The sequence below is a fragment of the Mesoplodon mirus genome, assembly GCF_964341445.2.
Source record: "Mesoplodon mirus genome assembly, chromosome: 11".
Lineage (NCBI taxonomy): Eukaryota > Metazoa > Chordata > Mammalia > Artiodactyla > Ziphiidae > Mesoplodon > Mesoplodon mirus.
The window spans coordinates 71,816,847-71,938,742 of NC_138987.1; the positions used below are offsets into that span (position 1 = coordinate 71,816,847).

General features: G+C 39.8%; 1 protein-coding gene across 4 annotated transcripts; it reads left to right on the forward strand.

The window, feature by feature from the left end:
* Positions 1-67,369: 67,369 nt before the first annotated feature.
* On the forward strand, positions 67,370-101,411 carry CPSF6 (cleavage and polyadenylation specific factor 6). Of its 4 annotated transcripts, none has more exons than XM_082635805.1 (11): positions 67,370-67,527; positions 75,349-75,558; positions 77,223-77,326; positions 81,871-82,016; positions 82,901-83,074; positions 83,204-83,314; positions 83,780-84,284; positions 86,366-86,481; positions 86,977-87,130; positions 89,634-89,826; positions 96,463-101,411. In XM_082635805.1, exons 1-10 carry the CDS (start codon positions 67,468-67,470, stop codon positions 89,821-89,823), a joined length of 1,770 nt encoding a protein of 589 aa, XP_082491931.1. In that variant the 5' UTR covers positions 67,370-67,467; the 3' UTR covers positions 89,824-89,826; positions 96,463-101,411. The 4 variants fall into 4 exon arrangements, with proteins under 4 accessions (XP_082491931.1, XP_082491932.1, XP_082491933.1 ...); XM_082635806.1 differs by having other exon boundaries at positions 67,372-67,527; positions 89,637-89,826; XM_082635807.1 differs by lacking the exon at positions 83,204-83,314 and having other exon boundaries at positions 67,376-67,527.
* Positions 101,412-121,896: the final 20,485 nt, after the last annotated feature.

Sequence of the window (121,896 nt, forward strand, 5' to 3'; positions counted from 1 at the left end):
TTCTTTTTTAATATCCCTTTTGATCCACTTTGTTAAATCATACACTCAGATACTTCATTCTAGTGAAGTCTTTACTTGCATAATTTTAGAAGATTGCTCCAGGATTAGCTAAAGCACCCTGTGGTGTAACTGAGTCATCCTCTGTGTGTGTGGAATAAGGGACCCTTCCATGAAATCCGACCTTAATGATAACAGAGGATGTGAGGTAACGCCATGGAGCCCAGGCTCCCGGTCCTGCAGCAGGAGGCCCTGCTCTTCACCGCTGCCCACCACCCCACCAGGCCCCTGTTGTTCACCTGATTCGGGACCCTCCCTGCAAGGTGAGGTCTCCACCTTTTCACCTGGTCCTACCTGTGGATGGGGCTGACAGGGAAACAGAGCATTCTGCAGGGAGGATGTGAGGGCTGCTACCAAAGAATGTTTCTTGTGATTCTGCAACCTGCCCAAGGACCTGTGCTCGCTCCCAATGACACTTGGGATCGGGCACTCTCAGGGCACATGGTGTCACACACAGGCTTAGCCACCATAGATAAATGGCTCCATGAAGATTCATAATTACCCCAAAGGTGAACGAGAAAGAGAGGGCCTCACACTATTTTTATAAATAATACTAAGAGCAAAAAGTCAAGGGAGCTCATGAGGTGACCAGAATGTAATAACCACTTTACATCTATAAACTCACATGTATATCAATTCAATCCTCACAACAAGCCTACGAGGAAAGTGCTATTATCCTTACTTATAGGCGAGGAAAACTGATAAAAAGACAGTAATGACTTTGTATCAAAGAAAGTAATGTGAATGAGTCATTCAAGCAGGGAATTTAAAGAGCTATGTTCAGCTGTGCACATAATGTCTGATTGATAAAGGTCAAGGTTCCCTCTTGGCCAGTTTCCTTGAGTTAGTTAATCAAATACCAGTCTCTTAAGAAGTTGCACTGCAAAATGCATCAAAATGCACCTCTAAGTCTTGAGATTAAAACTAGTCTTTTATCATCACTGCTGTGGCACTGTTGCTTTGCATATTAAAGAACTCATACAGTTTTGATACTGCAACTTTTTGATAGCAGGTTTTCAGTGTTCTAAATTTGGGTTCATGGTGAAACTAAAGGGGAACTTTTCTATCCAAAGTAATAAAATCTAACGGAAAAAAAAAAAAAAAAAAACGTGTCCAGGGTCACGGAACCAGAGAGCAGCAGCAGCAGGATCTGGACCCAGGCTGCAGGCAGCAGAGTCTCCTTTCTTGACCACAACTCAACTCTGCATTAAAAAATGCACATTGATAATGAAAAATACCTGCCAAATAGCATATTTACAGATTCTCTTGTTAAATCCCCACAAAAACCCTATGAGGTAATCCCAGTCCAACCCTGAAAGAAACCTAGACTGGGGAACATTCTACAGTATACCCTACTCCTCAAGACTGTCAAGGTCATGGAAAATAAGGGAAGATCGAGAAACTGTCACAGACCAGAGGAGACTGGGGGCAAGACAACAAAATGCAACATGGCTTCCTGGATTGGATCCTGGAACATGATGAGGCCATCAATGGAAAAACTGGGCAAATCAAAATAAAGCCTGGAGTTTAATTAATAGTAATTTACCAACATCCATTTGTTAGTTTTGACAGATGTTCCATGGTAATGTAAGAAGTAAAAGACGGAGAAAACTGGGTGAGAAGTCTAAGGGAAAACTCCATACTGTCTTTGCAACTTTTCTGTAAATCTAAAATTCCTCTAAAATAAAAAGTTTATTAAGGAAAAATCCCTATGGGGTAGATTCTATGACTCTATTTTATAGAGAACTTCAACTTAGAGAAGATATCTTGCCCATAGTAACACAGCTGTGGGAGGATTCACATCCCAATAGGCCCCTAGAATGATTTAAACAGGATTCCATGTGATTCACTTAATCTCTTAGAAATTTTTTGTGGTATCCTAGGGGCACCGTAGTCTGATGATCCCTGAGAGGGCCTGGCCTGGCTGCGTCCCTTTTCTCTTCCCCTTAACCCAGTAGTTGTGAAATCGTACATTTATCGAATGCTTACACGCTTTATTTTCTTTAATCCTCAAAACAACCCTATGAAGTATTACTACATTTTATAGACAAGGAAAATAAAGCTTAGGGAGGTTCAGGAACTTGCCCAAGGTTACACAGCAACTAATCAGAACTGCTTGAACCCAAGTCTGTCTAAAACCAAAGGGTTGGCATAATCACTAACTACTCACTCCACCCTGCCTCTCCATGTGGTTTTCTTTTCTTTTTTTTTTTTTTTTGGCCTTAACTAGAGCAATAATTAATATGAAATACAGATAAGAAATGTCTGTTACACTGATAGAAACTTTCTTAAGCCACTTCACATAAGCTATGGCTGTCATCAGGAAACCAGTAACATTATACTCAAAGAAATTGTTCCTAGCATGTCTACAAGTTATATTTGCCACTTTACTAACAGAGCTGAGGTTTTGTTTCATTATCTTACTGTAAGAGTCAATATAGCTCTGGTGCAATGAGCTGGAGGCTCTTCTACCCTGTGCATCATAAACACCAATCGTCAAAGAAATCAAAGAAAATATATTGTTTTCATTTGTTACTGAAAGAAGCAGAAAATATATAACTTTGTTTCCAAGTTCCAGGATGATTTTATAAAATATACAGTTGAAATACAATCTTGTAACTTTATTAGCCCTGTGTTTTGAGAAGGAAAATTCTTCGTTGTTCCACACCACTTTTTAAAGTCATGGTGCTCAGGCCCCATATAAACCTAGGCTTTTTTTCCTTTCCTTAAACACATTTGTGTTCTCTATTAAATTATTTCTAGGCAAAATGAGCCTTCTAGAAAGTAACTTCTTTTGCTTTTCAAATTCTAATTTCTAAGGAAACTACTGAGAGAACTGTGTTTGCTTCCACATAACAGGAAATTGCAAGGTTGCAGCCATGTCATTTCTTTGCCCTTGAAGTGAAGGAAGACCTAGTGTTTCTTTCTCCAGCCACCAGGGGAGACAAACCAGTTATGTTCTTGGTCAAGAAGCAGTAAAGAGAACAAAGCAGTAACCTTCGACCTTCTCTCCCTCAGGTCTGATAGCTTGTCCCAGTACTGGGCCCACAAAGACATCTTCCATTTGGGAGCTCAGCTGGGGCTGAGGATAAGGGAGCTGTTTCACTTGACCACCAGGTGAGCAGCAAAAGGAAAGAGGCAGAAATATGCCCTGAGTTCACTGTCAAACACCAGGCCGTATACCAAAATATTTCAAGTTCTCCTTTCTTTGCAAGAAAGGTTATTTTTCAGTTGTTCTTACTGATAATAATACTAGAAGTTGCTAACAGGTATAAAATTCCCACAAATGTGCCAGACGTTGCACTACATGGTTTTTCTCAGGTGACCTAATTTAATCCCGAGTCAAGTACTACTATCTTCATTTTACAGGTGAAGAAATATAAGGCAATGATTTTGAAACTATGTCCCTTAAAGCTCCCTCAGGGGAGGAGGCAGGAACTGGGAAGGGATAGGAGCCTGATGAGTGAGGCCAGCCTCCAGATTCCCATTCCTAATTGAACCAAGCAGTTCTGCTTTATCTATTTTGCCTATTAGGCATAAATGGAAACTCTCCTTTAAAGAGTTTCAAGGTATGACAGTTTTTTTTTTGTTTGTTTGTTTGCAGCCTCTCACTGTTGTGACCTCTCCCGTTGCAGAGCACAGGCTCCGGACGCACAGGCTCAGCGGCCATGGCTCACGGGCCCAGCTGCTCCGTGGCATGTGGGATCTTCCCGGACCGGGGCACGAACCCATGTCCCCTGCTTCAGCAGGTGGACTCTCAACCATTGTGCCACCAGGGAAGCCCAAGGTATGTCAGTTTTATGGGCCAACTTGGCTAGGCTGTAGTTAATCAAATACTAATCTAGGTGTGGCTGTGAAGGTATTTTGTAGATGTGATTAACATCTATAATTGGGTGGCCTTAAGTGGATTACCTTCAGTAATGGGGGTGGGCCTCATGCAACCAGCTGAAAGGCCTTAAGAGCAAAAACTGAGATTTCCTGGAGAAGAAATTCTTCCTCAAGGCTGCAGCATTAATTCCTGACTGAGTTCCCAGCCTGTCTGTCCTACAGACTTTGCGGTTGCCGGCCCCCGCAATCGCATGGGCCAATTCCTTAAAATAAATATCACTCTCTCAATACACGTGTATACAAGCACACCTCAGGGGTACCGTGGTTTCCGTTCCAGACCGCTGCAGTCAAGTGAATAACACCAGAAAGCAAGTCACGCAATTTTTTTGGTTTCCCAGTGCGTATAAAAGTTATGTTTACATTATACTGTAGTCTACTATGTGCAATAGCATTATGTCTAAGAATATGTACATACCTAATCTAAAAATACTTTATTGCTGAAAAATGCTAACCATCATTTGAGCCTTCAATGAGTTTTAATCCTTTTGCAGGTGGAGAGCTTAAAATATTGTGAGAAATACCAGAATGCAACAGAGACAGGAAGTGAGCAAATTCTGTAGGAAAAATGGTGCCAACAGACTTGCTCAACGCAGGGGTGCCACAAACCTTCAATTTGTAAAAAAGGCAGCATCTGTGAAGCGCAATAAAACAAACTGTAATAAAACAAGGTATGACTGGATATGTGTGTATATCTCAGTCTTGTTGGTTCTGAAACCGAGTAAGGCCCTGTGGGGCTGCCGGGCACAGAGGCCCTTCTGTCATCGTTCCCCCGGCCCCGGTTCTTGTAAGGCAAGACTCCAGCCTCCATGACCTTCCCTGAGTTCCAAAGGGCAGATTAGAACAGTTGCTAAACAAGGGAGGAGCGGTCAAGAAACCACTTGAGGCAAGATTAAAGGGACCAGAGAAACTCATCAAGATTAGGAGACCGACCACCTGAGATGTGATTAAGGTAGTGCGAGCCCTGCTCACAAGGCCCTAAACTCGTCAGAGACCTCACTTTGAACCATTGTTATAAAAACCCTCATCAGATCCTCCCGGGTTGGGACACATAGTTTTTTGGAGGCAGGAGCCTGCCGTGTCCCCCTTTGCCTGGCAAAGTAATAAAGCTCTCCTTTTCTACTTCACTCAAAACTCCGTCTCCGAGATTTGATTCGGCACCAGTGTACGGAGAGGCCAAGCTTTCAGCACCAGTTCTGTCTGGAAAACCCTGACACACATGGCTTAAACAGAAGTTCTCTAGCCTTGCTACTCACAGGGTGGTCCGCAGGCCCCAGCATCAACCTCAGCTGGGAGCTTGTTAGAAATACACACTCTCAGGCCACACACCAGATCTACTCAGTCAGAAACTGCATTTTAGTAACATCCCCAGATGATCCCTAAGCACCTTAAAACCGGAGGGTTTAGTAGAATGCAAAGATAGTGAACCACAGTGCACTTTACCTGAATAAAATTCTCCAACATTTCAGCCTTGAGGGAGATCCACTCTGGAACTTCTGAAAAAGAATAAAAACATCAGCTTGCCTCCTTTGAACCAGATGCCCACTTGCTGCCTTGTGTCAATGTCATCAACCCAATGAACCTGCCTTTAAGCCTCCAGGCCATCAAAGTGGTCATAAGCCCAGAAGTAGGCCCATTTATTTCTATCAGATACCTTCTCAGCTCTTACTGCATTTACACCCCATTTCTCAACCTTCTTCAGGAAAAATCAAGCATTTCTTTATTTTTAACCAGTGGGAAAATAAATCCAAGGCTGAGAAAAATGTTAATTGATATTCAATTTCTTCTAAAAGAAGCTGCAAAATAACCATCTAAAAGACAAAGATCTCTTGCAGGCTCAACTTCAAAGGAAATGCATAAGATTCAATAAGATTTGGAGATTTCTTTTCTTTGACTAAATTTCTGCCTGCCTCTTATCAAGCTTTGCACTCATTTACCATGTGCTGCTGAAGAGAGAGAAGACTGTGATTTCGTTAACTGTTCTTACCTAGCCTATTTGTCAACCCAGGGATCCAACACACCCGACAACCACTTTGTCATTCTGTGCAGCTGTGTTTTACATTATCTGCAGGCAAACAAATCACTGCCTGCCCTGGATAGTATAACTCAGAATTATTTAAATCATCCCCCACTTCTGCTAGAACCATTTTCATACTTCGTTTAGTATTCTAAACAGACTTACGGGATGCCATGTCACATCCCAAGAGTCAAAATGAATGACAATCTGTCAGGAGACGGTGAACACCTTCATCTTCAGGCATCACAGCAATTCTTCGTAGAAATTAGCACACCCACGATATTCCCTCTGGTGGGCAAAGGCCATCCTGCCTTGTCTTTTGTGTCCTCCCACTTGCGGTTCTGTGGGTTCCAGGAGAATAGGAGAAAAACCAAACCTAACAAGTTGAATGCTGAGTTCCCGTGGTTGGACCATCTTCCCTCAGTATCCTAGTGGCCAGATAGCAGCCCTATAACTCCATTTTAGGGTGCCCTAAACATTAATGGTGCTGAACTGCAGAGAGAGTATACAGCAACATTGCACCAGACGCTTTTTTTTTTTTTTTTTTGCGGTACGCGGGCCTCTCACTGTTGTGGCCTCTCCCGCTGCGGAGCACAGGTTCCGGATGCACAGGCTCAGCAGCCACGGCTCGCAGGCCCAGCCGCTCCGCAGCATGTGGGATCTTCCTGGACCGGGGCACGAACCCGTGTCCCCTGCATCGGCAGGCGGACTCTCAACCACTGCGCCACCAGGGAAGCCCCCAGATGCTTTTTGAAATTGCAGCCACACCTGGAGATTTTGGTTCAGTTGACCTGGGCTGAGCACAGAAATGGTGGGAAACTCTCCACAGGTGGTTCTGATAAAGCCCTCACCTTGGCTGGGTCCCCAACTTTATATAAAGGTGCTGTCTTGACTACTAAAGTTTCCACACCTAATGCCCATGGAGGGGGCAGGAAGACTCCTCACGCAATGAGTAATTCTTCAATGCCAGTTGGGGGTGTCCTACAATTCAACTCAATTCTGACACTATCTACCTGGAAAGAGCGTCAGGTCCCACAGGGTAAGGGCTCCGCCCTACAAGACTGCACTCCACTCCCAAGGCCAGATGCCAGTCAAAAGTCCTGATTGTTACCTGCATTACTGACTCACTGGCTATAAATTACAGTCCTACAACCCCCTTCCCATGTTCAGTTAATTTGCTAGAGCAGCTCACAGAACTCAGAGAAACGTTTTACTTACCGTGTTACTAGTTTATTATAAAAGAATATAACTCAGGAACAGCCAGATGGAAGAGAAGCACAGGGCAAAGTATGTGGGAAGGGGCTCAAAGCTCACACTCCAAGCAATGCCACTCTCCCCACATCTCCACACATTCACCAACCCAGCAGCTCTCCAAACTTTCTCTTTTTGGGTTTTCATGGAGGCTTCATTACATAGGCATAATTGATGAAATCTTTGACCGCTGGAGATTGATTCAACCTCCAGCGCCTCTCCCCTTCCTTTGGAAGTCAGGGAGGTCAGAGGAGGGACTGAAATTTCCAACCCTCTAATCAAATGGTTGGTTCTCCTGGCAAAGAGCCCCCATCCTCAGATGGGTTCCAAAAGTCACCACATTAACATAAGCCCAATTGTGGTGGAAAGGGGCTTGTGACAAATAACACCCAAGCCACCTTTATGGCTCTGAAGCAATTTCAGGAACTGAGGCCAGGAGGCCAAATAGTAAAACAAAAGATGCTCCCATTGCTCAGGAAATTCTAGGAGTTTTGGGAGCTGTGAGCCAGGAACCATGGACAAGGACCAAATATATATTTCTTATAAATCACAGTATTGCAGCTACACATTAGAATCATTTGAGGTGGAGGTAAGGGGATGTTAAAAAATATTAATGTCTGTAGAAAACAAACTTATGGTAACCAAAGGGGAAAGGGGGTGGGGGAGGGATAAATTAGGAGTTTGGGATTAGCAGAGACAAACTACCATATATAAAATAGATAAACAACAAGGTCCTACTGTATAGCACAGAGAACTGTATTCAACACCCTGTGATAAACCATAATGCAAAAGAATATAAAAAAGAATACATTTATAACTGAATCACTTTGTAGTACACCAGAAACTAACACAACATTGTAAATCAAGTATACTTCAATAAAATATTAATGTCTGGATTGTGCGTCAGATCAACTAAATTGATGCTCTGGGAGTGAGCCCTGGCAGACATATTTTTTAAAGCTTCCAAGTGATTCCAATGTGCAACCACAGTTGAAAACCATCAAGTCAGGAATTCTTTATATCAGGACTTCTCAAATGTTAACATGTGAACACTTCACCTGGAGATCTTGATACTAGGCAGACTGACTCAGCAGGTCTGCAGGTAGAACCTGAGATTCTGCACTTCTAGTAAACTTCCAGGTAATGGTAATGGTTTATGGGTCACACTTTGAGTAGAAAGGCATTTCTCATAGTGTGTTCCACAGCCCCAGTGTTAATAAATTTTAGTTAACTAAGGCTGCGAGATAAAATACAGGATGCCCAGTTTATTTTAATTTCAGATAAGCAACAAATAACTTTAGCATTAGGATGTCCCAGATACTGCATCCTTATACTAAAAAACTGTCCACTGTTGATCTGAAATTACTAAAATTTAACTGGACATCCTATTTGCTTTGTTTTTGCTAAATATGGCAACAGATTTCTTGCTCTTTCTGCTTTGTTTTGATGGCAAAGTGTGGCTTAGGCAAAAGTGATGGATGTTGAGAAGCTGATTTTACTTTATGTCTGTGGTCCTTTATCTTTTCAGGATGTGGATGCCGAGAATATAATGAGTATGGACCCTCTCTCCAGGAAGAAAGTACAAATATGTACACATACTCAATATTGTGCATATAGTTTCCAGGGTTTGTGGCCCCTGCCTGAAGCCCATCCTTGGACCCTCAAGTGATCCATGGACCCTGGGTGAGAAAGCCATGTCTTCCTCTTGCTCAGCAAAAGAAAATCTTTCCCTATCACCTATGTTTCCCAGAAAAATATTCTGTGGGTCACTAGCTTCACAAAATATTTATAGATTTTGCATGAAAAACATGATTTATGGGAAAATATGGAAAAATGCTGGATTAAACAAAGTTAAGCAGGTTTCTCTGTTGCAGGATCTTGCAAGCGTTCAATATACTATATGTTTGGGACTCTCCCCAAAAGAGATAGTGTCTAGTATTTCCCAAATGTATTTGGTCAGGTACCTTATTTCTTGCAGGATATCTCCTAGGATTAGTATTATCTAAAATAAAATACTCTTGGGACTTCCCTCATGGCACAGTGGTTAAGAATTCGCCTGCCAATGAGGGGACACGGGTTCAAGCCCTGGTCCAGGAAGATCCCACATGCCGCGGAGCAACTAAGCCTGTGTGCCACAACTACTGAGCCAATGCTCTAGAGCCCACAAGCCACAACTACAGAGCCCACATGCCGCAACTACTAAAGCCAGCACACCACAACTACTGAGCCTGTGTGCTGCAACTACTGAAGCCTGCGAGCCTAGAGCCCGTGCTCCGCAACGAGAAGCCACTGCAGTGAGAAGCCCCTGCTCACCGCAACTAGAGAAAGCCCGCACACAGCAACGAAGACCCAACGCAGCCAAAAAAAAATTAAATGAAATAAAATACTCTTTGAGTAATGCTGCCTAAATCAATCTGCTTCCTTGTTTTTCTTCTTAGTATGAAAAAAATAAATGCTCATTATGGATAATTTGGTAGGTACAGAAAAATATAATGAGAAAATGTTACAATCTTATGCTCTAGAGATAACCACTGTTAACATTTTAGCCTATTTCCTTCTAAACCATGAAGCTGATGGCTCAAGAAATAAGTTTTCATGAGGAAAATAGGATTTTTGAATGTGAGAAGGAAGTCTTAACGGGCTGGAAGAGAAAGAGTGGAGTAGGAAAAGATTTAACTATTTGAATGGTAATGGAATAAGTAGGAAGGGTCAGGAGATAATTTTCCAATTTAGCTCTCTTACTGTAGCTAAGAGACCTTATAATTAATTTCTAGGTATCTATCCCAGTTGCTCCATTTCTGATAAACACACTGCTGAGATCTGGCCCAGTGAGCACAGCAATGACTCCATAACTTCAGCTTCTACTCTGTCATTATTTCTTGCATTTACCACTTCATTTGCTCTTGAAGGCAAACAGTATTGTTAGTTCTGGCAGTTGAATGTTTCGCTATAACCACTGAAAAAGAATTATATTCTCCACCAGTCACAAAGTCATAATATCACATCTGTGAAAGGATCTCAATCTAAAATGGAACTGGAGGATATGAAATGGAGAATCTCATGCATTCGCCCTCAGAAGAACTGAACTTAAGAATCGAAAGCCTGATCTACAGAAGGCTGAGACTCACCTCCTGACCAATGAATACCTGCCAAGAATCTATCCCCATCCTCAAGCCAGTCAACTTACGGCTGTAGCTGGACCTCCCCTCTTTGTATGCCTTTCCCTTAAGTACAACCCACCCCAAACTCTCAACAGATTCACCTGAGCTTCCTACAACATGCATTTCCCATTGCCATTTTTTCTGCTATTCCCGAATAAACACAATTTCTGGTCATTTGAGCTTGCCTCAGTTTACCTCTTTATTTAGGTTGACACATCCTTTCATCATCAATGTAAAAAAATAGTTACTATCCTTACAACCCTTAATATTTAGCACTAAAACTCAGCCCTTTCACATAGCTTATATCCCTGGAATGTAACAGCCACCCTGGGAAGGGCAAGAATGTTGGTGGGTGTTATTGCCTTTTGAATTTTTGAACAGATATAAAGTGACTTACTCAAGCTAGTGAGTGGCAGAGTTTGAATCAGAACTAACATCTTTGATTTCACCTTCTGTGCTGTTGCATAAAGCAGCCAAGAGGACAAATTATGTGCAATGTTTGATTTTAAAGACTTAATAGCTTTATGTTTTCATGGGAGACAGAAGAAAATATTTTTTGAGGTTAGTAAGTATAGGCATTCTTTAAGCATGGAATTTATTTTTTTTAAATCTCACCTCTCATTCTTCTGCTTCATTCTGGGCCCCACTGCCTGAGTGTTTCAAAATAAATAGTGTGTTCTTAATGCTGTGAGCACAAACTTGAACTAAATCCTGAAACATTCACTCCATAGATCTTTAGTGGGTGCTTTTCCGGCTTCTACAAGAGACAGATCCAGGTATGCTGACTGTTCTGTGCCGTTAACCACTCTGCTATGGAGACTCTCCAGTCATTCTTTTGAGGCAAATCCTGAACAGAGTGAATTTTTTTTCTGACAGTTTTTCCATCTTGAAAAATGGTTTTAATCTCCAATGAGCCATGCAAAATATTCATCCCATTAGTCAATAAATATCTTCTGCTGCCAAGGAGCTGGGGCACAGTGGGAAATAAGACAAAGAGGATGCCCATACTTAAGGACATGCTACAGAAAACAAATAAATAAACAAGATAATTTCAGATGATATGTGCTGTGAAAAAAATTAAACAGGGCAATATGATGAGATAGAGTGACTGAGAACCAGGAGGCTGCTTTATTTCAGGTGATCAGAGAAAGCCCTTGGAGGAGTGGTCTTTGAGCTGAGGATCTTAAACTTCCATAAAGCTCATGGATGCCCCGGCTTGTTTCCAATTAACACTCAATCCAAATGTTTCTACTTCATGCAGTTTCATTGCTTTGGTTGAATATTTCCAAAGATTTGATATTTCCTCCCTTTGGCAAAGTTGCTTTATGAACAGTTCCATACTAATCTGATGCCTGAAAGACAGGTTGCTAAGATTTTGATGTGCATCAACAAGTTGGCCTTAAAAACATGCTTATTCTTAGTGCATGAGACTTTGGGTGTGTATGGTTTTCTTGCCTGGTGAGAAGGAGAGCAGGCATTCAGAGAAGGGCATGTTTTTCTTCCTCTCTCTGCCCCTTTGCAGGCTTGCACAGTGGGAAAAAAAAATCTGTCTTCGGACTTCCCTGGTGGCACAGTGGTTAAGAATCCGCCTGCCAATTCAGGGGACACGGGTTCAAGCCCTGGTCCGGGAAGATCCCACATGCCGCAGAGCAACTAAGCCCGTGCGCCACAACTACTGAGCTTGCACTCTGGAGCCCGCAAGCCACAACTACTGAAGCCCACGCACCTAGAGCCTGTGTTCCACAACAAGAGAAGCCATCATTGCCACAACTAGAGAAAGCCCACACACAGCAACAAAGACCCAACACAGCCAAAAATAAATAAATAAAATAAAATAATCTGTCTCCACTCCAACCCAACTCATTTGTGCTGCCTTGAGTGTCCCCTCCAGCAGCCTAGGAAATACACAGCCCAGAGCCCGCCGTAGGAGGCTGGGAAATGTGCAACATTTTTTTTTTTTTTTTTTTTTTTTTTTTGCGGTACGCGGGCCTCTCAGTGTTGTGGCCTCTCCCGTTGCGGAGCACAGGCTCCGGATGCACATGCTCAGCGGCCATGGCTCACGGGTCCAGTCGCTCCGCGGCGTGTGAGATCTTCCCAGACCGGGACACGAACCCGTGTTCCCCGCATCGGCAGGCGGACTCTCAACCACTGCGCCACCAGGGAAGCCCGGAAATGTGCAACTTTTGAGTGTGTTTTTCTTCCCTCCGGAAGATAGGAAACATGTATATTATAATCATCTGGGAAGCCTTTTCGAACTACATCCCTTCCATCACCACTAGGCGTGTGAACCGGGAGGGAGGAGAACATGGAGAAGACTTCCAGGTGAACCTCATGAATCCCAGACGACTGTGCTCTTCTTAACACAATGCACGAAGAAGGTATGAATCAAGTCTGAAGTGTAACTATGGATGGACGGTGACGAGTTAATTATCTTTTATTCAAAATACAACTATTGAGTCAGAATACTATACTCAGCAGTAGGGAATAGAAAGATAAATAAAATATGGTTTCTACCTACAAGGGGCTTACAATTTAGTAGGCAGGGCAGATTTAAAAACAGAGAAGTTATAATGAAGTAAACTAGGTGATTATATAACGACTTAGGTTCCACTGAGTATCATATTTCCTTAAAATGCAGTAAGATCTAAATGATTATCTAAGGTTATGAGACTATTTAATAAATGTTTTATTTAAAGTTATAATGAATAACTTTAAGGATCCTCCAAAAATGTTTCAAATCCTCAGGAGTTCTCCACAAATGTTTCTTTTAAGGAGCTAGGTATATATTTGTCAAGGCTCAGTTTAGCAAATGTAGAAACATCTTCATTGCTAGACAAGGCGAAATGACGTGGGGAAATCTTCCAAACAGAAATCATCCATTGTAGACACGTTTGCCACCATAACTGAATTTCCATCCTTTACCAAGTTTCATGAATGGCCATTGAAATACGACACATGAACAGGCACAGAAAACCCCAAATGAATTTTATAGGAAAGTCAGCCCTGTAAATTTCAGCATTGACAAGGACCTTAGAAATCATCCTTTGATCAATCCGCTCCTTTTACCGACAACACATCTGAAGCCCAGAGAGTTTAAATGACTTACTCAGGGTCACACAGCTAGTTAGTGGCAGAGGCAGAAAGTCTGCTGTCTCCTGATTTCTCTAGTGCTATTTTGCAGCTGCATCTCTGAAATAGCTGGAGATATTTCTGTAGGAGGAAATAGATATCAAAAAATCCTTCTCAGCCCACCCATAGAATAAGATCTAATCAAGAACAACAGGCTGTTTAAAAAGAGAAAAGTGACAGGTTAAAAGAGATGTAATAGAAGTCTTTGGCACCATGCCCTATTTTCCCTGCATCACCCCTCACCCCGCCAACACACACATTTCATGACCCTTGGCTTCAAGGGTACCCTTACAGGCTGGGTATGCTTCCTCAGGATAGATGTGCTATTAGTGACCCTCTCAGACCAGCCTGGACTGATACTGAGTCCTTATTCATGGTTGCTTTTTCTATGTGGGAAGTTGTAACTTGAACTTGATAGATGTCACTACAAAAAAACCTCCTTCCAACTTGTTTAAGGCTTAACACACCAACACACACACACACACACACACACACTCTCTCTCTCTCTCTCTCTCTCTCTCTCTCTCTCTCTCTCTCTCCTGTGTGGGCCAGTTTCTCATGAATCCCCCTCCCCTAACTGGTATTGGCTCAACAGTCCATGTGGCCAGGTCTTGCTCACAAATGCCAAATTATCCCCGATTGATCCCCCATTCCAAACTAAACATTAAGTATCTCTTTTCCTTCTTCTTCTACTCAGGATAACATAATCATAAACAATTCTCTGTAAAATACCCCACAGGCTGACATCTGCTTTCCTTTCCTCACCTCCCAAAAGGAGGTGATCATAAACAGAGCTTCAAGAAATTTCTTCTACAGCTGTTTCCATTACACCACTACTTCTCCAGTTTCAGTCCTTCAGGTGTTTCCTACCATCTGTTTATATTTGTGTTACCCAAGAAATAAATCCTCTTAATTGAAAAACAAACAATGTGTGATGGCAAAGTCCTAGGCATGACAAAAAATCTCACCAAATTAATCCTGTTCACAAAGATCTTCGAAAAATGGCTTCAACCTCGACCATTCTGCTTATATTATAGAGCCATCTGGAAACAGCCACTAACATTAAAGGATTTGCATTCCCTTTTTTCAAGCGTCCATGTTGAAAACAGAATTCTCTGCATTGGCTCAACAAAAGGGGTCTTTCTAAGGAAAGCTTCTTTAAAAATCCAGACAAAAGAAATCCTTTCTACTCATGAAAGGGATTTGTGATTCTGGAGATGTGCCTGATAGTTCCACAAACCATAGCTCAGTTACTGAGAAAGAAAAAAGAAAGTCAACCTGTCACATGCAACTCAAGCCGCCGGGAAATGCTGACCAATGGGAGCCAATAATGCAAGCTGTTCAGAAAGCAATGCATCAACATCATAACATCATGACTGCATTGTTGCCTATGGGGCAAGCTCATAAACTGGTGAAAACACTGGTTCTGGATTCACACAGATCTGGATCTCAATCTAGGTGCACCAAATATAGTCTTGTGAGCAAGAAAATTTTTTTCTAACGATAAAATAGGGTTAATTATATTTCCTTCTTCATAGGGTCACAGTTAGGATTAACTGAGATGATTCAGGTAAAATGCCTAGCCCTGACCCTGACAAACAGCCGGTGTGCAATAAACATTGGTTAATAAGTAAATGAGTTGACCTGGCAGCAGAAGTAGTGGTGAAGCAGGCCAGTGGGCTACTTTTGGAGATGAATGAAAGTAATCCTTCTGCTAGGGGAACCTAAGCCAGAATTCATGCCCCAGACATGTAAAAAAGCAGGACATGCCTCACTCATCCAATACGGCCAAAAAGGTTCGTGACTAATTTTGAGTTGCTCAATCAATTACAGACTTAAGGGATAGTTGAGCATCCTTCGTTTCTCTTGGCAAAATCATGATTTGCAAAATCCTATTTGGTAAGAGAAATGTTCCAAAACTCTTTATTTTTAAAGAAAATCATTTTAATAGCAAAAAGTGGATTACATGGATAACTTCCAAGGTGTGTTTCAGGTCAAAGCCTTCCATGTCTCTAACAGTCTAGAGTACGTGGTAAAAGGAACATGCTTGGGCTTTGGTGCCACGTAGACCTGAGGGTAAGCCTGGGCTCCACCTCCTACTGTACGTAACCTGGTCAAGATCCATCATCTCTCTTTCATCTGTGCACAGAGGGATAGTGAAACCTACCTTACAGTGTGGTTGTGAGAACTAAATGAGAGTATTATATGTGAAAGTGTTACATGGTAGATAATGAATAAATGGGAGTACCTCTACCGTTCTTTTCCAAATCACCCAGAGAGCGACCTGAGTCTCTCTGAATCCCTCCAGGAGAGCTCTTTCTTACGGAATTGTAGCTGTGGATGAGGTTTTGCCATGTATGTATGTTCTCTATGAGACCTAGTACTTAAACAGCCCCTTGAGAATTTTGTTTTAGGAGGAAGGGGGACGAGAGAAGGAGTCAATGGCAGAAACCTATAGGTTGGAATTTTGGCACTGCTTAACTGGCTGCTCAGAGGACATCATCCTACCCTACATCCATCCAGCCACCTGCTGATTCCACAAATTTACTGAGCACCATTTCTGTGTGAGCCCTGCACTTAGGGTTAGGGAGACAACAGTGAGGAATCAATTACCCCTGTCCTTAAGAGTTCACAGTCCAGGGAATTCCCCAGTGGTCCAGTGGTTAGGACTCCACACTTTCACTCCCCAGGGCTCGGGTTCAATCCCTGGTTGGGGAACCAAGATCCCACAAGACGTGTGCCATGGCCAAAAATAAAACAAACAAGCAAAGAGTTTACAGTCCACTGGGAGAGATAGAGAAAGAGAAGCACACTTCTCAATCAAAACACAGTCTAATGTGATCAGCATCAAGGGGGGGAAGTACAAAATGCCGTGGGCATGGCAACAGCAAGACACATGCTTCCTGGGGAGGCTATTAACTGGAGACTACTTTCAAGTTATTCAGTGAGGAGTAGGGAAAAATGGATTTTAAATCCATTTTTTTTAAAAGAATAATACAGTAAACACTGGTTTGTCCATTACACCACCTAAGAAATAAAACACTACAGAGAAATAGAGAAATGGGTGAAGGTGGTCAAAAGGTACAAACTTCCAGTTACAAGATGAGTAAGTCCTAGGGATGTAATGTACAGCATGGTGACAATAGTTAACAATACTATCTTGAAAATTGCTGAGAGTAGAACTTAAAAGTTCTCTCATTATAAGAAAAGAAAATGTAACTCTGTGAGGTGATAGATGTTAACTAAACTTACTGTGGTGATCATTGCACAATATATACATATAGCAAATCGTTATGCTGTACACCTTAAACTATACAATGTAATGCATCAACCATATCTCAATAAAACTAGGAAAAAACCCACTACAAATACGGTTGAAACCTCCTATGTTTTCCTTCCTCTCCCATACATACCTTTACACTTTTACCACATAGGTGTGTATGTATGTCATGTAATTTATAGAATTTTTTAGAGAAATAAATATTCTACTAAAAAACATTGTTTAAGGACATTTAATTCACTTCTACTAGCTGAACATCAAAGCAAATCAAAGTTCTGAAAATTTTTGCAAAGACTTTAATTTTTCATTTTTTTATAATTATTCCCCAAGTTTGCCTTTGGGTTTCTGAACCCCACACATTCTTGGGAGCAATATTAACATTTTTACAAATTTAGAAAATAGAAAAAAAAAAGTCACCCATTCACTGTAAATATCACTATACTCTAATTATTCAGTTTCAGAATTTCTGCTGCCTTGACAGCACATGCATACCGTAAAAATACTCAACAACGATAGGTCTGCACTAAAGAAGACAGTTACTTAACGTTTTAAAAATGTTCCACTCAAGAGTACTGGTTTCTACAGTAAGCATGGGACCAATCTCCTCAGGTATGTAAGACGTTGGGTTTGCAGTGGCATTTGAGTACACTCAGGGGTGGGCACCCTCGGAAGCTTGACAAGCAGAGCACATAAGGAGGGCACCCTACCTGGACGTAGGTTTAGGGATATTTTCCCATACTGTTGGATAAAAATGTAATGGATTGGTAGAAATTACTCCTCCTCACTTCTGTTGGTCTGGTAAAGACACTGTTTCAGGCATAATGAGAGGAGAATCAGAGTGAAAAAGAACATGGCATATTTGAGACAATAAATGGCATTTACTGTTGTTGGGACATAGAATTTGAGGTGGGAAGTGACAATATATATGCTAGAGAAGCCAAGAAACACAGAAGAACCTCTATCAGAATGTCCTACACTACAGAATGCATTTATGGAAAATAAATTAAATGGAGCATGCAAAAGTGCTCAGTGGATAGAAGTAATAAATTAATGTAGAATTTAAATGTATTAAAACTCTCAGCATAATTTTCCTCTACAATGCCAAAAATGCATCATATTCTTCATTTACCCTGTTCACTTATCTTGTTCATCATTTATTCAGTAATGGAGCAAAATTATTAAACTAAAGAATAAATTGAGTGCATTATATTACATCTAATGACTCATGCAAGAATGGCACTCTCGTGTCCCATTTTATTGTGACAGGAAAATGCATGTGACCTTCTCCGTGACACTGGAGAACCATCCATGCTGTGAGATGAGGCTGCATCTGTACAGGGGTCCTAGGTCAGATTGGCTTAAAGGACAATTTGTTTTTTCTGGGACTGTACAGAGTTTGCCCCAGCAAGCGTTTGGAGTGCTCCACTTGGAATATCAGCCCAATAGCATGTCTGGAGAAATGGGGAAAGGGAATTGGAGAGGAATAAGAAGGGACAGGGCAAGCAGGTCAGAGCCGGGCACTCTTCCCAGGACAGATGATCAAAGGCCAGACAGGGGCCAAGAGGTTCTGTCCAGTTTTCAACCTGCCACCCAAGGTGTGAACAGAAACTGGATCCCCAAGGGCAGGGCATGTGGACATGCAGCAGATAGTTAGGCACCTGTTGAGAAATCATGATGAGGATGAGCCAGGTAATTCAACTATTCCATATGAAGCAAGGAAAACAAGAACTGGAGACATCCTCTAGAGAGAAGCAGGTCTCTGGCAACCCCTGGGGTAGTTGGGTGTGGGGCTGGAAGATGACAGAGCAGAACCACATGGATGATTCAAGAGATTCAGGAAGAAGCAGGCCTGGCATGGTACAGTCTCCAATAGCCTCACAAGAGTGCTGGCCTAGCCCTACTTCCTGGACTCTTGTAACAGCAGGAAGCCACATGGCCTGTACGCAAGAGACATGGTAAATTGTCCCCCGAGCATTTGGGAATAAATGTTCACCTGGAGAGGTAAACACATTACATTAACTGCTCAGAGGTATGCAGTCAGCTCAGAGAGACAAAATGCTTCTGAGGCCAGCAAGACTTGACCCAAGGGAGAACATTAAGAGATCTAAACAACTGTGAACACAATGCAAAAAGTAGAGGCGGTCCTTGACTTTCCTGTGTCTGTTAAACAAACGACACTTTTATATTTCACAAAGACACTCAAGCCACCATTTCACCCACCGCATGTGCCCTTCCCCACCTCTGCTGACCAGTGGACACTTGGAACTGCCACAAGGTGGCACTGCCTGCCAGCCAATAGTTCAGTTCATCAATGTCACCCTTGCTCTACCCATTACAGAAAATCATTTATGTGTTTTATAGCTTTTGTCCTTAATACCTTATAAAATGAGAAAAAGTTGGAAGTCGCCATAAAGGAGAGAATATGCTGACAAGAAGGATCAAGTATCTAGTCCCTCTCACAGTTCCATTTCCTCTGTAAAATAATAGATTGTCATTCTTCTGTATAATTTTCAATCTCTTGCAGAGTTTCAGGAGGATCAGTCAACATCCCTAGCTACAACCAACTGACAAGATCACATGTGGTTGCCTGCAAGGTCAGACTCTGGACCGTGGGAAGCCCATCAGGCAGCTACTAGTTTGTGAGTCTCTTGGCAGATTTCTGGTTTCTCCTATTTGCATGACTCTCATTTTTATTCACTGTATGCTTTTCCATTTGAATTTCTTCCAAAGAATCGAAACCACATGGATGTACAGAGTACAGCATTTTGAGGTCCTTTGTGCCTCACTCACGGGGGATCAAGCAGGAGAGTGGCTGTCAAGTTAGTGAGGACCCCAGGGTTGACTAGGACAGGTGTGGGCAATGAATCCAAGAGAGGGCTGGGCTGTTGGCTAGGAGCCAAAAGTCAGGATCAGAAAGATTCAAAGCAAGCAGCAAGGTCAAGGAACTGGAGGATCTCAAATGAAAGATGAAGGCAAAACTGGGGAGTGGAACAGAGACAAGCATGGAGAGGAAGCAGAGGATAATATTCCACTAATGCAGTGGGATTTTGCACCTTACCTGGGTGAGTTGGCAGGTGTTTGGAGTATGTATCAAGAGGGGTTGAAGCTCTAGGATCAAGACAGACTGTTAAATTCCTGACTCATCAAGTTCTCTTGGTTGATTGGGGAGGGGGGGACATTATGCAAAAGCTGGGAACTAATGTAGAGCCTCTATCATGAGGCTAGGTTGAGGTCAGAAATTGATGGATGTCACTGCTCCTTTATTCTTGCAGGCTTGGAAAGGCCGGCTGACTTTTATTCTCCCCAAGTATATAGCCATGTGCCCTTCTCAGGTTTCCAGCCATGCAAAGGGTACAGCTGCCAGTATCATGGAGGAGGTCAAATTTGAAAGGCTGACTGAGAAACAATGAAAGGAAAACTGTTGTGAGAGTTATTGTTTTAGTTGGAATGATACACTCCCTCCCTCTTCCTGGGATTACAGCACCACCCCCCGTTTCATTGGGGAAATGCTCTTCCCAGACTCTATGGGGTTTTGTGGGGCTGCCAACCCCAGTCCTCTGCGGAACACCCAGCTGCTTACAAGGGTGGGCATGACCAAGAATGCACCTATCATAGTTCTCACCCCCTGGCTAAGTCACTGGCCCAAGGAATGAGCATGTGATTCAAGACAGACCAGAGTCCTTCCCTGGAATTTGTTGGAGTTCAAGGAAGATCTTTCTTTTTCCTTAGATGGAAAATTATAAGAATGTGACCCTAGAATGGCTGGCAGTCACATCCCCTACGGGATGCAGGGCCAAGACTTCAGTCAAGGACTTGGGCCAGCTGCTGGGAGTATTGTTGGCCCACAGCTTTTGGCTGTCAGCCTTCAAGGACTGCCTCAGCTACAGAGAGCTTCCTCACCCAAAGTCACCCCAGCCCTGAGCCACACACATGCAAAGACTGATTGATGCAGCAGCCAGGCCATCTCCATCCAACTTGGGACAACTCTGAAGAGCTATTCTAACTCCACAGTTCCTGATGGGGTCAGCCTAGGCCAGTGTTGGGCCTGCATCACAGCTCAGCTTTTCCCTCTGCCCAGTCCTGCAACCAGCTTTTCCCTTCCACAGGTGTTAATCCACAGGTGTTAATCCTGAGGGGCTTCCCTGGGGGCAGAGTGGTTGAGAATCTGCCTGCTAATGCAGGGGACAGGGGTTTGAGTCCTGGTCTGGGAAGATCCCACACGCCACGGAGCAACTAGGCCCGTGAGCCACAACTACTGAACCTGTGCGTCTAGAGCCTGTGCTCCGCAACAAGAGAGGCCGCGATAGTGAGAGGCCTGCGCACCGCGATGAAGAGTGGTCCCCACTTGCCACAACTAGAGAAAGCCCTCGCACAGAAACGAAGACCCAACACAGGCAAAAATAAATAAATAAATAAATAAATAAATTTAAAAAAAGAATCTGCCTGCCAATGCAGGGGACATGGGTTTGAGCCCCGGTCCGGGAAGATCCCACATGCCACAGAGCAACTAAGCCCACGTGCACCACAACTACTGAGCCTGCACTCTAGAGCCCGCGAGCCACAACTACTGAGCCTCCGTGCCACAACTACTGAAGCCAGCACGCCTAGAGCCCATGCTCCACAACAAGAGAAGCCACCGCAATGAGAAGTCTGTGCACCGCAGCAAAGAGTAGTCCCCGCTCGCCGCAACTAGAGAGAGCCCGTGTGCAGCAATGAAGACCCAACACAGCCAAAAAAAAATTTTTTTAATTAATTAAATAAATAAAAACATCCTGAGCGTTAAATTCTATGTCGGGATCTTCTTTCCAGGCTGCAACACCGACCAAAAAGAGGAACTTGAAAGAATTAAGTCAACACACAAAGAGAATATGAATTAGAGAGGGAGAGACAGAGAACAAGAGAACCGGCTGTGTGCAATCACCCAGGAGCCCGCTCCAATCTTGGCATCCTGTGGTTTGATTGTATGAGCCAATTAATCCACATTTGAGATGTTTTGTTTTAGAGCTGGTTTGAGCTGGCTTTCTGATATTTGTGTCCTAGTGAATACAGAAACCACCTGAACCAACTGCATGGAAAGTTTGTTTTTTTTAATATTTGTTAAACATAGATGATGTGTGGAGGGTACTTGTGTGATATTGTGTCATTTATTAACCTCTCTGTGCCTTGATTTTTTGCATCTGTAAAATGGATACCATGACTTATTTCATTGTACTGTTGTGAGGATTAACTGAATTAATTCAGTTAGAACAGTACTGTACCGGGCATATAACTTATCCTAAGTTGGTGCAAGAGGAGCCATTCTCTTCCTTCATTTAAAAATCAGTGGGGTACTTCCCCAGTGGTCAAGACTCCAGCACTTCCAATGCAGGGGGCCCAGGTTCGAACCCTGGTTGGGGAACTAAGATCCTGCATGCTGCAGCACAGCCAAAAAAAAAAAAAAAATCAATGTTACCAGGCTTGTGCCAATCTTGATCCGTGACTCTTATGTAAATTCCTTTTGTTGCTTTGTATGTTGATGGCACCATGGTATAAGACACTAAAGATTATTTAATCTGGCTTGCAAACTCCAATACATATGGGAGCAAACCAGTAGCCCAAATGAAGGAAGCAGGGAGTGGTGAGGACCGTGGCAAAATGGAAAGCATATACTTTGTCGAAAGTGGGCAGCGGCTCAAGCACAGCTGATGTTTACCATATGCAAATGAAGTCTTGTCACTGCCAAATTTTTAATTTTGGGGGGAAATTTTTTAAAACTGCACTTTTATGTAAGTTCTTATATTTTTGCAATATTGGCCATTTAAACAATACAGTGAAGGCCAAACAAAACGTATCTGTCAGCCACTGGCTTGAGGCTTCCTTTGTATAATATTTATTGAGTGGTACATATGTAGTGGATTTCTTTTCTTTTTAAAAAAATTTTATTATCTTTGGCTGTGTTGGGTCTTCCTTGCTGCGTGCGGGCTTTCTCTAGTTGCAGCGAGCAGGGGCTACTCTTCGTTGCAGTGTGTGCACTTTTCATTGCGGTGGCTTCTCTTGTTGCGGAGCATGGGCTCTAGGCATGTGGGCTTCAGTAATTGTGGCACGTGGGCTCAGTAGTTGTGGCTCACGGGCTCGAGTGCAGGCTCAGTAGTTGTGGTGCACGGGCTTAGTTGCTCCACGGCATGTGGGATCTTCCCACACCAGGGATCAAACCTGTGTCCCCTGCATTGGCAGGCAGATTCTTAACCACTGCGCCACCAGGGAAGTCCCTTAAAATACTTTAATCAAAATAATACCTGAGCATGGGTTTTACAAAATAGTATAGAAGCGCTTAAAATTAAAATCAGCAATCCTCTGCCCCCGTTCTCTCAGGCCCCACTCCAAGAGGAAAGTTATATTTTCCTAAATAATATCACTGCCTCTTGATTTATAATCCCTTTTAGACATTATATTTTTAATTCATATCATGATACATGAAGAATGAACTCATTTACAATTAATTATATTTTTTAGATTCAAACATGGGTATCTTGAGCTTTCCCCTAGTCATGCAATTTCTTTTAACACTATTGAGAGCTGGATCAGTCAGGATTCAGCCAAAAACCATGACAATTATTTGATCAGAAGGAATTCAATATAAAGGATTGTTTATGTATAAAATTAACTGGAAAAGGCAAAAAGAAAACTCTAACAGAGTTTCTGAAGCACGACACCGTTGACATTTTGGACCGAATAAGTTTTTGCAGAGGGAGCTGTCGGTGAATTGCAGGATGTTTAGCAGCATCCCTGGCCTCTCTTCATTAGATGCCAATAGCACCCCCCCGACATACATCCTCTGAACTGTGACAATCAAAAATCTCCCCAGACCTCTGCTGGCGCTGCTCTCTGAGGGAGCACTATGAACCTGGGGCTGCAGGTGCTTGTTAGAAAAACTGCAAACTGGATTCCACTGCTTCCAGAAAAGGACCTGCAGCTGCGGCGGTGAAGCTTTGTGGGAATGAGGTTCTCTGGAACAGGAGGGACCCTGGAAGGAGTGAGTCACTTTTCCTCCTCCAGCCTTTCAGCCTCCCTCTAGTGCCCCCTAAAGGCAGAGCCTAGCAGCGAGCCAGCCGGCAAAGCAGAAATGTGGTTTGTAGAGTCCCAGCCCCAGGGTCACAGAAGGTCTATCACCTTCTGATAGAGAAGGTGGTTTGGAGCTGAAAGAGCTGGCACAAGCGCCAAGCTCTGTACTAAATCTCTCATGTATTATCCTGTGTGATTCTCAAATTTCTTGTGCTTACTAACCACTGGGGATCTGAGATGAAATTGGAAAAGCAAAGAATAAAGAAACGTCATGGTAAGTGGTTTGAATTTATTCCTAAGGAAAATAGAGAGCCATTGAAGGGTTTAAGCAAAGGAGGTACACATTTATAGACAATATATTGGATAATTTTTCCTGATGGCTAATCTTATCCATTATGAATTGATTCTTCCGGTTTTGCTCTCAGTATAACCTGATTTCGAATCCAGAGGACATTTCCCTTAAACCCCCCCAGGACTATCATCCCAGTCGGAGTTAGTGGCTCCCTCCAGTCGGTGCTCAGAGCTTCCTTATGGGCCTTTTTGCCTTTGTCGTTGTTGTTTGAATGTCTGTTTCTCCCACTAGACTGTTAATGCCTCGACAGGAATTGTGTTTTATTGATTTTTGACTGCCCGCAGTCTAATGTAATATGATCCTTAAAGGCTTAATGGAAGGGTAAACGAGCAGGAAGGCAAGAAGAAATCAACATATAAATGTACTTGTTAACCTACACCTCCTAGATGCACAATAATTTCTCAGGTGACAAATATACATAAATGACAAATGTACATAAAAATTATGGGATGTGGCCAATGTTACACTTAATTTAGCTCCTTGAAAGATGTGTCCACCCACTGACACACTCCAGGACCCACACAGAAGTAATTTTGGGTTACAGAGTAAGACTCGGAATTGCTCTACTTGTTCAATTCCTGAACTCATTCCTCCTCTCCTTTATTTCTGACTCTTCCCACCTGCAGAGTCTCAATCTAGGGCTCCCTAGTTGGGCGGAACAGTTGATTTCTCCAGCATCCCACCCTGACTTCCTTTCATTTCTTCCTCACAGCTCAGCAATTTTTAACACCCTCAGGACCTGAACCCTGGCACCTCCCTTTCCCGTTTCCACCAGAAACGGCCAGTAGGTTGAGGTGTCACAGTGAAGAGTGTAGCTCTGAAATTAAACAGACTAGAGTCAATCACACCTTACCCCTGTGACTTTGGATAAGTTATTCAACTTTACTAGTTTTCGGTATCCTCTTCTCTAAAGTGGTTAATAATGTCTACCTTATGGGGTTGTTAAGAAAATTAGATTACGTTACATGTAAACTTCCAAGCATCATGTCTGGTGTCTTAGGTAGGTTCCTAGCAACTGACTCTGAGAGGGAGATTTGCGTGCAGAGGTTTTATTAGGGAATGCCCTTATGGTCAACATCATGGGGAAGGAAGAAATGGGAATGGGCAGAGAGGAAAGGACTGTAAAGCAGTCACAGTAGGACCTAAGGCTAGGAAGGTCCTTCAGACTAGCTCTGCCCTGCCCCCATCCCCCCTGTAAGCCAAGGCATTGAATGCTGACTTTCCCCAGGGAGAGAACCTTCTGTAACCTTGGATGAGCTGAGGATCCTCAACTGAGGGCAATTCCCAGAGAGCAACTCAGCTGAGAGCTGTCAGCTGCCGACACTTCCCAGCAGTTGCGAGGCTCAGATCCGCGGCGGGCGTCTCGGCAGTACATCAGAGACACTGACAAATGGTGTGGTAGGATACAAAAATATATTTCGTTCTTTGTCCCTGGTTTGGGGCACAGAGCTTCTTTAGGAGCTTTTAAGCCTTGGAATTTCCTGAGTGATAGGAGTATCTTTTATTATTCCTAACAAGCCCCTTTGATCACACCTGAGTTTATGCTAATCTGGTGACTAAGGGCGGGGCCCCTAGATGACTTAGATGGAACTGGTTCCAGGAAGACCAAACAGAGCTGGAACTTTGAGCCCCACCCACCAACTCTGGGAAGGAAGAGCAAGGTGAGGGGCTGGGGGAAGGTGAGGGAGATTGAGCTCTGTAAAAACTCTTGCATGAGATTCAGAGAGCTTCTGGGTTTGGAACAACATTGACGTGCCGGGAGGCTGGCGTGCCTGGAGAGGGCATAGAAGCTCTGTGTCCTCACACACACCCCGGCCACCCCCACCCCCATATGCATCTCTTCCACTTGGCTGTTCCTGAGCTGTATCCTTCATAATAAGTGGTAAACGTAAACAAAGCATGTTCCTGAGTTCTGCAAGCCATCCAGAAAATTATGGAATCTAGGAAGAAGGTTCTGAGAACCTCTGATTTATAGCCAGTTGGTCAGATGTACAGGTGGCTCAGGACTTACACCTGGTGTTTGAAGTGGGTGTAGTCTTGTGCGACTGAGCCCTTAACCTGTGGGGTCTGCACTAACTCTGAGTAGCTAGTATCAGTATTGAATTGAATTGTAGGACACCCCATTGGGGTAGGAGAATTCACTGTGTCAAAATCACCCCAGGTGGGTACTTGATATATGTAGTAGTTCTATAAATTGAAAGAAAAATAACAATACTAACACGTAGTGGACATTTGGTAAGTATTTACTGAATGATATAATAAATGCTCACTCTGGGCACAAAAATTTTGACTACACTTGTTAGTTGCCTCTACCCAGTTGGGTTTTTTGTTTTTGTTTTTGTTTTTGCCACACCACGCAGCATGCAGGATCTTAGTTCTGGGACCAGGGACTGAACACCTCACCGCCTGCAGTGGAAGCACAGAGTCTTAACCAGTGGAGTGCCAGGGAAGTCCAATTCTACCCACTTTTGATATACCTTTAACTGTACCTGAGTGGGATTAACTCACGACCTGATGAAAATATCAAAATGATGTGAAAGCCGCTGGGCCTGCGTGTCCGGAGCCTGTGCTCCGTGACGCGAGAGGTCGCGGCAGTGGGAGGCCCGTGTATCGCAGGAAAAAAAAAAAAAATGATGTGAAAGCATTCCAATCTAAAATGGAACCAGAGGCTACAAAATGGAGAATCTCACACACACGCCCTTAGAAGAACCAAACTTAAAGAACTTAGTGACTGATTTCCCCATAAATGCCTGATTCACAGAAGACCAAGACTTACCTCTTGACCAATGAACACCTTCCAAGAGTTTCTCCCCTTCTTCAAGCCAGTCAACTTATTACTTGGACTCTGGCTGGACCTCCACTCTGCAGTCCTTGCCCTTAAATACAGCCCACTCCAAACTATCATCAGACTCACCTGCAGCTTATTACAGTGAGCGTTTCCTGAATTGCAATTCCTCTGCTATTGCAGAATAAATGTAATTTCTGGTAAGTTGAACTTGTCCCTTTATGTAGGTAGACAAGATTAAAGACTGAACCCTCACAATGGAATAAGAGCTATATTCTGGGAGTTTTATAAATATGAGCTAGCTTTAAAATGTTTGTGTGTGTTTTGTTGCAACTGTAAATAACCTGACTCAGGAGGCATTGGGGAGATGGTTCCGTGGGGCTGGGAAGGGAGATAGCAAGCAAACCAAGGAGCATGATTAACTCAGCTCTACACCTGAGGCCTATAAGCAGCAAAAGGAAAATTTCTCAGTCCCTATGTAGTGTGGATCCTCTTCTCTGTTCAGCTCAGCTGGGTGCCATATATTCACGCCCCGGGCCTCACTCTCTCCTTGTTGGCTTCTGGACAGCCATCTCCAGCAACAGGGATTTTATACACACAGAAGGGGATTCTCAGTGTCTGCCTGTGATTTCTCAGAGCTTGCCCCTCAAGGGCATTGTCCCACTATATTTCTAAAGAGATTTGCATTACTCTCCTGGGTCTTCCTGCAAAAGCCAGCTGCTGCTGCTGTTATACAAAAGGCACAACCCCTCTTGCTTGCCTGTGAGCTCTGCCTGTGCTGGGTTGCAGAGATGCTGCAGGGCTTTACATCCATCTGGACCTTTGGCCATCAGGGTAGACCTTACCGGCGGCACATGACCCGCAAATGCTCCTGTTTAACCTAGACTCAGTCAGTGGGATCAATTCAATAGGTAGGGAACAAGAGATACAGGAAATACAGCACAGTGCCAAGGGCCTGGATCGGGCAGGATATTATGGGTGAGTGGCAGATTAGATCTGCATGTTCTTCATGTTTCTCCAGCATCACTGTGGAACCTGAGACTAGGAACAGAGACCAAGAATGTTATGGATGGACTAGTGTTGGTGTGGCTCATTGGGCATGTCAAAAGGGCAAGGGACATTCAGAATTCACATGAGTGAGAAATTCCAAATTGAAAGACTGACCATGTTATCCAACTGAATAAAGACATTAATGTAGCCAGGAAAATGTCAACATCCCAGGTGAAAGATGAAGGTTTGACTAATTGGAGGTCCTAGGGAATAGGGGATATAGTATCTGGAAGATAAATTTCAATATAAAATAATCAAATATAAAATAGTAATAATTTCATATATATATAGCATAAAAACATGCTATTAAATCTCCTCTCTAAAGAAAAACCTTCTCTACCCCATTTTCCCTCTAGCTGACACCCCAAAAGAACAGTCTTCAAAAGATCTGTCTACAGGCTGTCTCCAACTCCTCACCTGATATTTTCTGGCAACCACTCCAATCAGCCTCCACTCTCATCACTCTGATGAGTGTCAAGGGCACCAATGACCTTCACATGGCTTAAATCAATGGCAGTTACCCTATCAGCAGCCTTTAACATCTTTGATCATTCCCTCCTCCTGGAAATGCTTTCCTCATTTGGTTTTGAAGACTCCATACTTACTTGGTTTTGCTTTTATCTCTCTGGCTCCTCCTTAGTCTTTTGCTGGTCCCATTTTTCTTCTCAACATCTTACTATTACAGTGTCCTAGAGCTCAGTCTGGCCTCTTCTCAGTCCCCTGGTTGTCTCACCTATTCTTGTGGCTCTAAATACCATCCATTTGACCCCCGACTTTATACCTCCAGCCTAAACTCCCCGCAAGCTCTGGACTTGTATTTCCAACTGTCTTCTCTTTCCCTATTTATTTCTTTTTTCTTCTTTTTTCTCTTTTTGGCCACACCACACGGTATGCGGGATCTTAGTTCCCCGCCCAGGGATCGAAACCGTGCCCCCTGCAGTGGAAGCTCGGAGTTTTAACCACTGAACCACCAGGGAATTCCCCTATGTATTTCTTCCTTTTTTTTTTCATTAACTAAAAAAGTTTAATTTCAAACATATGCCCTTCTTAAACAATTCATCTTCAAATATTTTACCACATATATATGAAACACACACACATATATTTTTCTTCTACACTGATTTTTTTTAACATCTTTATTGGAGTATAATTGCTTTACAATGTTGTGTTAGTTTCTGCTGTATAACAAAGTGAATCAGCTATGTGTATACCTATATCCCCATATCCCCATATCCCCTCCCTCTTGCATCTCCCTCCCAGCCTCCCTATCTCACCCCTCTAGGTGGTCACAAAGCACGGAGCTATTCTCCCCGTGTGATGCTTTTTTTTTAATTAATGAATTTATTTATTATTTTTGGCTGCGTTGGGTTTTCGTTGCTGCACGCGGGCTTTCTCTAGTTGCAGTGAGCAGTGGCTTTTCTTGTTGCGGAGCATGGAATCTAGGTGCTTGGGCTTCAGTAGTTGTGGCATGAGGGCTCAGTAGTTGTGGCTCGGGGGCTCCAGAGTGCAGGCTCAGTAGTTGTGGCACACGGGCTTAGTTGCTCTGCGGCATGTGGGATCTTCCCAGACCAGGGCTTGAACCCGTGTCCCCTGCATTGGCAGGCGGATTCTTAACCACTGCACCACCAGGGAAGTCCCCCCACCCCACCCCCGTCATGTGTTTCTTATAGATAGCTCAAACTTTATTCTGCTCTCTCATTCCATCCCATCTCCACCACCAAACCCCCTCCATCCAGTTTTCCCCTTCCCAAATGATGGCAATTACATTATTCCAGTTGCTTAGGCTCCAAAACTTGTAGTCATCTTTAACCCCTCTCTTTCTTTCATACCCCATATCCAATCCATCAGGAAATCCCATTGTATCTATGTACTTTCAAAATATATCCAGAATCCGAACACTTCTCCCCACTTCCATTACTAACCCGCAGTGACCATAATTTTCCCCCTTAGTAACAATTAAGGAGGCTATTGCCTCCTAACTGGTCATGTCACCCTTCTGCTCAAAATCTTTTAGTAGCTGCCTATTTCTCCCAGAATAAAGGCCAAAAATACTTTCAGTGACCTACAAAGCCCTATACGGTCCTGCCTTCTGTTTCTACTCTGATCTCTTCTGTTACTATTCTCCCCTTTACTCCAGTTCTCTTGCTGTTCCTTGAACATGACAAGCATGCCTCTACCTCAGGGCCTTTGCACTGGCATTTCCTCTGCCTGGAATGTTCTTCCCCAAATGCCTGCATGGCTCACCCCTCAACTTTTCTGAGTCTGTTCAAATGTCATCTTCTCTATGAGACCTTCTCTGACAACCCAGTTTAAAACTGCCATACCACACTCTCACTGTCCCACACACCCCCAATCCCCCTGCCCTACTTTATTTTGTCTTTATAGTCCTTATCATATTTGAACACATCAGATACCATAAGTTATTTATATTGTTTGTCTACCCTATTTTGTTCACTGAATCCCAGTACCTACAGCAAGGTCTGGCACATACTAGGGTTTAATCAGTATTGTTGAATGAATGAAAACTAATTATACAATTATACTTAACTATTAAATTTTAATGCAATTATTTTTACAGAGCCCATAATTCTAATATGTTTATGACATAGCTTAAAATTAATCATCGTTATTAGCTACAACTAATTATTTCCATTAACTGATCATCACTTCACTGAAGATTATATAATGCTCTTCAGCAGACTCCAAAGTACCTGTCCTTTCTAAACTTGCACAGAGGAAACTCGCTATCTGTACCCAAACATTGCCTGGATTTTATTTTATTTTTATTTATTTATTTTGTTTGTTTGTGGTTTATTTTTTGCGGTACGCGGGCCTCTCACTGCTGCGGCCTCTCCCGTTGCGGAGCACAGGCTCCGGACGCGCAGACTCAGCGGCCATGGCTCACGGACCCAGCCGCTCCGCGGCATGTGGGATCATCCCAGACCGGGGAACGAACCCGCGCCCCCTGCATCGGCAGGCGGACTTTCAACCACTGCGCCACCAGGGAAGCCCCATTGCCTGGATTTTAAATCACAGTAACCAGCCTCTGTGACTCAAACATTGAAACAATATGGTCGCACACAGGGTCCTGTGATCAGGTTGCCATGGTAACCTCTGCTCTCATCTTCTCTGAGTTTACTTGTTCAATTCTAAAATTGCATGCTCTTGAGTTCAGCATGCTTCAACTCTGCCAGGCCTCAGCCAGCAGGAAATTAAGTGACATTGTTATTATTCATCATAATTATTTGCTAATGATAATTTATATTTAGATTTTAAGAGAATATAGAAAAAGTAAGGTATTTAAAAGGGCTTTTCAATCCACCTAATGCTGTTTTAAGTATTGGTACTGGCTTTGCATGTTGTGGGAACACTATCTTTACTTTCTCAGCCCCCCAAATGCACTCTCCTGCCCCACAATATACCTCTACCTTTCAGTCATGTTCGTGTTCCAATGTAAGATAACTGAACTTGCTTCCTTGGTCTCAAGTCCCTCAGGAGATTCAACCAAAGAAAAAATGTGTTGGAGAATATACGATTGATATAGTTTAAGTTGTGGGGAAAAAAGGCCTAGTCATTAAAAAGAAAATGAGCTAACAAAACATTCTCCGATTTCTTGATTATTTGAGAAAAGTAAGATAATCACCACTTAAAAAATAATAAATCTGTAGTAGCTCAGGTAATTAAAATAAATGGTGACTCTCTTTGTATAACCCTTTCTATTTTCAGAAACATAATTACCTTTATAACTAGGTTAATTTTCTTAATAATGGAATAAATTTATCTCATTTTCTGGTTGTATCTGTATTTTTCAGAACAAAGAGGGCTACTGGCTCCACACTTAAGCCTTAACTCTAAGGCTTAACAGATCCTGGAAGCCTGGATCAAGCCAGTGGTAGTGGACATCAGCAGGGAAGAAGTGCAGACTTGAAAGGTATTGATGAGATGGAATCCATTCATGACTGAATACAAGGGTGGAGAGGAAAGAAAAATTAGGTTGATTCTCAGATTTCCGACATGAGTGAGTGGGCAGAGTAGTGGCTTGGAGCGGCCAACCATTGAGTTAGGGATCTAACCCAGGAAGGATGGTGCAAGAAGATGGAGATCTCCCTTGGGGCATGTGGCCAGTTGGGCAGAAGTCAGTATGGTATGAGCAGGTCAGATGAGAGGCTTGAATTGCAACTGGAGATTTGGCAGTGAGCTAGGCCCACCACAGAGGCTGGTCCAGGTTCAAGGATTGGTGAGAATGACGACTGGGGACTCAGCAAAGGCTACTTTTTCTGTTTTACTTCCCAACAAACCCTGCAAAAGATATACACCAACTGAGGTTACCTGGACGTGTGAATGGACATAGGCCCCTAGGTCCAAGTTCTGGTCTCAACAGTCCCTAGATAATAAGGAATCTGTAGATCAGGAGAAGCAGAATAGTGGGGCTCAGTCTGCTGTCTTTTATTCCATTTTAGGCAGGGCTTGGGGTTGGGGATGGTGAAGAGAGGGGAAAACAGGTCAGCATTCAAATGTCCAACTTGTCCCCAGACAAGGAATCTCCCGCTGCACTCTAGCAACAGACTTCTGCATTTTATTTCTTGCCATACCATTGGCCTATTGGAGGTTTCAGTATATCCGACTTCCCCCAGGGAGTTATTAGCATACAGATAGTAATTCAAGCTTTGGGCTTGGATGAAATCCCATAGGAAGAGTAGGTAGAGTGAGCAAAGAAAGGGCCAGAGGTGGAACCCTGGGAAGCCCCACCATCTAAGGCCAGAAAGAGGAAATGCAAAGGGAACTAGGAAGAGTTTTCAGAGAAATAAGAAGAAAACTATGGGGAGGAAATGGTGTTCTAGAAGTCGAGGAACAAAGGTTTCAAGTAGGGAAGAGTGGTCCACTGGGCCAAAAGCTACAGAGAGCAGCTAAATAGGGGCTGAGGAGTCTGGTGAGCCTGGCAGTTAGAAGGTGACCTTGGCCAAGCCAAGTATTATTCCTTTAAGCCGGAGAGCAATGCTTGACTGAGAGGTGAGGATAGGAATCTGTGTTGAGCTGCCTGGGGGTGGATAGGGGATTGCGGGTTGTGGGGCGGTGGTCACAGAATTCAAGAATTTTTCTCAGTTCAAAAATACAATTTAGGAGCTTCCCTGGTGGCACAGTGGTTAAGAATCCGCCTGCCAATGCAGGGGACACAGGTTCGAGCCCTGGTCCGGGAAGATCCCACATCACGCGGAGCAAGTAAGCCCGTGCACCACAACTACTGAGCCTGCATGTGCAGAGCCCGTGCTCTGCAACAAGAGAAGCCACCGCAATGAGAAACCTGCGCACCGCAACAAAGAGTACCCCCCGCTCACTGCAACTAGAGAAAGCCTGCGTGCAGCAATGAAGACCCAACGCAGCCAAATAAACAATTTTTTTTAAAGTAAAAAAAAAAGAACTCACTAAAGAATGCCAAGGACACCTGAATCACATTCCACAGCCTGTAAATTAAGGGACAGTTTGTCTTTATCTTCCTATAGCCACTTACTTTTTTCATTTAAGGCATTTGTCTGAGTTGCATCATTTGGTACTTATAAATTTAAAAAAAATTAGCAAAGACATTTGAAATAAAGCTTTTAGAATTGTTCAAGAAGGGACAAAAGTATAAAAATTCATTTTTTGCATGCACATGTAGACATGAGAATTCTAAAGTACATTTTTTTTTTTTTTTTTTTTTTTGTGGTACGCGGGCCTCTCACCGTTGTGGAGCACAGGCTCCAGACGCGCAGGTTCAGTGGCCATGGCTCACGGGCCCAGCCGCTCCACGGCATGTGGGATTTTCCCGGACCGGGGCACGAACCCGTGTCGCCTGCATTGGCAGGCGGACTCTCAACCACTGCTCCCCCAGGAAGCCCTAAAGTATATTTTTAAAAGGCAAAAAGTATTTTCTGAGACCCTAATTGCATAGAGTGTATTTTTAATGTGGAATTGAAGCAGAAACAGGATTTCATAATTTCTAACTGGCTCAAGAGAAATTACTTCCAAAATGAAAGGTTTTCTCATTAGGTGCAAATTCTGGTTTCTTGACTTAAAATCAAGGATGTGGATCAATGAAGCAAACCAAATAGGATACCGGGGCAATTCCTTTAATCAACAGTACACAATAATAGAACAAAGAGTGGGTAGGCACTAAGTTACCAATTCCTTAAAACACTGTTAGTAGGATACAGTACACACAGGAAAGCGTTCCCCCAATACCACAGATGTCCTCACTCACAAAAAGCTTTCATACTGACTGAAGCAAGTGACAAAATGGAGTGTCTTTCTTCTGCTACAGTCCACAGTCTGGGTGAGAACGTGGCTGATATTTTGCACCTGGCACACGGGATGTCATTTGACCTGTAGTTGAACATCCCGCCACTGGCGCTTCCTTCTGAGCCTGCTTCTTTGCTCTGTCCAAAGCCTTTCCCAAGACAGGAACTTCCAGATTGCTTGTTTGCTGCCTGCTGTGTCTGCCACCAGCCTCTCTGCAATGTGCCTGAGCTCCCGCCTGGCTTCCCGAGCAGCTCCATCAGCATGCTGGCCGCGACAAGAGCCCACAGAGACCGGCAGAAGACAATCACAACAGCAAAGCTTGGAATGCAGATGTTCGGCATGCACCTCTAGGTGACATCCAGCATAATCCAGTCCCCAAGCTGGATACAATTGAAGAATGCATGAGTAACACAAATGCTGCTGTTACTTAGAGTGAGCCAGGCAGAAACAGGACAGGAGAAGTCCCAGGCAAACACCTCAGTAATTATTCATCTGTTACCTGATTGTTCTTACAAAGAAGAAAAGTAGCTCCTTGGTGTGAAAGGGGACACCTGGACATAATGCTAGTTTGAATCTTGGGTCTTCCATTGACCAACTGTGTGATCTTGGACAAGGTATAATTTTTTCATTTGTACCTAATTTCAGGGTTGCTGGGAGAGTTTGATGAGGCCCCTCCAGAGCTGAGACAAGAGGTGCTTACGCCCTCCCAGACCACCTTTCAGGAGCTATGGGTCAAACTGCTCTAATCCCACCCTTGCCCAGTTCTCATAACTGGCCTCTTGACCAGTTTATAAGCCTCAAGTCTCCAATTCTCACAACTGAACCTAGTACCTGGAGTAGTCCTGAGCTAACTCAACACATATTTAGGCTCCTATTATGTTGCAGGCACTGAGCAAAATGGGTACATTTCCTGCATATATAGAATTTACAAGTCAGATTAGAGAAACAAACATTAATCAAATAATGATACTAATGAAGGAATAACAAGATGGGGAAAGTGTTGTGAAAAAGCAGCACAGGATGTTCTCAGAGTCAACATCAGGGAGACCAGGGTTTCAGGGAAGGATTTCCCACGGAAATGACCCATAAGCAGAGAGCTGAAGGATAAGAAGGAATTAGCTGGATGAAGGGTAGGCTGGGGAGGAAGCGGCAAAGAGTGTGGCATGAGGAACTGAAAGAAGCCCAAGTAGCTGGCTTGGCTTGAAGTCCATGTTTGGAAATTGGGCTATTTCCTAAGAACAATGGGAAATGACTGAAGGGCTATAAGCAGGGTGAGATTTGCATTTTAAAAACTCCACTGGATACTATGTGAATAATATATTGGACAGATGAAAGGGTAGAAGTGGGGAGACTAGTCTGGAGGCTCTCGCCATGATCTAGGTAAGAGCTGCTAATGGCCCGGCCTAGAGTGTGACAGTGCACAGCACAGGGCTGAACAAGGCAGGCTGGGCCTCTGCCTTCATGGAGCTTCTGGAGAAGATGTTAAACTAGTGTTCACAGCTGAGCACTGAGTCCTATGAGTGCACGGAGCAGAGGTTCTAGAATACCCTGATGCTACTCTCTCCCTTCCTGAGCCTGGAGCCTGGCCTTGAGACAGTCCTTCCAAGAGTAAGCCCTGCTCCTTGAACCCCAAGTTGATGGCTCATGTATAAGTCAACTAGATGGTGACCTCTTGCCTGGATTTCTAACTCTTTTAAAATTTTATCTATTTGAAAAAGTGGGTACCTGCTAAGCATCAATCAGGTTCCAATCTCTGTATCTTTTTTTTTTTTTTTTTTTTTTTTGTGGTACGCGGGCCTCTCACTGTTGTGGCCTCTCCCATCGTGGAGCACAGGCTCCAGACACTCAGGCTCAGTGGCCATGGCTCACAGGCCCAGCCGCTCCGTGGCATGTGGGATCTTCCTGGACCGGGGCACGAACCCGTGTCCCCTGCATCGGCAGGCGGACTCTCAACCACTGCGCCACCAGGGAAGCCCCAATCTCTGTATCTTAGTTCTCTCTTTTCCAACCCCAAGCCCAGACTAGAGCCCTATGAACACCCAAGCTTGTCAATCAGGACATCAACCATCAGTGAGTTCATCCCCAGCACCTGACCCACCCCAGTGAGGGTTTCTGTGCCAAATGCTAGACTTTCTCCAGGTTAGACCCTTACTGAGTCCCACTGGTTCCCAAGATACAGGAGCAACTCTCCTCTAGCTATTATTGAAGAGACACTTTCATTGAAAGCCCTTAGTTCCAGCACTAGAAACTTCTGGAAAATAGAGGAATTATACATCCTCATCTTGATATATTAATGACCAGTTTTGCTGAATTATTTTTATCATGGTGAAACTGTTATAAGAGCTTTGTTAATGTACATAAAGGCAGAGAAGAGATATTGCTTTTGAAAAGCACTCATGTAAAATATTTGACATTCTTTTTTAAAATAGGTCACTTTCTGAAAAGACAAACCATTGTGGCTTTCATTTTAGGTTTCAGAATGTGAAAAGAGGACTCCCCTGGTGGCACAATGGTTAAGAATCCACCTGCCATAGTAGGGGACACAGGTTTGAACCCTGGCCCAAACGATCCCACATGCCAAGGAACAACTGAGCCCATGCACCACAACTACCGAGCCTGCACTCTAGAGCCCGCAAGCCACAACTACTGAGCCCGAGTGCCAAAACTACTAAAGCCCATGCTCCTAGAGCCCGTGCTCCCCAACAAGAGAAGCTATCACAATGAGAAGCCCACGCACCGCAATGAAGAGTAGCCCCCCCACCTCAACTAGAGAAAGCCCGCATGCCACAAAGACCCAACGCAGCCAAAAATAAATTAATTAATTTAACAAAATAGAAAAAATATTTTTTAAAAAAGAATGTGAAAAGAAAAGGAGATCCTGACAAAAACCCTGAACTCATAAAAATTAACTATCAAGGAATGAAAACAGAATTTTAGAATAAGTGGTTAATTATGACTTTTCCACACATACCATTCCATGCAGTGGAGTGCATAATGAAAACAACTGTGCATGTTTAGTAGTGTATTGCTGAATGATAATTTGCATTGACAGTGTCCTCAAATCAACCAATTCAAGCAAACTTAATAATGAGAAGCTTCAAGAGGAAAATAAGAGTCTGGCTCAGTTAGAATAATGATTAATTCACAACTGCAATACACACCTTGGAAGGTTTCAGTAGAGAAGCTGGCTGGATGTGCAGCATGATGTAATCAGCCTGTTTATGTCTGAGTTGAACTGCATCAGTGATGTGGGGCGTGGGGTACCGCCTCTATTCTTTTTTTTTTTTAACATCTTTATTGGAGTATAATTGCTTTACAATGGTGTGTTAGTTTCTGCTTTATAACAAAGTGAATCAGATATACATATATCCCCATATCTCCTCCCTCTTGTGTCTCCCTCCCACCCTCCCTATCCCACCCCTCTGGGTGGACACAAAGCACCGAGCTGATCTCCCTGTGCTATGCGGCTGCTTCCCACTAGCTATTGGTTGAGTGGCATGGACATATATACAGTACCGCCTCTATTCTTAAAGAAGGAAAAGACTTAGGTCTTCCAGAACTGAGGTTTATAATAATTGGGTTTTATAACAGAATTTAAAAGAAATTCTTTTCCAGAAATAGGATCCCTTCCTCCCCCCTCAGATACACACTTGACCATCCCTCTTTTGATTTCTTTAGGAAACTGACACAAGATACATGGGAATTAAAAACCATAACTTCTGTTGTACTTCTGGCTCTCCTTCTGATCTTTGGTATGATTGCAGAGCAGCTCAACATCTGAATTAAAATTTGGCTTTTATTTGGTGCTCAAAAGCCATGAACGTGCAGATGTTACTGAAATGACTGGTGTGTGACCCACGGTTTTTCCACATTAGGCACGAATACAGGACTGTCCTTTGGTTTGTGATTACAGCAGCTATTCATAGGACTCCCCTGCAGTTTGCCTCTAGGAGTCAATAAGGAGAGCAGCTACCAGTCTGATCGCCTTCTCTGTCCTCAGTCACATTGCCTGCCACACACTGGATTGGAATCTGTCCTCAAGACAGACATCAAAGTGACTGACAGTTACTTAGACATTCACAGCAACTAAATTAAATCACTGCCAGGCAAGGTAATCAACTTCTCAGTAACCAACTGCCGCAGTAGCAAAATCCAGCAAATGATCAGTTTAGGGTTGATTTGGGGGAATGGCATTGGCAGCAGCCTCCTGGTTCTGGGAGGGACACTGTGTGCTGGTGGAATAAAGAGTTACTATGGAATCAGACCAAACTGGGTTGCAATTTTTACTGAGCCTCCTATCAGCTGGATGGTCTTGGACTCTTTCTTAATCTTCTTGAGCTTGAATTTCCTTATCTGCAAAATGGAGAGAGAGTTAAACCTACTTTGTAGATTGTTGCAATAATCTGAGATAATATGTATAAAATCCTATCCTAGAGCCTGGCACTTAGCAGGCACTTGGTAAAAGGTAGCTAGTTTCTGAGACTCCCCCTCCAATCCATCCTCCTGTTGCTGTCAGATGGTTCCTTCTTCAAATACCATTTTTACTTTGTCTTCTTTTGGTAGTCCAAACATATCTGCCTGGTCCAGTCACTGTCATGCAAATGATTCTTGCTTATCCTAGCTTGGGTTTCCTCCCTGGCCTGGAAAGTCCTCCTTTTTTACCTCTGTCCATCCAAATTCTTCCCATGTTTGCATTTGGTTGGTTGGTTTGTTGGTTGGTTGGGTTTTTTAAACCCAGCCCAAGCCCACTTCCTTCTTTAGAGGAAGACTTACTCACTGATCTCCCTCTCTGATTGTAAGGGCACCTACAGGTAGTTGGCACCTCACATGCCATACCAGAATTTCATTTTTTTTTTTTTTTTTTGCGGTATGCAGGCCTCTCACTGTTGTGGCCTCTCCTGTTGCAGAGCACAGGCTCTGGACGCGCAGGCTCAGCGGCCATGGCTCACGGGCCCACCACTCCGCGGCATGTGGGATCTTCCCGGACCGGGGCACGAACCCGTGTCCCCTGCATCGGCAGACGGACTCTCAACCACTGCGCCACCAGGGAAGCCCACAGAATTTCTTATGTGCTAATCTCCTCACCAACAGATGGTAAGTTCCCTGATGCGAGGAGAGTATCACAAACTATATCTGCGTCTACCATGGTTCTCAGTAAAATTTTGACCATGTAATAGACTCTCATATTTCTCTTTATGGACTCACAATTATAGCATTCTTTTTTTTTTAATTTAATTAATTAATTTATTTATTTATTTATTTTTGGCTGCGTTGGGTCTTCATTGCTGTGCGCGGGCTTTCTCTGGTTGTGGAGATCGGGGGCTACTCTTCTTTGCAGTGTGCGGCCTTCCCCTTGTGGTGGCTTCTCTTGTTGCAGAGCACGGGCTCTAGGCACACGGGCTTCAGTAGTTGTGGCATGCAGGCTCAGTAGTTGCGGCGCATGGGCTCAGTTGCTCCACCGCCTGTGGGATCTTCCCGGACCAGGGCTCGAATCTGTGTCCCCTGCATTGTCAGGCGGATCCTTAACCACTGCACCACCAGGGAAGCCCCCTCATATAGCATTCTTATCTTCATGTTGATTTTACTTAATTAGTAAGTACCTGTAATAGTCATGCTTTCGTTGGAGCCAAAATACAGCTTTCAATGAAACAGAAGTAGAGTCACTTTTAAAATCAACTGCAACTGCAGTTTCTATCTGTTCCTGATAAAAATTAGATTTGTGAGGCTAAAAGTATTCCAATAGCTTTTTTGTTCCCTCTTTTTTCCTGCAGCAGAAGCACCATAAAGCCATCCAAGGCCTAAAATAAATGAATGAATGGATGTACGTATGAATGAAAGAAGTGGAGGGAATTCCAAGAAAGAATTCAGAGCTTCTTGCATACAAATGCTTGGGACATTTGCTTAACCGCACACATAAGCTTTTAGAAAGGGCTGGCAGTAAATCTTCTGCTAGGGTTCCCTTACTGTTTTAAAGGGATAAGATATTTCTATAGCAATTATTTTCAATCTAGTTTATGGCATTCTAAAGCATCTCCAAAATCTCCAAAGCAAATTAATTCTCATTTACTTTATGAGAGGGCCCCGAGCAAGAGAGAGCGCCAGACTGAAGTCAGAGTTTTAAGAGGGGTGAGCTAAGAGCTACAACATCTGTGGCTGACCGAAGTAAAGAGTAGGTGAGGGTTCCTCAGTTGTAGAGAAGAGATTTGGCTGGAGAGCACAGTTATCTGCGGTCAATAATTATCAAGTGGAATCCCAGGAATCCAAGAGTGCAAGAAAGAGTGCCATCACTGGAGAAGTGGATGATGGGACTCTGTGGTGAGGGACCTAGAGCAGTGACTCTCAGTTCTGGCTGTACTTCGAACCACGTGGGGAGAGTTGAAAAAAAATCATATCAGGCCATCACCCCCATAGATTCTGATTTAATTGGTCTGCAGTGGAGCCTGAGCACTGTATGCATGTGTGTGTGTGTGTGTGTGTGTGTGTGTGTGTGTGTGTGTTTCGCTCTGTCTTAAAGTTTCTCAGGGGAACAGACTTGAGGACACAGGAGGGGAAGGGTAAGCTGGGACAAAGTGAGAGAGCGGCACTGACATATATACACTACCAAATGTAAAATAGATAGCTAGTGGGAAGCTGCTGCATAGCACAGGGAGATCAGCTCGGTTCTCTGTGACCACCTAGAGGGGTGGGATAGGGAGGGTGGGAGGGAGGCTCAGGAGGGAGGGGCTACGGGGATATATGTATACGTATAGCTGATTCACTTTGTTGTATAGCAGAAACTAACACAACATTGTAAAGCAATTATACTCCAATAAAGATATTAAAAAACAAACAAACATAAAGTTTCTCAGTGGATTTTACTTGGTAACCAGCACTGAGAACCACTGGTCTAGGTTAGTTGCAACGTGCTTAGTTTTCATGGCTAGGCGCATTTAACTGCCATAAGTAGGGTCATCCCTTCTCTGGACCAATCCCATTCCCACAGAGTTACTTTAGCTAAATAAGTTAATATGTAAATGCTGTTGATTCCACTCTGACGTAAGCTAAGTACCACCCGTGGACCTGGGCAAGCAGGGCTCTGAAGCTGGGTCCGACATTTCCTCTTTCTCTGAAGAACCTTCCTCAAAATTTTCTAGTCCCCTCCTGGTGTTTGGGATCCACATCTGGACCAGTACCTGCATGGGTCCTGATCCCCATTTCTCTTCTTTGGGGCACTTTCCAACACTGTAGCCCCCAATACTCCCTACTCAAGTGGAGGGGCCAACCAGATCCCCAAAGACCTCTGGGCTCTTTGCCTTTAGAAGAGTTATCCCAGGAGCCTGTGGATAGCTCCAGTCCCAGGAGGATGGACTGGTGAACAGATTTGCTCCACTGGCCATCAGGCATCTTTCTTCCCTTGCAATCACGTGAAATTGAGCCACTGGATGACACTGGCACACTGATTTGGGGTGACCCAAATTGTTTATATAGACAGGAACCATATACCCAGGGCTAGTCCTGCCCAAAAGAATCTTAACTCATTCCCTTGAAATAAATCCTTGCATCTGCCCAGTTTCCCTATACTTTCTCCTTTCCCCAATTTCCCCCAAACCAAATCTCTTCCAGTACCTCATTCTCCACAGAGTCTGGATTTCTTGCCTCTAAATCCCAGTGTTCTCATGATTGAGGTGCTAATATCAGCTGATGACTCTCTTGAATGCCTCCGATGTATAAAGATCTTCCAGGTACTGGTGATTTAAGTCCCATTGATTACCTGTGTCAAGTCCAGGGTACCCAGGATCCTAGATTCAGTATAAATAATTGTTTAATGGTATCTCCATACTTCTTTCTCCCCTCACTCCTTCCACCTCCATCTCCCATGTAAGCTGATGTCCCAAATTCAGTCTTAAATACATGTTCCCCTGCTGTTGTTCCAATGCTCAGACTTGCAGGCTTAACCGTGAATCTGACATTCCAGTCCCGGGATCTGCTTACATTCTTCAGTCTGCACTGATTGTCCCTATCAAGGACCAGTAATCATGATAGGTGCTGTAAAATTCTTGTTACAGTAGAAACACACATCAGAGTGTAGACTGTCCTAAGTTTGCAGATGTAGATAGTCGAGGAACTAAGGCTGGTTTAAAAATTAAATAACTGATATTTACTGAAGTTATGGCTCAATATAATGACAATTGCAGCTAACATTTATCAGGCATTTACTCAAAAATTATTTTCAGCACTAAAACACATAGTATTTACTGAATGTTTACCATATTCCAAATACAGCAACCTTATGAGTTGAGCATCTTATCATTATCCGTATTTTTCAGATAGGAAACTAAGACACAGAGAGGCTAAGTAACTTGCCCATGGTCACATAACTAGTCAATAGTAGAGCTGACAAAAGAAATCAGGTCTGTCTGAATCAAACCCTGTCTGTTAGCCATCTCACAATACTGCCTCCCAATGAGTTTTATCTAAAAAGGCAACTTTCTTTTCTAACGTTCATGCCAAATAAATTCTGAGTATTTGATGGATGGTGTTATCCTTTTGTATTTAAATTTGCAAACCCATAAGGTCAGCAAGGATTCTCAATCAAAAGTCTAGCAATACATGCAGAAAAAGTGAGAATGAATGGTACATTGAACTAAGAAATTTCTGCTGGACACTATTCCTTTTATTATTACAGAGAGACATTTAAAATATATATTAATCATCTATTATTTATTTTAAATATTAAATTCGTTGCGTGTCAGATGTTTTATTCCTCTAAACTAATACCTTTTCAGAATGAGGCTCCCAGCTTCTATCCAAGCAGGCTTAGTTCTGGTAAAGAAGTTCAAGAATGATGTTCAAGGGCTTCCCTGGTGGCGCAGTGGTTGAGAGTCCGCCTGCCGATGCAGGGGACACGGGTTCGTGCCCCGGTCCGGGAAGATCCCACATGCCGCGGAGTGGCTGGGCCCGTGAGCCATGGCCGCTGAGCCTGCGCGTCTGGAGCCTGTGCTCCGCAACGGGAGAGGCCACAACAATGAGAGGCCCGTGTACCGCAAAAAAAAAAAAAAAAAAAAAAAAAATATGTTCAAGAGGCATATTCCCACCTTCCTGCTCCCCTTACACCCACTCCCCCACATTACCCTCCTGCCTCAACTTGGAATTAATCAAAATGTATCTAAATTCTAAGATCAAGTAGCAGTGGAAAAAGTGACTTACTTTCCACGTCTGAAAGCCTGACATCTACTTTTTAATCCATGTTAGGCCTTGTGGTCTAAGGCTGACTCCCTCCATGATTTATTTATGTAATTTAAGAATTCATGAGAATTCCCATTACTGAGTAGTCAATTAGGAGTTTGTTTGTTTCAATCTAAAAAATTCCATAGTGGAACCCTTAATCAGACCGAAGGAGAAGAATTTCACTAAAGAAGAACACTCTGTGGTAGATGATATCACTTGTTTAGTAACATGAATCAGCACAAGAATTGCTTTGGGCATAATTCAGATAACAAGCAAATGAGCAGTTTTCCTCATATGGGAGCTGAATATCCACAAAACCATAATCTTATGGCTGATACCTGATGGTTAAGCAAAGTGTTTACTATGTAGCTTGATTATTTCTAAATAAGAAATATGCTGGGAGGGTTTTTCAAGTCATTTTTTGATTGATCTATCATTTGAGAAGTACGATTTTATATACTTCTGGGCTTCTGGCCAGCACTTTGATAGGCTGACAATAATTCAAATCTGACTTTGGTATGGTTTCTAAGCAAGACTTTCCGTGCTCTAAAAGCCAATGCACTGTGTATGTTCCTGCCCTCTATTGGCTGGAGCAAGAAGTGCTGGAATTGGGCAGAATTGCTCATGTGCAAGGCACTTCATACAGGTTACCTTCCAGAGCAGTCTAAGATTGGACAATAGGATTAATTGACACCAGCCACACAGTCTGGAGATGTGTGAAGACCCCAAAAATATTTCGAGGAATGAACCCATAGCAAAATACCTGCAGATGCATTTTTTCATCTCACAAAAACCTCCTAACCGTGCAAATAAGTAGTAGAAGCTAAACTCCACAGATCACCACACAGCTTCTCCTTCATATAATTAAAGCAGGTGTGAGGTTTTTCTACCACCATATTATTTCACCTGCCTACTACTCTTCCTCACTTTCCGAGGTTAAAAGAAATGTTTGGTAACGATTCATCTTTCATAGTGGAATGCCACTAAATATTTTTTAATGATGATATAAACAGAAACAGAGGAGATAATATAGAGGTAACAATCAGTAAAATACAGGCAGAAATAGTTTAAAGTGGCTACCCAGTGGGAGTGGGGCTGGAAATGGGGTGAGAAGGGAGACAGGAGACTTTTACTTTGATTTTATTTTTATTTACATTTTTTAGTGATTTAATTTCTTTATTTATTTTTACTTTGATTTTAGACTCTTGTATTGTTTAATTTTTTTTACCTGTGTATGTATTAATTTTATCATTATCTTTCTAAACTTTCAAGTCTTTCATAAATAGTATAGTTCAGAGACATTGGAAGAGTCATTCTGTGCCTAGGGAGTGATAAAATGTCGTGGTGGGTAAATTAGTTAGGGTAGAATACCTGCGATAAAAAATTAATCCCCAAGTGTATAATGACCCAAACACCATAGAAGTTTACTTCTGTCTTTCAGAGCAAGGTAGTTCCACGTAGCTGAGGTGGGGCTGCAGGAATGGGAGGAGGGGGAGGAAGAGAGGCTGGGTTACACGCAGTCATTCGAGGACCCAGGTTGGCAGAGGCTCCCTGTCTTCAGCATGTGGTTTCCAAGGTCACCTGAGAATCAACATGGAGCCAGCAGAAGGGAAAAGGACATGGAGAAGTATGCATGTGAAGATTTTTAGTGGCCATTACTTCTGCTCACATTCCATTGGTTGGAACTCTGTCAGTTGGCCATCCCCAGCTGCAAGGGAGGCTGGGAAATATGGACCAGCAGAATACCCAGGAAGAAGAGGACCACGTGGAGTTCTGGTTAGCTGATAGCAGTCTGTCACAAAGGATTACCATACATACTTCTAGGGTCCCTGTTTTGGGGACTCGTAATCAGGTCTAAGGATACTAGGATAAAACCCAAAGACAGGATGTAGAAGGTGGTTTGTGGCACATCCCCTCAGCCCACCTCTGAATTCAGCTCAAGCTGAATGGTTCCCATGCTCACTACCTACGTCCCACATAGAGTGCCCCTGTAACTCTCAGCTGTTCTGCCTCTGGGGTTTTTCTGAAACCACAAGAGTTCCCTCAGCCTGTGCAGGACAGTCTAAAAGGATAGGGGAATTAATACCCTGGGGACAAACCTTACCAATGGTGGACAGAGCAGGTGGATTCTAAGGCACCTCCTACTCGGGTTTTCATAACATTTCCAGTGGAGCTGAGCCCTAGCCACCTGCAGTGGTAACCAGCCCAATAATGTACCACTTACTGACTTTTTCCTCCTGCCCTGTGTCACCCTCTGCTTGTCCTCTCCTGCTTCCTCAGGTCACCTTCCAAATGAACCACCTGAACTCAAGTCAACTCAGAGTCCCAGGCACTGCTCTGGGGAAGAATGACCCAAATTAAGACAGGAGAGCAGTTAAATGCTTGCCCTCAGCTTCTCAAGAAAGTGACCTGCAGGAATTTAGGAACCCACTCTGAGGAAGGATTTGTTCCCTATTTTGGAATCCTAGGCTAGAATCTGCAGAAGTTATTGCTGGTGCAACTTGGAAGTGTACTAAACAGATACCTGGCTTAACTCCCAAACAGTCGATAACATTCTCTAACAGAGGGGGTTGTACACTTGAAAGAATAGGGCCCCTTGGGGACTACAAGAGCCACATAGTCAAGGTGATTTGTTTGCAAGGAACAGAAAGCCTTTCAGGGTGGCTTAAGGAAAGAGTTTTAGCATGAGAATACAGGGGATTTCCAAGGCACTCAAGTGCAATAAGCATAGTCAGGCCATATGGTAACTGGGAATCATTGGACAGCTATTCTTTGTCTTTCTCTGTCTATCTAGGACAACGTGTTCTCTCAACTCTGCTCTAGGTCCACTTTGGTCTTTGAAGTCTGGCTTCTGGGCAAGGCTCTTTGTTTCTGCTCCTCCTTAGAATTATACTTCATGTGGCTTTCCATCAAAAAATGCACTAACTGTGGCTCATACACTATGTAACCATAATTTAGTGCCTACCTCTTCAACTGGAGCTTAGTGTATGTGGGGTTTGGGAAGATGGAAGACAAACTAGAAAGGGAAGATGGATGTGGCAGGAAAATTGAGGTGGATATTTTTTTGATGTGGACACTTCGGGGTAGAGTGACCTCAGCAGAAGAGATCACTTTAGTTTATTAAAGGACAAAGCAAGTTAGAATGGTAGCTGAAGAAGGCCTAAGTGTCTAAGACTTAAGGATTAAGGCAGAATTAAGGCTGGAGCTGGATGATGAAAGGAACAGAGGTGAGTTATGGCCCATGTGCTAGAGAGCAGTGGTGCCATGCTACAAAATCTATGTATCTGTGGCTACAACTAATAGAAAGCCCAAGTCTGGCTTAAACAATAAGAATATCTAATTACATCACATAAGAAACCTGGAGACAGGCTGTTCCAGAATTGGTTAATAAAAGAGCTCAAAGATGTCAAGACTCTGGGTTGGCTTCTCTGTCATTCTGTGGGTTTTACCCTAAGGGTCATAACATGACTGCTGCAACACCAAATATCACATGCTCCTATATGCAAGGCAGGGAGTTTTTCTTCATAACTGTCCCTTTCATCAAGAATCAACATCTTCCCCAGATGTTCACAGCATACTTCCCTTCAGGTTCCATTGCTCAGAACAGGGTCACATACCTAATCTTTAATCAATTACTTGCAAAGGGAAATTGCACTATAGCAGGCACTTTATCTGTCTTATTCATTGTTGTATTCTCAGAACTGAGAATATGTTTGGCACATAGTAAGCACTTAATAGATATTTGCTGAATGATTGAAAAGGACATAGAATTACCATGATTGGCTTGGATCAATCTGTGACTCATCCCCTGAGGCAGGGGCCAGAGCTCATCTTCCCTAAGCATATTGCTTCCCCATAACCATACCCCATTCAGCATTGACCATGCATACCATGCATGAAAATTATTCCAAGGGGGGTCATCAAACTAAATGAAAAAGGTAAAACAATAAAACTTTTAGAAGAAAACAAGGAAAATATGTTAATGGCTATGATTATGTTTTTTAATTGAGGTATAGTTGATGTACAATATTATATAAGTTTCAGGTGTACAGCATAGTGATTCACAATTTTTAAAGTTTATACTCCATTTACAGTTATTATAAAATATTGACTATGTTCCCTGTGTTATATAATATATCCTTGTAGCTTATTTATTTTATACATAGTAGCTTGTATCTCTCTTTTTTTTTTTTTTTTTTTTTTGGCGGTACGCGGGCCTCTCACTGTTGTGGCTTCTCCCGTTGTGGAGCACAGTCTCCGGACGCATAGGCTCAGCAGCCGTGGCTCACGGGCCCAGCCGCTCCGCGGCATGTGGGATCCTCCCGGACTGGGGCACGAACCCGTGTCCCCTGCATCGGCAGGCAGACTCTCAACTACTGCGCCACCAGGGAAGCCCCAGTAGCTTGTATCTCTTAATCCTCTACCACTATCTTGTCCCTCCCTTCTTTCCTCTGCCCACTGGTATCCACTAGTTTGTTCTCTATGTCCGTGAGTCTGTGTCTTTTTTGCTATATTTACAAGTTTCTTTTATATTTTAGATTACACATATAAGTAATATCATACTGTATTTGTCTTTCTCTGTCTGACTTATTTTGCATAGCATAATACCCTCCAAGTTTATCCATGTTGTTGCAAATGGCAAAATTTCATTCCTTTTTATGGCTGAGTATTATTCCATTGTAAATATATATATACATACCACATCTTCTTTATTCATTCTTCTATTGATGGAAACATGCTTCCATATTTTGGCAGCTGTAAATAGTGCTGCTATGAACATTGGTGTGCATGCATCTTTTTGAATTAGTGTTTTTGTTGTTTTAGGATATAACCCAGGAGAGGAATTGCTAGATCATATGGTAGTTCTATTTTTAGTTTTCTGAGAAATCTCCATGCTGTTTTGCATGTGATGATCTTTTAATGTCTCATCTCGACTAGACTACAGTCCCCAGTCATTCAATCAGATACTAACCTAGGTGTTACAGTAAAGGCATTTTGTAGATGTGATTACAGTTCATAATCAGTTGATTTTAAGTAAGAGAGATGTCCTAGATGATCTGGGTGGACCTGATTCAATCAGTGGAAAGCCTTAAGAGCAGAGCTGAGGCTTCCCAGTTGAAGAAGAAATTCTGCCTGTGGACGTCAGCTCCAGTCCATGCCAGGAGTTCCATCCTATGCTTCCTGATAGCCTGCCCTATGGACTTTGAATTTGCCTAGTAGGCTCCCATTTCACATACGAAAATTTCTTGCAATAAACCTCTTAATATATAAATCTACTGGTTCTACTTCTCTGGTTGAAACTTAACTGATACCATTGCATTGGGGTAAACAAAGATTTTTTAACCAAGACTCAAAAAGCACTACTATAAAAGAAAAAAACTTGATAATTTGGACTTCATTAAAATTCTCTCAGGAATTCCCAAAAAAGGTACCACTAACATAATAAAAAGACAAATCACACTGGGAAAAGATATTTACAATACATATTTCTGTCAAAATATTCATGTTCAGAATATGTAAATAACTCCTACAAATCAATGAGGAAAAAATAAACAACCCAACTAAAAGTGGACATGAGATTTGAACAGGCTTTTGCAAAGTAAGATATCCAAACATCCAATAAGTGTATGAAAAGATGCTCAGCATCATTACTCGTTAGGGAAATGCAATTTAAAACCACAGTGAAATACCACTAGACGCCAACCATAATGGCTAAAATTAAACGGATCAATAGTGCTAAATGACGGCAGGGTTGTGGAAGAACTGGGATTCTTAAACATTGCTGATGTAAAACAGTATAACCACTTTGTAAACCAGAAATCTGGCAGTTTCTGCTAAAACTAAATATATCTAACCACTTGACAGCAATTCCAGCTCTAGGAATTTACTGAAGAGAAGTGAGTATATATATCCACAAAGGACATGCATAAGGAAGTTCATCCCAGCTTTATTCGTATTAGCCAAAGCAGAAACAACTCAATGCCCATCAACAGAAGAATAGGTAAATAAATTGAGGTATATTCATAAAATAGAATATATTTTACTTAGCAATAAAAAGGAACAAACCATTGGTACATGCAAGAACATGATGAGTCGCATAGATACTGAGTGAGAGAAGCCAAGTTTAAAAGGTACATATGAGTCCACTTATACAAAGTTCAAGAATTGGCAAAACTAATCAATGATGATAGAAGTTAGATAGTGACTACCCACACTTCCTCTCCATGGAATTGGGATGCAGACTTGGAAGAAGCAAGAGGGAATCTTTTGAGGTGCTGGAAATTTTCTAGATCTCGATCTGTGTGGTAATGATACAAGTATATACAGATACAACAATTCATTGAGCTATACTCTTAGAATTGGTGCCTTTGGTGTTTAGGTATTATCCCTCTATGAAAGTAAAAAAAAAAAAAAAAAAAAAAAAACACTGGGAGGTTCTATTCCTAAGGACTGTTTGGCACAATGAACAGTATCTGTCACAGCCACTCTAGGGGGTCTGAGAACAGAGGTTCCTGCTCTCCCTACACTACCTGAGTGCATTTCCCACTGGGTCTCTGAAGGAGGAGAACCTGAGGAGCACCTTCTCAGGACATCCACCTGAGAGGCTGGTGGAAGTTGGAGTCCTGGGAGTTAAGAATTCTAGTTAATACTCCTCTAAACATTACTTGGGTTGGTGCAATGGTGTATAAAAGGAACACGAAGGATCAGACAGGATCTCCTTCAATTTAAACCTTTTGCCTAAAATTTGATTTAGTGAATGTTGTAGGGAGGCCTGGGTTTTTACTGCCTGAACCAATAATAAAGATAGATCTGGAGATGTAATAATTTACAGTAAGCATAAATAAGCACAAATCTCAGTTGACAACTGGGAGGTCACCCTTTCTTCCTGTTAGTATCATTTTAAAACTACATTGAAATTTGCTGTTCCTGAAGTCTTCACTGGTACCTAGGAATATCACCTCATGTATTTCATTTGGTTAGAAGGCTTACGTTAAATAAAGCAGCAGGTGAAGACCTTCTGCTATCAAAGTTATTCAAAGCCTGTTCAAATGACATCCTCTAAAATATAGACCCATCTGTTTATAAAATGGTCCATTTAAACCTGATGCTTATTTCTTCCTTAAGATACTGAGGATTTCTGGATCAGTATTTTATACAAGTTTCAAGCATAGATACTCCACTATTACCTAACAGAAAAAATTACCAAGAATAATATAATAGACTGTTAGTAGCCTCACATTCTTGGAATTAAATGGGCACAACTTAAATCTTAAATACAGTAAATGAATTATAGAGTTGGTTTTTCCTGTTTGCCTTTTGACTAACCTTTCCTCTGCCTTTAATCCTGAACTAGAATGATTCTACTACGTTAAGCTTCCTGAGCACAATACTAACTCCCAGCTCTTGGTTCTTATACAAAAGCTGCATTTTAACATCTTAGTAAGAGTCAGTATCTGTTTTCTGACAGATCTGTCTCCTGGCAAACCAGATAACTACATTGAAGGGTCTAAAGCAGGACTGTGTTCTTCTACCTCCCACACCTTCTTATCAGCTGCTCTTTGAATGACAGAAAACCCTTGGATGACCTGGGTACATTTCCCTCTGCTGGAGACATGAATTAGAAACGGCTTCAAAATTGCTCAGAACTGGACTTTTCATGCGCGCATTACGCCCTTTTTTCCTATGTCTGTGGTGAGTGATTAGTAAATGCCTCTTTGAAAATCTTCCATGCTAAGTCACCTCGTCCATACTCCATGATGAAAAAAAGAAAAGAAAAGAAACTTCAGGGACTTGAATTTGTTCATTTATTGAAGGATCAGAATAGGTTCTTAAGAATGTTCTTGTCATAGATACTCCTTTGGTGGACCTTTGAAATGAGGAGGGTGTGACAGATTGTACTTTACAAAAATGGCTACAACAATATTTTAGGTCCCACATGCTCTTCTAAACTCTACCACTTCCCCATTAATACCTCCTGGAGTCTATATCCTTTCCTCCTGAAACTGGGCAGACCTTTGTACATGTCTCAATGGATGGAAAGTGGTAGAAGTGACAGTATATGACTTCCAAGGCTAGGTCAAAAAAGGTAATTTGACTTCTACCTGACTTTCTCTCTCTCTCTCTCCCTCTCATTCTGAGCCACCATGTAAGAAGTCCAGTTATCCTAAAGCCTTGCTGCTGGACAGACTACATGCAGAGACTACATAGAGACAGACTTGCCCAAGGAGCCCAGCTGTTCCAGCTCCCAATTGACTGAGTCTTCTCAACCTGGTACCGGACGTGTGAGTGAGCAGACCTTCAGGTGATTCCAGCCCCAGTCACTGTCTGCAACTGCATGAGAAAAGCAGAGCAAGAACTGCCTAGTTAAACCCATTCAACCCCTATAACTATGACAGATACTAATAATAACCATTGTTGTTTTAAGCCACTAAGTTTTGGGGTAGTTTGCTAGGCAGTGATAGATAACAAAAAAAGAGAACTAGACATCTATTCTGAAGAATGGTTTGGTTAGGTGTCTCAATTTTCATAAAAGCTGGTAAAAATCTCTTTGGATAACTATAGTATGTGTTGCCATCCTAAATGAACAACATAGAACAATCACCCTTAAGGCTCTGAGAGAAGATATAAACTCCAATGATCTGCTCCCAACCCTTGTAAGAGATCTAGTTCAGAGAGGTGATCTTAATGGAGAATTGTTTGAAGGACTTGTACTCCTCTGGATTTTCTAGATATATTCTTTGATTTAGCTAAAATTTTAGAAAGTTTTGATCTCAAACCATATTTCCCTGGTCTTCCATAAAACTGCTTTCAATGAGTTACACTACGGATCATGCACCAGGTTTAGAAGCACCCTATTAAGACACAGCTTTAGAAACACCTTATCAAGGGAATTCCCTGGCAGTGGTTAGGATGCTGCGCTTCCAATGCAGGGGGCATGGGTTTGATCCCTGGTGGAACTAGATCCCCCATGCCACGTGGCACGGCCAAAAAAAAACACTTGTTGAATTTCTTGTAAGAATATCATTAAGGACACTGTTTACCACATTACTCAATGTCCCAGATATAAATCTCCATACCAGAAATTTATTTTAGAGCTAAGTTCCAATAAAAGCTTGAACAACTAGAACATTTTTGCCTTTGTAGTCAAGAAAAATCACAACTGGCCTTCATTTTTCAGCAGAAAACTCAAATCCTTATCTGTGGCTCAGCTTAGATAATTATATGAAATCCTATTGCTTATATAACTCATTCCACTCCACTGACTTGTTTTTGCTTAATATATGTTTTTAATGATCCTGACTTTATTTATTATTTATATTTTCTAATGGATCATATATATTCTTGTAAGCTTTTGGAATCCCTTGTGGAAGAGGACAGAATAGAAATAAAGTGAGAGGAAAATGAATATATAAGTAAATTATTCTTCTGAGACCTCACCAAATTATAGGCCTCCCACAGGTCTGGTTTAATGATTTATTCATTTACCTCACAAATATGGATTAAACATCTACTATGAGCCAGGCATTGTATTAGGGAGGGTAGGGGCTGAAAACATTAAAACACACACCACACACACACACACACACACACACACACACACACACACAGTCCTTGCCTTCAGGGGAATAGAATGCCCGAGGGTGGCCCAGAAGTTTGGGGCCTAAGAGCAGTAGGCAGCAAATTCAAATAGTGACCTCTCTGAGGTCCCGTAGTCAACATAAAGGCAGATCTCCTAATCTTTTCCACAAATAGGCCCAGGGGTGGGGGTGGGAGTGGGGGGTGAAGGTAGATCTTAGATGAATATGCACTTTAGGTTCCTGGCCAGGAGCATCCAGAGGCTACCATCTCAAAAACTCTTTCTAGTTCTGGAGAAGTTTTCTGCTAAACTTGCCCTCAGATCTGGATTGCCACGTCTGTGCTGACCAATTCCTTTGTCCCCTGCAAGACTAACACTTGTAACTCTGGTTTGTCACACCACTGCCACTTCTACTTCTTTACTGATTTTTTTTTTTTTTTTTTTTTTTTTTGCGGTACGCAGGCCTCTCACTGTTGTGGCCTCTCCCGTTGCGGAGCACAGGCTCCGGACGCGCAGGCTCAGCGGCCATGGCTCACGGGCCTAGCCACTCCGCGGCATGTGGGATCTCCCTGGACCGGGGCACGAACCCGTGTCCCCTGCATCGGCAGGCGGACTCTCAACCACTGCGCCACCAGGGAAGCCCTCTTTACTGATTTTTTGACTCCCACTCTGGTCCTCTGCCATGTTCATTTGTACAGGTTGGGTCAACTTTTACACCTGTCTCTCAGGATACACTTGTAAACTCTCAGCTTCTCCTGCCAAGGGTGACAACAGTCTTAATCTTCCTTATCAACCTTAAAACCTCACGTTCTGATCCACTTCATTATCTCTTTTTTCTTTTGCTTATGAGTAGAAGCCCCTTTCTTTCCTTCCTCCCTCCCTCCTTCCTTTCTTTCTTTCTCTCTCTCTTCCTTCCTTCCTTCCTTCCTTCCTTCCTTCCTTTCTTTCTTTCTTTCTTTCTTCCTTTTTTCCATTATGGTTTATCCCAGAATATTGAATATTGTTCCCTGTGCTATACAGTAAGACCTTGTTGTTTATCCATTCTATGTATAATAGTTTGCATCTGCTAATCCCAAACTCCCAATCCTTCCCTCCCCCACCTACCTCTCCCTTGGCAACCACAAGTCTGTTCTCTATGTCTCCCACTTCATTATTTCTGACAGCATTTCCAATGAATATTTCTACTGTTTTCTGGTCTCTGTTTTTCTTTGGTCTTTGTCTTTGCCAGCAGGGGGCTCTGTACTCTTGTCTCCAAGAGTTCCTTCTACCACTTGAGATATTTTGCTCTCTTCTAAGAGAGCTGACTCTCCCTACTCTAGTATTGTCAAATGTGATTACTAATCCAGTTATCCTAGTATCTACATTCCAAAGAAGATGCTTGATTGACTAATGCAAATATTCATAAATACTTTATAATTAAATTTTAAATCCCTTTTGGCTTCTCCAAATGCTGGGTTCTAGGTACTTAAAACAAAAATGAAAATAAGCCTGTCCTCTGTAGGCCCTTGTCTATGGAGTTTTAAGAAACTTTAGTACTCTGAGCTAAATTTAAATAGATATGAATTGCTTTTTTGAAATATTCATATGCTGTCTTCCATTTACATAATAAGAGCTATGTGACCTCAGCTAATTTCCCTGACAAATCACTGTCAAAAAGTGTGAGTACTCTTCCTGGAAAATAGTCCTCATGGCTACCATTTTTTTCTCAATGGTGCATAAAAAGGAGTAGAAATTCCCCTTTCTGCATATAGGAAAATCATTGAGGGGGTGACTTTAGTAATTGTCCACATCACTGAGCACTCTTTGCTTAATGATTACTTGAAGTGTCAGTGCTGCAGAATGAAACCACATTCAGGTAATGATGGCCCCATGAATTCAATGCAGCCTTGAAGGTTGAGGTCATCCGGCATCAATATGGTACATTTCATCTCCTGTTCTAGCCCTCCATCAATACCATCTATCCTCCTTCCCCCCAACATTTTGTCAAAGAAATATCCGCCTCTAAGAACTGCTGTGTTGGCTGCTGTTTTGAAGGATATGGTTCAAAAAGATATAGTTTTGTATCCTCCTGTCCACTTGGTTGGGTGTATTAGGTAAGTCTTAGAGCAATACTCCATGTGTGCTTCTACAAGAAGAACTAGGTCTATCCCATAACCAAAGCAGATTCTATACACAACTCACTGCATTTCACTACCCAGAACACTTTCTTTCACAGCAGCTGGTTCCACATTTGCTATTTACCCATACCTTTAAGTACCACCATTACCCCCATCAACTGGCCAGTACCTGCAGAAGGTATAAGCCACTAGAGAAAGCCTGCAGGAAATCCTCCTATCTGCCAGAAAGCAATCCATGTTTATTGATACTGAACATCAAGGAAATATATTGAGTGGAGGCCATCGAATAGTTATTTTTCTTATGCAAACATATTACCGACCCATGCTAAAACTGAGATGACCAGCACTGATGTCCCTCCAGGTCTTGAAAAACATTAACCTCATGGCCTATTCTATCAGTCAGAACACTTTGCATTACAAGTGACAGAAAATCCAATTTAAAATGATTTAAACAACAAAGCAAATTGGTAAATCGTAACTCAAAAGATCCAGAGGAGGGCTGGCTTTAAGAAGCTTAAACCTGCAGCACAAACTGTATCATTAAGGACTGGGTTTCGCTCTCTCTCTGCACTCAGTGTTGACTTCATCCTCAGTCTCTACAACAAGGCCCTCAGTAGTTCTAGAATCTTCTCGAGATAACAAAATGGCTGCAGCACATTCCATCACACCACACCATCCAGGCAGATGCAAGTAGTTCTTCAAGAACTGAGAGGGTTTCTTAGAAGTCTCAGCAAACATTCCTTGGGTCTCATCAGCTGTGACTAAGATATATGACCATCCCTGAACAATTAACTAGTACCTAGGAAATAAGATTGGAACTTTCTACCCTGAAGAAAATCAGGATATGGAATGGATTTGGGGTAGTGAAAATAATGTCTGTGCAAGTTTCCTACCCATGTGCATTTATCTTTCACAACTCCCCATGCTACCTGACAGCAGGTAAAGAAAACTTTGCTCATCTAAACTGATATAATTTTTCTCTTTTCAAATCAGTGGGCCACCTTCCCTGGGTTATCTCATCTACTGCCAAGGCTTTAAATACCATCCATGAGGATACCTCTCAAAGCAGTACCTTCAGGCCAGACCTTTCTCCTGAATGTTAAAGAGATATGCCCAACTGCCTACTAGATAACTACATTTTTTTAACTCAAAAGCATTTGAAACTCTCCTTTAAAAAAAAAAATCCTTGTCTTTTAGAGATACATGCTAAAATATCTACAGAAGAAATGATATGATATTTGGAATTTGCTTCAAAATATGTCAGTGGAAAGAGGGGGAGGTGTGGGTTTAGCTTAAATCAGATAGATGAAGTGGTAGCTGTTGAAGTTAAAGTTGAGTATGCATGAAATTATCATACTATCCTTTCTACTTTGTGTATGTTTGACACTTGTCATAAGAAATTTTAAAGGCACCTCAAACTCAACATGTATATGAAAGTCAAGATATGATTTCAGGGCTTCCCTTGTGGCGCAGTGGTTGAGAATCCGCTTGCCAATGCAGGGGACACGGGTTCGGGCCCTCCGGAGGATCCCACACGTCGCGGAGCTGTTGGGCTCGTGCGCCACAGCTACTAAGCCTGTGCTCTAGAGCCCACGAGCCACAGCTGCTGAAGCCCGCGCGCCTAGAGCCCGTGCTCTGCAACGGGAAAGGCCGCCGCAATGAGGAGCCCGCGCACCGCAGCGAACAGCGGCCCCCGCTCGCCCGCAGCTAGAGAGAGCCTGTGAGCAGCAACGAAGACCCAACGCAGCCAAAAATAAATAAATAAAAATAATAAATAATAAATTGTTAAAAAAAAAAGATATGGTTTCAGCCACACACATAAAGACTTAAAATAATAGTGTCTTTACAGGAGAAAAGGTATTTCTCTCTCATGTAAGTCTGGTAAATCACTCCACAGCATCAGGGGCCCAAGTTCCTTCTATCTTATTGCATCCCTATCCCTATGGTGTTCTCTTGGCCTTCATGGTCCCAGATGTGATATCGTATCACATTTCAACCAACAAGAAAGAAAAGATGAAGGGAATATGCCACTCCTTTTAAGAGTGCAACCCAGAAGTCACAAACATCACTCCCACTCAGATCCCATTTCCCTGGACTTAATTATGTGAATAATTTAGCTGTAAGCACGGCAAGGAAATATACTGTCTTCTGCGGTAGCCATGTGCCAAACTCAAGACTTCTGATACTAAGAAAGAAGAGAAGACATGTGGGAGGACAACTAACAGCCTCCAGCCCATTCTGCCCCTCTAGTCACCCAAATATCCATGTGCACCCTTCTTTCTACACATTTATTTCCTCCCTGGGGGAAGAAACCACCAAAGTCCCATCCAGTTTCTGCATCCAGCTCAAAGTTCACAATCTCTGTTTAATTCTCAGTCCTATCTAGAGCACCCATGTATAATTCCTCATGGTCTGGTAGCCTATAAACTAAAAGAAAGTCACCTGCCTCCAATCATCCTGTTATAAATTGTAGAGCACGAATAAGATTGCTCCATATATATATATATATTTTTCCCCTCCCTTTTAAACCATCTATTTGAAAAGAGGTGAATGGGAAAGACACAGCAGCCTCTGGTTCATTGCAATCATCAAATCCTGCAGATCAGTAATTGCAAAGACTCCCTTCACTGGTATTGGAGTGAGTCCCTAGGTTATCCCGTATGGCAGTTGCTATTATTGCTGCTTGGGGGTGGACAGGTGGGGTAAGTGGGAACTTCTCTCCTGAATCATTGCCCTTTTCTCTCCATGACCCCAAATTTTGTCCTATGGAAGGTTCTTCCTGTCCATTCTTCTCGGTGGCCACATCTGAAATAGGCTTTGTAGAGTGTGCTCTACTTGGGGCTGGCTGCTTAGTTTTCAAAAGGGATTTCTGTGCTGCAGGCTTGGGAGATGTTGTGCAAGTAACCACACAGCAAATGTTTCCGCTAGATATTTTTTAAGGCTGAAGACTGATCTTTTATCAAAAAGGCATGGAAACATTATCTCCTAAAGCCTCCAAAAAGGAACACCGTCCTGCCAACGCTTTGATTTTAGCCCAGTAAGACCCATTTCAGTCTTCTGACCTCCAGAACTCTAATTTTGGAGGTTACCTTTAATTTTTTGAGTAACATATTTAACATATATAACAATTTAACATATATATTTTTTCAACCTATGTCTGAAGTTATTCGATAGTTCTATCATAGTCCAGAACAGAACCTTAGCACAAGCTATTTCTATCTATTCTAGCATCATTATCACGTTGGCTTTTACATACATGTTTACTGCCTCATGGTTGCCATACCGTTGCCATAACTCCATTTGGTACCAAGTTTACATTCAAGGAAGAAAAAAGGGGGGGGGGAGGTGAAGAGAAAGTTTATATCTATCCTATTTATTAAGAAAGCAAAACTTTTCTCATAAGCTGCTAGCAGAATTCCAACTAGCTTGCATTGGCCAGAACCAAGTCCCTAGTTGCAAAGGAAGCTAGGAAAACGAAGGCAACACAGTATTTGCTAGTAGATCAGGATTCCATTCCCACTTTACAAAACGTGATAATGATTTATAAGAGGGAACCAAATGCATCCCTTCTAATTATGATCTGGAACAAGTCACTTTCCTCTGTTGTAACACTAGCACATTATATTAGATCATCTTTGTTGGTGATGAAGGCCTGGGGCAAAATAATAATAGCAGAATGGAAAGTATCTGAGAACTAGTTAAAGAAAATTTTAAAAGGTTTGAGACTGAATGAGCTGAGGCTTTTCAACAGTTTGCTTTTTTTTTTTTCATTTCTTTCAACATTACTTAGTAAACACCTATATCTCAGTTCTAATTTCTTTTACTTGGTTATTCAAAGATTCATGTGGGATCATCACTGCTCTACCACCAACCTGTTTAGAATTAGGTTTTCTCTTCTATTAAAAAAAGGGGGAACTTGGATTCGTAGGTCCTTCTTAGCTCTGAAATTTCTTGATTCTTTTTTATCAAGTCAATTCAGCCATCATTCATTTAATGCCTTTTATAACTAAGGCATTCTTCAAGATGCTGTGGGAATATAGAGATGAGTAAAATGTGTTCCTTGACCCCAGGGAATTCACAGTATAATAAGTGTGACATTAGGGTTTATCATCATCATCATCATTATCATCACCATCAGGCCTGCTTTTCTTCAGGCCTGCTCGCTTCCAAACATTGTTGTAGCCTAGTACAGAGATAGTTTGTAACTTTACCCTAGGTATTTCCTTTCCTGGCTCCATGTAATTGGGATTGTTTCTTTTCTTTTATTTATTTTACTTTTGGCTGCGTTGGGTTTTCATTGCTGCACACGGGCTTTTCTCTGGTTGCAGCGAGCGGGGGCTACTCTTCGTTGTGGTGCGCAGGCTTCTCATTGCGGTGGCTTCTCTTGTTGTGGAGCACGGGCTCTAGGCGCATGGGCTTCTGTAGTTGTGGGGCACGGCATGTGGGATCTTCCCAGACCAGGGCTCGAACCCATGTCCCCTGCATTGGAAGGAGGATTCTTAACCACTGCGCCACCAGGGAAGTCCTGGGATTGTTTCTTGAAGAAGGGAGAGAGAATACAGAAAAAAAGAGTGAATGGCAGGATTAGCTTCTTTTTGGAAGGATCCATGAAAATGAGGTGGAGCTGGAGATACACTAGCTTGCTAGTCAGAACTCCATTATAGCTTCCCTAGCTCCTGAGATAAAACATTTCTTCTTGACTTGAGTGAAGAAGAGGCATTAAAAAAAAAACTAGTACAAGTGCTCACTATTGAAGAATTAAATCACTGAACTGGCCATGTGGAAGGCTTAACCAGATTTGACTAATACACTTTAATCTCATTACTCTTGGGCTAGAATTTAGAACAATGCAGGTTGTAAAGTAAGCTTGGCCTAGAAAGATCACTTCTAGCTTTTTGATCTCACAAGTGAATGTACATGGTAGGTAACATTTACTCATTTCTATACTTTCTATTCTACATATTCTTCTTTGCCCCTCCAGATCCACTTTCTACCCTTTTCCACCCTGCTCTCTACCTCAGTGGGTGAACTTTATGGACCATATCAGTGGTACCTCTTCCACCTTTCCAGTTGGGTTCATCCAACAGGAGGCCCTACCAGGAGATCTAAGGTCAAGAGCGGAGAAATATCAGGTATTTACTTTCCAGGTTCTCTCCACTGTGTGCCTCTACTGAAGGCTACAGCCTAGGCAAGGGGTCTTCTCTTACAGTTACAGATTTCTCTGAGTTTTAGTAACTGATTGCTCTCTTTGTCCCTTCAACCTTGCCCTACAGTGCTTCATCACCCTTTATCAGTTTCTCTTAACCCTGCCCACACGCTGGTAAATCATTGCTCTATTAAATTCTCTCTTTTCATATACAAATCAATGATCACTGCAAAGTAAAGAGCTGTTACAGTGGAGGATTACTGGACTGAATGTCAATATTATGACACAGTATGAGTGTGTTTCGTGTTTGGTAATTACAATCATTGTTGCTTTTGTTGTGGACATCCATTTACAATGCTTGGTGTCAGTTTATTTATCTCTTGTAAAAATAAAATACAGTGTGTGTGTGTGAAAAAAGAATCTCTCTTTTCCACATTGAGTGTGGCATCTCTTTCTTGCTGCGTTCTGACTGGCACATCTTCCCAGAGAATTCCAAATGAGTATCACTGCTTCTAAGGACTACTAGCTCCCTCACATCCCACACACCATACTGTACATAGACTATAGTTTTTGTTATAAACTTATTTATTTTATTTACTTTTGGCTGCATTGGGTCTTTGTTGCCACGCGGGTTTTCTCTAGTTGCAGTGCGTGGGGGCTACTCTTCGTTGCAGTGCACGGGCTTCTCGTTGTGGTGGCTTCTCTTGTTGCAGAGCACGGGCTCTAGGCACGTGGGCTCAGTAGTTGTGGCTCGCAGGCTCTAGGGCGCAGACCCAGTAGTTGTGGCGCACAGGCTTAGTTGCTCCGCGGCATGTGGGATCTTCCTGGACCAGGGCTTGAACCCATGTCCCCTGCATTGGCAGGCGGATTCTTAACCACTGCGCCACCAGGGAAGCCCATACTTTCTAATTTGAGCTGATGCTTATAAAGCATTCGTCTCAGGGGCTGGCACATATTATTATATGCTCAATAATTATTGGTTCTTTCCCATTTCTCTTGTCCTCATCCTAACACTCTATTTGAGGTAGATAGTATTATCCCTATTTTTTTCAACAGGTCCTATTGAGTTTAAGTAACTGTTGCCCAAAATGTCACACTTGGGTCTCAAATGACAGTGTTGAGTCTCAAACCTAGATCTGTCACATTGCATGTTACCATGCCACTTCTTACTACATCATGATGGAGTTTTGTTTACATTTGTAACACTCATTACTACCTACTACAGTGGCCCCCACATAGTAGTTGCATTAAAAATATGTGTTAGGGCTTCCCTGTTGGTGCAGTGGTTGAGAGTCTGCCTGCCAATGCAGGGGACACAGGTTCGTGCCCTGGTCCGGGAAGATCCCACATGCCACGGAGCGGCTGGGCCCGTGAGCCATGGCCGCTGAGCCTGCGCATCTGGAGCCTGTGCTCTGCAACGGGAGAGGCCACAACAGTGAGAGGCCTGCGTATCGCAAAAAAAAAAAAAAAAAAATGTGTTAAAGGAATTCCCTGGCAGTCCAGTGGTTAGGACTCTGTGCTTTCACTGCTGAGGGCCCAGGTTCAATCCCTGGTCAGATCCCGCAAGCCGCGCAGTTAAAAAAATTATATATATGCGTGTTGATTAATGGAATGAATAAATTATATCATCACTTATACATTTATTTAGTTGCTGTATAAGTTGTAGGAAAAAATAAACAGTATGATTATTAATTTTGAGCCCCATTAGCTCCATAAAAATTGATTTTTGATACTAAAAAAAATACTTCCATTCATATTAATGTTATTGTGTTTTACTGAAGTCCAGTCCTTCACATGGACTTTATATTTCCATTTCACCTCCAGTAATTTCCAGAAACAAATCGCAAAGATTTGTTTGCAAAGACAAATACATTTTACAAAGCACAAAATAAGGCCACTTGTAACAAACAACACACTTTAAAGTCATGGCAAGAACTGTTTATTTATTTATTTTTTGGTGGGTTTTTTTTGCCTTTTTTTCTTTTCTTTTTTTTTTTAATATGTTGTCTTTTGCCTTTTTTAAAAAATTTATTTATTTATGGCTGTGTTGGGTCTTCATTTCTGTGTGTGGGCTTTCTCTAGTTGTGGCAAGCGGGGGCCCTCTTCATCGCGGTGCGCGGGCCTCTCACTATCGCGGCCTCTCTTGTTGTGGAGCACAGGCTCCAGACGCACAGGCTCAGTAATTGTGGCTCACGGGCCCAGCTGCTCCGCGGCATGTAGGATCCTCCCAGCCCAGGGCTCGAACCCGTGTCCCCTGCATTGGCAGGCAGATTCTCGACCACTGCGCCACCAGGGAAGCCCTGTTTATTTTTTAAAATATATTTTCACACAAATGTTGAAAAATAGTCTATGGCAAACTACAGTGTAGCCTTCAGATGTTTTTATTTTTTAATCAGGTGTGTCTCATTAGGATTATAATTTTCTAAATTCCAAGCTCCATCCTGAGTCCAAATGAATAGCTATACTGCACAATAAAGTCTTAATTCTATGGTTTTTTATTTTTAAAACTAAAGTTTACATTTTTCTTGATTATACAGTTAATAAATATATATCATAGCAACAATGAAAACAGAAGTGTGTAAATAAATAAGAAACTAAAAATACTCAGATCTCCACTGCCCAAAAATGATATTAACATTTGGATGTGTTTGTAGCCAGTATTTTGCCTATACATACTTGAGATGAACTTTTTATTTTGGCCAGTATCTGATCATCCTGGCACTGTGTACATGATCCTTTGCTTAATGTTCCAGCCTTGGACTTTGAATCTTGAGGGAATGTACAAAAAAACAACACAGAGTAGGTACGAGGTGGCTTCAGCTCAGTAAAAAGTGTGTCTGTCTAGCAAGGATCAACCGTTAAGGGTGGAGTTCAGCCCAGTGATATCTAGTGGCAACAATGCTGGTGAAAGCTTCCTAGGCAGTTTCTCTCTGCAACATGATCCTGACTCTACTTTGCCTCCTCTGGTTTTTCTGCCTGTTTTCCAAACTCAGTTCTCAAGGCTTTTAGTCAATTTTGTGTGTTGACTGATACCTCACAATATATTTTCTTACTTTTAGTGTCAACTTGAGTCCTCTTTCTTTTACTCACAGCTGAGTACATCCTAAATGATATATTAGGGCGAATTCACCAATGTTAGACCACTGTTGACCTATAAAAACTGCAATTTTAGGTGGTTCAGTCTAACAGAATTTGGTTAACAGGAAGTGCAGTGCTTGAAATATGAAACTGACTGATTCAAGGAGGGAATGCCCCACTCTTCTGGACTTTAACAGGTCTTTCTTATTTAGCCATCACAAAATAGTTGGTTTAACCATTGTCTCTGAAATGGAGTATACAAATCTGTTCATTGGGATATAGAAAGACATTAGATCATGTACTGTTATAATTTTTATTTAAAAAATTGAAAACTTCAGCTGAACTAATATGTAATATGTGAATTGACACTAGTGTCCTCACTCAATTCATATGTCAAATGGTTTTATGTCACTAAGGTATGTAGAAGGTATGAATCGAGGTTTCCTGGGGCCCAATATGTCTATATTTGGGGAGCTTTCTTAAAGAAAGAACAAAAAGATTATGAATACAAAATAAGTTATGAAAGCAAATTGTTATTTAGAAGAAGAAAAGAAAAAGGAATTTCAGGTTCATGTGATTTTCTCAAAAAGAGAAAAAAATGTATGGTGAGTTGATAATTTTATATGCCTCATTATTTAGTGTATTCCTGTCAGTAGAGACTTTCATTTTGACTAGCCATTAATTAGAACCAAATCTTCCACTTATAATTTTGCATGTCTCTTTAGATTAATTTTCTAAAGAATAGTATATAATTCCATACCTTTCAAACTTTGTTTCTCCTCCACTACCCACATACCTCCAGAGCCTAGCACGGTTGGACACTCCCAGATCACAATATGACATCTGGCCTTGTGTCTTCGTACCACAGAAGTTGGGTGAGTCGGCACAGTAGCAATAAAAATATTCCTAGAGGGCTTCCCTGGTGGTGCAGTGGTTGGGGGTCCGCTTGCCGATGCAGGGGACGCGGGTTCGTTCCCCGGTCCAGGAGCATCCCACATGCCACGGAGCAGCTGGGCCCGTGAGCCATGGCCGCTGGGCCTGCGCGTCCGGAGCCTGTGCTCCTCAACGGGAGAGGCCACAACAGTGGGAGGCCCACGTACCGCAAAAAAACCCCAAAAAAACAAACAAAAAAAACAGTCATGCTAACAGCTGACTTTTCACAGGTAGCAATAGAAGTCAGAATCTTGGAGTGATTTTTAAGCGTACTGAAAGAACAAAAACTGCTTTTACCCCACTTCTCCTCTGACTCTCGCCTTGCTCTTTCACTTATAGGACTCTTGTGATTCCTTTGGACCCACCAGGAAATCCAGGATAATCTCCCTATCTCAAGATCCCTAACTTAATCATATCTGCAAAGTCTGTTTTAGAATGTAAGGTAACATATTCACAGATTCCCGGGATTGGGATGTAGAACTCTATGATGGGCCATTATTGTACCTACCACATTACCAATCTAAAAAATGCTCTTGCCCTTTATCATGAGTGGCTCTTTTTTTCTATGAAGCCCCATAGAAAAAAGGAAATCAGTGTTTCCAAGAAGCAGAAGCAGATAGGCATTTTTCATACTATGTCATTTAAACCACTATCAACCTTCAGCCTTGGTGAGGTAAATATTATTACCCCAATTTTAAAGATTCTGAAACTGAACATGAGAGAGGATAGGTAACTTGAAGGAGGTCATCTAGCTGGTAAAGTGTCTGACTAGAAATTTGTATCCAGATCACCAGACTGGTCTCTAAGACTCCAACCAAGCTTTTCTACCATATCAAGTACAGTTATCACTTGGCTTATCATTGTATGAATAATTTCTGGGCAGTATGTATCTTATGAAACACACTCTAACTTGGTGGGTTTTAAAAAGGGTGAAAAAGAAATAAAGAATGGGAGAAGGTTTCAAACTGGAGAGACATCTTTGAATAAAGTGTGGTAGTCCCCACTTACCTGAGGGGATATGTGCCAAGACCCCAGTGGATGCCTGAAACTGCAGATAGTACTGAACCCAACGTATACAATGTTTTTTCCTGGACTAATAGGTATTAACACACATATGTGGAATTTAGAGAAATGGTATAGATAAACCTATTTGCAAAGCGGAATAAGACACAGACACAGAAAACAAACGTACAGACACCAAGGGGGGAGGGATGGTTGGATGGATTGGGAGATTGGGATTGATGTATGTACACTACTATGTGTGAAGTAGATGGCTGGTGAGTGCCTACTGTACAGCACAGGGGGAAAAAAAGGTACAATCTGTTTGCAGGACATATATTAAGTTAACCTTAAAAATGCATTCCAATATACTTTAGATGCAGACAAATATTGTTTGATTCCATTTATACGAGGTACCTAGAATAGTCAAATTCATAGAGTCAGAAAGTGCATTGGTAGATGCCAGGGGGTAGGGGCGTGGGGGGGGGATGGGGAGTTAGTGTTTAAAGGGGACAGAGTTTCAGTTTAGGAAGGTGAAAAATTCGGGAGATGGATGATGGTGAGAATTGCACAACAATTTGAATGTACTTAGTGCCACTGAACTGTACAGTTAAATATGGTTAAAATGGTATGTTTTATATTATGTGACTTTTACCACAATAAAAAAACATTTTAAAAAAAGTGCTAGACAAAAAGATGATTCATTTCCAGGGCTGGTTGGAGTGGGATGGCTAAAGATTACTTGACACTACTCAGAACAGTAGCAACTTGAAACTTAGAAATTGTCTATTTCCAGAATTTTCCATTTAACATTTTTGGACTGCAGTTGACCCCAGGTAACTGAAAACCTCTTTAAGGGAGGACTGCTATACTGGTGGCAAAAGCTTTCTTTATTAACCACGTGACTCCGGTTAAACCACTTTGGTTCTTTTTTTAAAAAATAAATTTATTTATTTGATTTATTTATTTTTGGCTGCGTTAGGTCTTCGTTGCTGTGCACGGGCTTTCTCTAGTTGCGGAGAGCAGGGTCTACTGTTTGTCCCGGTACTCAGGCTTCTTGCGGTGGCGGAGCACAGACTCTAGGCACACAGGCCTCAGTAGTTGTGGCACACGGGCTCAGTAGTTGCGGCTCACAGGCTCTAGAGCGGAGGCTCAGTAGTTGTGGTGCACGGGAGTAATTGCTCCTCAGCATGTGGGATCTTCCCGGACCAGGGCTCCAACCCAGCTCCCCTGCATTGGCAGGCGGACTCCCAACCACCGTGCCACCAGGAAAATCCGATTTTTTAGGCCTCAGTTCCCTTCCTCAACTGTAAAATGTTTGGATTTAATGACACCTTTTTCAGTTCTCTGACATTCTATGAGTCTAAGAGCGAAGCCCTTGCCTGAAGATACCTCCACCTTATAGGGTGGGTCCGAGGGGGACCGCATTCAAGTTAGAGACATTTAAACTATCCCAGAGAAAACCAACTGCAGCTCAAAGGTGGAAACAAATGAAGAGAGATGAAAGGTTGGGGGGGGCGGGTGGGACGCGCAGGAGATGAAAGAAGACGATGCCGAGGATACAGATGGAAAGATAAACAGCATGCAAATGACACAAGTAGCATGCAAATAACTCAAGATAATCATCAACGGGTAACTAGCATTTACAAGGCAAATGAAACTCTGCTGGTCTCTGAGGTTTTAGGGGTGAGACATCCTCTCTGGGCGCTCACAGAAAGCGGAGCTACACTTTGTATTTCATCGTGACATAAAACTTCCACCTCTCTAAAAGCCCTGGCTGTGAGAAATGTAAGAAAAACCGAGAAATGAAAATATCACAAAACGCTTGAGTCTGCCAGGGACAACGTGAAACCACAGTCTCTGGAAATGACTGGGACCACCCCCGCCCCGCCCCCCAAGCCTAATCCAGACACACAAAAGAAACCGATTGTGCTCTCCGAGGTGCAGTTTTGATTCTCCGCCTGCGGAACTGGCGGCAGCGGAGTAGACGCACGCCCCCTGCCGCCCCAGCCTCAGCCCTCGGAAGTGACGCAGCGCGCTCCGCCCCCGCCTCTAGATCCGCTGCTGCTGCCGCGGCGGGCGCTCCTGCAGGAGGTAGCGGCGGCGGCGGCCGAGGCCGAGGGAAGATGGCGGACGGTGTGGACCACATAGACATTTACGCGGATGTGGGCGAAGAGTTCAACCAGGTACGTGAGGGCCCTGGGCCCACGCCGCCGAAGTAGGCGGCGCTGCGGCTGGGATGCGGACCCGGGGCCCACCGTGGGCCGCGAGCCGCCGCGGCTGCAGCCCGTGCGCCCTTGGCGCCTGTGGGCCGCGCCGCCCGACCCAGGCGCGGCGCCCCCCTCACCCCTCGTTCTAGCGCGTCATTTTGCGGGCGGCGGGCGCCGCCACTCGCCGCGGGTTCCCGAGCGCGGACGCGGGCCGCCGTGCAGCTGCCGCCGACCCCTCCCTCTCCGCTGCCTCGCTCCCCATTGTTGGCGGCGGCCGGCGGGCGCTTCCCGCCGTGTTAGGCCTGGGCGGAGGGGTGGCTTGTGCGCGGGGGGAGAACGGGACACCTCTGCGCCCCTTCCCCGGCCGCCGGGGCGAGGAGGAAGCCTGGCGGGGCGCGCGCCGGCCGCCGTCTCGCCCCCGGCCCTGCCGCTCGGGCTCCGATTCTTCCGGTCGCTCCATTTTGTCTCTGTCGGCGCATGGTCGCCTCATGGAAGGCCGTATTCACGGCCCTTTGTATCCCGCGCGCTCTGCTTCCTGCGCTCCCTTGCTCGTGTTTGCGACAGGTTTCGGCGTGGCGCCTTCTTCCTCCTCCCCTCACACTCCGGGAAGGCGGCTTCGTGGCGGGCACGTTTGCAACAAGTCCTTTGACTTTCGGACCCATGGATCGTGTTTAAAAAGTCGGTTCGCTGCCTCCCTGCCTCGGTGGCCCAGGGCTTGTAGTGCCTTTGAGGCCCAGTCGTTCGTGCTTGGCCTTTGTGATGAAAATACCTGTAAAGATAGGTGGCCCGGGCGAAAAGGAAGACTTGGACGCCCGAGGGTTGGATGGAACAAAAAAGGCGGTAGCTCACCAAGAGATAAGAGGTGTGATGAAAGAATCTCACCCGAAATTCACATGGTGTTAGTTTTAAAATAAAGGATTGTAGCTATGACCCGATTTCCGAAAGCAAAATGTTTACTGTCCTCCGAGGGGTTTTGAAAGGCTGGAGAAAGTGAGAGTGCAAGGTTTTTCCGGTATCTCACTGGCCACAGTAGCCTAGAAGGACTGCGATGTCTGATGTTGGGCATCCTTGCGAAAGGTTGTTACTAGAGTAGTGACGTTTAAGCTGTAAGCCTACTGCTCACATCTCTACTCCCTTTTATGTAGTAACACATTTAAAAAATCAAATTGTGCCTAATTGCAGTGCACCTAATCGCTTTATCTCTTATATTTTCCAGGTCCATATGAGAAGCTTAGTAAAATTCTGGTTAATGTGTTTTTGTGGGTTTTTCCCCCTTCCATTAAGGATCTTATTTGTGACTAGGGGCTAAAGATTTTCTTATAAATAGGGAAAGCTAGAAATCCTTGCTGGTTTTTTTGAGGGATGATTGTGCCCCTGGTTTAAATATTAGGAAAAAAATGCAATTAGCTTTAAATGTTTCCTACTCCGTTAAAGACTGAATGAATATTTAAACGTAACCCACTGTAATCAAACATTAAGTTTAAAATTTTTTCTTTTTTGTTGTGCTTATATTTTGGATATATGATGCCTGAGTTGTGTCAATGACAGTTTAGAAAATTACCTTGAGTGCTAAACACAGTCAGATTCTAATCCTTTTTTAAGGTCAGTAGACAAAGACTTTTCGGAAATTTCTTTTCCTTTTATTTATCAAATGAATGTAACATTCCATCGAAAAGGGGTCCGTATCTGGAAGTAAAGGAAGAGTTAAATGTTCAAGACAGTCTTCATTAGCTTTCTTACAAGAAAATATATTTGCTTTGTCTTTCTACCCACAATAAAGGAAGAATTGGGCTACAATTTTAGAAGTTGAGCTTTCTTCAGAACCTTCTAATGAAATATTTTTTAGGCTTTTGCCTGTTTAATTTGGGATGGGCATTTCTCTAACCTGTATAGCTGGATGTAGTGATACTTGCTTATCCCTGTGCAGTAACTAGTGCTGACTGAGCAGGAGGTAAGAGGAGGTTAAAATTCTGTGGCCCTGATGAGGAACTGCTTTATAGGGTTCTTTTAAAAATGTAACTTTTTGTTGATTTGTACATACAGTATTATATTTCACACATAGTTGCATGATTTTTGCTAGAAAGATATTTATACTTTTCAATCGGTTAATGGGATTAAGTAGAGACTTTGTTTTTATTATTATTTTGCATATCACTGGCCTTTGTAATCTTCTGCTTGCTGTGGTAATTCCTGTTCAAAATATGGCCACATAAGGATAGTTGGTGGTTTTTAAGGTTCATCCTTCATTTTTAATAATGTTACTATCATTGAAATATTTATCTGAAATTTTATCAGAATTAGAGGCAACTACAAAATTATTGTTGATTGTTTTATTTTGCACTCTTATTAGCTGGTGACATTACTTCTGCTGGTTGCTGTAGTAAACTATGACTTTTTTTTGGCTGTGTTGGGTCTTCGTTGCTGCACACAGGCTTTCTCTAGTTGCAGGGAGCGTGGCTTCTCGTTGCGGAGCACAGGCTCTAGAGCGCAGGCTCAGTAGTTGTGGCACTCTAGAGCGCAGGCTCAGTAGTTGTGGCGCACGGGCTTAGTTGCTCCGCGGCATGTGGGATCTTCCTGGACCAGGGCTCTATCCCGTGTCCCCTGCACTGGCAGGCGGATTCTAAACCACTGCGCCACCAGGGAAGTCCCAACTATGACTCTTTATTTTGTTGTAGTTGAGTAAAATGTTTTGCTAAGTATAACGGGTCTTGACTTTGGCTTCTAAACTGCTGTAAACATTTGAAAAAAATCTTTGTTCTTCAATGTGAGCTGTAGTTTTAATTGCACAGTATGCTTTGAAATTCTTTGTAATTCATGTATTTTTCATTTTTTAAAATTTTAAAGGGTCATACTTTTATGATACATTTTTTTCATGTGTGTTTTGGTAAAGAACAGTAAAAACCTATTTGAAAATACGAGATATTCAGCTGTCTTAGAAGAAATTTTATTTTGGATATGGTGTGAGAAAAAGTTAGTGAAACTATAGAATAGTTCCTTTCTTCACCAGATGAATTAAGAATGGAGAATGAAATTGGAGAAAGGGAGAAGGCACAAGGGACTCAGCTATTCTTTATAGCTGCTCTTTTAGTTCTTAAGTTTAAGGTCTTTGCATGTAACCAACCAAATTGAGAACAGTTGCTCCAGTGGAAGAATTTGAACTTACAAACCTCTACCTTGGATTTGGAGTTGAGAAGAAAGTGGTTGGTTTCAGTCTCTATAGTGTGTATCAATTCAGTTTGAACTGGGATTTGTACTTGAAGGTAGTAGTTACTAGCCTAATATTTAATAATTATAGATTTTTATTTTGACCAAAACTAAATTAAATTTTTTAACTCAACTGTTTAATATATATTTCTTGAGTATTTGTTATATGCCAACAAGGAAGGATACAAAGTTTAGATAGTCTGTCCTTAGAGTGCACTGTAGTGCGATTGGGAGACACATAAATATAACACTCTGACAGGTCATGTGTTATAGAAAGACTCCTTTATGTGTATCTTTATCTGTAGAATTTTTGTTGGCAGAGGAGAGGAAAGTCAGATTTTGTGAACTTCAGGAAAGCTTATGCTGGGTGCGTTGAAATAGTGTGTATTTTGCTTGTTTGGGGAGCAAAAGCTCTTAATGTGGAATTTAGTTATTGATGTACCTGGTGGTAGGTCACTGATAGCAGTGCTCACTTAGTAATCTGACCATCCAACTTTAAAATGAAAACGTATATAGGTAGTGGGAAAAAATTCATTTGGAAGCTAGAGACCTAGACATGCTTAAGTCTACTTGCCTTTATATCATGAGTCGTTATAGTTTATATTTAGTTATTGTGTATCTGCTATAGCCAATGTCTAACTAATTTTGGAAAATAAGTTTATTAGGCAAATATCAGTGAAATCTTATTTCTAATAAATTTATGTTGAATAGAGAACCCTCTAAGATAAGGCTTGTAAGGTGGAAACTGAGGTAGGTAGAGATTGATTCAGAAACTTGGATAGAAATGTTTAGGGGAGCTGGAGCTCTTCTTACTCAGTTTTATTATTTATGAGTAGTTCATTCAGTTGCCCACTTTGTGGTTTATGTGGCATATTTTTAGTACCAAGTTGGCTTCCTTACCATTAGTTGAGCTTTTTACAGGGATTACAAACTAATTTTAATATCTACTTGAAACATAGACAAAATCAGAAAGTGAAGTATTTTAAAAAGATAAATATGTATTAGATTATCTGCTGTTGGATTTTATGTGCTGGTATATTATATTCTCTTCCATGGTATAGAATACATTTTGTAAATGCAAAATAAAACCTTTCCCCCTGCTATATTTCTCTAAATGGAAATGACTATTAAATTTCCTTTTTTTTTTTTTTTTTTTTTTTACTATGGGGACTTTGAACAAGTGGCCTTTGCTGTGCCATTAGTGGTAGTATCATATAATGCAGGAGTGGTATTAATACAATTTTAGGACCACCAAAAGCTGTCTTGGGCCTATCAGGGAGAGTGAAAATATAGTACAACTATACCACAGTCATCCCAATAATGGTATACACTATATCTGTGACATTAAAATTTTATGGGAGGTGATTAGGGAAAGTATGTCTAAAAAATAATTCTTTGGAGGAAGGGGTTAATGATAATGAAAAAAAGGTTGAGAAACACAGCTTTTAAAAGGAGCTAATTGAATTTTGGTTATTTTACTATCCATCTTAATTTAAGCATTTTCTCTGACTGGGCAACAGCTACTCATATATCATGAGGAACATAATCTTGAAGTGTACAATCTTGAAAGGATACCTTGCCTTTAAAATGATTATAGTAATTAGAATGTAGGGAATGAAATAACTTAGTGGATTTTTTAACAAACCTTAAGAGCTGTTGCCTACTGGAATTTATATATAATGTACAGCTCTGTTGGTGATAAGCTGCTATGAAAAGTAGGTAGTTAGAATTGGGCAGTATTTGGTATCTAAAATAATTAGAGGGGTAATGTTGATTTTTTTGTTGTTTTTGTTGGTTTTGAATGCCAATAAAATTTCCTAATGGTAATAATAAAAAAGACTACATAGTAGAACTTGACACTGTGGACTATCTCTCTTTGACAAAGTTTGTCCAATAGACTTTCAGAGCTCACCTTCTTTATATGTGACCTGTGATATACATTTTCCATAATTTCGGAATGTGCATGTTTTCCCCCTTTTAGAGTGGGAACAGAAAGTAGGATGTGTTCTGTGTGTGTGTATATATATATATATTTTTTTTCCTTAATCTGGAGGATAGGTGTGATATGCTAAAGCTGAAAAGGAAGATTGAGTATGTGTTTTGAGTTGCATTTTAGTAATGGTGGCAAATGTATTCAGATTCATTAATAATTTTTTCACCAAGTCCAAATGCATACCATTGGGGCTAGAAGTACAGGCTGTGGCCTTGGAACTGAGCGAAGCTAACTAGTCCACATGGAGATCAAACCCCAGGACCATGGTCTCAATTAGCATCATACTTCAACCAATTGGAAGCAGTCCAGCTACCAGACAAAATGGCTGATCCTAAATATTGGTAGAATCATATCAGTATGGAAAATTGGTTGGTGTCAACATAGGAATTCGTGGATGGACAAAAATAGTAAGTCATGGTGATTCACCAGGTTAGTGTAGCTGCAATTATGCTTGTAAATGATGTCTACTTATGTGAACATTTTCCTAGATTTACAACTAATGAAAAATCATAATGTGTTAACCTGTTTCATGAAAGTGTAAATCTAAATCCTTTTATTTTAGCGCTGCTATTAATAACCCTTGCATTCTCTTTTACTCTCCCTCAGACCATATAGTGTGATTATAGTCTCTGCTGAGGAGGATGGAAACACAACTCCTTTTGAATAATAGTAATAATAATTCTACTTGATGTACAGAACTGGATTGCCAAAGAGTCTAAAGTGCCCACTACCCCTTGCGGGAAGGTTTTTAGTATCTTAAGTGTGTGGAATCACTGCTGCAGCCATGCCACCTGAAGCTTCAGCTACACTGAAACTTCATAACAAAACTCACCCTTCTTTTTTCTAATTTTTGCTATCACTGCGATTTGATCATGTTGCTTGGTTTTTAAAAACTCAGTTCTCAAAGGTTATTTTGGTATTGTTGTACGAACAAAATTATGGCATTATTCAGTGACTTGTGGTCTTAGTTTCTGCCCATTGCTAATGATGGTTTTGTTCTCTGACTTACCTTGAGATTTTTGTTCCTTATTAAATGTTACAGACATTCAACCTGGTTAACAATGTTATGTAGAGATTCTGTTACATAATCAGTAAATTGGATAACTTCGTTATGCTGAAGGTTACCTGAAATGACTTTACAAATTTCAGGTCCCTTTGGCTATGTGTTATAAGTGGTGTTTCCCCTTCTAGATTTTTTTCTTCTTTTTCTGTTTCTTTTTTAAAAAATCTTTTTCTGGCTCCCTTCTGAATAACAAAACAACAGCCATGTTCCCTTGGGGCCTATAATAAAAATATTTTGTTGATCTGTTCACAGTCATCACAGATATCTTCTCTGTGTCATTCTTTATCCATACAATAGTCCCTAAAACTATTAGCTTTTCCTTATGTGCCATTTGTATTCATCCTTAGTGAATTGTATTAACGGAGAGGATATGAGTTATGTCTGAACTCTTTTAAGTTTATTGTTTTCTAAGTGTAATTGCCTCTCTTCCCTTACTATCTTTCAAATATTCTACCTCATAAGAATAAAATAGTTCACATCCATCTAGGTACTTAGCAGTGGAAAGGGAGGAAGATAAAAATAGAACTTTTCCTCTGATACTGGCTAGTCAAGGCTGTGGCCCAGTAACTATTACCAAAGGCAATTTAAATGGAGTTCAGTGTTCTGCCAGTACCTGCATTTCATTTTTCTTGTGCTTATTTACAGATTGAACCCTATTTTTCCATTTTTCTCCTGTTCACATATTTGCTTCATTTTCGTTTACCTCTTACTTGCATATCACTTGGGCATGTAAGTGGCATCTACTAGCATTGCTTTAATTCGGCTGCTGACAATGGCAAAGCTTTACTAGATCCTTGTTTGTATCCCTTTTCTCTTGGCTATGTAGATATCTTTTGCCAATTGACTAAGAAGTCAGGTAAGCATTAACTCTTTGTTGACTGAGAATAATGAAACTATGAATAGATACTAATTTGGATAGTTTAACCTGTGTTTTATTTATTGTTTCTCTTTCCCCTGTTCATTTGTTGTGATGTACGGAATCATTTACATACCCACATTTCTTTATCCCTTTCTTATGGCTTAGCTCACTATGCTTTTTCTAAAACTAATAGCTTTCGCAGAGTTGGAAAGCAAGATACTGAATACCAAAGAAAACAATAGTTGTGTTTTTCTGTTAAATATTAAAAGATTTGTGATGGCTCTGATTTTTGTGATATTTGTGTGTCAAAAAAAATTTAAGCCCATCTGTTTGTATTCGTGTGTTGTTACTTTTAGAGTATTATTATTTCCATGGAAAGTTTTTTATTATTACTTTATTTTGTCTACATGTTATTCTATTCCTAGAGGAATGTTATTTCCTGTATTATAATAAATATCGGTGGGAAAATAGTATTGATTGTATAGAAATTCGCTTTATAGGCACTGTTCAAGAAGAATACGTCTGTGGCATAAAGTGAAAAGATTTGTACTGCGATCTTTGGCTGTTTCTATCTTCTACCAAATGTTTAAAACAAAATAGTTGAATGAATTTGCATTCAAATCTGTTTAGTAGTAGTCTGACTATTGTATAATCTAGAGCATTATTTCTGTATCTCAGGAAGCTGAATATGGTGGGCATGATCAGATAGATTTGTATGATGATGTCATCTCTCCATCTGCAAATAATGGAGATGCCCCAGAAGATCGGGATTACATGGATACTCTCCCACCAACTGTTGGTGATGATGTGGGTAAAGGAGCAGCACCAAATGTTGTCTATACATATACTGGAAAGAGAATTGCATTATATATTGGAAATCTAACATGGGTAAGTGACTTAACATATGAATTAAATCATAGGTGATTGATTTCAAACTGTTCCAGTAGTTGGTTTTCTCCAGTTTTATAAAGTAAGAATTTGAAGTTACTAGATTTGTTCTACATGCTTGCTTATGCAACGAGGAGGGAGATACAAGTACCTTTAAAATATCGTAAATTCCAAATCTTCTAGTTCTGAATTTTGTAGACATTCAACTTGTTTTGGTAGAGATTACAGTTAAATATAGTTCGATTTTATCTTCAAATCAATTCTTTTTATTTTACTACTCCTACACTTCAGCTATCCCAGTTTTACAAAGAAAAATGCTCACGTAAAGTCTCAAACCGGGATTCAGAAGTGCAGGAGAGAAACACAGTACAACTTCCGGTTTTAAGAGTTTTCATTATCTAAATCATACTACAGACATGTTGAATTTCATTTTCGCTCATAAATTTGAAATCTGATTTATGGAAATGCTGCTATATACATTGTATTTTAATTTGGGTTATTTATGAGACTGTAGGATTATTATTGGTTGGGAGTTTCATTAGCTGGATGTTCAGTGTTATCTATATTTTATTAGTATTAAATCTTAAATATTTACTAAAATAGTCCTATAGAATTTTTGCATCTCTACTTAGAAACATTTGTTACACATACTTTAAAATTTTTAAATTGTCTAGAAATCAAAACTTGTTACTGTTCCATTTCCTTAATATCATTTTATTTTTAAATGTTTATGTTTTAAAAAAACTAATTGATCTATCTCCCACTACCCAGTCTGAGGAAATTTTTTTTTTTGAAGTTTTTTGGGTTTTTTTTTTTTTTTTTTTTTTTTTTTTTGATGTGGACCATTTTTAAAATCTTTACTGAATTTGTTACAATATTGCTTCTGTTTTATGTTTTGGTTTTTTGGCTCCGAGGCATATGGGATCTTAGTTCCCCAGCCAGGGATCGAACCCACACCCCCTGCATTGGAAGGCAAAGTCTTAACCACTGGACCGCCAGGGAAGTCCCTGAGCAATTTTTATAATATTGGAGACAGTAGCAATGTAGTTATGAAGAGTATGGTTGCTAAGTAAGCCTCTGAATCTTAGTTTTTACATGTTAGTTTTATAACCTTGGAAAAGGTCTTTAACCTCTCTATAACCTCTCTATCCCATGTGTAAAATGGGAGTGATATAGGACTTTTATGTTTTAAGAATTAAATATTTGATATAAAGTACATGGTAGGTACTCAATACATGTTAGGTGTTTTGTTTTGTTTTGTTTTTTTCCATCTTACATTGAAACATAAGATGGAGTTTATTTCCCCAAATAATTTCCTTTAAGGAAAGGAAGTGACAAGTGAGATTGGTTTTATTGAAAATTTAAAGTTGTAGCAGTTGAAAGCTGGAAGAGACCAAAAACTCATTAACAGTTTAAAAAAGAAAATCTATGTTCTCTCTAAGGGTATGTAGCTTCTGATTTCCAAAACTCTTATCAAGGGATAAAATTATTCCTCAGGTGCTTTTGTGCTATTTAAAAATTGAAGGCTGACTGGCAGTAATTGTACTTAATTTGCACTGAGCATTTTCTCTTGTTTATCCTGAGTTTACCCTTAAAAAAATAAATGGAAACAATAAAAATCTTGGATATGTTTTGATGGTTAATGAGGGGGAAATATCTTGCAGTGGACAACAGATGAAGACTTAACTGAAGCAGTTCATTCTTTGGGAGTAAATGATATTTTGGAGATAAAATTTTTTGAAAATCGGGCAAATGGCCAGTCAAAGGGGTAAGAATTTTGTTTTAATTCTTTTTTTTCCCTAATGGAAGTTAGTAGCTAGTGATTACAATTTGGGGGGCAACTTTCCTTGAAGTTAATGCTAGCTACACACGTGTAGGATGTTTTATTTCTGCATTGTCAGGAGGTTCCTGGATAAAGATTCATACTCATTTCATGTATCCTGTGATCTACCTCACTAAAACTAGTGGAGCTGGGAGTGTGGATAGATTGGGTCTCTTTTCCAATTTTCCTGAATTTTCTCCATCTATGGTTGAAATGATTTTTGAAATGACAGTTTGAAGAAGCATTGCTATCCCTGTAATTAAGGGATAGTGGAAGATGGGCAACTGAAGAATAATGTAACATGGATGTTTTGCTTTATTTTTTTAAACTATTAAACTACACAAATGAGGTAGGATCATTACGGGATCATTATAAAATACAGATGTCCAAACGTAAGAAAATAAAAAGCCACAATCTCACCATCCATAGATGATCGCTCTTGACATTTTAGTGAATATACTTTCAGGTTTTTAAATTTTTACTGCAAAAACAATAGGATTACAACTCACGTTTTATAATGTATTTGATACACAGAGTAAAACAAATACTTAACAATAAACATACATCTTCCCTAATGTATTAGTTCTTTCCATCATACCTTGTATGCTACTGTAATTTATTTTACCATTCTAATTTTTGGTTATTTGGGTTTCCAGTTTTTGCCTATTATAAATAATGTTGTGGCAGGCTTCATTTTATATAAATCTTTAGGTGCAGATTTTGGACTTTTTAAAAGGTAATTTGCTAGATGCAGAATGATAAAGTAAAAAATATGCTTAATGTACTTATTTTATATTGTTTAATATGCCAGTTTTCAATAACTAGGAATATTTTCAAAATACGTACAGAGTCTGAGTGCTTTTCATGAACTTCACTTCTACTACCTGATCCGAGCCACTGTTCTCTCTTACTTGAACTTCTGTAATAGCCTCCTACGTGGTGTTCCTGCCTTCACTCTGATTCTCTACAGTCTATATACATGACACATAGCAGAAGCTGAAAAAAAGTGACATCAATATTTGCCTGCTCAGAATCTTCTAATGGTTATCTATTTTATTCAGAGTAAAACCCAGAATCTTGGGCTTCCCTGGTGGCGCAGTGGTTGAGAGTTCACCTTCCGGTGCAGGGGACACGGGTTCGTGCCCCGGTCTGGGAAGATCCCACGTGCCGCGGAGCGGCTGGGCCCGTGAGCCATGGTCATTGAGCCTGCGCGTCCAGAGCCTGCGCTCCGCAACAGGAGAGGCCACAACAGTGAGAGGCCCTCATACCACCAAAAAAAAAAAAACCCAGAATCTTCCCTGTGGCCTACAAGGCACTAAGACCGGTTTCCCCACTACCTCTCTGACCTCATCTCCTACTACTCTTTGCCTTCCCTATGCTGCTTCAGCCACATTAGTCTCTGATGTTCCTCAAACACATTGCTACTTAAGACCTTTACACTGTTTCTTCTTTTTGGTTTATTTTTTCCCAAAATGTCCACATTTGGGATCTTTCACTTCATTCAGGATTTTGCTTGAGTTCCCTTCCCTGGCCACCCTGTGCAAGACCTTCTGCTCCCATCACTGTTTCCTTTTTTTAGCTTTTCTTATGGTGTATTTTACTCATTTATTGTCTTGTCTCCTACTAGGTTTAGATTGTAAGCTCCATAAGAGCTTGGCTCACTGTTGTATCCCTAACCCTAGAATGGTGCCTGGGATATAGGAGGTGGTGCTCAATAAATGTTTGTTAAATTAGTGAATTAATTAAATTATTTCTAAATGTTGTGACCCAGGATAATCTTGAATCAGACAGCAGACTTTGTTGACCAAGGATCTCATTTTTTAAAAAATATTTATTTATTAGTTTTGGCTGTGCCGGGTCTTAGTTGTGGCATACGGGATCTTCGTTGCAGTATGCAGACTCAGTTGCGGTAGGCAGGCTTCTTAGTTGCGGCATGGAGGCTTCTTAGTTGCGGGGTGCATGTGGGATCTAGTTCCCCCACTAGGGATCGAACCCGGGCCCCCTGCATTGGGAGCACGGAGTCTTACTACTGGGCCACCAGGGAAGTCCCAAAGGACCATTTTGAATACCAGGGAGAAAAGGCTCCTAAGAGTCCTTCTGAGAATAATTTAGAATACTATATAACTGTGAATTGTTGCTCTTTCATTTTTTTTTCTATTTTAAATTTATTTTTCCTAGTGAGATATAATTCACATACTATAAAATTTATCATTATAAAGTCTTCAAATCAGTGGTTTTTAGTTTCTTTATAAAGTTATACAACCATTACCACTGTCTAATTCCAGAATATTTAATCACCCCCAAAAGAAATCCCATATGCATTAGCAATCTGTCTCTGTGGATTTGCCTATTCTGAAATGGTATCATAAAGAATAGTCCCATGTGACTAACGTCTTACACTTAGCATAATATTTTCAGGGTTCATCATGTTGTAGCATGTGTCAGTACTTAATTTCTTTTTATAGCTAAATAGTATTCCACCATGTGGATACACCACATTTTTAAAATCCCATCCATCATTTGGTGGACATTTGGGTTGTTTCCTTTTTGCTATTATGAATAAGACCCCTATGAATATTCATATACCAGTTTTTGCATGAGCATATATTTTCTTTTTTTTTTAAGGAAATTGTTTCTTTCATCTAAATAGGTTACACTGTTGTTATATCTTCTGCCACTGCTACTACTCGATTAAATAGCTTGAATTTGGGGCTGTTTTTTGGGGGGTTTTTTTTGTTTGTTTGTTTGTTTTTTGCGGTACGCGGGCCTCTCACTGTTGTGGCCTCTCCCGTTGCGGAGCACAGGCTCCGGACGCGCAGGCTCAGCGGCCATGGCTCACGGGCCCAGCCGCTCCAGGGCATGTGGGATCTTCCCAGACCGGGGCATGAACCCGTGTCCCCTGCATCGGCAGGCGGACTCTCAACCACTGTGCCACCAGGGAAACCCTGGGGCTGTTTTATAAAATGTTAATTTTGAAAAATAATTTTGTATTTTTAAACACTAGATAGATTCTCATAAGCAAAATGAGGTACTCATACTGTGAGAAGCACATGGAGATGAGATCTGACTGTGGAAACTGTACTAAGCATCCCATTTCTTCTTCATTCTAAGGTGCAAATTCTCTGAGAGCCAACAATAGGTTAAATTGCACTATTAACTTTTTCTGTCTTGTTTGGGGGGAAGTTTATTATTGGTCCAACACATTATACCTGATTTATGTATGTTAATTGTGTAAACAGGGAACTCTAATAATACTGATAAAAAATAAACAACATCAGCATAACATACGAAAAAAAAAGATAGGTTACACTACAGTCCCCATATGATTTTGGCACTGTTCCAGAACCACCCTTTCATATAGACAAATATTTAGTGAAAGAAATTAAATTTATAAATGTTTATAAAAATTGCCATTTTTGTTCTTATAAATAATGCCCCTGTGAATATTCATGTACCAATTTGTGTGAACATATATTTTCAATTCTGTTAGGTACACGTATATACCAGGAGATTTATTTTTCTGCCATGAGGCTTTCAGGATCTCAGTTCTCCAACCAGGGATTGAACCTGGGCCACGGCAATGAAAGCGCCAAGTCCTAACCACTAGACAGACCACCAGGGAACTCCCAAGAGAGAAGATTTATTGGATTGTATTTTTAACTCTGTATTTAACCTTTTAAGGAGCTGCTGGGATATTTGTCAAAGTGGCTGCACCACTTTACATTTCCCATCAAACAGTGTATGTGGGTTCTAGTTTTCTCCACATCCTCACCAGCACTTCTTAATTGTCTTTTTGGTTAGTGAATGTGAAATGGTATCATTGTGGTTTTAATTTACATTTCCCTGTTGGCTAATGATATTGAGCATCTTTTCATGGTGACATTATTCATAATAATGAAAAAAGTGGAAACAGCCCAAATCTCTGTCGATTTTTGGAAAATGTGGTATATCCATATAATGAAATATTATTCAGCCACGAAAAGGAATTAAGCACTGACACATGCTACAACATGCATAAACCTTGAAAACATTATGCTAAGTGGAAAAAGCCAATCACAAAGGACCACATACTGTATAATTCCATTTATATGAAGTGTTCAGAATAGGCAAATCTGTAGGGACTGAATGTGGATTAGTGATTCATTAGGGTTGGAGGGTGGGAAGAAATGGAGTGACAGCTAACAGTTATGGGGGGTTTTTTGAGTGATGAAAATTGTTCTTAAAATTGATTGTGGTGATGTTTGTAAAATTCTGAATATGCTAAAAAAAAAAAAGAAACCACTGAATTCTATACACTTTAAGTGAGTAGGTAGTATGATGTGTTGTTATAAAAAAAAAGTTAAAGATCAAAGTGTGAGCTTTGTATATTTCTAAGAAATATTTTCCGTTTTCTTAGGTAAAATGAAATTCAGACCATTTCCTTTTTAATAAGAGTAATAAAAGTTAATCCCTCCTCACTTTCTACCCACACTCCTTTAAACATCTTTTAGGTTTGCCCTTGTTGGTGTTGGATCTGAAGCATCCTCAAAAAAGTTAATGGATCTTTTGCCTAAAAGAGAGCTTCATGGTCAGAATCCTGTTGTAACTCCATGCAATAAACAGTTCCTGAGTCAATTTGAAATGCAGTCCAGGAAAAGTAAGCAACCCCTCAAAGACTTTTATTAAAAGTTGTACATTTTAACTAATGTTGCTAGCATTTGTTAGATGTTATATTGGAGAAGTCATCTTAATATTTATATTTAGTATTTAGTTCATTGGCGAATCCATTTTAGAAAGTCCATGCTTTGAATTTGATTTAAATTACCGATTATGACTGGTCCCGTATACTGGGAACCTACTCCCGTTTTTCTCTAGATGTCACAGACCCAGCATTATAAACAGTGTGCAAGTTCTATAGCCCTGTCATTCCCATCATAAAGAAAGGAAGAAACTACATTCTAATCCTTAGATTGAAGGAAAGTTATGTGGGTGTCTATTGTGGTGGAGGAGGAACCATTGATAATCAAAGTATTTGTTGATTTTCCGCTTAGCACCAAGACCTTTCACCACTTGGTAAAGTGGCTATAGAGAAGATTTGCCATTATACACTTACAAATGTTATCACTTAAAGAGATAAATGGATGATCAGGCAATTAACAGAAATTCAAGTGGTTGTTTTAATGTTCTAGCACTTAACACTCAACTGACGAATGTTACAAAATTTAAATGATTTATACTTATATTTAGATTTCTGTTGGAGAATTTTGGTCTTGGCAGCCAAGTTACTTTTTGAAAGTAACTCATGTTTGCTTATTGGAAATACATTTAAGCCTGGATCTTTTGAGGCTTCAAAAGAACTTAAATAGATATGAATGTTTTCCTAAACCAGTACTTCTCATGTAGTTTGGACAGGCCCAAGGCATCTGCAAGTTAGTATATAGTGTAAATGAACTTTGAAATAGAGTTGTTTCTAATATCTAACAGTGGTTATGTATCAGCTATTTTAATAAATGCTATTTATGAGTATTTGGATATTTGCAGCTACACAGTCAGGACAAATGTCTGGGGAAGGTAAAGCTGGTCCTCCGGGAGGCAGTTCACGTGCAGCCTTTCCACAAGGTGGTAGAGGACGGGCCCGTTTTCCAGGGGCTGTTCCTGGTGGGGACAGATTTCCTGGGCCAGCAGGACCAGGAGGGCCACCTCCACCTTTTCCAGGTAAAATTTTTCTTAAATTACCATGGATAAAATGTGTCTACCTAATACCTCTTTTCCTTTTCTCTCTTTTTCAAGTAATGCATTATTAATGTGACTTACTCTCCTTGTTATGCTATTTTTGGAATCCAGGAAATTTGATCAAGCATCTTGTTAAAGGAACTCGGCCTTTGTTCCTGGAAACTAGGATTCCATGGCATATGGGGCACAGCATAGAGGAAATACCCATTTTTGGCCTAAAAGGTCTTTATTTTTCTCCAAACTTGCTTGACTTATGTATAGAATATTTACATCCGTCTTATTTTCTTACCTCTTAAAAAATCCTTTCAAGACCATTTTTCCTTGTTTCACTTTCTAGCTTGGCATCAGAGTAGACTATAAGGTGGGTGATTTCACTGTAAGAAGTGTGTGTACGCTGAAAGATGGAAACTATCTCTAAGCAATGTAATCTATTAAAGTTTTTGTTTCAGTAGTTTTTCTTAAGCATAAATTGAGCTAGTTAAATGTGTAAGGATAAACTTCACCTTTGTAATTGTTAGTGTAGCATTTACCATATGGGTTTCATTTAAAGAGAAAGAGTCTTGGTCTATGAGTTACGCTTTAAAAGTATAATTTTGGTATGAAGATTAAACTGCCTTATTGAAGTGGGTTTTTTTTTTTTTTTTTTTCTCTCTCTCTCTCTCTCTCTCTCTCCCCTTTATTCTATAGCTGGACAGACTCCACCACGTCCACCCTTAGGTCCTCCAGGCCCACCCGGTCCACCAGGTCCTCCACCTCCTGGTCAGGTTCTGCCTCCTCCTCTAGCTGGGCCTCCTAATCGAGGAGATCGCCCTCCACCACCAGTTCTTTTTCCTGGACAACCTTTTGGGCAGCCTCCGTTGGGTCCGCTTCCTCCTGGTCCTCCACCTCCAGTTCCAGGCTACGGCCCCCCTCCTGGTCCACCACCTCCACAACAGGGACCACCTCCACCTCCAGGCCCCTTTCCACCTCGCCCACCTGGCCCTCTTGGGCCACCCCTTACACTCGCTCCTCCTCCGCATCTTCCTGGACCACCTCCAGGTGCCCCACCACCAGCTCCCCATGTGAACCCCGCTTTCTTTCCTCCACCAACTAACAGCGGCATGCCTACATCAGATAGCCGGGGTCCACCACCAACGGATCCATATGGCCGGCCTCCACCATATGATAGGGGTGACTATGGGCCTCCTGGAAGGTAAGTTAGTATGTATCTATAAAAGTAGACTTGGTGTATTTGACCTGCACAAGGTATTTTTCTCTGTCAGTGAAGTTTTAAAAAAATCATGACCTTTTCCCCAGGTACATAATTTTTTGTATTGTTTTCTCTTAGAAGAAGCAGTGTGATATGGTGAAAAACATACTGAACGGGGTTGGGAATAATCCAGCTCTGCCACTTATACAGCCATGTGATTTTAGGGCAAGTCACTTTGTTTTCATCATTTTTAAGTTAAAAGAGGTTAATCCTTAAGCTATTTTTAAGGTTTTAAAGTCAATCTCATTTACCATTGATGACATTACATAGAATGCTAAAGTTTCTTCATTGGTTTAGGAATTAGGTCAATTTATTAGATAGGTACTATTGATTATCTCATGCTTATCAGGAGTCCTGAGTAGCAGAATTACTTTTAATTAAAATGGGAACATTAGATAATTTACAAGCATATTTGGGTAGACAAAGACTTGTAAAACAGAGACGTTATGGAAATTAAAATGGTTAATGGCAATCCTTAGAAAAAAGCTACATGGAAATCACGGTGGAACTAAGTGATTCCTAAGCCCCCTTTCAAAGTACTTTTAAAGCTTTCCATACTCAAATCATAATCTAGAGATAAATCTCTAAGAACTACTTGAATTTGCCCCGTTCAGTTTCTTTTGAGTTTATCATTTGATTTTATATTCTTTAACTATCACTGTTGAATGACTTTGTATTTCGGTTTGTCTGACAGTGTTCTGCAGGGATGGATTTGAGCATCCGCCTAATTCCATACAGTTGCACAGGGCCAGGAAAATAAATTTGATGTTGTAAACAAAGTCTCCTGACAGTTATTTATCCATAGAGCTTGTGTCTTTATGTGACTGCCAAAATTGCTTCGTTTTCTTTTAAAAAACGTTATAACTAGGAAGCTAGCACAACTTTTCTCCTGTTCAGCTTAATTTCAGTGAGCAACTACCTATTAAGTGTCCACTCAGTGTATATGGGTGGGTTCGGTGGCTTGGTTTGACAGTTTAAAATTTGAATCTCATGTCTTTTTTCTAACGTAATAGAATTTCTACAGTGTCAGTTTTCCTTAAAATACATTTGTGTATATATTTTTTGTTATTATTGAGTAATTATTGATTGAAAATTGGAGAAAACTGATTATCTTGTGTGGGGGTTTTTTTGTTTTTTTTTTAGGGCATCAGATGGGTATGAGTCACAGAAATTAATTGAAGTCATATATGGATTTTGAACAACTTGTGATTTGGTTGGGCTGTTTATAAAGTTTTGGGAATAACAATAATACCTTATAAACATGAAGAAGGTTATATTAGCTGTTTCCTCATTTCATTGGAATGAACTGCTACTGCTTGCCTCAATTCAACATCCTACCTAGTAACTAATAACTAAGATGACAAAAAGTTTACCTTTTCCTATACTACACATGCAGTCACAATTTTTAAAGTTGTCCAGCAGCTTTAGAAAATCTTGGGATTTTACTGTTTTTTTCCAACAAATATTTACAGGTACTGAGTGCCTTTTATTTGCCAGATATCCTTCTAGGGATTCAGTGGCAAACAAGATAAGTCTAAAATCTTCTCCCTCCTGAAATTTTATTAGTCCAACAGACATTTTTTATCCTTCTCTTATGAATTGGGCCTTGCGCCTAGAGGATCCAAATATAAATGAAACCAAATTCTGTCCCTTGATTGTGTAGGGTTGTATTTTTTGCAGTCAGGATTTTTTGTTTAGATATACGTATGTGTCGGGGACATCAGAACAATTTATTATATCTGTTTTTGTATGACTCTGAAAAATAGTATATTATAGTTATGTAAATACATAATTTCTGGCCTCCAGAAAGATGAGGTTTCTAAGTTGCTACTTTATTTCAGCTGAAAGATAAGGGAATTTTGCTTAGACCTCTCTTTGTAGGAAAAAGATCACATTTCAATCTGAAAAAGTAACTATTAGCTCTAAGGCACTTGTCAAAAGCAGTTATTTGAATTGCTTTACACTATTGTGACTAATTTAGAAAATCTTTTGAGTATGATTTAAGGTTTATTTCGATTTTACAGGGAAATGGATACTGCAAGAACACCATTGAGTGAAGCTGAGTTTGAAGAAATCATGAATAGAAATAGGGCAATCTCAAGCAGTGCTATTTCAAGAGCTGTGTCTGATGCCAGTGCTGGTTTGTATAGTTCTTTCTGTATTAACATTTCTTATTTATGATATTAGGAATGACCTAAAAAGTACAGTCTTGAAGATGGGTCATCTACATGTAGTAGTTATTTTTATATTTACAAATCATTACCTATACTTTATTTAAAAGGCATTGAAGGGAACTGTATGTCACAGTGTAGTGGAAAAACCCCTAATTTTAAAATTTTAGGTGTAAATTTAAATATTAGCTCTGACATTTAATGGCTCGGGGACCTTAAGGCAGCTCATTTATTCTCATATTTACTAAATGATTATGTGTTTCACACAGCTATAATAGTAACAAATGGCGTTAACTTCATGTACATTAAAGCCTTTCAGAATGGTGAAACTCTGAAAAAAATTAAGACATCTTCTGTAGTGATTTTAAAGTGCATTCCTTTTGTAAAATGGTTGCCCCAAATGGTTTGGTGGTATTTTGAAAACAAAATTTATTTGACTTCGGCCCCTCTCCTTCCACTCACAGGTGATTATGGGAGTGCTATTGAGACATTGGTAACTGCAATTTCTTTAATTAAACAATCCAAAGTATCTGCTGATGATCGTTGCAAAGTTCTTATTAGCTCTTTGCAAGATTGCCTTCATGGAATTGAATCCAAGTCTTATGGTTCTGGATCAAGGTAAAACTTTCCTGTCTCATGTCTATTTAAAACTGCTGCTTTGCAAATAGAAAAAATACTGTGTTTGGGACTTTATAGGACTTTGATTTTACTTATTACTTTTTACTTAGCAGCTAGTGTGATCTTGTTGTTTTTGTTTAAACCCTAAATCAAATGTTAGGTGTTTGCTTGCTTAAAACCCTTCAGTGGCTTCCAGTTATTCTTAGAATAAGACTGTAAATATTGAAGTGCTGTGTGATACAGTTCTACCTATCTTTTCAGCCTCACTGTGTATCTCTCCTCTGGCTCACTGTTCTCTAGCCACATTGGTCTCCCTTCTCTTCTTGACACATCAAGCACTTGCCCACCTCACTGTTTTGTTTTTGTTTTTTGGGTTTTTTTGCGGTACGCGGGCCTCTCCCGTTGCAGAGCACAGGCTCCGGACGCGCAGGCTCAGCGGCCATGGCTCACGGGCCCAGCCGCTCTGCGGCCCGTGGGATCTTCCCAGACCGGGGCTCGAACCCGTGTCCCCGTGTCCCCTGCATCGTCAGGTGGACTCTCAACCACTGGGCCACCAGGGAAGCCCCACCTTACTGTTTTTGTACTTGGTATTTCTGCCCCTTGCTGTTTTTGTACTTGGTATTTCTTCTGCTGAGAGTCCTTTTCCCTGGCTCTAATAGCTGGCTCTTATCCTTCATGACTCAACTCAATCTAACTTGCTAAGAGGGGTCTTCTCCCAGGTTATTCTGTCATGTTCATTCTGTTTATTTCTTTCATAATACTTACTACGGTCTATTCTTATTTGTTACTAATGCACATTTTTTTCCACTAGAACACATCGAAAGATGGAAAGGACCTTACCTGTCTTGTTCGCTACAGTATTTGTAATGATGAAACAGTGCTTGGTACAGATTGGGTGCTAAATAAATATTTCTTGAACAAAGGAGTTAATGAATAATCTATTTCTTAGTATTTTTATTTTAATTAGGCAATTCCTTTTTTTGGCATTACCGCTAACCTTGAAATTTTACATATTTTCAAAAGGTAGATCTTTAACCTTGACATGATACTTTCAGGTCTTTAGTGTACTTTATCTAGTGGTAGAGTTGTCTTCATTAAGTTAGGAAAAGAGAGCTTGTCTTTGTCATAGTCCCCAACTTTATAATTAGTACCTTTTTGACCCAGTATAAAGATGTTTGGATCTGAACACATTTGTCATAACTAAAGATTGTATCTTATATAATATGTCTTCTTTTAACTATTAAAGTCCAGAATAATAACTTCTACTTTCATCACAGGCTTAGCACTTTATAATGTTTGCTAAGTTGAGCTGTCTGGTGCAGAAATACAAAATAGAGATTAAACTAATAGCCAGTTGTTATTTCCTTGTTGTGAATTTCAGAATGTAGAATAGTAGGATTTCTAAGATACATACTTTGGTTAAAGTACCTGTTTTTTTTTTTTTGTTTGTTTGTTTTTGGGGGTATGTGGGCCTCTCACTGTTGTGGCCTCTCCCGTTGCGGAGCACAGGCTCCGGACGCGCAGGCTCAGCGGCCATGGCTCACAGGCCCAGCTGCTTCGTGGCATGTGGGATCTTCCCGGACCGGGGCACGAACCCGTGTCCCCTGCATCGGCAGGCGGACTCTCAACCACTGCACCACCAGGGAAGCCCTGTTGTTGTTTTTAAAGGCAGTTCATGAAACATTTCTCTTTATTAAATAAAAATGAGAATAGTATCTCTGTCTTTTCTAGTGGTCATGTTTTTCTAAGTTTCTTCTCTGCTTCCCACCATGCCCCTCAGCACCACCACCCTGCAAGCACACCTATATATATATTTCATTAGAAAGTTTCTTAGTGGTAACACTCATGATGAACCATATTTTGGCTAGTTTTAAATGTAAAATTGATATTTACATATAGGTTTAGGTAACCTTTATTAATAGGTGGTAGTTTTATGTATTTAAGTCTCATTATATATTGAGTGATTTCATGAATTTTGTGTCTAAAAACTACCTTCTCTATGTTCTTTAGCTTGAAACAAGTCCTTTGAAATTTTCTCTCCTTTACCTTTCTGCTTTTCATTCAGTAAATACTGCATGTCTGTTTTAGGCTGCTAGTTATAATATATGTAATAGATGATATGGTGTATTGCCATGGTGTGTCTGGTCCCCAATTTTTATTTATTTATTTGGCTGCGCCGGGTCTTAGTTGCGGCACATGCGATTTTTAGTTGTGGCATTCAGGATCTAGTTCCCTGACCAGGAATCGAACCCAGGACTCCCCTGCATTGGGAGCGAGGAGTCTTAACCGCTGGACCACCAGGGAAGTCCCGGGTGAATGTTTTTGAAAATGGGATTTCTAGTTCATGCTTGTATGTGAGTAAATCATTATTGGCAGTTCAGGATATTTTAGTTTAAATTAGATTTATAAGTTATTTTTTGCCTTAGGTATTTTTAAACACCAAAATATTGAATATTTTAAGCTATCTAATTATGGAGAGCATTAATCCAGTAATTTCTTTTAGAAGACGTGAACGATCAAGAGAAAGGGATCATAGTAGATCACGAGAAAAGAGTCGGCGTCATAAATCCCGCAGTAGAGATCGTCATGATGATTATTACAGAGAGAGAAGCAGAGAACGAGAGAGACACCGGGACCGGGACCGGGACCGCGATCGAGAGCGCGACCGAGAGCGCGAGTATCGTCATCGTTAGAAGGTGGGTATTCCTTGTTCCTGTTGTATTTAACATATGTATTATTAATAGTAATTATAACTCCGAGGCTATTGTTTATACAGTATATACCCACATTTTACATGGTTCAACTACTTGTTCTGAATTTAATCTTCTGGAAACATCTGAGATAAATGACAGGTGAGTAATAACAGGTAAACATTTTGACCTCTTATCCTTGAATATTGTGTTGCTTGCTTGAGTTACAGCTTTTAGGTTTCAGGTTGTTAATGGTCCTAAGAAATAATCAAGAGGACTCATTGTCTACTTCTAAAAATCTAAAAATTGGAATTCTCTTAATCACATACATAGTTTGCATATGATTTAAAATATAAAATATAGGGAGTTAATTCATACTATATATAATATGCTTGGACTTCAAAAAATAAAGTTTCTTTCCTTGAACTAACTTTATTTATCCCTAAAAATTTTAAAGAAAATCTGACAGTATAATAGTTTATAATACAGGAAGAATATAGGAGGGTGGTCTCTCAGCATTGAGAAAAACTTTTTTTTTTTTTTAGAAAAGACACTTTTCCTGCCATCTGGGTTTTGTTTTTAAAAGAAAAGAAACAGTATTCTTTAATTTGCAAAGAAGAGATAAGAAAGTTACTCAATTAAAATGGATTCAGGGTATTCCATGTAGAGAATTTTAAATTGTATCAAATCATACATCCCAGGTTAGAATAACCTTGAAATAATTTTCTTTGATGTTTCATTCATAAACCATAATCATTGTGTCTTTTTTTTCTGTATTTTAAAACTATTGTGTACATTTTTCATAAAGCGGGCAGAGTTGTCTGTTTATACTTCATTTTCACGTGTAATTTTATTTTTATATTTGTGAACAGCGTTTATTCATGTGAAAAGTGGGGAGAGGGCACTATAAGGCTTGTGCATGTGACACAAAGGTTATTCTGTAAACAGATTTTTTTCTTCGTATGTTGGTGGCATATCCAAAATAAACTAGGCTAAAACAAACCCCTTATTGGTAATTACTCTTTACATGATTATTTTCCGTAAAATAAAATTGGGAAATATTGAAAATTCAGTTATGGTAATTGTTAGTATTTAAATTGTTATGGGCAAAATCAAAGGATTGTATGTAATTCTGTGACAAAATAAGTTTCTTTAAAGTAGATATATTTTAGCAGACGAGATCCTTTTTAAGTAATATTACTTAGAAAATAAGCATGTAAGTCTTATTTTTATGGTACACAAATAACCTATTATATTATTTACCATTTTAAGGGCTTTTTGAAGTAAAAAGGCAAGTTTTAATACTTCTTGCATTTTGAATATGCATCTTGAATATATATCAAAACCTTAATTTTAAAATAGTTCTCCATGTACTGTATTATAGAACTTAATATAAATAATTCTCAAAACATTATTTTAATATGAGGCAAAACTTTTTATTTTTAAAACTAAGTTTATTGAAATTGATACTGTTTTTGGATGTAAGAACTGAATGTTGTATCATGTAAGACTAAATACTAAATTTTAAAGATGTAGCCCTCCGCCCCTCCCACTCCCGCCCACCCCACCCCCCAGTTGAGTAGATCTGATCCCATCTTACGAAAAAATTCTCAGTGTCCATCAGTGCTTAAGGTGAATTGTGGCCAACTTAGGGAAATGCTTAACGTATATCAGCCATTTCATTTAAAGTAAGGTACAGGTCCTTCAAGTTATATTTTTATTTAGACTTTGTCAGTTATCAACAAGCTTCTAGTTACTGAAGTCATGATAATGGAACTTGCATACATTTTCAGTCATCTCCAAGATTGGATATGCCCATCAAGGGCATTCTGAACCAGTTTATACCCAAAGTTAATTAACAAGTCTTCTTAATGGTTTTAGCATAGTTAAGTAAACTCCTTCTAAAAGGTCCATTGTTAATTTTAAATACTTTGAATTAACATTACATTCCGGTAATGGGTACACCTAACTATATCATGGTTTGAGTTTCATTACCTTCAGACATTAACTATGAATTCCTAACTTGCAAACTATTGTTGACATTTTTTCTTAATCACTGATGTGTACCATACCAAAATTCCCATGTTTTGTTTGTGCATTAATCAGAATTGAGTTGTAATATTGTTATGTGCCTTCATCCAAGCAAAATTTTACATAAGCATTTCCAGTGCAAAAAATTCTGTTATCCTGGAATATTGTACCTTTGCTATACCAAACAGTATTTATTGTGAACATAGATGTGAATAAATGGGTAGGGACTGGGATTAAATATATCTGAGTGAAAAACTTTTTTGAGCAAATAAAAAATATCTGCACATTTAATCACCATCATAGTGAGGTCTATTGACCTTTTTTAGAAGTTTTAAAATATGAGTCCTTTTGAACTTTCATGTAAATCTTAAATGGACTGAATGGAATAAGAGTAACTTGGAAGCTAAAGTGAATGTCAGTAGTAAGTCTGTATGCAAATAAAATAATAATGTAATCTATTATTAAAGTGATGATGAATGGCTAAAAGGGCAAGTTCTTAATTTAACTGGAAACTTAAATGATGTTGGCAAGCTGTTAATGTCTGTCCCATCTTAATTTTTTTGTGTGTTTGAACTGTTGGTAATGTTAATTGCATTCTCTCATTTAAAAATGTATTAGTTTTTCTAAAAGCATTTAATATCTGAGTTCAAATATATAATATTTTAATGGGAATATCGGTATTGTAAATTTCAGCATGTAAATATATTGTGTTTCATATTCTGTAATTTCTGCCTCTATTCTCAGACCACTCTGAGCAAAACAAAAGTAGTTCAATGTTTTAAGATTTTATGCTTTTTACAGAAATAATTTTGTTTTCATAGTTGTTTTCTTTTGTGTTCCTCTTATTACTTGCTGGGAACAACCCTACTCAGCAGATTTCTGTTAACAGTTCCACTTTCCTTTGTATACTGAAGAGTAATGAAACGAAATTATTTTTTTAAATACTCTTTTTTATTCATGCTTTTCCTCTCTCTGACACATGATGTTTTACACATTCTCAAATCATTATCCATTCCTTTGATTAGATTTTAAGCATCATATACAGGGTATAAGTTAAGTAACTATAATTTCCTTTGCTGTATGATTACTTTTCTCCTATGACAAATACCATGATCTTAGATTTTGTTGTCATTGCACAGGATTTAGGGTGTTTTGCATTCCTTATTCAATTTATAGCTGCATTAATTTGGGGGGGAAGCCAAAAGAATCAAAAGTTCTTGCATAAATGTTAAGATGTTTTTATCTCCTCAAGAGTTAGTATTACTTTGAGTCTTATGTGAAAATTAAATTCTTCTAATTATCTGATGAATGATACTGGTGGTAATGAGATTTAAAAATTATTTCTGCAACTCTTAAGTCATCTGAGATCTGACTAATACTGTCCAGCCCTGTGTTTATGGTTTCCCCATATATCCTAACTGCTTCATCTGGATATGCCAGCTCTTATTTTCTTCGCTCTAATTTTCCTTGCTTTTAGTATTATTTGTAAAACCTGCCTGACTACACAGTTATGTTCATTAAAGTGAGAAGAGGGTAAGAAGTGATCCTAGAATGGATGTATAGTGTGTGTTTTGCTCACTGTGGTTTAAGAATATGGTTTTGTTTACAAATGATTAATGTTCCCTGTTTAAAAAAAAAAAAATCAGTGCCAATGTGAGTCAGCTTGATCTCTCACCTTCATCTCAGTGTGAAATTTACTACCATTGTTTCAGTTTGTAAATTAGATTGTTTTGAATAAATAATGATTTGAATGAATAGTTAGCATTGTTTAAAGGAAATCTAATAACGAAAAAAGGAGTAAGGGTGTCATATATGCTGTCCAATTTACCTTGGTGGTAGCATGTTTTAACTCTCATCTCACAGTGAAATCTAAATCACACAGCAGCTTATTTTGAAATGTCCATTCTGTCAAATTTTTTGGGCAAAGCTGGGTATTCTTTAACTGTGAAGCTTATTTCTACTATTTAGTGAACTGCCTAGAGCAACAATCCTGTATATGTTTTATAGTGTAATGAAATGCGTTAGTTAAAATGAGGTAAGTACTATCTGCAGAGATGCAAAGATGAAAGTACGAAATGTTTTGGTAGTAAAGGAGTTTTTTGTAAACATCTACAACCAACAGGATTTTGTGTAATATATTCTAGTCAATGCAAGAAGGGATTTTGATTTTAAAGAGTTCACTTGTATTTAGATACTTCTAGTCCTTTTGCCCACTTCATCTCCTTTCCTCTCATTAAGAAAAAAGTGAATTTTATTATACTGCATTAATAAAAGTGTATCTCTAAAATTATATTAGAATCCTTCTAATTCAATGTATTAATGTGAAAACCTGTAAAAGATCCGTATCTAATATATATTTGAATCTTTTACTTGAAAGGTGAATTGACTGATACCAGTAAATTTGCTTGGATAAGTTTTCTAACAGAAACACTAGTAATTTGAGTTGTTAGTATTGACTTGATCTTGCATTATCTCAAAATGCAGGTGCTTCTCTGTATTGAAATTTTAACTTAGTGCTCACTTTATATACTTCATTAAAGAGCCATAGATTCCATCTCTCAGTTTTTTTAACAACTGCTTACATAGATCTTCCTTCTATAACTGATAGCTAAAGCAAGAAATTGTGTGGCTTTGACATTACAGATTTGACCACATGGTATTCTGAAAATATGACCGTTGAATGTATTTGTCACTTTAAGCTTCTTTTTGATATCTGTGTTTATGTAGATTTCTACTTAGAAACTTGAGACTATAATATGGAATTGGGTTATTGGAAATGGGTTGTATTGCCTTCAAATTTGCTTTTTCTTTCTTTTTTTTTGAGATTGTAAAATTTTGTATTTCCAAATGGATAAATGTAAAGTGTTTAGAAATAGAAATAAAAGCTGTCAGATTATCCCCCAGATTTTGTCTGTATGGTGAAAATTAGAGACTTATTAATAGTAAAGATCTATCTATAAGGCAAAAGATAAGTGCATTCATCCTAAAGATATGTGTTGTAATTTCACGAATAGGTTTCTGTACCTAAAAAGTAGTAAAAATTCTCCATTGGAGTGATATAAAATTGCAGTGTATGCCATGTTTTTTGGAAGGGTTGGGTATTTTTGTTTTGCTCACTGTGACTTAATTTTTCCCTCTTATTTAAATCCCTTCCAGCATGATAAAATAATTAGGGAGATAACATCCTTTTGCAATAAGATTTATGAATTACCCATTAATCTGTTTTTTCAGATTAGAACATATGCCTTGTCTCTCTTTAATACTTCAATACCAGTTTTTTTAAGTATATTGCAAAGTAGTAAAGATAAAATGTGTGAAAGCTACCTTTCTAGATTTTTTTCCATGAAATAATTCCACCAAAAGCTTTATCAGCATAAGATAAAATACAGTGAAAGGTAACATTAGAAATGGCTTAAGTATCTATTTGAAAAATATGGGCAAATTAAAAACTATTTAAAAGTCCAGGATTATAACATCTGCTTTTTCCTTTTGTAGTTGTAAAATTTAAGTTTTTACTGCTGGGCAATGTGAATGCGTATGTGTAGTGATGCTCTTAAGATGCTTACACCCTAATTGAGGAGGAAAGGACATAGAAGAAAATTTATAGTTGTGACAGAATATTAATTACTCTTAACTGTAGAGCAAAAAGTATTTTTCAGTTACTTTTATGGAAGACTATCACTAAGCATTGTGCCCTTTTGCCTCTTACATCATATTATTGAAACACTCTCTTGGAATTTATATTTTAAATATCTGGTGTTTCAAGTGATCACTTATATCCACGTTAATTGAATGTTTCTTTTGTGAACCTCTACCTGAAGTTTGCATATTTATGTATTCCTGAAATTTTAGGTTATCTCATTTATTGGGGCTTTTTTTCTTTATGTGAGTTTTCAATGAAATTTATCATTGTAGATTCGCATTTAGCTTGTTTTGGCTTAGTTTTATACTTACATTAGATATTTCAGTGTAGGTGGAATAGAGGGACAGTAATGTTATAAATTTGTATATGTCTAAAGATTTGTATGTGGATGTCATTATATTTATTTAAATGTGCATACTGAGCTTATATTTATAAATTTTGTAACGTGGAGGACCGTTTGATTTATAACATTTGCAGAAGTTCCTGTATGTCAAATAAATACAACTAATTTGTAAAATAATTTATTGCATTTATATTCAGTTCTCATTTAATTGTTTATGAGTTATATAGAATTTATGTGGGTGAATGAAAATATTTACATTAAAATCATCCAAGCGTTTTTCCATTTATTTTTGTAGTATGCATACTTTAGAAAATGACTTATAAATGTTTCCATCTTCACAGAAACAGTAGCTGCTACATTTTCATTTCTGTTTCAGTCATTAAATTTATAAGGCAATAATATTTAATAAGAATGAAATCAGAATGTCTCAGTTTTAATCATCACATAAATTTGGGAGCATTTCTCCATCACAAAGGCAGCTACTGTTTCAGTTAATTCTTATTTTGTGTTAGAATACATAACAGTGAAGTAGATGCACGACTTGTGTATGTATAGTTAAGCCAGCATTTTTCTGTGTATTATGGGGAATAGCAAAATCTACATCATAAATTTTGACACATTACAGCTGAAGGAAGAGGAACACCTTCCAAGACAAAACAGTCTTCATGGGGGAAAAATGACGCTTGTCCAGCAGTTTGCTTCTTGTGATTGAACTGAACCTGTAAGGATTCATGGATAAAATGAACAGGAATAGATCTGAATAAAGCAAATCTGCATAAATGGTAACCAGTAGCTCTACTTTTATTTTTTATGTTGCTTACCTGTTTTATTTGAAGGAAACCTGTGTGATTTAAAAAGTTATAGCTTTTGCAACTTTATTACTGGTTATATACATTTGGCCATTATAATGTGCAAGCAATTGGAAAAAAAGTCAAGTAAATGCTTGTTTTATAGTAGTTTGTTCTTGTTAAAAATGTTCATATGATAATGTCTGTAAACAGCACCACTTTGATTACAATAGATGTAGTGTTGTAATAAACTGTTTAATGGGGCTGATGTGTAAAGCTGTTCAAGTTATTTGATGTTTACACCTCAGGGAAAGTCTTGTGTTCAGCAATATCTAAAGATAATGTTACTATGACATTTATACTGTCCTTTAAAAAAACATTGCAATAGCATTTTTGGATATGCATCAATCTAATCTTGCGTTCAGTGAATTAAACATACTAATTAAGTGTCTCTTGCCCTTGATTTTGATATTAGAATAGATGATTACATGGGTATTTAATATTTCTATATTCTGCTTTTCTAGCTGTTTTTACCTAGTTAAAGCTTGTGACTTTGCTGAATGGTATGTAAACTTGTAAAAACTGAAATTTCACAACATAACAATCTAGTCATTGTGTTAGGGGTCAACAAAGATTTTGTGGTTTTATTAACATTTTAGTAAAAACCCACACGTGATTTGCTACAGTAATGCAGCTTAATTACAACACAGATGTACTGAAACGCTTAATTGTAAACTGCTAGCATTGAAGAAATATTTTGACAGTTCTGATTTGATGCAGCAGTTATTTGCTATTTTATATTGATAGTGCTTATGGTTTATTTTTGAAGCCATGGGCAACGTAAATATAGGCAGCCATGCAGCAGCCAAATGTGAGTAAAGAAAGCCTTAGTTTTATTTTCCAGTTACAGGAAATAGATTTCTGAAGGGTGTGGTGTTTATTAACATTGGGTTGTATTCTCCTATATGTGTAATAGGAGATTATAGGTGTACCGATCTCCACAGTTTAAGGAGTTCTATGTATTCATGCAACCTATTAATTCATGCTAAAGTTACCTAATCAAAGATTTTTTTTCAAACCTGCCTTGCATATAAGCCCACATTAAAAGCACCTGGCTAGCATGTGTTCTTAATTGTGAAATTAGCATAGGCAGAGTGTCAATTTGATGAGACGTTTTTATAGAAAGTTCATTCTGAATCATTACTTCAGAAATCTGAGTTAAAATCCTTAAGCAAGTTAATTTGTTTTTAATGTTTTTAAAATCTGATTATCTTTGAGAGATCTTCTGATAATACACGTTCTTTTTTTTTTTTTTTAAACGTGTAGCCAAATTTTAGGACGTTGCTTGTTTAGGCACCCTAAATATTATGTAAGTGCAACCTTAGAAGCCCTCCAGAGAACTGCAGTTCTTTACTTTCATGTGGTCCACCATCATACCAGTTCTTGCAGAATTAGCTGTTTTAAATTATCCATATTATTGCCAGCTTTATTTTAAAACATTTTGTGGTTAGAGTATTTGTGCATGGATCATTGGTGTTTATCAGAACTGTTTGCTCTCAGAAATGATTTTTTAAGTATTCTATCTTGTTGAAAATGCAGTTGCCTTTTTAACATTTGAGAGTTGTATCAAAATCAGTTTTCTTGCTTTGTGTATAGATGTTGTTAGTTTTTGTTATTTCTTAGATTTTTTTATATTACAATGCTGTAATGCGAAGAAGTATGGACATAAATATATTACAAGGGAATTAGTTAATAGTAAGCTTAAAAGGTAAGTAAATGTCCATGAGGATACAATTTTCTCTGAACAATTTAAAAATGGAATCATAAAAATCTTAACTGTGCTTGAACTTGAAGTGAGAACTGGAAATTTTGTACTAATTCCTTCATTTACCTTTTCATTTTTTTTTTTTTTTTTTTTTAATCAGTGGAACCCTTTAATTGCTCATACTATATCACTCTTCTCCCTACTTGGCTGATCTCATTACATGACTTTTGTTGCAGACAATGTGAGTGTACTAGAATTGTTTGCTGTTAGTCTATTATAGTGTTATCAGAAGGGAATAACTTTTTTTTTTTAGTTTCTGCTTTATAACAAAGTGAATCAGTCATACATATACATCTGTTCCCACATCCCAGAAGGGAATAACTTTGATTTGACCAGTTTTTGCCAAGTCTTTCTCTATCTGATACATGAATATATAGCAGTGAAGGTGAAAATGCAAGCTATGTTTTATTCTTCGTATCCCTTTTTTTTTAATGGGCTGATGTTATTTGAAAAAAAATTTTTTAATGTTTAAAAACAATCCAAAGAGATAAATCTCTACATAGACACCAAAAAAAAAAAGTGTCCCAGAGATCTTTTCATTTCTTCTTAATAATAATTATAGTGGATATGAAAACAAAACTGAATTTAATTTTAAACCATAGCACTTGTTAGTGCTATGCCATCACATTCCTTTCAGCCGGTAAAGTTATGAATGAGTGATGCAGCACCTGAATGGTATTGCTTTTGAAGCAGTACTTTGAATTGAATGTGCTTCTTTTGGTTAATAGACATAGGTTTTGGAAAGGATATTCCAGTATAAATTTATAAGTGTTTATTTTGTCAATTTTTATAAGCAAGATTCGGAGTAAGTTACAGTGGCTAATGATCATAGTTTAGCCCATTTACCTAGAATATTCTTAAGCAGTTAACTACAATTTGGAGTTCACAAAAAAACTTATGGATTGTAGCTTAAGGTATTACTTTCAGTTAATTCTCCTGTGGAGAATATTGCTTTGTTTTCTACTAGTTTAAGGACAGTTCTTAAAATAAACATGGAGATTTTAATGAATGTTGTATAACATTTTATAGTGAGGGGGAAAAATTGTTGGAAGGGTAAAGACTTTCTTTCCCTTATGTATTTAAATGTGCCAATAACCTAAATACATACTGTTTTATACAATGAGATGCTACTACAAGACTTTCTGTTGGCGTGCTCTGACATTTTGGTTTTCATACCTGAATGATCATTGCATTTTCTGTATCTTGTAAGATGGCTTCACTTTTGTGTTTTAAGCTTCAGCTTGTTATTTTAAGAGGAAGTTTATGTTCTATTTCTTTACTGAGAATACAGTATTGAGATCCTAGCTGTTTTACAGATAACTGCCTTTTAAATTTTATTCATTAAGTTCATTTGCATCCCATAGCCATCTGTAATATTTCCCATAGTTGTATGTACTTTAAGTGCACGCTTACTACCCATTGTACACATTAGACATTTTTGTGCTAAAATATATTAAGTGAGATTTTTGTAGCAAAGCATTTTTCTGTTTTTACAGTGTGTGTGTGTTGTTTTTTACGTTAACCTTCAGTTTAAACACTGGTGTATTTTATTTTTTAGCAACTTGACTCTTAGAAGCCTTAGACTAATTTTTAAATAAACATTCAACCAAAAATTATAAATTTATTAAGATGTGGCCTTACATATAGCATTCCTTGTGTTTGTAATGTGAGATTTTTGATTTAGAGAACTCAATGATTCAGGATTAAAGTATCTTATTGTAAGTTGAAACAGAAAATGTGTTAAAATGTCTAAAATGTCTAGGCTTCTGGGAGGAAGTTCTTATACTCTTCTTTCTTGGTATTAGAAAGAAGCAATCTGAATTTCTATGAATATTCAAAATATTCAGGCAGTTGTATCTTGTTCAGATTGATTTAGGTTTGTCTTAACCAATTTCTTTAAAATTTCAGGTTGTTGGCATTCACTCTTTTGAGTATGCAGTTACTATGGTTTTTGTATGGGACATATAAACACTCGGTTAGGTATAGACAGATGTTAATGTTTTAAAGACTTCCTGCTATATTAATTAGCATATTGTAATGGGAGTTTTTTTAAATATTAGGTGGAGTTTAATTGAAGTCACACAAATCTTGAAATGGTATCTGCAGATAATAAATACTACGGAGAGTTTTTCCTGTGGGAGTATCCTAAAACTCCGCCATGGGTGTAAATGTTTTACATTAATTTCATAATTGGACAGACCCTGCATTTAGTGAAAACATTTCATTTTGAAGATGTGTTCTTTTTGTCTCATTGTTACTGCGTAACACTTCTCAGCATTCTGTAAGTTAAATTATTTTAAAATGGTGAATTCATGTTTATTTTTTTACTTTGAAAATTGTAGTACTCAGGTGGTATTTAATGGGAAAGGATCCTTTGGGGTAAATCATAATGTATTCTAAGGAATGCATCTATAACATTGACTTTAGCCTTAAAGAAAGGTCTATTATTCCTTCTTCCTCTTCATTCCATGGTATATTAGCAAAGTAGTTTACAGCCTTGTACAGCCTTACAAAGTTGTTTTACAGTTTTTAATCGAAAGCTCTTAACAAAAAACTGTATCATATTACCAGTATACATGCATTACTGAACCATGGTTTGTAAATAATTTGACTAATACCAGAAGGCCAAAGAAAGTCTTAAAATTTTAGCTATTGACTCTATGGTGACTTCACAATAAGATTTCTGTGCAAAAGGTAAGGTGATATTTGATCAAATAAACATCTTTTTGGTGTCCCTGAGAACTAGACTTCCATATTCGCTTCTATTAAAAAGCTCATCCCATTTTATTAAAATGTTTGTAATTGCGATTTTGTGTTTAATGTTTACTTTCTGTCTTTTCTTTCTTCAGCATTTAGGTGACTGTTCAGCAGTTTGCTATATGGCCATTGTTGGCCTTTAAACTGCACTAGTAACGAGCATGGTATTTATCTTGTATTGAAAATAAAACACAGTTTTTATAATACTTTGCAGTTTGTCTTGTTTGTTTGATTTATAATTTGTTAACCGTTGTGTATGGTGTGAATAATTCATATCTAATTGCAATATGCAGTATAACAGAAATTGTACTGTTTGTATTTTATCTTGAAGCCAGCCTCCTAGATACCGGTCATTTTCTTTTGTATTGGCATTTTGATGGTCTTTAAAGCAGATGATATCTGACTAAAATTAAGATTTAGAAACCTAAAAGATTTCTAGGCTGCTTTATTTTTAAGTCTAAGATTCAGAAAACGTTTGTCTAATTTTAGAGGATTATTAACCTTACTAGACTTTAATCAAGTAAAAATGTTTCTAGGTTGCAGCAAAAATATTTCATACTAGCTTTGAAGTAATACAGAGTACTTTTTAAACAGTAACAAATTATGGTTTCAATAAAGATTTGTGTGCCAGGTGTTAATTAAATCAGGCCCCAGATTTCTTATCTGTATGATTCAGTGTATGTTGAAGGTAGCAATTCTGAACGGTTGAAATAACGATATAAGAAATAAATGACCATTACTGGGATCTCTTTCCGCGACCCCATTAAAATTGTGCTTGAGGTTTTATTAGTTTCCCTAATACTCTTTGTTATATGTTTACATTTTAAAGAGGATTGTGTTCATTGATCCTCACTCGCATTGAGTTAATTGAGTCTCTTGAAGAGTATTTGAAAGAAAAGATTATTGGGAACATCTTTTAATCAGGTGCTACACAAAACTTAATAGGAGTCAGTTAAGGCCTGGTTTGGTGAAAGAGGGAGGTTTTAAATAAAGGATTTGTAAGGGAATTCCCTGGCGGTCCAATGCTTAAGACTCCGCACTTCCACCAGGGGTACAGGTTCGATCCCTGGTCAGGGAACTAAGATCCCTGCAAGCCATGTGGCGCGACCAAACAATAATAATAATAATAAAGGATTCGTAGACAGAATTTTCCCAGTCTTCTAGTTTTAATTCCCAAAGTAAATGATATTAGAAATAGTTTCCAATGCTGTCTTGTCTTGTATCTTTGTTTCTCTTTTATATTTCACTAACAGGAGTTCTTGAATTTTCATGTTATATCAATTCCAGTCAGTTGCTATTTTCAGTGTTAGATAAGGAATACATGTATATTTTTAAAAAACCTTTCAGAAAACCTATAGCTTATAGGAAAACTTGAGAAAATAGTTTACTTCCTTAAGTTACACTGAGTCCTGAAGAAGGAATAAGATTTAACTTGGGGGAAAGGGAAGGGGGGAGTACCTTCTAGGCAAAGGGAGGTTTGCACAAAAGGCCTTTTGGTATGAGGGAGCATACTAGGAAGAATACTGGTTTGACTGAAGTAGGGAGTGAAGAACATGGCCTATGTGTGGGGCTCAAGAAACAGACAAGGACCAAGACTCTGCAGGGCTTATAAATCACACTAAAGATTGTCCTAGGAATGATGTGGCATCACTGAAGTGTGTGTAGTGTCAAAGCATTTCTGAAAGCTTCTTGGCTGCACATTAAATCAGGTAAAGAATAGATGAGGTAAACCAGTGAAACTATTGCAAGAGTCTTTGACCTGAGAGATAGTGGGAATAATAGTGGTAGAGAAAAGTTGATTTAGTGAAAGACTTGAGACAAAACTGGTAATAACTAAGTTTGGAAGGATGATGTTTAGAGCCTAGTGGTATGTCATTGCCTGCGATGGGAAACATTGGAAAAAGATGGAGAGACACTGAATTTAATGCCTTTGAGACCCAAGAAATAGCAAGTAGTCATGTATTCAATAGTTATATGGTTTTGGAGTTTAGGAGATGTGGATTAAAGCCATAACTTTGTAGTAACAATTAAAATAGAGAAGAAACTAAATAATGAGGAGAGTCTTCATCATTTTTCAATTTAATGGCTGTCAACCCAGCTGCAGAATAGAATCACCCGTGCTCATTGTGTTTTTTTTTGGGGGGGAGTGCCATCAGGATTCATTACATGTTTGATTTTTTATATTCGCATATAAATGATATCATAGGGTACTTGCCTGGCTTATTTTACTTAGCATATGCTCAAGGTCCAACCATGAGCATTTTTTAAAAATTGCTGTTGTACCTGTTATCTTGACAGAGTTTCTTACCCTGTCGAATACGCAAGGTGGGTTTCTCCTTTTACAAGTGAGCCAACAGTCTCTGAGGGGTTATAGCTAGCAGAATGGTGAGTTGAAGTTAGAGTAGGGTTATGACTGCAAATCCACACAGCTTGTGTGCTGAATGGTTTTCAAACTAAGCCCCCACTGCTGTTAAGTGCTAAATTTAAAAGCTTTATTGATAGCTGTAAGCATTTAGGAGTATATTACTTTAAAATGTTCATTTCTGGGACTTCCCTGGCTGTCCAGTGCTTGGGACCGCGCTGTTCCAACGCCTGGGGAAGGAGGGGGGAGGTGCAGGGTTTAGATCCCTGGTCAGGGAGTTAAGATCCCACATGCCGTGCAGTGCGGCCAAACAAAACAAAACAAAACAAAAATGTTCATTTCCACAAATACTGAGCATACCTGTTCTGCAAAATATACTGTGCTGTATAGGATGGACCATAGCAACTCAGTTGTATCTTGTTATTTTTATTTAAAAAAATATTTCATATTAATAGTTGCACAGGTTCTACTGACATAATTCCTGTAGCTGTCCTATTAGATATAAGATCAATGAGTAACATTTGTGGAAATGTTAATTTAACATTGTGGGAAATTTTGGCATTGACTCAGGAATTGGGCCGCACCCCCAGTGCAGTATAGAAACTCGAGTATCACTGTGTACCACTTTAGTTCTTTTTCCCCTGAAACTGGTAAGTCATTTTACATTACTCTTTCTTCAGCTTTTCCCAAGTAAGGGAGAAAATGAAAACAAAATGCTGGAATCTAACTAAGCATCTAACTTGACCTAAGAACATGCTCACTTTATTAGAAAGTGATTTGCAGACTGAAGACTGGAGCTAATGGTTATTTGCTGAATTTAGTGATGGCTGGCTTTTCACAGTTAATAGTATATCCATTGTAAACATTTGTTGAAATCATTTTTATGCATCTCAGAAATTGTTTCAGGATGGCTGGCAACCAACATGCTGTGTATATCTACACACCGGGAAACTGCCTACCTATAAACTTCTGTGGTAATCGGTTTTATGTTGTCCTTGGCTTTCTAAATGATCTCAGTATGTAGATGAACAGTAAAGGGAGGAGGGAGATAAATGGCACAACTCCTCACCCTTGGGTGAGATAACCTGAAGGTACCTTTTACCAGTTGTTTCGCATGCTTACGTGAATGTTGAGGATGGAACATGTCTTCTTATTAGAAGTTGATCAGTTCAACATAAATAGGCAGATAAAATGGGGTCATAAATGAAGTTTTTTTGGTTTTGTTTTGTTTTGCGGTACGCGGGCCTCTCACTGCTGTGGCGTCTCCCGTTGCGGAGCACAGGCTCCGGACGCGCAGGCTCAGCGGCCATGGCTCACGGGCCCAGCCGCTCCGCGGCATGTGGGATCTGCCCGGACCAAGGCACGAACCCGTGTCCCCTGCATCGGCAGGCGGACTCTCAACCACTGCGCCACCAGGGAAGCCACGTAAATGAAGATTTTTAATTTAAAATTTTATTATTCCTTACATCCTTCTTAGTCTTCTGTTTCTCTTCCCTAACCTTTGAATTGTGGGGTACTCCCAGGAGGCTTAGCCTCCCTGCATTCCTTGATGCTCTTTTCCTGTCTCATGGCTCTAAGTATTAATATGCTGTCAGTTTCTAAATTTATATTTCCGATTCAGACCTTTTTCTCAAACTGGAGACTTAAGTGTCTACCGACATCTCTACTTGAATATCAAACAGGCATCCCAAACAACATGCCAAGGTTGAATTCTTTCATCCTCACCCGTTCCCCACCACCTGCGCAGCCCACAGTCGTCCCTAACAGCTAACATCAACATCATTTCAAATGCTTAGGGTCAAAACTTTGAATTATTGACTCTTCTCACACCCCATATCCAGTACATCAGGAAATCTTTTTGTCCACCACAGAAAATACCTAGAATCTGACAGCCCATTACTGCTTGCACTGCGCTCATTCTTTGCCTGTATTACTGCAGTGATTCCTAACAGCTCTCTGTGCTTTCCGCTCCTGCCTCCCTGCAGTCTGTTCTTAGCACAGCTGTTAGAGCTTCTGTCGTTTCTGTTCAGAATCCTGCTATGCCTCCCCATCTGTACTAGAGTAAAACTCCAGTCCTTAAAAGGTTCCTCCATGATTTGGCTCCTATTAACTGTCTAACCAGACCTCCCAGTACCTTTCCCCATGCTCGCTGCATTCCAGCCATTCTCACCTCCTTTTTTGGCCATGCCACGTGGCTTGTGGGATCTTAGTCCCCCCACCAGGGGTTGAACCTGGGCCCTCGGCAGTGAGAACTCAAGAGTCCTAACCACCGAACTGCCGGGGAATTCCCCTGGCCTCCTTTTTCATACAGTCCAGGCATATTCCTCTCTCTTAGCCTTTGTATGGGCCGATTTCCTTGCTTGGAATGCTTTGGGTATCTGCATGACAATGTCATTTTAATGAGATTTATTTTCACCTTTCTATTGAAGAATGGAACCCAGTATCTCCCTTAGTTCTGCTTTATTTTTCTGTGTTACCTAACATAATATATGTTGTTACCTAGCACAATATGTTATCTTTGTTGTCTGTGTGACTATAAGGCACATGAAAGCGTGGATCTTGTAAGTCCCAAGTGCCTACATAAGGGTATGGCACATAGATGTTCAGTAAATAATGAATGAATGTCCTTAAGGTTTAGGTCTACCACATTATCCTGTTAGCTTATGCTTATGGTAGTACAGTTGTCAGAGCTAATTCAGCATCTTTCAAATTGTATATAACAAAAATTGCCATTTAAACCATTTTAAATATACATTTTAGTGGCATTAAGTGCATTCACAATGTGCAGCCATTACCACTATACATTTCTAGAACATCCTAAACAAATTCTGTACCCACTAAACAGTAACTCCCCATCCCTATCCCACTTCTAGCCCCTCCCTGGCAACCTCTACTGTACTTTCTATGAATTTGTGTGTCCTAGGTACATTATATAAGTAAAATTACACAATATGTGGTCCTATATGCTGGCTTATTTCACTTAGCATAATGTTTTCAAAATGCACATTGTAGCATGTGTTAGAATTTCATTACTTTTAAGACTGAATGTTCCATTGTATGTATATACCACATTTTGTTTATCAGTTCATCAGTGGACATTTGGGTTGTTTGCACCTTTTGGCTGTGGTGAATAATGCTGCTGTGAACATTGGTGTACAAGTATCTGTTTGAGTCTCTTCTTGAAATTCTTTGGGATATATTCCTAGGAGTGGAATTGTTGGATCATATGGTAATTCTATATTTAGCTTTTTGAGGAACCCTGAAGCTTTTCCACAACAGCTGTACCATTTTATATTTCCACAAGCCATGCGTGAGAATTTCAGTTTCTCCACATTTTTACTAAACCTATTTTCCATTTTTCTTCTAATAGCCATCTTGTTGGGTGTGAAGTATGACATTGTGAACTGTGATTTTTAATTTTTTTCCTGGAGTTCCATCAGTTTTTGCCTCATGTAGTTTGATACTCTGTTGTTAGGCACATACACATTAAGAATTATGTCTTCTTGGAGAATGGACCCCTTTCTCATTGTGTAATGTCCCTCTTTATCAACTGTGATTTTTTTTTTTTTTTTTTTTTTTTTTTTTGCTGTACGCGGGCCTCTCACTGCTGTGGCCTCCCGTTGCGGAGCACAGGCTCCGGACACACAGGCTCCGCGGCCATGGCTCGCGGGCCCAGCCGCTCCGCGGCATGTGGGATCTTCCGGGACCGGGGCACGAACCCGTGTCCCCTGCATCGGCAGGCGGACTCTCAACCACTGCGCCACCAGGGAAGCCCTCAACTGTGATTTTTAAAGTGGCTCATCTTTAGCCAGTCTTTCCAAAGCATTTAACGTAGTTTTCATTGAACCAATTGTGTTTGCACTCACATTTTATTGGTTTACATAATGTTAAGTCATGAAATCACAGGAAAAAATACTATCGATATAGTTTAGGAATACACGCACTGAATCTTAGGTATTGTAATTAGTAAGCAGAAGTTCTTGGACATGAGTGTTGTGTTAAGTCAGTTTTATAGAGGGACTGTACAGATAGGTTATGTGGAGGGCATTTTAATTCTTATCATTGGGTATTCAGGTTATCTCACTAGGCTTTTGACTTGTATAAAGGATATTATAATGAGAGTCCTTACAAGTAAATCTAAATGCACATCTTTTCCAAGAAATTTCTTTTGGTTCTTGATTCAACAAGTATGAAAAATTAAGGGTTTTGACACATGAAGTTGCCCTCTGATTGAGCTTCACCACAGCTGTATGTGAAAATGCGTATTTCTCCACATCCTTTTCAATAATGGGTGCTTTAAAAAATACCGATTTTAGAGGTGAAAATTGGTATCTTAAAATATTTTGTGATTTTTTTACAGAGGCTTAATATTTTAAAATATTAGTATGCTGCCATCTAGTGATAACTATGTAAGAAAAAAAGAGTAAGTTGTAATTTAGTAAGTTCATTTTATAATTGAGGAAACAGATAAGTGTATGCATCCAGACCCAAAGTAATAACTAATTAAGGACAAACTCAAGAACTGAAAAATCCAAGCCAGGCTCTCATCCAAGAAAGATCTGAAGGATTTTTTTCTAAACCGTTGTCCCTGTTAAGTCAGCAATGTAGTCAAACCAAAAGATCAAAGTAATGATAATATTCTGATGAAATCAGTTAATAAAACCTTTTTATTTCCATCTTTATACTGAAAATATTTGTAAATTTGCTCAGTGCACATAATAAGGGTCATTTGAAGGGAAGGAATTTTGTACCTACATATTTTGTATTTATATATAGATTATTTATATGGAGAATATATTTAACATTTCTTTGAAAAGTGTAGTATTCTAATGTCATTCTGAATAGAATTCTTGTGGTAGGCATAAGAGTGTGGGCTTACTTTTACTTGGCTATATAATACTTTTTTTGTTTTTAACCCTAGGTGAAAAAGCCTATCTTTTTTTAGCGTTTGAGTGCCCACTCTGTGCTATACATGGCATTTAGGAGGGGGACATAAGCCAAGGAATATTCTTTCTGCCCTTTGAGAGTCAGGAAATAAAGTAATATATACTCAGTGAATACTCAAAATGACTGCCATGTGCAAAATACCATGAATACACAAAGAAAGAAAACCATGTGCTGTCTGGAAGAAAGCCATTGAAGAGAGTAATATATGCTGGCCACTTTCCCAGGTGGTATTTTTAATGTAAACATCAAATCAATTCCATTGGAGTTCCTCATTTTACAGGTGAGGAAACAAATTTAAGAAGATTCAATAGCAGAGCAGTAATCCACTTTAGGGTCAGAAGAGCAAATCTAGAGAATGTGACAGTGGGATTTACTGGTCATTACTTACAGAAAATAGGAGATGGTATGAAAGATTCTAAAGATAAATTATTAGAATCAAAAGGATAGAAAGCTTTGTGGACACAACATCAATATAGAAACTAGATATAAAGTAGCTAGTTTTAAATCTAATAAAAGATGTGCATGCCCTTTTGGAGAAAGTTTTAAACCTCTAATGGAAGGCGTTCATACAGACCCAAATCAATGGACATACCGTGTTCATGAGTAGGAAGATTTAATGTAAATATGGCCATTCCCTCCAAATTAACTTAACATCAGTGCAAATCCAATTAAAATTCCAAGAGGTTTGTCAGGTCTTACTGGATATGACAATCTTGTTCTAAACTTTATGTGGAATTAAAAGCAAATGATAACCAAGAGAGAGAAGAGTTGCTTTGTCACATACCAAGGCCTGTAGTAAGATAGTGCAGGCTTTGTACACGAATAAATAAGTAGGCCATGGAACAATATAGAGGGACCAGAAACCACATATATATGAAAGCTAGATTTTATGCTAAGATGGAAATGCTATGGATTATACTGAAATAGAAAAATGGGATCCATCTAATGTTATACGTAAATATCAATTCTAGGTGTATTAAATGTGGACTTAATGGGAGAGGCAAAGTTAGTCTAGTACGAAGAAAATATAGGAAATAATTTTATGACCTTGGATTAGAGAAGGATTTCTTAAGATACAAGTACAAATCATAAAAGGAAAGATTGATAAATGTGAATAAATTAAGAACTTCTCTTCATTAAAAGACACCACAAAGAGTGAAAAGAGAAGCCCCAAACTGGGGAAAGACACTTGGAACACATAAAACTGACAAAGGATTAATATCAAGAATATATAATAAACTACAGACCTATAAGAGAATGACAGAAACCCAGTAGAAAAATGGGCAACAAACATGAACTGATATTTCACACAAAAACAGATTCCATAAATATATGAAGTGATACCCAACTTCATTAGTAATCTAGGAAATGCATATTGAAATCACAGGTACCATTTCACACCTACTAGATTGCCCCCCGAAAAAAAAAGTTTAATCAGTTCTACATATTGGCTAGGAGATGGTGCAATGAAGGATACTGCTGGAAAGGGTGTGAATTGTTAAAACCACTTTGGAAAACAGTTTAGCATTACTTTGTAAAGTAAATGTGCATGTATACACCAGGGAAACTTGTATCTTTGTACTTGGAGGCATTTACAAGAGTGTATATAGCAACATTATTTCCAATAGCAAAAAAACTGGAAGCGGCTCAGATGCCCACCAACAATAGAGTAGATAAATAGCAGGGCATCCATAACAATGAAATACTACATAGGCTGGAAAGCCAAGAACTCTAGCTGCACACAACACCAAAAGTGAGTCTTAAAATTATATTGACTGGAAGAAGCAAGTCGCAGAATTCACACAGTATTATTCTATTTGTATAAAGTTCCAAGACAGGCAAAATTTTGAGTGTGTATTAGAGATTCCTATGTAAGGAAAACAATAGAAAAGTTCAAGGAAGTCATGAACAACATTTAGCATAATAGTTCCGGAGGCAGGGAGGTAGAGGAATACAGTCAAGGGAGCATGCCACAGGAGGCTCCTAAGGTGGCATAATGTATTTGTTAATCGGAATGGTTGGTACTCGTGTTTTTACTCTTTGAACTGTAAATATACATTTTAGAAATATTTAATACACAATAAAATTGCAGTGATAGAAATAGCCTTTTGTTGTGTTAAGTGCAACTGAATTCTAGATCAAGCTATCATCATACCTAGATAATGCTACTAACGAGTATTTAAGATAATACTTAAAGTATTTTTCCAAAAACATTACAAATGCTGCTCTAAAACAGTTGATTTCCTATTTATATCTAAAGATTTATTTGAGCACGAGTTGACTTTAAGTGGGAGATAGCACAATCCATTGAGGTCATGGCGATAGCAGATAATGTTATAACTAGCCTCCTGCTCTATTCTCAACATGAAAGGAAGATGTGTAGTTTGGAAAAATTACCATTGCTTTGATGTGTTTTATTTCAAAATTTCAAATAGCGTCAATGTAAAGCATAAGGTTTATATTAGAAGTGAGCTTATGACACTGCTTGCTCTCAGAACAGCCTTAAAATTAGTCTTAACACTGTACTGGTTAAAGGAAGCTACGTGCCTGGTCACCAGTGTCCCAGCGTACTAGAGTGGGTGTTGGGATAAGTGCAGTTGCCAACAATGGTCAGTCACAAGATAAACATTCTGAAAATTTGAGTTGCATGTCAGGCTGCACCCAAGTATATTTTGTGTATTCATTGTCTTAGATGGGATGCAGTGGTCAGTACAATCAGTGTACTTGGATGTAGACTGAACAGTCGTCCTCCCTCATCGAGCAGACTGTTCTGGAGTTCTATGCCTCCTAGAGCCACTCTGGATGAGCCTTTGCTCTTAGTAGTATACATGTGCCAAACCATCTCTGTCCTCCTTACGGTGATGTGGTGCCTCCTTTTTTTTCAAAAACTATTTTGAAAAACAGCTGCTTGTGCTAACGGCTCCCAGATCTTGGAATGATGACCTCAGTTGGAGCCTGCTTCTTGAAGAAATTAGCTAAGATGGAGATTACCAGAACGAGTCTTCTTGGGACAGAATGGGCCCTAGCATAGTGTTGGAAGCAACTACCACTAGGTGGCAGGCCAAGATGGGTTAGGGAAGCTATCGATATTATGTGGGTGGCAGTGAAGAGTGTCTTCCAATACTTGGAAGGCCTTAATTACCAATGGGTTCTGTGTATTCATTCTTTCAGGAATTACTGAGTTGCTTACTAGATGCCAGGCACTGTTCTGAGGGCCAGATTGGAAAAAAAAATTCCTTCATCTCAAGATTAGTGAAGAAATGAAAAGGTAATTTTTCTCTGAAGCAGTGGATATATTTTCATCAATTTGGGGGGCTCCCAATCTTCTATGACTGAGTTCTTTTTGGATATTATGGAGCTAACTTGGCTGAAGAAGATATAGCTCATGAACTTCACTTTTTGAGTGCTTTTATGTGCATGCTTTTAAGGGTTAGCCCCAAAAGAGGTGGTGCTGCAGTATTCGGGATGTCTTGGAAGAGGGGTTTATGTGAAGTCATATATGATGTTCAGATCAGGACATTGTGTAGTTAGCATCTCTCTCCAGGTAGGAGAGATTCATTCATTTAACAAATGTGCTGACCACAGATCTAAGAGCTAGAAATGCAGCACGGAGTGGAACAGACAACATCCCTCTTCTCTTGGAGCTTATTTTTAATGAGGAAAGATAGACAATGGTCAAATATACCAATTGGTGTTAGTTATTAAGTGAAATAAGGCAGGATATTTTTATACAGGTTCATCAGGGAAGGCCCTTTTTTATAAGGTGCAGTTTTGAACAGAGATCCAAAGATAGTGAGGGAGTCAGCTATGTAGATATCAAGGAGAAGACCATTCTAGCAGAGGGAATGGTAAGTGGAGATGCCCTAAAGGGTAAGTGAAGCAGCAAAGGATGGTAGGATGAGGGAAGAGGAGAATGGTCAGAAATGGGTTTAGGGAAGTGTTTGGGGGCATGATTGTGGAGGGCTTTATAGGGAATGGTAAAGATTTTAGCTTTTACTCATGGTGTGACAGGAAACTTGGAAAGATATGAGTAGAGGAGTGATATAACCCTAAGTTTTATCACAGGTTGCTATCTGAAGAAGAGGCTGTTAGGGAGCAGTTGTGGTAGCAGGTAGACCAATTGGAATGATTTTGCATTAGTGTAGGTTTGAAATTAAAGTGGTTTTTTTTAAAGATTTTTCTTTTTTTGGATGTGGACCATTTTTTTAAAGTCTTTATTGAGTTTGTTACAATATTGCTTCTGTTTTATGTTTTGGTTTTTTGGCTGCGAGGCATGTGGGAATCTTAGCTCCCCGACCAGGGATCAGACCTGCACACCCTGCAATGGAAGGCGAAGTCTTAACCACTGGACCACCAGGGAAGTCCCTAAAGTGGTTTTGATTAAGGTAATAGCAGTGGAGAAGCAGTGAGACTGAGTGTATTTTAAAGGTAAAGCCAGCTACATTTGTTGATGGACAAAAGGTGAATGTGAGAGAAAGAAATCAAGGCTATCTCTATAGTTTTTGACCTAAGAAATTAAAAAATGAGATAAAGAAGACTGGAGGGTGGGGTAGAAACATTTTGTGGTGGGAGCAGGAATAAAAAGTTTCATGTTGGGTATGTTGAGTTTGAGAGAACGATTAGACTACCAAGTGGAGATATCAAGTAGTCATTTGGATGTACATATCTGGAATTCAGGGACAATTTCATGGCTAAAGATATGACTGTGCAAGGTATCAGTGTCTAAATACTATTTAAAGCAGTGGGACCAGGTGAGGTCACTGAGAGAATGATGATAGATAAAGAAAAAAATGTCAGCAGCCTGAACCATAGAGGACTCCTATGCCTAGAAATAGGGAAAATAGAATGATGCAACCAAAAAGACAGAGGCGGCAGCCCATAAGTAGGAGAACCAAGGAAGAGGGGAAGAGAGAGAGGAGAGAAAGAAGGGGGTGGTGGGGGTGTGGGGGAGACAGGGAAGGAGGGTGGGAGAAAGAGAGGAAGGAAGGAAGAAAGGGAGGGAGAGAGGGAGAGAAAAGGAGGGTGTCTCAGAAGACAAGTTTCACAGAAGAGGGAGTGAGGTGTGTCACGTGCTACTGAGGGTTTCAATAAAATGAAGACTGAATTGACCTTTTGGTTTGGTATCTGGAATTCATTGGTGACTTTGAGTGGAATGATTTTAATGGAGTGGTGAGGATAAAAGGATGATTGGAGTGAATTCAGGAGAGAAAGGGAGGAGAGAAAGGAGATAGTTTTTAAAAGTATTGTTGTAAAGAGCAAAGAAATGGGAAAGTAGCTGGAAGATGTTGTTATTAATCAGTGGATGTCGGGGGTCTCACACAAACTGAGTGTCATGATGAATATTCAGGAATGGCCAAGTCACATTTGAAAGGCCATCTTCCACTTGTTGCCTTATATAAAGTTGAAGCTCCCAGGGAGCACACATTTTTACAAAATACCCACCCTCCAGTAAGCTACTAACTGGTCAGGGAAAAGTGAGAGTATATCAAAGTCTGGAACAGTGACCTCATTAAGGCCTCCACAGTCCTAACAATGGAGCTTCCCTTTTTTTCTAACAATGCAAGTACTTGACAAGGACACAAACTCACAGTAACTCAATAGCTTTATTGCAGTCACACTTCTGCTATGGAGAAGTTCATTTGCCTTCATGTACGAATATACTCATTATATATATATATTTATTTATTCAGGATAATTTGTGAGTTAGCATATGGAATTAGGACCCAGTCTTTTTTTGGGAAATCATGTAAGCAATTCTAGTAACAGAATTCTTTTGTAAAAGTAGAGAATAATAGTGGGCAGTGAACTTGATGACAGTTTAGATCCAAAGTTCTTCTACCTTCTAGAAACCAGCCAGAGCAACAAGGGGGCAGGGGAGACACCCTCTGTATTTGTTTCCTAGCGCTGCTGTAACAATGCACCAGAAAAACAATAAATGTATTGACTCACAGTTCTGAGGCCTAGAATTTGGAAATTTAGATGTAGGTAGGGCCATGTTCCCTCTGAAAACTGTATTCAATCCTTGTCTCCTCCTAAAACTATAAAACTCCTAGATGAAAACATAGGAGAAAAACTTGATGACATTGGATTTGGCAATGATTTCTTGGATATGACACCAAAAGCACAGGCAACAAAAGCAAACAGATTAGTGAGATCACATCAAACCTAAAAACTTCTACACGTTAAAGAAAATAAATAACAGAGTGAAAAGGTAACTATGGAATGGGAGAAAATTGTAAATCATATTTCTGATAAAGGGTTAATATTTATGATATACAAAGAACTCTTAACAGCTCAACAACAAAACAACCCAATTAAAGAATGGGCAAAGGACCTGAACAGACATTTCTTCAAAGAATGGCCAACAAGCATATGAAAAGATGCTCAACATCAGTAATCACTAGAGAAATTCAAATTAAGCTGACAATGAGATACCACCTCATACCCACTAAGATGGCCACTATCAAAGAAAAAACCCCAAAACAAAAAATGAAATAAGTGTTGGTGAGGACGTGGAGAAATTGGAATCCTTGTGTACCTTCAGCAGGAATGTAAAATGGTTCACCCACTGTGGAAATCAGCATGAAAGTTCCTTAAAAAACTGAAAATAGAACTACCATGTGATCTGGCAACCCCTCTTCTAAGTATATATCCAAAAATATTGAAAGGCAGGATTTTAAAGAAATATTCACACACCCATGTTCATTGCGGCATTATTCACAATATCGAAGAGTGGAAGCAGCCCAAATGTCTATCAACAGATGAGTGAAGTGCGTTTCATTCATGCAATGGAATACTATTCAGTCTTAAAAAAAGAAGGAAATCCTGTCACATGCTACAACATGGATGAACCTTAAGGACATTATGCTGAGTTAAATAAGCCAGTCACAAAAGGACAAATACTGTATTATTCCACTATCACGAAACATCTAGTTTAGTCCCCAGTCAAAATTATGATTCCAAATTTCCTATTAAAATCATGGAAACAAATTTGAAGGGTGGCTGCCAGGGGCTTGGGGGAGAGAAAAATGGAGAGTTGTTTTTTGGTGGATATAGAGTTTTACTTTTTCATGAAAAAGTTTTAGAGACTTATTACACAACAATGAATGTTGTGAATACAGTTAACTCTACTGAACTGTACACTTAAAAATGGTTAAGAGGTTAGGGGCTTCCCTGGGGGCGCAGTGGTTGAGAGTCCACCTGCCGATTCAGGGGACACGGGTTCATGCTCCGGTCCGGGAAGATCCCACATGCCGCGGAGCGGCTGGGCCCGTGAGCCATGGCCGCTGAGCCTGCGTCTCTGAAGCCTGTGCTTCGCAATGGGACAGGCCACAACAGTGAGAGACCCATGTACTGCAAAAAAAAAAAAAAAAAAAGGTTAAGAGGTTAAATTTTATATTATGTATTTTACCACCATTTTTTTAATTGCAAAAAAGTGATAATAAAAGATTTTAACATATTGTAAAAATAAGTGTGAGCTTATACAGATATAAACAAATTGAAGTTATGGGTGAATTGATAAGGAATGGGATATTTGCACAGTTTCAAATATCTCCACACAAAGTACTTGCTAATTATAAAGGGGAAAACATTAATTTTACAGTGGAAGTACCTTGTAGAAACACCTTAATTGAAGTGATCAAAGTGATTATTATCAGTAATGGGACAAATGGAAACCATGTGCTATCTAATAGGATGCATTGAAAAGAACACAGCCTAGTATCTGCAATATTCCTGGCAAAGATACACAATCTGAATCTAGTCGTGAGGAAAAATCAGACAAACCAAAATTGAGGGACATTTCTACAAAGTAAATTACTATGATTTCAAAATGGTCAAGGTCATAAAAGTCAAGAAAAGACTATAAGGAACTGTTCTAGCCTAAAAGGACCATAGAGACATGACAAAGTCAATGTGTGATGGTAAACTGGATTCTTTTGCTCTAAAACACATTATTGGGATAATTATCAACACTTGAATAGGGTCTGAGTTGGTAGTAAAGTATAAGTGTTAATTCTCTGATTTTGATTGTGGTTATGTAGGAGAATGTCCTTGGTTGTAAGAATACACCTAACATGATGGGTATCAGTTCAGCAATTTATTCTCAAATGATTCAGGGAAAACAGTTCTTTATAATATTATTTCAACTTTCCTATAATCTTATGATTGTTTAAAAATTTTAATGGTTTATTTGAGCTTTATCAACTTTTAGGAAAAAACATGTTGCACCTTCTTTATTGTGAGTTTTCTCTCCAAATCTTTAAAAATTTGTTTTAGAGTCCTTAGTATGTTTTTGAACCCGTGTTGCAAAGTTTGAACAGCTTTATTATGGGCAGATCTTCTAAGTTGGCATGTATGTTTAAAAATACTTCATCTGCCAGATGAACCTGAAAAGAACACAAATAATAGTTGCAAAATGTTGAATCCAAGTCAACACAGCCTGGTAGTGAGGAAGCGACATTTTCTCCAATGAATTTAAAGAAACTAGACAGAGCACATATTGTGTACTTGTTCATGTTTTAAAAGAATGCTTTGTTCACATCTTTCATTACAGCTTTGTTATCATACAGCTGACCAGAAATGTCATTCACAGACAAATTCAAATCATCCAAAACTTGCTTCACTTTCTTGAATAAAGTCATAGCTAGTTTATAGTTGACAAGAAAGTTAAAAATCATTCATAAGGTTTTCTATAATAACCATATTACACAAAAATCAATAATTGGTCAGGGCTGTCATATCTGAAATAAAATCTCCAATAATGGACTATTACTTGCTGTTTGACTTATTTACCAGCTAATTTTATACATATTTTCCCATTTAAAAATTTTTATTTTTTTATTTTTATTATTATTTTTTTTATTTTTTTGCGGTATGTGGGCCTCTCACTGTCGTGGCCTCTCCCGCTGCGGAGCACAGGCTCCGGACGCGCAGGCTTAGCGGCCATGGCCCACGGGCCTAGCCGTTCCGCGGCATGTGGGATCCTCCCAGACCGGGGCACGAACCCATGTCCCCTGCATCGGCAGGCGGACGGACTCTCAACCACTGCGCCACCAGGGAAGCCCCTAAAATTAATTTCTAATAAAGTGTTTTGGATAAATGTTAAATGAGCTTTTCTCATTTTAGTATTTTCCCAAATGCTCATGGATTAAAAGCAGCAATTATTTTGATGATTCCTATGAAATATTTGTTTTTTAAGAATGCCACTGTTCATCCTGACCTCTGAAAAGAAATTCTCTGTTTTGCTTTAAAATTTTAAGATCCACAACTATTAGCACTTCAGAATAACACTTAACGTTCTTTCTTGTCTGTGTTTAAGACTTTGGTCTAGTGCATTTTTATTTGATTTATGTGAAAGAAGAAGAAAACATAAGACATGAAAACAAATGTAATGTGGTATCCTGTGTTGGGTCGTGGCACAGAAAAAGGACATTAGTGGAAAAACTAGAGGGATCTAAATAAAGCCTAGAATTTAGTTAATAGTAATCTACTAATGTCAACATCTTAACGTAACTCTAGTTCATTTGTCAAATCTAAGAAATTAACATTGGGGAAACTCAGTGACCGAATTGTCTGTACTACCTCTGCAACTTTTCTGTAAATATAAAAAATGTTTTAAGGTTACAAAGGCAATGTAGTGGAGAAAGGATAGCCTTTTAACAAGTGGTGCTGGGACAATTAGACATCCATATGCAAAAAAATGAACTTGAATCCATACCTCACACTACATATGGAAAATAACTTGAGGTGGATTGTAGACCTAAATGAAAAACCTGTAGAACTTCTAGAAGAAAAATAAGAGAAAATCTTGTGACCTGTATGTTAGGCAAAGATTTCTTAGGTACAACACCAAAAGCACAATCAAGAAAAGAACAAATAAATAAATTGAACTTCAACATAATTTATAAAACTTGTGCTTTTAAAAAGACACTGCTAAGATAATGAAAAGACTGGGAGAAAATCTTTGTAAAGCACATATTTGATGAAGGAACAAGAGGAATCTTTTGGAGGTGAAGAATATGATCATTCTCTTGACTGTGGTGATGGCCTCACGGGTATATGCATATATAAAAACTTATCAAATTATACTTTTTAAATGTGCAGTTTATTTTATGTTACTTATACCTCAATAAAGTTGGTTTTTTTCTTAAAGAAAAGGAACCAAGGAGAAATTCAGATAAAAACTAATAGAATATGAAACAAAAATTATTTTTTGTTTTGTTTTGTTTTTGGGTGGTTCGCGGGCCTCTCACTGTTGCAGCCTCTCCGGTTGCGGAGCACGGGCTCCGGACGTGCAGGCTCAGTGGCCATGGCTCACAGGCCCAGCCGCTCCGTGGCATGTGGGATCTTCCCGGACCGGGGCACGAACCTGTGTCCCCTGCATCGGCAGGTGGACTCTCAACCACTGTGCCACCAGGGAAGCCCCAAAAATTATTTTTTAAAAGAGCATATAAACGAATAAAAATCCTGACATTGAGTAGAAAGTTGGGTTTTTTTGTTTTTTGTTTTTTGTTTTTTGCAGTACGCGGGCCTGTCACTATTGTGGCCTCTCCCGTTGCGGAGCACAGGCTCCGGACGCGCAGGCCCAGTGGCCATGGCTCACGGGCCCAGCCGCTCTGCGGCATGCGGGATCTTCCCGGACCCGGGCAAGAACCCGTGTCTCCTGCATCGACAGGCGGACTTTCAACCACTGCGCCACCAGGGGAGCCCTTGAGTAGCAAATTTTAACATATTTTCAGATCATACAAAAGCAGTAATTCATAAGAGAAAATTTTAATAAAAGTAGTAGACTTATGGACTGATAATACAATTAAAGAAGAGTGAATTATAAGAACACAATAGGAAATTTTAAAATTTCTTGCTGATTTGACACAAAATAGTGACATCTACAAAGATAACACAAAATTCATGTCACTATGACAAGGATATTGGTGAAAAACTGGTTATTGAGTATTTAAAATTAGTCATTGCACAAGAAAATTTTGAAATGCCCTGAAATCTGACAGCTCATTTATGAAAAAAAACTTCATAGAAGTTGTGTCAAATTTGATTGCCACCCTAAACATTTACTTGAAAATATCTTTACTTTGTGATGCCAGAACTTTTTAAATTATCTTCAATAGCAAAAAATAAATTTTCATCAACCACTCTAGAACAAAGACTGAATTCTCTTTCCATTTCCCGTAGGATATATTACAAAATCGCTGTCATATAAAAAGGTAGTCACGGGCTTCCCTGGTGGCGCAGTGGTTGAGAGTCCGCCTGCCGATGCAGAGGACGCGGGTTTGTGCCCCAGTCTGGGAGGATCCCGCATGCAGCGGAGTGGCTGGGCCCGTGAGCCATGGCCGCTGAGCTTGCACGTCCGGGGCCTGTGCTCCGTGGCGGAAGAGGCCACAACAGTGAGAGGCCCGCGTAACGGGAAAAAAAAAAAAAAAGTAGTCACATAATATACACTATGAAATTCTAAGGAAGGAAGTATTATGAAAATTTTCAGTCAACATGTACCTATCCCCAAGTATTACCTATTCAAAAATAAAGTGAAATGCATCAATCATGTTTGCATAAGCCTTAAGGATTTTGAGTGGCTTTCTCTCCCACTTTAATTGTGAAATAATTCACTAGTACAACACTTTTCATTGCCTCATTTATTATACAACTGTTCCTTTTAATGAGGATGCAGTATTTACCAGAAGCTGAAACAACCACCCTTATCCCCCTTTTATATAGTGAAAATAACCACTTGGTCGTATGATTCCTTCCTTCAAGGGCCAGTCAATTAGGATAGGTTAGGTTATGCCACAGTAACAACAACAACAACAAAATCCTGAAATCTCAGTGGCTTAAAAACAAAGATTTTTTTCCTTATTCATATTACATGTCCATGCTGGATCACTCATCCTCATTCAGGAACTCAAGTTGAATGAGACTCCATCTTTATCATCTACAAAAATTTACAATGGTGGCAAGTCAAAGGGAGTGTGGTGGTGTCTCACACTGGCAATTAAATGTCACTCTCATGTTTCATTAAAGTAAGTTACATTGTATATTAGTTTCCTATTGCTGCTGTAACAAGTTACCACAAATTTACCCACCCCAGCCCAGAACAACACACTTCTATTATCTCCAGTTCTAGAGGTCAGAAGTCCAAGATGGGTCTCACTTAGCTAAAATCAAGGTGTCAATAGGGCTGCATCTCTTCTGGAAGTTCCAGGGGAGATTTTGCTTTTGGTTGGTTGGTGTTGTTTTTCCTTTTCCAGCTTCCACAGACTCCACCTTATTCCTTGGCTCATGGTCCCTTTTTATCTTCAAAGGCAGTAATGGCCAGTTGAGTCTTTCTGACGTTGCATCACTCTGACACTGACTCTTTTGCCTCCCTCTTCCATATTTAAGGACCCTTTAAACTTACATTAGGCCCATCCAGATCATCCACAATAATCTCCTTATTTTAAGATCATCTTATTAGCAACTTTAATTCCCTGTGCAACCTTAATTCTCCCTTACCATGTATCATAACATATTTACACGTTCTTGGAATTAAGACATGGGACATCTTTGGGGACCCATCATTCTGCCTACCTATGTCTAAATTCAAGGTCCATCCCTCCACCTTCTTATTGCAATGCCAGATGAGTTGGCATAGTGGATAATAAGATAATATTTCTGGAAGTTATTTCTACACCAGGTCAACTAGCAATAATTTTGCTGTATATGAAAGTGACTGCCATCCACATAACCCAAACAAAAAGTGTCTCTTTAGTCTACTTTCCCTTAACCATTTCCCCAAAATGTTTACAGCCAGATTCCCTCTTTTCCCTTCCCACACATCACACAAAAGGAGAAGTAAAGGAGGGGAATTTGGAGTGGAAAGAAACAGCAAGGTTAGCTATTGAAGTTAACACATCTCATTTTGGGGATTTTTACAAACACATATGACCACGTAAATATGTTATTAGGGCCCCTCTTGGGGCCTTATGAAGAGCCCATGCAAGTGAGGGGCCCCAAAACTTAAGCTTCATTAGCTTCATGGTAAATCTGCCTAATAATATAGCACAAGATATAAATTCAAAAAGTACAAAAAGATAATGTAAGGTGAAGTTTCCTCCAAACATGTCCTTCAGCCACCAGTTCTCTTCCTTGGAGACAATAAATATATTGTCTCCTATGTCCTGCCTGAAATATTATGCATAGATAAGCATTTTGTGCTGAAATATTTGGTAACCTCCCTCCCTCTTTTCTGATACAATTAGCCTGTTATATACAATGTTCTGTACCCTGCTTTTTCTCTTAGACACCTTTATTGAGATATAGTTCACATACCATACAATTCACCCATTTAAAGTGTACAATTCAATGGTTTTTAATATATTCACAGAAATGTAT

Excerpts from the sequence above, each read along its gene's own strand:
- CPSF6 (XM_082635805.1), top strand. The coding sequence starts at position 67,468 with ATGGCGGACGGTGTGGACCACATAGACATTTACGCGGATGTGGGCGAA. Across the intron at positions 82,017-82,900 it reads TGAAATGCAGTCCAGGAAAA|CTACACAGTCAGGACAAATG; the intron begins GTAAGCAACCCC and ends GGATATTTGCAG. Across the intron at positions 83,075-83,203 it reads GCCACCTCCACCTTTTCCAG|GAAATTTGATCAAGCATCTT; the intron begins GTAAAATTTTTC and ends TTTGGAATCCAG.